We start from the raw sequence: 121,896 nt of genomic DNA on the forward strand, positions 1-121,896 counted from the left end.
AGCGATGGCATTCATCTGGCTGGCACTCCCCCTCAGCCCACAAGATGGTAGCATAATTGGAAATTTAAATCGCCATCTGAGCAAATTTGACTGATATTTTATTGTAATTGTAATGTTTTAACTTATATTGCATTGTTTATTGATTGCCGTACACTGCCCTGAGCACTATTTTCAGGGAGTGAGAAATATAAAAATCAAATTTAAAAAATAATAAAACACATTAAATATCATACATAAAATAATAATAATGAGAACAAAACAATTACTGTAAGGTAAGAATTGTCTTTGATTTTACTTTATCTTTGGTTTTTTTGCTGAAAAAAGAAGTTATTAATGAACTCTCATTTCTCAACAGTTTTCTGAACTGCATTTGCAAGCATTTTTATTGCCTTCTTTCTCCCAAAATGCAGTAATGAAAACAAAAACCCCCACAAACTACATTCACAAAATGAAGAATTCTGACTTTACTGACCAGTTTTTAAAAAACTGATAATTAATGACCAAGATGAAAAAACTGACTTTTACTGATTTTACTGGCCATCTTCCACCCCAAAATCTATAATGTTGCACCCCTGCCCTATGTCCCCCCCTTTTTATTTTCTCTTTTTTCTTCCCTGCTAATAGAACACATTAGAGAAGGGAAGAGGAAGGAGGTGAGCTATATAGGACTTGTTTGCTATTTTAACATTTTTGTGTTAATTTTTTTAAGTTTGCAGATGAAACAAAATTATTCAGGATGGTGAACACTACAGCTGAAAACCAAGAGCTCCAAAAGAATTTTCTCAAATTGGGTAAGCAGGCAGCAATATGGCAAATTAAGTTAAGAACGTAAGAGAAGCCATGTTAGATCAGGCCAATGGCCCATCCAGTCCAACACTCTGTGTCACACAGTGGCAAAATATATATATATATATATACACACACACATACACACTGTGGCTAATAGCCACTGATGGACCTCTGCTCCATATTTTTATTTAAACCCCTATTGAAGATGCCTATGCTTGTGGCCGCCCCCACCACCTCCTGTGGCAGTGAATTCCACGTTAATCACCCTTTGGGTGAAGAAGTACTTCCTTTTATCCGTTTTAACCTGTCTGCTCAGCAATTTCATCGAATGCCCACGAGTTCTTGTATTGTGAGAAAGGGAGAAAAGTACTTCTTTCTCTACTTTCTCCATCCCATGCATTATCTTGTAAACCTCTATCATGTCACCCCGCAGTCGACGTCTCTCCAAGCTAAAGAGCCCCAAGCATGTCAACCTTTCTTCATCGGGAAAGTGTTCCAGCCCTTTAATCATTCTAGTTGCTCTTCTCTGGACTTTCTCCAATGCTATAATATCCTTTTTGAGGTGCGGCGACCAGAACTGCACACAATACTCCAAATGAGACCGCACCATCGATTTATACAGGGGCATTATGATACTGGCTGATTTGTTTTCAGTTCCCTTCCTAATAATTCCCAGCATGGCATTGGCCTTTTTTATTGCAAACGCACACTGTCTTGACATTTTCAGTGAGTTATCTACCACGACCCCAAGATCTCTCTCTTGGTCAGTCTCTGCCAGTTCACACCCCATCAACTTGTATTTGTAGCTGGGATTCTTGGCCCCAGTGTGCATTACTTTGCACTTGGCCACATTGAACCGCATCTGCCACGCTGACGCCCACTCACCCAGCCTCAACAGATCCCTTTGGAATTCCTCACAATCCTCTCTGGTTCTCACCACCCTGAACAATTTAGTGTCATCCGCAAACTTGGCCACTTCACTGCTCACTCCCAACTCTAAATCATTTATGAACAAGTTAAAAAGCATGGGACCCAGTACCAAGCCCTGCGGCACCCCACTGCTTACCGTCCTCCACTGCGAAGACTGCCCATTTATACTCACTCTCTGCTTCCTATTACTCAGCCAGTTTTTGATCCACAAGAGGACCTGTCCTTTTACTCCATAACTCTCAAGCTTTCTAAGGAGCCTTTGATGAGGAACTTTATCAAAAGCTTTCTGGAAGCTTTTTCAAGGTAAACAATCCAGGTGTAGGTATATTAGAGGTTGCTGTCCCTAATGTTCTAAATGGTTTAAATGTCTTATAATGTTAAATATTTTATAATTTTAAATTTATTAATTAATTTTAACTGTTTTATGTTTAAATGTTATTATGTGGAATTCTATGCTGTGAGCTGCCCTGAGCCACTTGTTGGGAAGGGCGGGATATAAATAAATAAATAAATAAATAAAATCTATCAGGTCTCCTTTGTCCACATGTTTGTTCACCCCCTCAAAGAAATGTAACAGGTTAGTGAGGCAAGATCTTCCCTTACAGAACCCATGCTGAGTCTTTCTCAACAACCCGTGTTCATCAATGTGCCTACTCATTCTGTCCTTGATAATGCTTTCTACCAACTTTCCCGGTATTGAAGTCAGACTGACTGGCCTGTAATTTCCCAGATCTCCTCTGGAACCCTTTTTAAAGATGGGGGTGACATTTGCTACCTTCCAGTCCTCAGGAACGGAGGCAGATTTCAATGAAAGATTACAGATTTTTGTTAGGAGATCCACAAGTTCAACTTTGAGTTATTTCAGAACTCTCAGATGTATGCCATCCGGACCCGGTGACTTATTAGTTTTTAATTTGTCTATCAGTTGTAGGACCTCCTCTTTTGTCACCTCAAACTGACTCAGGTCTTTCAACACCCCTTCCAAAATTAGTGATTCTGGGGCAGGCAAAAAGTTCTCATCTTCCACAGTGAAGACGGAGGCAAAAAATTCATTCAGCTTCTCAGCCATTTCCCTATCCTCCTTCAGTAATTCTTTTACCCCATGGTCATCCAAGGGCCCCACTGCCTCCCTGGCTGGTTTCCGGCTTCTAATATATTTGAAGAAATTTTTATTGTTGGTCTTTACGTTTTTTGCAATATGTTCCTCATAGTCCCTTTTTGCCTGCCTGATCACAGTCTTGCATTTGATCTGCCACATCCTGTGTTCCCTTTTACTAATCTCACTTGGACTGGTTTTCCACCGCTTAAAGGAGTCTTTCTTACCTTTTACAGCTTCCATTACTTTGTTTGTTAACCATGCAGGCCTTTCTAGTGCCTATTTGTGCCTTTCCTAACTTGTGGTATGTATTTTATCTGAGCTTCTAGGATTATAGTTTTAAATAGTCTCCAAGCTTCCCCAAGGGTTTTGACTGTATTTACCTTTCCTTTCAGTTTCCTCCTCACGTGCCTCCTCATCTCAGAGAATTTACCCCTTTTAAAGTTAAACGTGGTTGGCTTCCAGGGTTGAAGCTTGGTGATCTGACCTGTTTCCTTGTGTGGAGCAGACCAAGATCTTTGTTTTTGGACAGAAAAGGCTTTATAAAGCCTACTGTCTACTTTTTCCAGTAAAGGAAATTGTCTATGGCATGCATGTTTATTTCGAGGGGGATTCACTTTGGCTGACGAAAGATCCCAGGAGGGTTTTTTTTTTGTCTTTGAAGATTCCCCCGATGAAGAATTGCATTCTATCGCCTACAAAGAATCCTTGGAGTCATTAAATTGACATAAACTCACTAAGGCTTCAACTTCCTATGGACTATAACAACATCTGAGATAATGTGGACGGTATAATGAGAGATTAGACGTCGTTAATAAGGTAAAGATCCTTATCTGCTACTCCGGGTTTAATTTAAGCTTGTTAAAAGGGAAGATCTGGGACCCAGAACTATTTTTCAAAGTGGAAAATCAAGAAGAAGTGGAAGGGGGTAGAAGTGGTTTCTTTGGACTCAAAAGAAAGCAGAAAAGTGCAGAAAAATACTTGCTGTTATGAATTCTTGTGGCTTCGGAAAAAAACCCCGTCATAACAAAGCTGCAGACTCTCTCCTTAAAACAGGAAGTGACGTTTTCTGCAATCATTGTGAGACTTCAATGCTAGAGAGTCAGGAAGTAAGTGTGGAGTGAAGAGGAGCATCCAAGTATCCGGATACTTGCAAGAGTCAGTAACCATAGAGAAACATTGGAGGCCAATTACAGAAAGGCGAAAATATTTTCACTAAACAACTTGAAAGTGGACTATAAAAGGATTCAAAATATATATAAACAATCCCCTAAGGGCTAAATAACATGGACTATGTGCTTGAAAATGGAAAATAAGCCCTAGAGGGTAAAAGGAAAACTTTTTAAAAAGAGAGGCTTGGAACTTTAAAAATTAATATCTTGAGCTAGGAAGCTCTGAGGACGGCGTTTTTAGGCTTGTTGAAAAGGGCATGCTCTGTTCTGTTAAATGCAACTATCAGATTGGGGATTGAAGATACCAATTAAAAACCCATTATTTGTAATGGGCAGTCAGCAATGTCTGAGTAGAAGTTGGAATCAAGAGTTACAAGGTTAAGAGCTGCCTCAGAGGGAGAGGGCAAAATGTCTAAACAAGTTCATGAACAACTGGACGCTATGGAAGCAAGAATATTGAAGGCAATGAGGGATTTAATAACTGGAAGTGAGAAGAAATTAACTAAGGAAATAAACTCCAGTGCTGAAGAGGTAAAGAAAGAATTTAAGAAGGAAATTGATGACCTAAGGAAAGAGTCTCAAGCAATAGCTAAAAAAGACTGATGAGATAGAAGTGAAAATTAGAGATCAAGATGCCACCATTAAGAAAATGCAAGACAAAGCAATACTACAAGACTGTAAGTTGATGGAGAACATGATTCGGCTAAGGGGAGTGCCTGAGAATGAACAAGAGGATGTGAAGACTCATATTGTCACAATTATAGCTGAATTTTTGGAAGAAGATCCGGAGGAGATGGAGCGTTTATGTGACTATGCATATAGAGTCAATTCAGAATTTGCCAGAAAGCGTAAACTACCCAGGGATGTAGTGAAACAATTTTGGATAACGACAACAGGAGATCTCGAAAATCTTGGGTTATAATATTAGGAGAGCACCAGATGTATTTCTGGTGGGATTACAAATAGAAAGCTTTCCGAAGCAAGACAGAACATTGTTGTGGTATTTGCTTTCAGCTGTGAGAACATGGTATGCGCAAATGTGGAAGCAAGACAGAATACATGAAAAATGGGACTGGGTCTTAAAGGTTCTTAACTGGAGTGAAATGGACAAACTTACTAGAATCTTAAAAGACAACAATTTGGAGAAGTTTAAAGAAGACTGGAGTAAATTCCAAAGTTACGTGGAAATATAATGGAGGGTGAAGAGTCATTTAGTAGTTTATGACAACGTTAATTGAACTTTAAAGGATAAAGAAGAATTGTGATTATTGAGTTAGTAGGATATAGTTACATGGTAATTATACATATATGAGTTAAGATAAGATTAAGACAGCTGGAATTCCGGAGTTGATTTTATAACTATGAGTTTTGTGTTTAATAAATACCAAGTGAATTATAGAGAAAAGGTTATTGAAAGATAACTCTTTGTATAAAATTTTTATAATGGTGAAAAGATTTTATTTTTATTTATTTATTTATATTAAGATTTATACCCCGCCCTTCTCACCTAAGTGTAAATAAAGATATTTAGTAGTGTTTGACAACATTAATTGAACTTTTAATGATAAAGAGGAATTCTCTCTCTCTCTCGGCTTGACTTCGTGAACGAAGATCTAAGAAGGGTGCAGTAGTCCACGTCTGCTGCAGGCTCGCTTGTGGCTGACAAGACCAATGCGGGACAGGCAGATCCGGCCACAGTGGCTGCAGGGAAAAGTCTGATTTGGGGTTGGTGCTGTAGCAGTGCGATTCTTCCTCAATCTCCTTTTGTCCTCAAGACCAGCTATGCGTGCGTTCTCAAAGGAAGAGACAGCCTGGTGGATGGTGTGCCTCCATGCTTTGAGACGAGCTTTGTTTAGGCCACCTTTTCTAGGCCCCTCTCCGTGCGGAGCAAGCAGTGCTGTCCCTAGATAAGGCTGCTTGGTCGTTCAGGGTGCTGCCGAAAAATGCTTTCGTCTCCGGGTCAGCATCAGGTGACCAATACCCTGAACCGCCTACATGCAGGATCGGGACTGCAGCTTCCAGTGGCATCTTCCACCTGCCGTTTCGCCCCTTGCCCATCGCTGCAGGACTTGGTGTGCTGTGGGTTGTGGATGTGGATATGCCCTTCAGGCCTGCGCAGAGGAATTTTTAGGTGAAGCACAGTGTGCGCGGTACTGGCTCCACCCTTTCACCTTGGGGTCATCTGCCATGGCCCAGTAAGCCGGGATGCCGGCAGCGAGTCCTCCAGGTGGTAGGTGTTACATTAACGAGCTCTATCTGCTCGGGTTTGATGTTAGAGTTTTCCTTCTCTTGGCTGGCGAGGTTGGTGAGCCCAGCCTGCCCATCCGGTTATACCGCCGGACATTCGGTCGTACCATGACGTGGCAAACTCTGTGAGAAACGGGGGGGGGGGGCAGCGGGAAGGTGTTGCCACGGATGCGGTAATGCAGGAGAGGCCATTGCAGTGACCATCTGCCAGGCATAGCCGGACAGTGACCACGCGGCGTTCACTACACCGGGAGAGGAGAGGCTATGTATTGCGCATACACTTTCCCTGGGGGGGGGGGCAGGATACCCAAGAGGGAGCCCACCCTCCCCTCCCCCCCTAAAGAGGAATTGTGATATTGTGATAAAAGCATTAGTAGAACATGGTTATTTGGTAAATATATATATATGAGAGTTAAGATAAGACTAAGATAGGGGGAACTCTGGAACTGAATTAATAATTATGAGCGTTGTGTTTAATAAGTGCTAAGTGATTATTGGTCTTGTCAGCCACCAGCGAGCCTGCAGCAAACGTGGACTATTGCACCCTTCTTAAATCTTCGTTCGCGAAGCCAAGCCGAGAGAAGTGATTATTAGAGAAAAGGTTAGTGAATGATATTTTTTTTTCTTTCTAAAGATTTTATAATTGTGAATTTACCTTTAATATGCTTTTAATTTGTTTTAAGTGCCAGCGGAAGTCATGAATAAGAGTGTGGGGGGGGGGGAATATGTAATGTATTGGAGAAGTATATTTGAATTTGAATAGATGAATTTATTTCAATATATTGCAAAATAAAAAGTTTGGTCACAAAAAAAAAATAAAGTTAAACGTGGTTGTGGCTGTCTTTTTGGGCAACTCCCTATTTATACAAACGGTGAAAATCAATAATATTATGGTCACTGTTCCCAAGTGGCGCAATCACTTTTACATCTCTGACCAAGTCTTGGGCATTACTTAGGACCAAATCCAGGATCGCCCCACCCCTGGTAGGTTCTGAAACCATCTGCTCCATAGCATAGTCATTGAGAGCATCAAGAAACTCAATCTCTTTCTCTCGACCAGAACACATACCGACCCAATCAATCTGCGGGTAGTTAAAATCACCTATTACAACACAGTTTTTATGTTTAGCCGCTATCTTTAAGCCTTCCATCATCTTATAATCGTCCTCTCTCTTTTGATTTGGTGGGCAATAACAAACTCCCATAGTTCAATTTCCTTTTGGGCCCTCTATTTCAACCCAAAGCATTTCTAAAAGGGAATTTAATTCTCTGACCTCAGTCTTACTGGACCGTATATCCTCTCTGACATACAGAGCCACCCCACCTCCAACCCTTCTGTCCCTATCCTTCCGATATAACTTATATCCAGGAATCACCGTGTCCCACTGATTCTCCTCATTCCACCAAGTTTCTGAAATTCCCAAAATGTCTGTTTTCTCCCAACACTAAACATTCCAATTCACCAATTTTACTTCGAACACTTCCATGTAGTTCAATGTAGGTAAGTTTAAGTCGAACAATGGAACATAAAGGTCACATCTTAAGTACATGCTAATGAGGTCTGAGCTTACTGAGACCGACTGGGAAATAGAATTTGAGATTGTAGTGGACAGCTCAATGAAAATTACAAGCCAGTATGATATAGCAGTGGAAATGGCAAACTGCGTACTAAGGATAACTAGGAAACAGATTAAAAATGAAAGAGCCAATATTATAATGCTGTCTTTATTGGAATACTGTGTGCAGTTCTGATCACTACATCTCCAAAAAAGCACACTGCAGAGCTGGAAGAAGTACAGAAGAGGACAACCAATATGATTAAGGGGTGGGAGTACCTTTCCTATGAAGAAAAGAGACAACAGGGGGGATGGGACATGACAGAGGTTTTTACAATTATGCATAGGGTAGAAAAAATGGACAGAGATAACTTTTTCTCCCTCTCCAAAAATACCAGAACTCGAAGGCATCCAATAAATGGTATTAAATTCAGAATGGACAGTAGGAAATACACAATAAGTAACTAAAATGTAGAGTTTGCTGCCAGAGGACACAGTGATGGCCACAGGTGGAGAAACCATTAAAAGGAGACTAGACAGATTTATGGAGGATAGATCTTATCAATGGCTAACAGACATGGTGACTAAAGGGAACCTCCACATTTAGAGGCAGTCATCCTCTGAATCGCAGTACCAGAGGGTAGGATCAGGGAATGGTTTCAACCTCTATCCCCTGTTGTTGGCCCTTCACAGTTACTGGTTGGTCATTGTGTGAGACAGGATGCTGGACCAGATGGACAACTAGTCTGATACAGAGGGCTCTTCTTATGTACTTATTCAGAGGTTTATTGCTTCTGAATGCAGATGTTCCTTTTAGTTGTTGTGTCTAGTAGCCATGAATCTGCCTAATCCCCTTTAAAGCTATAAGAAGATACATCAGTTCACAGTTACAATAAAACATGGAACTACATAGCACTTGAAATCCAATGAAGTAATAGTCAACAATACTAACTGTACTTACTTCAATATCATCAATATCATTTTCATCTGAAAGATTGGGGATCTCCACATGCCCCTTGTACTTCACACCTGTGTTTGTGATGCCTGTAGACAGAAACATACCAATTAAAATAAGGTTTGGCTCTATTTCACTGCCCTAAAATCAACTCCTGGCAGATTTTGATGTCCTCAAAACTCCAGAATGATAATTCACTCCTTTCTAAAGATGAACCTCTAGAAAGTGTTCCTGCTTTGTAACTCACAGCCAACTCACCAGTCCAAGCCATCTTGATGTTCCACTCATAGAAGAAAATTAACTTTCCTTTGCGATTGTTTATAGAGGCCTCTCCATCCAGCTTATTCACTTCTGTCACTTCACAAGATCCCTCTTCATTTTCTGCTCTAACAGACAGAAGCAGAGTTTTCAGCTTCTCTGATGACCAGTTAGATGCATCTCTTTCTGTCCTAAGAAGAGAAAACATCTCAAACTGAAAATCTAGTAACACGCAGTCAACTTTCTACCCTTATGAAATGTTTTATACACACCCTTCCTCCCATTGGGCTTATTTGCCTAAACATGGCCTGAAAAGTGACACCTTTAAAACTGAATTTTTAAAAAACTTCCTGGCATAATGCTGGAAGACACTGATCAAGATTATTAATTATGCTTTACCCAGTATACCCAAACTCTGTCACATACAATGTAAACAGAACAAGGTTTAGTGGCTGTGAGGGATCAAGTCCAAGGCTTACTTGGGAGGGCGACCACTTTAAATTTCTCCCCAGTCACCTTCCCTCACTCCCTCAGTCACACTCACAGAAACCCTGTGAGAACTCTAAAAAATTGGTACCAGAAAGTTTTAAAGTAAAAAACCACAAAAATATTTATTAGATAACAAAAGGCAAGGGAGAGGGATAAAATAATAATGATTATAACTGTTCAATACTCAAAAGGCAAATCAGTTGGCAGATGGTTGGTAGAATAAATCAATTACTGAAAGTAGAAATTTATCAGGCTGAGGTAAAACATACCCATAACTTTGGCAGAAGATTTTTAAAATAAACAATAAACCAGGCAGGCTTCAGAATTCTACTGAATTCTTCTTCACACAGACTGTGCCTTCTGGGCACTCAGAATGCTGTTACTTCCGTTGTTTAGCCCTAGCTTCGGCAATGCCAAATCATAAAAATAACAAACTACAGTCACTCTTTCCACACACACACACATAGAGAACTCCTAACTGGTGCCAGTATATTCTCCCTCACAGACACTCCACTAGCTAACTTCCAGGACTCGCACCCCTCAAAACTGATGCATCTCAGCCCCACAGCTAGTCCTCTGATCTGAGTCTTGGGTAACCCTGCTGACCACCAGAATCCAGTTCTCCCCTTCAGTGTGTATTTGTGTGATCTAGTTTGTACACAGAGATTGCCTGATGTGCTGGCGAAATCACCCTGAGAGTTTCAAACTGCCTGAAAACTCTCTCTCTCAGACAGAGACTACACAGCTCTGTCTCCCACAAGGAGCCCAGCCTCTCTGGCTGCTCTTAGCCCCTCGTCCAGTTGTTTTTACAACTGACCGGCCTAAGCCCACTGTCTTCACTTCAGACTTCTTTGAAGACTCCCTGGCTAAGACTCCCCCAACTGAGATGATTTACTGCTAAGCAAACCCCAAATGGATACTTTTTTGTTGCTCGGGCAACGTTCCAGCCAATCGCTGCAAACCTGTTCCCCAGCCCTCATGTTAAGTTCCTGAGTCCGTCACAGCGGCCAAATCAGATTTACTTCCATTTCTAGTTCCATAATTCCTCCACGTTTACTTCAGTTCCCACCACTCTGTCAAGTAATTAAATGGAGAAAGCAACATAAGTGGTCTAACCACAAGAATCCCTGCCATTTTTACTCCTGATACAACAAAACTCTCTCCTGTATCTATTTGCACTACAGACACAAATTAGCTAAATAATCAGGAGCTGGCTTAGGTATTAAGGTCCCCTTCAAGGGAGAGACAACTTATTTAGAAATAAATTATAAGAACATAAGAACATAAAAGAAGCCATGTTAGGTCAGGCCAATGGCCCATCCAGCCCAACACTCTGTATCACACAGTGGCAAAAAAAAATATTTACACACACACATATATATACACACTGTGGCTAATAGCCACTGATGGACCTCTGCTCCATATTTTTATCTAACCCCCTCTTGAAGCTGTCTATGCTTGTAGCCACCACCACCTCTTGAGGCAGTGAATTCCACATGTTAATCACCCTTTGGGTGAAGAAGTACTTCCTTTTATCCATTTTAACCTGACTGCTCAGCAATTTCATCGAATGCCCACGAGTTCTTGTATTGTGAGAAAGGGAGAAAAGGACTTTCTCTACTTTCTCCATCCCATGCATTATCTTGTAAACCTCTATCATGTCACACCACAGTCAATGTTTCTTCAAGCTAAAGAGCCCCAAGCGTTTTAACCTTTCTTCATAGGGAAAGTGTTCCAACCCTTTAATCATTCTAGTTGCCCTTTTCTGCACTTTTTCCAATGCTATAATATCCTTTTTGAGGTGCGGCGACCAGAATTGCACACAGTATTCCAAATGATACCGCACCATCGATTTATACAGGGGCATTATGATACTGGCTGATTTGTTTTCAATTCCCTTCCTAATAATTCCCAGCATGGTGTTGGCCTTTTTTTATTGCAATTGCACAATGTCTTGACATTTTCAGTGAGTTATCTACCACGACCCCAAGATCTTTCTCTTGGTCAGTCTCTGCCAGTTCACACCCCATCAACTTGTATTTGTAGCTGGGATTCTTGGCCCCAATGTGCATTACTTTGCACTTGACCACATTGAACCTCATCTGCCATGTTGACGCCCACTCACCCAGCCTCAACAGATCCCTTTGGAGTGCCTCACAATCCTCTGGTTCTCACCAACCTGAACAATTTAGTGCCATCTGCAAACTTGGCCACTTCACTGCTTACTCTCAACTCCAAATCATTTATGAACAAGTTAAAGAGTATGGGACCCAGTACCGAGCCCTGCGGCACCCCACTGCTTACCGTCCCCCACTGCGAAGACTGCCCATTTATACTCACTCTCTGCTTCCTATTAATTAGCCAGTGTTTGATCCACAAGAGGACCTGTCCTTTTACTCCATGACTCTCAAGCTTTCTAAGGAGCCTTTGATGAGGAACTTTATCAAAAGCTTTCTGGAAGTCAAGGTAAACAACATCTATTGGGTCTCCTTTGTCCACGTTTGTTCACCCCCTCAAAGAAATGCAACAGGTTAGTGAGGCAAGATCTTCCCTTACAGAACCCATGTTGAGTCTTCCTCAATAACCCGTGTTCATCAATGTGCCTACTCATTGTGTCCTTGATAATGGTTTCTACCAATTTTCCCGGTATTGAAGTCAGACTGACTGGCCTGCAATTTCCCAGATCTCCTCTGGAACCCTTTTTAAAGATGGGGGTGACATTTGCTACCTTCCAGTCCTCAGGAATGGAGGCAGATTTCAATGAAAGATTACATATTTTTGTCAGGAGATGCACAAGTTCAACTTTGAGTTCTTTCAGAACTCTTGGATGTATGCCATCTGAACCTGGTGACTTATTAATTTTTAATTAGTCAATCAGTTGTAGGACCTCCTTTCTTGTCACCTCAATCTGACTCAGGTCTTTCAACACCCCTTCCAAAATTAGTGGTTCTGGAGCAGGCAAACACTTCTCGTCTTCCACAGTGAAGACAGAGGCAAAAAAATGCATTCAGCTTCTCAGCCATTTCCCTATCCTCCTTCCCTATCCTCTTCAGTAAAGAGAGCCAGTTTGGTGTAGTGGTTAAGTGTGTGGACTCTTATCTGGGAGAACCGGGTTTGATTCCCCACTCTTCCACTTGCACCTGCTGGAATGGCCTTGGGTTAGCCATAGCCCTGGCAGAGGTTGTCCTTGAAAGGGCAGCTGCTGTAAGAGCTCTCTTAGCCCCACCCATCTCACAGGGTGTCTGTTGTGGGGGAGGAAGGTAAAGGAGATTGTGAGCCGCTCTGAGACTCTTCGGAGTGAAGGGCGGGATATAAATCCAATATCTTCTTCTTCTTCTTCTTTGGCCCCTTGGTCATCCAAGGGCCCCACTGCCTCCCTGGCCGGTTTCCTGCTTCTAATATATTTGAAGAAATTTTTATTGTTGGTCTTTATGTTTTTTGCAATATGCTCCTCATAGTCCCTTTCTGTCTGCCTGATCACACTCTTGTATTTGATTTGCCACAGCCTGTGTTCCCTTTTATTAATCTCATTTGGACTAGCTTTCCACTGCTTAAATGAGTCCTTCTTACCCTTTACAGCTTCCATTACTTTGCAGGCCTTTTCTTATACCTGTTTGTGCCCTTCCTAACTTGTGGTATATATTTTATCTGAGCTGCTAGGATTGCAGTTCTGAATAGCCTCCAAGCTTCCCCAAGGGTTTTGACTGTATTCTATTAGGCTATCAGAAGGAAATATAATGATTGGCTTTAAGGAAAAATACATTTTAGTTTACAACTTCTCTCTACATCAGAGATATTCTACATTACCACAAAATAGTTCAGTCTTGAGTTATGCAAAATTACACTCAAGTTTGAGTTACTATGTTTGAATTTAATCCTAAATGCTGTCTTCTGACCTGAGCATTAGCACAGTATTTTGATAAGGGCCACACCTCAGTTCAGTATATATGTAGATGGGGTTCATGTTTGAAATGCAAAAACTACCTGGTAATCTGTGAATGAGATTATTAATACTATTAATGAGTAGTCAATACCATTGGTTTCCCATCATCAGGACATGTAGGTGTAGACAATCAATTGGATTTTCTTGAAGTTCGACCAGTGCAGAGAATTTAATCACAAGACAAAAGTGGAAGGAAATTGAAAATGATACAGTATGATAAGGGGTCTGGCTCAAAATTATTGTGTTCATATTCTAATCTACCCCAGCCTTTATTTATTTATTTCTCAGATTTATATCCCACCCTCCCCACCGAAGCAGGCTCAGGGCGACTCACAACAGTCAAACTAAAACAATAAAACAGTAAATAAACAATTAAAGTTTTAACAATTAATACCAATTAGATAATTTTAAAACAGTTTAAAACAATTTAAGACAATATTGGTGCTAGCGTTGATTTCATTAAATTCAGCGATGTTGGGCATCTACTTATACTTTAATTCAGCTAAAGGCAAGTTGAAATAGGACAGTTTTACAGGCCTTGTGGAACTGAGCAAGGTCCCGCAAGGCCTTTACTTCTTCTGGTGGGGGGCCACAATTGAGAAGGTTCTTTCTCTGGTAGCCTTCAGTCTCACCTCCCTCAGCCTGGGGATTGACAATAAGTTCTGCATTCCAGATCTGAGTATCCTAAGGTAGACAGGTCCTCGGCCATATAGGGCTTTAAAGGTAATAACCAGCACCTTGTAGTGAATCCAGAATACTACTGGCAGCCAGTGCAGTTCCCGCAGCCTTGGTTGTATGTGCTTTCGTATGGAGAGACCCAATAACAGCCTGGCTGCCGCATTCTGCACCAACTCCAGTTTCCGGATACGAGACAAGGGCGGCCCCATGTAGAAGGCATTGAGTAGTCTAGCCTCGAGATGACCGTTGCATGGATCACAGTTGCCAGGTCGCTGAGCTCAAGGAAGGGGACCAATTGTCGTACCCGCCTAAGGCGAAAGAAGGCGGATTTTGCAGTAGCTGCTATCTGGACCTCCATTGCCAATGTGGACTCCAGCAGCACCCCCAAGCTTCTGACTTTGGGTGCCGATATCAGTGGCACCCCATCAAAAGCTGATAGAGGGATTTCCTTTCCCAGACCGCCATGACTCAGGCAAAGGATCTTTGTCAGATTCAGCTTCAGACGACTCAGCCTAAGCCACCCTGCCACGGCTTGCAGTGCCAGGATTAAATTTTCTGGGGCAGAGGCTGGCCGGCCATCCATCATTAGATAGAGCTGGGTGTCATCAGCTGGTCTGATGGCAACCCAACCCATATTTCCGCATATAGATATTAAACAACATCGGGGAGAGCACCACCCCCTGAGGTACCCCACAATTAAGCGGATGTCTCTGGGACGATTGTCCCCCGAGCACCACCCTTTGTCCCCAACCGAAGAAAAAAGAAGAAAGCCATTGCAGGGCCAACCCCTGAATCCCTGTGTCGGCAAGGCGGTGGACCAGCAACTGATGGTCGACCGTGTCGAACGCCACCGACAGGTCCAACAACATCAGCACTGCCGAATCGTCTTGATCCAGATGCCACTGGAGATCATCCACCAGGGCGACCAGCACTGTCTCCGTCCCATGACCTGGGCGAAAGCTGGACTGGTGTGGGTCTAGGATGGAAGCGTTCTCCAGAAAGCTCTGTAACTGCAGCACTACTGCCTTCTCAATAATTTTACCAAAAAAGGGTAAATTCGAGACCGGCCGGTAGTGTGCCAATTCAGCCGGGTCTAATGTTGGTTTTTTCAAGAGGGGTGGACTACTGCCTCTTTGAGGGGCCTTGGAAAGAGTCCCTCAGAAAGGGATCTATTTACGATATCCCGTATAAGCTCCATCCGGAACACTTTAATCATCCAGGATGGGCAAGGGTCCAAATCACACGTTGTTGGGCGCACAGTAGAGAGAATTCTGTCAACTTCCACCAGGCTAAGTGTTGTAAAACTGTCTAAAGCTGATCTGGAAACAGGCATGGCGCCTCAAGCTCGCATACTGTTTCAACTGTGGTAGGGAGGTCATGGCGGAGCAACGAGACCTCATCTGCGAAGAAGGTTGCGAGAGCCTTACAGCCAATATCTAATTCCCTACAATTTGTTCTGCCTTGTGGCAGAGTTGTAAGAATTCGAATACTACTAAATAATTGAGCTGGGCGTGAATTCGCAGATGCAATCTTGGCTGCAAAGTAAGCTTTCTTTGTGGCTTTGACTGCCATTTCATAGGACCTCATAAACTCTCTATAAGATGTTCTGGTTGCTTCGTCTTGAGTACGCCGCCACTGCCTCTCTAGCCATCTGAGCCTCTGTTTCATCAGTAACAGTTCCGGGTTATACGATGGCGCTGGGGAGCAATCTCATTTATGGCCATGGTGAGCCAGTCTTGCCAGGACTCAACCGTGCCATCGAGAGAATCGCCAGGGGGCCAGGTATCCCGCAGTGCCCTCTGGAACCGTACTAGGTCCATTAGGTTCTGCAGGCGAGCTAAAATACGCTCGCCGCCTAAATGGGTTTGGGGTGGCACGTCCATATGGGCCTTCAGACATAGTGGTCCGACTATGGCACTGCATCTGCAGTAACTCGGTCCACTGTAACCCCCAATGCAAAGATCAAGTCCAGCATGTACCTGACCTGATGTGTGGGTGTTGTTACAAATTGAGAGAGTCCTAGCGTAGCCATGGATGACACTAGGTCTGTTGCCTGGAGTTTGCGTCATCGGCATGAACATTGAAATCACCCCGGATTAAAAGCCTTGAGTGTTCCAATGCCCAGCCTGTTGCGGCCTCCATCAGGGACGATAAGGCGCTAGCTGGTGCATTAGGCGGTCGGTACACCAGCCAGATTGCCAAACCCTCTCCAACATCCCACTTCAGACCCGCACATTCAATGCCGTCGATCTCTGGAGTCGGGAAAGCCCGGAAGGAGTAAGCCTCTCGTACGAATAGGGCCACACCTACCCCCTGCCCACTAGTCCGTAACTGATGAAAGACTGAGTACCCTGGGGGGGTTACTTGGGAGAGGGCTACCATCTCTCCATCACGTACCCAGGTCTCAGTCATGCTTGCCAGGTCCATATCCTGTTCACACAGGAAATCCCGAAGGACTGAGGTCTTATTATTTACGGACCTGGCATTGCATAACACCAGTGATGGAGGCGAGTAATTCAACCTGACCCCACCACCTGTCACCATTGGGATAGAACACAGACTGGAAGGGGGCCGAGTACCTTCATGTCTCAGCCACCTTCCCTTACATTTATGTCTGTTCCCACCATCATACCTTCCTCTCCCCAGGAGTACTGGGATCCCCAGGCCGGTCATCCCCCCACTGGTCTCCGTAGTTGCCTCAGACCAATATATACAGGATGCCCTGCTACAATCCTGTATTCTAGTTTCTGATTTTTTCTCTTCCTGCCCTTGCTAACTAAGAACACCCTCCCCAGTCAATCTATCAGCCAATTAACCTTCTGTAAATGATTAATCAATTCTAAAACCCCTCTTAATTTCAATCCAATTAATTAATTAGCTAATAATCAATTTACCCCTAATGGCCAATTAAATTCTTGCTCCCTGCTAGCAGGAACACAACACTGGACAATATGCATGATGAGCTCATAAAAGCTAAGACTAAGATGGACTATCTATAACATTATAGAGAAAAAAGGGGGGCACTATATACAAGTAGGATTTTTCCTGGTAGAAATGCAAGAACCAAATTCTGATAAGCCATGATTTCAAATACTGATAGACATGTCTTTTTCAGTTAGTTCTTTATTGCACTAATAGTCAACTCAAAGGGCCAGAAATGCCTTCTCCCTGCACTTCTTGTGCCGCACTGGCCACATATGATTCTGTGCTTACAAAAAGTATCCCCACAAAGTACACTTTTTTCCATGAAAGGAGCTTCAAGAGAATGGCTTGTGAATGTTCCTAACCACAGCTGAGACAAGAAAAGCATCCAGCTTTTCCCATGTAATACCTAGACCACTTTGCTTTTTCCTATTTGTTACTGCCCCCATCCACTTAAAAGATGTGATGCCTATTTGTACAGTATATGTCAACTAAAGTCACAGTCAAAACTTACAAGAGGATCATAAAACCCTGAGTTATAGGGTTCAGATAAAGAGAAAGGAAGGTGCTATACCTCATAATGTTCTGTCAAGTTACTAGGACAGAAAGCCACCATTGCCAAGAGTCCCATTCTGAAACCCAAGTGTGAAATACAGTTCCTGAGGATTCTGAATGTAAAGCCTCTAAGACTTTGTTAAGGCTAGAATTAACCTGCACATTTCTCAGCCTGAGTGTTGCTGCATCAAGTGTTGGACATGGACAGTTTGCTCACTACTGCAGAATGTGCTGTTGGCTCACTCAGCACTGCCAACGTCTCCTTTTTCGCAGTTTAAGTTTTTTCTGAAGGGAGGGGAAGAGTGGGCAGATGCCAATGGAAAAAGGTTTGTGCATAGGAGGGCTGAATAACTAACTCTGTCTTGTGGTATAATTGTCTGACTATTTCCCTATGCAATATACCCATTCTATCCCTCCCTTTAAAAAATGTCCTGCACCTCAAAACGTAGCTGCTATTTTCTGATCACAGAAGAAGTGTGGTGATCATGTTTCCAGCTGTTCAGTGATGTAGAAAAAAAGCAGATTGCCTGTACAAGGAACAAAACTGGCTGTACCAAGATTTCAGGTACACAATGGAAGGTATGGCTTGGCTGTCCAGGCATTAATCCTGAAAGGAGCAGGTTCTGCCAACCACAAAAAAATCATGGTACAATAAATCAGTTAGTCTACAAGGAGTCAATGTGCTTGGGCTTTTTACAATTGAAAGAAGAGACTTTTTATATAACCATCTTGTGTCCCTGCCACTGTGAAGAGAATTCTGTTTCCAGTAGCTGTGGCTGTTTGTTGCAAAAAAGAGTTTGCAATGATATGCCAAATAGCACTGCCTTGAGTCTGTAGCAAGAGAAAACCAGATTTAAAGTTACCTAAATAAGTAAACTGAATTCTATATACATAACGCAAAGACAGATAGTTGGAGCAGGAATCCTGCCTCTAAGACATGGATGTCAAACTCATTTGTTATGAGGGCCGGATATTACATAAATGAGACCCTGTCAGGCCAGGCTATGTGTTTCATAAAATGTAAGGCCAGATAGTGGAAAAATAATTTTATGAAGGACACAGATAAGCAAAATTAAATGTTTTTTTAAAAAAAAATTAAATAAAACATGCTTAATTGATCAGCACTCTTGCAATATTTTATTTAACAGTTTCTGATAACTGAAGGAAGCAAAAAAGAGGGAGAAGGAAGCAGACTTGCTCACGGGCCTGATAGGAGCCCTCTGGAGGCCTGATTCGGCCCCTGGGCTGCATGTTTGACACCCCTGCTCTAAGTTTTTCAAGAGAGTTTCCATGGAATAAAAAACTTGCCATACTAGATCAGACCAAGAATCATCTGGATCTACATTATGTCTCCAGCAGTACCTCCCAAGAAGGTTTATAAGCAGATCATGAAGACAACCACTCACCTCCTATTTCATCTCAGTGCATGGCAATAAGAAGTATACTAGTGCTGAATATATGGAATAGTTGTTGGTGTCCCATCATTCACTTGCCTACTGCAGATTAAATTAGTGGCTTGCTTGACACACTCTGTGTCATATTTTTTTCAGTTAAAAGCTATTCAGTTTCTGCCACCCAATGTCACTGGACAGCTCCAAGTTTCAAGTAGTACTGCCTCAATTTTTTTATTGTAAATTTCAAAGAGCTCGTAACTTAACATTTATACAGTAACTATCATCCCACAGTTTTGAAAGTCAACCCTACATAACTACACTGGGAAGGGAGCACAGTATGCATGTAACCAAAACGTAATATGCTGAGATTAAAAGCGGGAAGACTCTTCATTCCATGAAGAGGTGTGTGTGTGCCAGAATATGATTTAAGTACAGGTCTTATGCCCCCCAAACTCTCCAAAGCCCCAGTGAAAGACAAAACAGAAAAATCGGCGCTGTCATATAATGCAAACTACAGATTAATCCTTTTTTTTTTTTTCACTTGGCAAGTTGATCTACAACCGACGTTTTGATTAATGCTTTGTTCTATTGTGAAAAGTTTCACCCGCTGATTTCGGCAGGCCAAGCCACAGATAAGGTGCAGGTGCAAGCCAAAGCAGGGTTTCCTTCTCAATTCCCCTGCCCACTTCCCGGTCAGTTGGCAACGCTCCCGTATTACACATATGTTTAAGACTAAGCCCCAATGAACTCACAATGGGGAGAGGAAAGGTTTCAGTGCAGAGAAAACACACCAAGGGGTCGGGGGTGCAGGTCGTTCCCTCAACCCCAGGAAAATGCAACAAGGCGCAAAGTAGTTTCCCAGAGACACCTGCGGTGGGACTGACAGGCAAGCAGAGGCCGGGCTCGGGGTGCTGCTGAGACAGGAGAGAAGGACTCAAGCCTCCCTCAGATGAGAAGCCGACAAAGGGCGCACAAACGCACCTTCCCCTCCCAGCCCGTTCCCACAGCTGGGTGAGAGCGGATCCCTCCCTTCCCCTGCCTTCTCGCGACCAACGGGTCGCGCAGCGCGCACCACGCGCTCCCCCCCCCCCACTCACCAGTGCCAGTTATTAACATTGGTAGCGTCCGCGCGCTGCTCCACAATCCAGCGCGGGTCCCCCTCTCCCCACTTGGCCATCGGCGCCCCTGGAAAGCACGCTGCTCCTGCCGCCGCCGCCGCAACTATTCTGGCTGGTTGATGCTGCGCGCCTTCCGCCCCGCGCGAGCGCGCACGCACCGTCTAGAAGCTGCTAGAAGCGTCGGGAACCGCGCCGCCTCCCAACTTCCGTCACCGGCAAAGGTTCCTTCCGTTTTTTTCTTTTCATGACAAGATAACCCGACCTTCACCGAGTCCCCCCTGAAATCCTCCCGGCTGGCCGGAACCATGCGGCATGAGAGAGAGGAGGGAGGAATGCTAATACTCGCAGCACTTCCGGTAGAAAAAGGAATTTCATCATAGAGACTCTGGGCCGAAGACTGAACAATTGAGAGTCATTACAGTTTTTAATTATTTTAAACCTGAAGTTCAGTCTAGGCCATTCTAGTCTTTAACTGTCTCTATAGTCCCAACCACATTCGGTTCCGCAGCAACTCCTCTCTTGTTCAACTGAAGACATTTGACGCCCCTGTCATCCTGTCGTTAGAGAGGCGAAATAGTCACGGGAAAAGGGACCGAAAAACGACGAACTTGCTTTCTTCAGTTGCTTGCTTGCTAGAAGCGATCTTCCGATTGAAGGTGTCATTGCCGAAACCAGGAAGTCTGGTTATGGTGGGATTTGTAGTTTTTTTTAATATTCGCAAGACCTTTAATAAGAATGGAGACTGAGGATCTTAGAAACTACTAATCCCAGGATGCTTTTCGAAAGCAGCGGTTCTTTACCCTGCCTACGGTCGTTGTTGAGAAGTAGGGGACCCAGCAATGTTGCTGTGCCCAGGGAAAGGCGGGTACAGTGCTGAATATGAATTGGGAGACTGCATGATCAGATATCTGGGCAATTGGTAGCTCCGATTTCTGAAGATCTGCTCTTTTAAGGGTATGTGTTTCTGTCCTCGGGGATGTGGATATCTTGTGCTGCCTGCACTCATTCATGTGATTCCTTCCTTGGGGAACAGAGATTTTGTCCTGTAGCAGTGTGATCCTAAAGAAGATACTTGCAATTCAATGTTCCAGAGTGCTTGGTAACCTCAGATTCTTTTTGCTTTTGGGTTTGCCTAAAATCAAGTCCATTTAGCTCTACAGGTTGACTATTGTGGGGATGTGCTGTGCAAATGTTGGGGGGAAGTGGTATAGTCCAGATGTGGGGACCAAGAAATTCACTTGTAGATCACCATCTCTGGTGCCTTTTGGGATGGTTAGCTGTTGGATGCAACATATTTGGGTAAACTGATCAGTGATGTAGTTAAATGCAGCAATTATGTGAATGGAAGACTGGGCATGGGTTGGTGTGAGTATGGCTTTTCAGCCAGTGTAGTGTATTGGTTAAGTGTGCAGACTCTTATCTAGAAGAACTAGGTTTGATTCCCCACTCCTTCACATGCAACTGCTGGAGTGACCTAGATTCAGTCATAACTCTGAGCTGTTCTGGAAAGGGCAGTTTCTGTCAGAGCTCTGAGCCCGACCTACCTCACAGGGTATCTGTTTTGTGGAGGGAAAGGGAAAGGAGATTGTAAACTGCTGTGAGACTCCTTCAAGTAGTGAAGGGCAGGGTATAACTGTAATTTTCATTCTAAACCTGAATATATGCTAAATAGCCTGCAAGTGAGTTATAAAGGCTCCTATAACTTTTTCATTCCTATGCCAAAGGAGCTTCTGCCTTAAAGAAACACTCTCAGTCTCACTGGTGACCTACAGCATGGCTTAATGAGCTCAAGCAAAAGGTTGAGGTTCTGGAAAATACTGGTGACAATAAAAACAGAAGTGAAGCTTATGGAAGCTATATGAATGAAGCTGTAGCTATTCATCCACATTGGTCTGAGTAGCAGTCCAAATCCAAAGGCAGGGACCCAGATGTCTGGAAAACAGACAACCCTAATGGGATGAGAAGCAGCAACATTCCATGTTGTGTGTTCAGAGCAAATGCTTTGCACCTCACAAGATAGCCAAAAGCTCATATAAGTTAGAATGCATAATATACAAGTCCATAGCCCTTAGTGAAGCACGGGGAACAAAACCCACTGGATTCCAGCTCTGACTTCATGTATAGGGCAAGCAGGCAGGTAAAGAAAATATACTTTTCTTTCCAGGCTTAGGACATAGTGGAAAGTCAGGGATGCCAACTGACTAGCCAGAGAAGTATACAGGCAGTTCAGGGTCCAAGGAATATTAATAATAATAATAATAATAATAATAATAATAATAATAATAATAATAATAATAATAATAATAATAATAATGATAATAATAATAATAATAATAATAATAATAATAATAATAATAATAATAATAATAATATTTTATTTTTATATCCCGCCCTCCCCGCCAGAAAGGGATAAGGGATCTTTGGGATCAGCCTTGGTTGATCTGTGGCTCTCCTGGTCAATTCCAAACAATCTTAATTCTCACTGTCCCAATAATGTAATGATCTCTCCAGAGAATAAGTGTGGGTATCACTCTTTACCTGGTGCAGTTCTAATAAAGCAGGATTCTCTTTGTGCTGGAGGCATATTTATTAATTGATAGGGTGTTTGAATAACAGTCTGATAGCCAGATACTGGGTTCTTTCTGAGACTGCTACTTTCCTCACTGAAGAGATTGTGTGTGGTCCTGCTCACAATGCTGCTTTTTCCCTATTTGGTTAGTAATTGTCAGCAAACAGGTTTCTGGTCATTATTAACCAAACATAAGACACAGGTTTACTGGCCCAAACAAATACAGGAAAAGAGAAGTTGTTCCCAGATCAATGAGGAGGAGGGGAGAAATATGGATGAAAATGGGACCTTGGTAGCAACAAGATACACCCTGAGGCCAGGATGCCAACCCAGCATGACATACACTGTATGAGTGGAAAAGAGTAAGAGTAGCATCTTAAAGAACAACAAAATTTGTGGTAAGATATGAGCTTTCATGAGTCACTGCTCACTTCTTCAGATGCCCTGCCACAAATTTTGTTTGTCTTTAAGGTGCTACAGGGCTCTTACTCTTATCTGCTGCTACAGACATGAATACCGATCTTGATCTATAAGCTGTATGCAAATACTTGATTATAGAATAGGAAAGTGTAGCAGCAACCCCCCCCCCCCCCAAAAAAATGTACAATGCATCTAAGGCTATATTTTATGTTGGGCAACATCTGTACTATTGATTGATCCGTTCTATTTCTTGAAAGTAACAGCATAAAACAGATCAGCAATTCTTAATTTCACGTATTGATTGGAATGTTGATATCTAGCCTGTCCTTGTGGTTAAATGTGACTTACCTAAATAAAAAACAAAATAGCAAACCCCAAATCTCTCTCTCCTGCCCCTTAAAAGATGCCAGCCATTCACCGTAATGTCTGTTAAAGTTGGTGGGAAGTTTTGAATATGCATTCATAGGATCACATTGTCAGAAAGTGGTACAGCATATCCTTTGTCATAGTTTTTTTCTTCTGACATACACACATATGCTCTTCATTAAATCTTCTATTTCTGCCTTTTGGTGACTGAATTTTTGGAATTATGTAATCTAGGATTTTTAAAAATTGACGAAAGGAGACAGGTACTTTTTTCACACATTAAAATGTGGACTTCACTGCCAAAGGATGTAGTGATGACCAGAGGAATAAACAGCTTTATAAGGGGATTAGGTAGATTTATGGATGATAGGTCTATCAGTGGCTACTAGCCATGATGACAGTGGGGAGCCTCCACATTCAGAAGCACTAAACCTCTGAATCCCAGAGCCAGGAGACAACATTAAGGAAAGGTCTTGGACTCTGTGCCCTGTTGTTGGCTGTCCAGAGGAACTGGTTGACCACTGTGTGAAACAGGATGCTGGACTGAAAGAACTACTAGTCTGATCCAGCAGGGGTCTTCTTAGGTTCTTACTTGTAGATTTCTTCTTTTCAGATGAATAGAATGAAGGTTGATGAGGAAGAGTACTGGCACAGTTCCAAGTGTAAAGCCTTCACTTTTGATGATGAAGATGATGAGCTCTCCCAGGTACCATTTCTAGTTTGAAAGAACAGATAATTTACTATGCAGTACTCTTTTGCTTAAAACATACATAAGGAACAGTTCTTGAATACCATATTATTGTAGTGGTGTGTACTTTGAAGGATGCTTTGCAATATTTATATGGGCAGAAAGCAAAATTGTCTGTGCTGATTGCCTGCAAAATTTTAAATGGGTTTTGGACTTTTAAGTTGTTTTTGGCAGGTTAACAAGCATACAGATACTCCCTTGAGTAAGCTTAACAGTCATGGGATGAGAGAACAGATCCACTTATGGATTAAATGGAAGGAAACAAAGAGCAGGAGTAAATGGACAGTTCTTGCAATGGAGGAAAGTGAGCAGAGGGATCCTGTTAGTATTGCTACTGGAACCAGTGTTTTGTAATTTCTTTATAACTGGTTTGGGTGTTAACAATGTAGTGGCCAAGTTTGTGAATTATTCAAGATAGTGAAAACCAAGGTGGATTGTGAAGAGCTCTAGGAGGATGTCCCTAAAGTGGGTGAGTAGGCAGTGTTGTGGCAAATGAAGTGCAATGTAAATAAGTGTAAAGCAGGGGACCCCAATGTGGTGCCCTCCAATATCTTTCATGTCACTCACTAAGTGTTTTTAGAAAGTGAGCAAGGTCAGGTGAGGCTTTTGCCCAGGAGGGCCTCTGATTAGCCATTGGAGATCTGATTGGCTATGCAGATTAAAAAAAAAAAGAACATTATTTTGGCAGCAGCTGCTACCACAGGGTGAGAATCTTCACTATGTAACTGAAAGTAAACTGTATATACGCAAAGAAATGTTTTTGAACAATACGTTTATTTTAAAAGCTATCCTATTAAGTTGAACTTCTGCCTAAAATAATGACGTGTTACCATTAGACCAGTACGTAACCCCACTCCCTATTATTTGGGTGGTAACCATTTTGTGGTTGACTCCACCTCTTGTGGCAGCCAATTTGTGGTTGTGCCCGCCGCACTGTATGAGAATTCTGAAAGAGCCTGTAGGCTGAAAATGGTTGGGACCCCTGGAATAAGATGGTGCACGTAGATCAACAAAACCTAACTTTAAATATATGCTGATGAGTTCTGAACTTCAAAAGGAGGTTGGATAGGTTGATGGAGGGTAGGTCCATCATTGGCTATTAGCCATGGTGAAGAAAGATAATTTCCATATATGGAGTCAGAGAACTTCTGAATACCATGGCTGCCAGTATCATAATGCCCCTGTATAAATCGATGGTGCGGTCTCATTTGGAGTACTGTGTGCAGTTCTGGTTGCCGCACCTCAAAAAGGATATTATAGCATTGGAGAAAGTCCAGAAAAGGGCAACTAGAATGATTAAAGGGCTGGAACACTTTTCCTATGAAGAAAGGTTGAAACACTTGGGACTCTAGCTTGGAGAAACGTCGACTGCGGGGTGACATGATAGAGGTTTACAAGATAATGCACGGGATGGAGAAAGTAGAGAAAGAAGTACTTTTCTCCCTTTCTCACAATACAAGAACTCGGGCATTCGATGAAATTGCTGAGCAGACAGGTTAAAACGGATAAAAGGAAGTACTTCTTCACCCAAAGGGTGATTAACATGTGAAATTCACTGCCACAGGAGGTGGTGGCGGTCACAAGCATAGCCACCTTCAAGAGGGGTTTAGATAAAAATATGGAGCACAGGTCCATCAGTGGCTATTAGCCACAGTGTGTGTGTGTGTGTGTGTGTGTGTGTGTGTGTGTGTATATATATATATATATATACACATACATACATTTTTTTTGCCACTGTGTGACACAGAGTGTTGGACTGGATGGGCCATTGGCCTGATCTAACATGGCTTCTCTTATGTTCTTATGAGACACATCCTTGGTCTTTGTACTGTTTGTTCAACCTGCAGGGCCCTTGTTGGCTTCTGTGTGAAACCAAATGCTGGGCTAGATGGACCGTGGATGTGATCCACAGGGCTGTTATGTTTTTATCACAGAACTGAGATGAGTATACTCTGTTTTGTAATCTATTAACAACAACAAAAAGTTTATAGCCCTTGTGGTTGTGGAGACCCACTAGAAAAGTGTCTGCAGAAGACTGTAGTGTTCAGAATGCAGAACTAACAATCTGGGCAAAAATACAGAGTTTACTCCTTAGCCTTTACTCTGAAGAACACTTTTTCTCCACTAATCTTCCTTCCAGGACTGCTTCTTGACAAAACATTTCACTGTACAAAATTGTATGATTTCCATATAAAGCACTGTAATAATAGGGAAGCATTGCAAATCTGAGGTATTATGGGAAATGTAGCATAAATATAATTGTTAGGTTTTCTACAGTTTCCAAGCAACCAATGATGTCATTTAGTTTGTACAAGTGTACAGCATATATGTACCTGGAGTGCAGGTTATTTGCCAACAAAATGTGCACTCTGTTTTGAGAAACAGAGGCAGCCTTCCATCTAACTGGGAGCTTTTTGTTTGTAGCTGAAGGAATCTAAGCGAGCGGTAAACAGCCTGCGAGATATTGTAGATGACGATGATGATCTTGAGAAGTTCAGCTGGAGTGGGGAGCCCGTGGGCAGTAAGTGCCGGGGAACCCAAAATGGATGTTGGGGAGGGGATGTGTACAGAAGCATAATTATTTGGACTGATATTCATGTTTAGCTCTCAATCAAATGTATTTGAATTCTATCTTCTTTCATTCCCAGGTAGGAAGTATGCAAGGATAGACAAAGTAGAAAGTATGCAAGGATAGACAAATGAAGGGAATGAAACCACTAAAACTGATCACCGAAGGTAATCCAGGATAGCCCTTGTGGTTGGGTGATCTGCTTGAGGAGAAGAAAAATCCAAACAGGAACCTTGATTACACTGTCTTCCTAAGACTGGGAAAGGAAAGGTCCCCTGTGCAAGCACCAGTCATTTCCAACTCTGGGGTGATGTTGCTTTCACAACGTTTTCACGGCAGACTTTTTATGGGGTGGTTTGTCATTGCCATCCCCAGTCATCTATGCTTTCCCCCCAGCAAGCTGGGTACTCATTTTATCGACGTTGGAAGGATGGAAGGCTGAGTCAACCTCGAGCCAGCTACCTGAAAACCCAGCTTTCACTGGGGATCGAACTCCGGTCGTAAGCAGAGCTTAGGACTGCAATACTGCAACTTTAACACTCTGCACCACGGGGCAGACTGAGGTGGGGTTTAATGCTCTATCCTCAGACATTGTTTTTCTCAGTATAGTTTTGTTCTGGTGAACATCCTGCCTAAGGAAGAGTTCTCTGTAATTTAAAGGGCTGTATAGCACACTTTGAATCTGGTCCTAATTTAAAGTATTGTTTTACTGGTGGGTTTTTTGTTTTGCATATCTATAATTTTAGAAAGCAAAAAGGAATATTAGCTATTGTCTTTGGTCATTTTCCCATCCAGGTGGAGGAAACTAAACATGATAGGTACTTTTGTTCTCCACTGCACAAAGAGGTTGTTTCCAGAGTCAGAATCTCTGCAGTTCATGGTCCACCGCTGTGCTGTTTGACTTGGGTCCTTCATGCACTTCTGTGTTGCTCTATTGACGTGTAAATATCTCAAATAACTACCCTGCTGTTGTACACAGCATCATTTATCTCTTGGTGAAAGAGAGGTAGATTAAGAGCTCCTCTTAATTATCTTTCACTTCACTTCAACTTTTGATTCTCCTCTAGAACCAATGGAAAGAAATTGAGCAAGTTTTCAGTTATCCCAGTTCTTACAGTGTGACAAGATATGGGCAGTACTGTAGCATTTCAGGTGTTGAGTTTTATAATCTGTTGTTGTGAGTTGCCTTCAGGGTTTGGTAGCTGAACAAGCGGGATATTACTGTCTGAAACCAATTTAATAAACATAGTTGCTAAGAGAATTTTTAAAAGTTATGTTCTTTCTTTCCCCTTCCTCCAATCATAGGCATTTCCTGGTCAATCAAAGAGACTGCATCTGCCAACAGTACCCCAGAGGGAAATGATCTGGGCCTACAAAAGAGCTCTTCCTCCACATCTTTCCCCAAACAAGCCTCTTCCTACTCACTAAGCAGCTTTTTCAAAGGTAGAATCTCCCTGTATGGAAGCCCAAGAACTGTGCACCAGGAGGCTGACTTTTGGGCCCAATTTAACAAAGTCATCTCCATTTTCTTTCTGTGGCTCAGAGGCTGAGCATCTTTCAGAAACCTTGCAAGACTTGGGGTAGGCAGGGGCCCTGGCTGGTGGCTGGCATGCAACCATTGGGGACACTTTAATCTAGCCAGATGGGGTGGAATGTGTTAATTGTTAGGTTTTTAAAAACATGTGCTCTTTATAAAGTTGTGCCAGCAGTTGGTACTACTTTCAAGCCTTCACAGAGCAGGGTTTGCAGAGCAGCTGTTGAAATTAGATTAAATTTGTGTGTGTGTGACTAATTTCCAGTCAGGAGGATAGCATGGAATTGACTTTGGCTTGTGCACATTCCTCTGTTGTAGAGACATGATTACTGTTCACCTTTTGAAGGTACAGTTTCCACATCTCCTTGCAGAAATGTTTAAGGTGAAATCTTTCCAAGTCTTCTTTATTAAGTTCCTCACTGTGTTGCATAACAGTTTTCCATTTGGTGGAAGAAAGAAAAAGAGATTGGATTTATACCCTGCCCTTCACTCAGAATCTCAGAATAGTTTATAATCTCCTTTCCCTTCCCCCCCGCAACAGACACCCTGTGAGGTATGTGGAGCTGAGAGAGCTCTTTCAGGAACAGTTCTTAAGAGAACAGGTCTGATAGAACTTGTGGCTGACCCAAGGTCACACCAGCAGATGCCTGTGAAGGAGTGAGGAATCAAACCTGGTACTCCCGGATTAGAGTCTGTCCTCTTAACCACTATACCAAACTGGCTCTTAAACTTGCTTACTCAGAAATATTCTGAAGAATTGGATCCAAGTGTGAGAGCACTGATTAAAAAAAAAGTGGATCTGCCTGCAAGAACTTTACACTTCAGTGCTGCTAAACTCAAATTCTGCATTCCCAAGTGGGTCTACATTTTGTTCCATCTTCTTCCATTCTTCCTGTAAATGTCAGAATAGGACTATGAATACAGCTGGAGCATATTCATTTACTACCTGATCTCAAAAGCCACACTGTATCCCTTATACAACCTGGCAGATGTCACAAATAGCAGACAGGAGTGGGGAAAGCACAGGAAGCACTCTCCTGCCCCAGCTGTGGCCCTGCCTACATGAATTGGAAAGTACAGTCTGGTGTAATGGAATAGGTGCAGCACAGGCAAAAATTAAGGGGCAATTCCTCTTCCATCATCTTTTCAGCCTTTGGTGTTCAGGAAGGGAATTGTCCCAGACTGACAAACAAAAATATTTGAGAAAGCAATTTATATCACGTGAATGTCCTTGAAAATGTAGGCTCTACACTGATCCATCATTTCTATGTAGGCCTAGCTAAATGATGCTTTTCAGGCATAAGGAAAATTGGAAATATTTCTGTGCTTTCTTTCAGGAAGAAACAAACATGGGAGTTTTCAGTCACTTTCTGATGGTAAGTACTTAGATTTTTACAAGTGGAGGAACCACAAGGACTTACAGGGGGCATCTGATTTCCACCTCCCCTCATATCTTCTTTCCCTTTCATGAAAGCCCTCATAGATTCTCCCCTTTTCCAGCTTCCTTCTCTCTTTCCATCCACCAGCCAACCTGCCTTTATCTGTCCCCCTGTCTTCAGCTTTTCCTAATTCCCTTTTCCTGACAGCCTCTTCCCAGGAAAACTATGGTGCAATTGCACTGTGGGAAACATGCAAGGACTTGTGGGAGGTACTTCACTTCCCTTTGTATCCCCTTTCTACATTATGTCCAGATTTAAATATCTTCAAATTTGGCTGAGCTGACTGTTAGAATACACAAGGGAAACCTGCAAGAACTTTTAGGGTGTTTTTTATTTTGTGTGTGGAGGCGGGGGGAGTCACTCAGTACTTACTGCCCTATCAAACCGAAACTAATTTTACTGGTTTAACAATATAAAATAAATAAGTTATAATTTACTTAGCACATAAAATTGCAGCAGTTGACATGCTTGTGGGAATTAAAGTTATAAATGCCTTTGTTTTATAGAAGCAAACATGCAAATTCACTCAATACTCGAGAGCAAGCTGAAAGCTGAAGCTCCATATGCTATCTTAGCACATGTGCTTTGACTTTTACTATCTGGTTAAAGACACTGAAGTTTTTAAAGAAAGTTTCAGTTTTCCTCTGAGGCTTTGTTGCAGTTTCAGCCCCACCTCCTTCTGATCTCCCCCCCCCCCTCTTGTAAGGTGGAGCAATAAGCTACTTTTTACCTGGTCTGTGGGTAAATGTGTCACAGTGGTTTGAGGGAAAAGCAAAAAGGTCAACCACCTCAGCTCAAACAGAAAACAAAAGGCATAGAACTGTTGAGAAGCAGTGAAATTCCTGCTTCTCAACAGAATCATAGAGTTGGAAGGGACCTCCAGGGTCATCTAGTCCAACCTCTTGAATGCTCCTCTCATGAAGATTAGATATTCTTCTAGGTGCAGAAATGCACCTTGGATTTAAGAACTGTATGTATCTACAGTATGCCTGCCTTGTTTTAAAAAGCATTCCACACATTCTAAAACAGAAAATATTGCATTGGTATTTTTTTTTCAGTACTTCCCAAAATTTCCATTGAAATTCTGAAAAAAATTGAAAAAAGAGCACGGGGGATTGGGGAGGAGAACCTTGTTTCTTCCTCAAAAATTTCATTTTTTTTTCCTGGGGCTTTATATCTCTATATATGTATATATTCTATTTTAAGCAGAATTATTATTATTTTATTTGGATTTGTAGGGTTTTTTATGGTGTAGGAGTTTTTAGTGGTAATTCTATTTGAAGTTTCATAAGTTGTAAGCTCCCTCATGGACTCAAAGTGGGTAGAAAAGTGGGATAGATGTGTATAAACAAATAATCCTGCCTTTCCCAACACAGCTCTCACTGACACAGGATTTAAAAATTATGCTCCAGAACTGCGCAGACCTAAAGCAGAGTACAAGGTAGGTGCATTTTGAGTGTGTGGGTTGAAGACAACATGATGGGGGGAGGAAATTTGAAATGGAGTGGTCACTCTCTGTCTGAGCAGGTACAACTGGTGTAAATAGTGGGTGGTTAAGATCATTGATGTGTTTGCATCAGTCAGTAACCAGATCAGGAGATGGACATCATGGTGGTCACCAGTTGATATCTATGTGTGATTGTTTAGCTTTCTTTCATGTGCCATTTATCACTGTTCAAAAATATGGCTGCATGACCTAGTGCAGTGCCCTTCAGATCTTTGGGCCAGTCTATCCCATGAAGGACTGCATGGTGAACTAAGTGTCTCCTTGCAATCCGCTGCATGTTACGCTGTGTTGCATGTAGGGCCTTTTTTGAGCAGGAACACAGTTCCGGCCATCTTGGTGTCAGGGGGCATGGCCTAACATGCAAATAAGTTCTTGCTGGGGGTTTTCTACAAAAAAAGCCCAGTGTGAAACAATACTGATGTCAGGGGGTGTGGCCCATTATGCAGATGAGTTCCTGCTGGGCTTTTCCTACAAAAAAAGCCCTGTTTGCATGCATGTAGTATTAGCTGCTATATCCCCTGTGAACCATCTGATGTGATATAAACAATGGGATTGTATAATTCCTCCCACCCCAGTACCTCAACCATGCATGAGTAAGGCCAGGGCCTGGACCTCTCAGATGTTAACGGCATCCTGTGTTTTTACTTTTTAGGACTACGACAGTGTCTGGAGCCCTAAAGAGACAGTTAGACGGTTGCAAAGAGGCAAGGTAGGGGGTCTTCCATCACTGCATCTGAGAAGCTGTGTCTATTCTAAGCCCATTGACTTCAGTGCACTTAGAATAGTATTTAGGACTGTGTTGTCAGATCATTCCTCACACCACTGTTGTTTATACCAGTGCATATCAGTATAAGAGATGTGGCTTGTGACAATACCACCCTTTTTTCTCTTCCATACAAGAACCAGCAGAGAATTGTCACAAGCCACATCTCTTATACTGGTATGCACTGAAGTCAATGTATAGCAGGTATTTTGAGAAAGCATCCAAGGATCAAGGATCCTGAAAGAAATTCCTTGTCCTGCTGGTAGCTGGAGAGGGAAATAATATACTGTTCAGGATAAGGGGGAGTGATACACAAGTTCATCTCAGCTTTCAGAAATAATGATGAGCTAATAAGTTATGTAAATATGTGTAAGTAACCATTTATGCATATCATTTGACTCTTCTCAGGAGGCTGCTTAGAATGGGGCTTGCAAAAGATGTTGCTGCACTTTAGAAAAAAGGTAGTTTTGGAGGCTAGGACAAGGGACTCAGAAGGGTAATAGGCTGAAATGAAGGAAGAGGCCATTGGGGGAAGACTGCCACTTGGCCATTTCAGGACCTACCAAGGAGGATCCTAACAAAGGATGCGTGGATGTGGTTCTTTCACACCCCCATTCCCAGCAGTTCTCCGAGATCTCTAGAATACTGGTGCAGGTGGATTTTGCATGATTTTCCTGAATAAAATGCCATGCAGCTCCAGCAGCTGCAGTGAGGAGGGGGAAGCTGGTGTCCTTCCCCTTCCTCTTTTGTTAGTGGAACTTCTGTTGTCACGGGAGCAGCCTGGTTCTCTCTCCTGCTTGGTACAGTTTCCCAGTCTTACATAGCTTTTTATCCACTTGAATCCCTCAGTCTCTCTCATCAGTGTTTGGAGGTCTGGGAGCTACTGGGGGAGGGAAGAACCACATGCTCATGCTTTTCTACATACATACTCCATAGGATCTAGTATCTTCAGATAGTGTCTTCAGGTAGTGAGTTAGGCTCTGCCTTGCAGCTGGAGTCTTGCAGATGGCTGAGAAGGACTAAGACTCTGAATGCTGCTAGAAAGAGGATTTGTGTTGCAGAAGCCTCTAATAACTTCTGCATTGCATTCAGCTGTTTCTCACAAAAAGCAGACTCATGAGCACAACATCGCATTGCTAGCCATTCAGGGGAGTGTTAGTTGTGTCTACTACAGGCCCCTAGAAACAGCTTGCACCAGTGTGTTTCACCTCCTGAAGTGCAGGGAGAGCAGCTCATACAAATATCTGCCCAGATGAAGCTCTGCCACAAGTGTTGGAGCCATCTTTGTGGTTCAGGTATTCCAAGTGCCTCTCTGTTCCAGTACATGCACCCTCTTCATTTACCATTATCCCCTTCCAGGTCTGTTCACTGGAGAGGTTTCACTCCTTGCAGGAGAAGCTGCTGCTGCTGGATGAAGCTGTTGCAGGACACGATGGCAACGTCATTACAGCTGTGAGTCTTGCAGTGATATTGCATAAGGGAGGCTTCCGGATGGGGAAGCTGACTTTGTGAAGACACCAGCTTCATTAAGCACTGAAATATCAGGATGCATTATGGTACGCAAGCATTTACCTCTAAGGATATGGAGTGTAAATGGGCTCTTTGAAGCCCCTTGAATATTTCCCAATATGTTCCTGAAATGTCCCTAGATTTAAATAGCATATGAAAGTGTGCGCAGCTCATCTAAACAAGCTTTGCAGGTATAAGGCTGCTGTTGAATTGATGATCAAAGGTGATCAGGCTTTGTGTTCTGTCCACTAACATCCTTTTTGTTAGGATGCAAGCCTTGTGTAACTTTTCCCGGACCACTGAGTGCAAAGGAATATGTCCTCTATGCTTTGTGTGCTACTGTTTCTCAGATGTGAATACTCGATAGCTAAAATAGGCAGCAAAATGACAGAAAGCAGAGGTGGTACTAGAATGATCTTAAAAGAACTTGAGCACAGCTAAGCTGCCTTTCCCAATGATGTCGCAAGACTTTGGTAGAGAAGGGTCAGCTCAGCTGAGGAGTCTGTCTGTTTTCTTGCAGGTTCTAGTCTTTCTGAAGAGAACCTTAAAGAAAGGTATGTGTGGCTGTGAACTGACTAGATTCAGTGACACAGGCTAGTTTAATTGATATTTTATTATGGCATTTAAACAAAATATGTATTGTGTTGTGCTATAAATCATGCAGCCCTGACTTGGCTGGCCCAAGCTAGCCTAGACTCATCAGATCTCAGAAGCTAAGCGGAGTCGGCCTTGATTAGCACCAAGGAAGTCCAGGGTTGCTATGTAGAGGCAGGCATTGGCAAACCACCACTTTTTGTCTCTTGCCTTGAGAAACCCTACAGTCGCCATAAATCAGCTACATCTTGACTGTACTTACCACCATAATTATACAAACCTGTGATGCAAGCTGCCCTGTGCTGGGAGTAGGGGAGGCCAGGATATAAATATTTAAATAAAAAAAATACAAATTAGATTAAAATATCTGTACCTTCCATAGGAGCAGGACAGGTCAGCAGATTTTCCAAGAGATTGAAACAATTGTATTTCTTCATCATTAGCACAGCGTCTGTGCTAACACCGATTTCAGTGCCAGAAGTAAAATTTCCTGTCTCCATAAACTTGGGAGGGTAATTTCACTGGGGTTGTTTGGGGAGCAGCCTTGCCACAGGAAATAGCTGTATTCGCTAGTCCTGAGGTGGGAACTAGGGTTATTCCTCCTTACCAGCAAAATTCTAGGTAATAACCATTTATGCAACTCCATTTCATGCAGCAGTAGTCATTTCAGTGGACACAGTAGCAGTGTGACTGCTAGGAGAATGCAGCTCCTCTGCAGCAGAAACATTGCCTTGAGAAAGGTATTGGGATCCAGTTTAGCCATTGAATTGATTAACTGAACAATTCCTGTGAGAAAATGTTACTCTTGTTGGAACAGTGAGATCACAGAAAGTTTAGAAGCTGCTCACCACCCCTAGGCCGTGCAGTACAACCAGGAGATGACTCTCTGTACAATAGGAGAGATTATGCCAGCTGGAAGGCTGTGGGGATGGAACACAATAAAAATCACACAGCTGTTTAAGGCAGAACATCAGTGCATCTATTCAGTTTGGGAGAATTCTTAGAAGGGTGTTTCCTGGGTTTGAATTTGCATGACCTCTCTGGATAGGTTTTTGCTACTGAATCTCAATGTTGCTATTAATCACCCCCTCTGAAACAAACTTTTGTTAGAAATAGCCACATTAGAATTTCATATTTAGTGTTGTTACCTTGTTCATGAGCCTTTCTGGTTATTAAACCTCTGTCTTAAAAAGTGCACATTGCATGTTTAGAGAAAGTCTCAGGTAATCTCACAGTTTCTCTAGGTAGCTGTACAATGTTAGCACTTAGAGACAGTAATAGAGGAAGATTTTGTTGTTCCTGAAAGGCTGTCTGCGTTGCCACTGATGAGGTAGCTTTGGAGGTCTGAATGTTTCTGGCCATCAGTGTCTGCCATGCTTAAAAGGACTGATCTTAATGGATAGGCTGTTGCATTCTTTACATCAATAGCTTTGTTATCAGAAGTAGAATACCTTTGATTTAGCACATGCCGAAACCTTATAAAATGGGTCACACACAGGAACGCATTTCTTCTTCTGTAAATATGGCAACACTGACTTCAAGCAAGAGGCAGCCCCAAGTCATAGATCAACATCTATATTTGATTTCCGCATCCCAATGTCTTGTAATGTGTGTTGCTCTAATTCCCATCCAAGGGTATTCTGGTTTAGGTTTTCATCTGTCAGTCCTACTACATTAACCACCATTTCTATTAGAAGGGAAAGGGTTATACTGTTCTCCTCCTAGTAACTGATCTGTGCAGGAATATTTCAGGTCTGACCCACCCTTTCATCTCCTCATGCAGAAGTTCTGTTCCGGGAGCTGGAGCTGCGGCAGGTGGCCTTGCGCCATTTCATACATTTTCTCAAAGAGACTGGAAACCAGAAGCTCCTCCTAGACTTCTTGAGGTAAGAGCCTGCCTATCCATCACATTCTTATTCCTTCAGGGATATACTATTCTCCCTTCCTCATTTTATCCACACAACGACCATGCTAGGTTGTCTGGCCAAAGTTATCCAGTGATCTTCATGGTAGAGTGGGGCCATCCCACCACACCAAATGTGTTGAACAGATCTAATGCTTATTTTTCCTTTGCAGGTTCTTGGACAGGATGGAGGAAGTTGCAGTGAGTATCTTTAGCAAGCTTTGGTTCATGTTTGATTGGAGGAATGAAGATGTTCTCTGGGAAATCGCTCACTATTTTGCTTTTCCACATTCCACTGGATTAGGTCACTGGGTAGATCTAGATGCTCAATGGAGCATTTTCTCTTTTCCTTCCTGAGCTTGTTCTCTGTGTCTCTTTCTGCCCTCTCTAGTTGACACAGTACCGTGAGCACCTGACTATCCAGGATGCAGAGAAGCGAAAAGAATTCCTGAAAGGTTGCATTGGGTAAGAAGAGATTGTTCAGACAGAGTTTTCTATAGGATTGTAAGAATTGTAGTGCTTTGAAATGAGGTGATGACCAGTACAAATGGCCTTAGTTTCCCCCCTAAACTGAGAAATTGAAGACCTGTGGGGAAGTCGTGTGAAGAATCTGCAGAGGTCACTAGCCAGCTACTATTCTTTTCACCTGAAGGCACAACTGTATCAGGGGAGTGTGTTGTCTTATTCTTCTCATTCTTATCCTTCATGATGGGGATGTTGGTGATGGGCACCTTTACAAACGGAATGCTTCATTTGTGAAGTTCAGGCCATTGGGATCAAGAAGTGATTATTGTAAGGGTATCAGGTTGGGATGATTCATGTGAGACATGTCAAAGGGATTTATCATTTGAATGGTTAAAAGGGATGAAAATTGGCCTATAATGTAATGTTACAGTCAATGGATAAAGCATGAAAGAGTTCCCCAAGAGAGGGAGCTGCACAAAAACAAAGTAAGACTGAGAGATCCTTCTTGTATTTAGGTTGCCATTTTCCTCAGAAGATTCTGCTCTTGTCCAAGATCATTATACACTCCTAGAGAGGCAGATCATCATTGAAGTGAGTGCTGCTTTAATTTGGCCATGGGGCACACATGTCAGACTTCTTCTGATCTTCCTGGCTTTTTGATCAATCTCTATATATTATATCCCCCTCTTTTCCCAAGGAGCTCAGAGACGCATACATGGTTCTCTCTTTCCCCCATATCCCAATTTTGTCCTCAGTTTTGCTCTGTGAAGTGGGCTAGGCTGAGAGAGTGGCTGGCCCAAAGTCATCCAGTAAGCTTCTTGGCTGAGTGGGGTTTTGAACCCAGGTCTCTCTGGTCCTAACCCAGTGTTCTTCCCAAAAGTGGTCTCCCCACATTTCCTGTCTGCGTCCCAAAACAATTACAAATGGGGGTGTCTTAAACAAATGTTAACTCCTGGGATTATGTGGGCTTCCTTGCCAAAACCAAATCTTCAGGAAAGGTGCAGAAGGACTTTGTGGTTTTCAGAACATGCTGATAGGCATCCAGCTGTAAAAAAACCCCTTGTGTATAAAATATTTCTAATCTAAAAAACAAGGTCAGTCTATGTTCTTATTAATAATATGAATGTTGTTTTGATTTGTATCCTGCCCTTCCTATAAGAAGCTCAGGGAAATGTATATGATGTATATTGCCTGTATTTCCTGCCTCTCCCCACACACACGCACACAAAAACCCCGTCAGGTAGATGGAGAAATAATAACTGGACTAACTAAAGTAAATATGCTTCCTGCCTTGAGTAACCTGGGACTTTATTTGAGTTTTGAAGCCATCATTGTCCGGTTTTCATACTGCATATTTCTTGTTCTGCTTTCCCAGGCAAATGACAAGCATTTAGAAGCAGCTGGACAGACGGAGATATTTCGGAAACACCCACGAAAGGCCTCCATCCTAAACATGCCCCTGGTCACCACACTCTTCTACTCTTGCTTCTACCATTACACAGAGGCTGAGGTTAGGATGATAATGAGGATGGCGAGGGATGGGGTTTCTAGCTAGAAATGGGTTCAGAAGGTCCTCCGTATTATTCGCTAAAGCCTGACTAATACCCCGTGCCGTTTCAAAGACAGGGAAGAGTAAGACTGCATCTTATACTGGCTACCCATACAGTTTTTCTCTTCCTGATCTCCAGGCAGACAACATGCTGCACAAGTACTGCAGTATTTCTGGAGAAGGGACATCACGGAATAGAGGGACATGAATTTGGAGCTGATTTGTGTATTCAGTTCAACAAATATGTCCTCCCGTGAGCAGCTGCCTCTTTGGGGCTGCTGCCAACAGAATGAACATATAGCTCTTGATTTGTTGTGGGTAAAGCTGTAAGGAGACTATATTGTGAAGTGCAAGAAGAGACAGAGCTTAAGATGACTGGTGAATAACTTTTTAAAAAAATGTCTGTTCCCAGTTGTGGTACTTTGTAAGAATGGCATAGTGCCATTGTTATTGTTCCCCCATGTCCTTTGCTATATCTCTTCATTCTAGGGAACATTCAGCAGCCCAGCAAACTTAAAGAAAACGTTTAAGGTAAGCTATTTTATTTAGTTATTTAGAGTATTTCTATTCTGTTACTTTAGAGTTCTGCTCAAGATGGCTCCTCACAATAAATGTCGCAATATTTAAAACAAGCCATTAGGCGTAAGCAGCATAAACATTATCCATAAAACAGAACTGGACCATTAAAAGCTGATAAAACCCCTTATTTAAAAGCCTGGGTAAAAAATATGTGTTTTGACTATCTCTCTGAAAATCCTCCATGCCCTTAGTAGAAGTCAGTCACCAGAGTTGCCGTGACTTCTATGTCCGCCCACACAAATGTGCATATAAAATAACAAAACCCCAAAAAAGCTCCCCCCCAAAGATGACGTACCACCAGAAAAATTCCCTGCTTCTAGTCACCACTCACTTCACCTCTGAAGAGAGGGAAACAGAGTAAGGCTTAAGAAGGAGTTTTTAACTGGTGGACTGGTCACAATGGGAAGTGACAGTCCTTCGGGTACCTTGGCCCTAAACCACTTAGGGTCTTAAAGGTAGTAACCAACACTTTTAATGGTCCCCAGAAACAGTTAAATGTAGATCTTTCAGCACAAAGGTGGTATGATCTCTGTAGCCAACCCCTGGCAATAGCTTTGAGTTCAAGACAACCCCACACAGAGCACGATAATGTAATTGGGATGTGATCAAAGCATGGATAACTGTGACCAGATTATGCTTTGCAAGGAACAGCCATAGTTGGTGAATCAGCAGGAGCAGAAAAAAGGTGCTATGTGTCACAGAGGAGATTGGAGTGTCCAGCCACAGGCCAGGTTCCAGTAGCACAAGCTACAAACTTGCTCCTTCAGGGGGAGTGCAACCCCTTGCAGGACAGGTTAACTTTGCAGTTCCCAAGTAGCTTCTTCACTTACCAACAGTACCTCGGTCTTATCTGAACTATGCTTCAGTTTATTGTTCCTCATCCATCCTATTACCTTCTTCAGACACCTATTCAGAACTTCCAGAGGCTCTCCTGGCTTAGTTGTTAAGAAGAAATAGAGCTGGAGGCATATTGTTGGCCAAAAACAAACAAGGCCCCAAGGCGGAGATAAGCAGCAGTAAAAATATAAACACACCATGCCTAACAATTCAGCACTTCCCTTTTAAGCACTTTTCCCAAGAATGGCAATAGTTATATAAATATGCAAAACACAGTTCTATGCCAAATTTAGGAAATGTTATGTAGAGGTCCAAAGTTCAGTTCCTCAACTGACATTCCTGAAACCATTCATTGAAATACAAGAACAGACCAATGTATATATCAGTCATTATTCTTTGATCCTAAATCAAGACTGTGTCCTTATGAAGGTTTCTTATTCGTAGTTGTAGATTCTTAGACTGAGCCTCATGGGTATCTGGTTGCGACCTTGTTCCAATGTAAACCTTTGTCAGAGACAGCCACAATTTGACTCAGTAGTCTGGAACTGTGCCTGCTGAACTCTTTTTCTAAGCACCAAAGGACTCTTTCTCAAGAGTGAAATATCTCTGGCAGAGAATCATGAGGTTCCTGTAGTTCATTGCATTCCATGTCTTGAAAGTCAAATACTTCTGTGGGATCATCTGTGAAGGTGGGCTGTAAAAACCCTCAGATGCTCTGTGAGACGGCTTCGAACCCAAGTGGTCTTTGATAATTGATTTTCCTTCAGCCTTCTGCACCAGCCTGGAGCTGAGGCTTCCATTCAGTTGCGATGAATGTTGTGATTTGCATAGAACTTAGAGTGCCATTAATAGGTCTGAGATGTGAAGTTCCTCCCAGTTTTCCCTTTTGAAAGACCTGATTGGTTCGGTTTCTCACGTTTCAGCTCAAAGCTTTGTGTCACATGTAACTTGGTTCTCTTGACTCACTTGGGTCCTTGGGCTCTGCATTCACCTTTCCAATGTATCTTGCTGCTCTGCTAATTTACTCAGATTAAGGTTGGTTGATTTGTGATGAGTGAGTAAGTATAGCTCACCCTTTTTGTAGCATATTGACTCATTCTGTGATTGCCTTTAACTCTACAGTTCTGTGTTCTGGACTAGGGACAGTTACCTTGCTTTCCCAGTTGTCCTTGGCTCAGTTTGTTTTTCTGCATCTGCTGCTATCCTGTTCGGGCATGGCTTCCTCTCTGAGCTGTTTGCTTTCTATTTCCAATAAGGGTAAAAAAAATCATCAGGTCTCAGCCATGTCCAGCCTGATGCTGCCTTAGATCATAGAAAATATAACCCACTAATATGAAGGATGCTTCTTAGCTTTTGCAGAGTCTGTGTTGGAATGCAGAGGTGGTCTGTTCCTTTTTTTAATTCTCTCCATAATATACCAATATGTGCTACATATACAAAGCAAGAGTGTCCTCTCAGACTCTCAACAGTGTGAGGCATATCTAGTTTGTTTTAAATGATCCAGGTTACTTGATATGGTATAAAAATGCTTTGCTAGTTCAGGCTGTGGTCCAGTTCATTCAGCATTGTTTGCAAGAATCTAGGGAACCTGCCAGTGCTTAGTAATCTACCTGAAACTGGCCAGTGGGTCAGATGGTGATCTAGCTTCTGCCTTACTGCACTCTAACCTTTCCCTTTGTCTCCTTTCAGATTCCAGACAAACAGTATGTGTTGACAGCTCTAGCTGCTCGTGCCAAACTCCGGGCTTGGCATGATGTAGATGCTCTGTTCACCACCAAGGTGGGTTCGGGTTTGAACAAAATATTGGTTCTTCATTAGCTGAAGAGCATCAATGAGTCATACTACTGGGGACAACATTTTTCTGTGCTTGTTGATAGTATCTTCATAGTTTAAGGGGCCTCTTCATGCATGACACCTTCAGGACAAGCTCATTTGGAAGAAGAAGCTTGATCCAGTTCTCTGGTTTAAAGAACAAGCGTAAAGCTTGAAGTACAATGATGAGAGACAGCAGTCTGTTGATAAGGTTATCAGAAAAGGGTAGTACTCTCAACCAGTTTGCCATATGGGCATGTAGGAGCTATTGAAAGACATTCCTTGCCTGTTCCTAAATATTTGTTTTGGTGTCTCCCCCACTCTCTGTACCCTCCTGTGTGTCTCTTATGTCAAGTTCTAATGGTTTATATGGTTTCAGAACTGGTTGGGCTACACAAAAAAGAAAGCTCCCATTGGTTTTCATCGGGTAGTAGAGATCTTACAGCGGAATAATGCCCCAGTGCAGGTAAGTGAGTGTGCAAACATCCCTTTGCAACATGCTTGCTACCTTACTTTTAGGGCTGGGTTGGTCTACTAGGCAGGAGGCCATTTTATTCTAACTTGCAATGTGTCCATATTCTGCAGAAGTATGTTTTCATTTTAGCTCTGTTTACATGGGCAGTCAGAAAGGATGCATCTTCATTGGTTGCACTTTGGTTTTGTTGGAGAAATTTCTAGGTGACGGGGAGGATGGGGAAAAGGTGACAGCTTCTGGATAGCTCTGCTGATGCTTCCCATTCCTCTTGTTCAGATCCTACAGGAATATGTTCGCCTGGTGGAAGATGTTGAAACAAAGCTGAACCTTGCCATGAAATACAAGTGCCATGATGTTGTTATAGATGTGAGTCTTTCTGGAATGAGATGGGGAGGGGATGCCCCTTGCTTCTGTTGAGTCTGTTGTTAAGCCTGTGACTGGAGCAGATGAGTGGTGGTTGCAGATCTCCCATTGGCCCACATCTTTTAGTCAAGCTTCCTGGATTTTAGGGACATTGAGGTAGCCATATTAGAATGCATATGAACGCCAAACACAGATAGATGGAGGAAACACGACGACCCGCTTTCACAAGCATTCCCAGATCATTAGTCTCCCAGAAGCCCAAAGAATTCATGATCTAACTTTCCCTCTCTTTCCCCCAGCATGCTACTCTCTGTCATCCTACTCTCTGTTAAGGATTCCCTGCAGCAGCCTGTCCTTCAGAGCTGCTGCCTCTTCCCCATCTCTTGGTAGGTGTTTAAATTGATTCAGAAATAATTGCACTTAGAGAGATCTCCAGTAGGTTCCTGAGAGGCCCATCTGACTGTAGCTCCAATATAATAAGGCTTTAAGCCATTGCTGGTATTTGGTCCAGCTGCTATGTTGCTATAAGCTCTACCTGGTCTTTACAGTATTCAAGTACCTTGAAGGGCAAGATTTCTCCCTTCTCTTGAGCTTCCTTATTACTAAGACTGTTGGCCTTGCAACTCTTATCATCTGTTTTTTCTCCCCCTATTTCTCTCTTCATTTATTGAATGCTGAGTGACAAGAGCAGGGACCTTAGTCTGCATTGTTGAAACTCCAGTTTCTGAGTGGTCAGTGTTAGCACGCGCATGCACACAAAAAGAGTCAGACCTTTGAACATATGATTCCGGACAGGAGCACCCACAGCATGTGAGCCAGGTGCAAAGTAGTGCAGTAGGAGAAGGGGGAAAGAAGTGGGAGCTGTTGGGCAGAGAATAGAAAGAAATAAAGATCTGTGGAAAGCAAAAATGTTTCAGATACTGAAACTCATAAGAACATAAGAGAAGCCATGTTGGATCAGGCCAATCGCCCATCCAGTCCAACACTCTGTGTCACACAGTGACCAAAAAAAACAACAACACCCGAGTGCCATCAGGAGGTCCATCAGTGGGACCAGGACACTAGAAACCCTCACATTGTTGCCCCTCCCAAGTGCATTAGAAGCCCTCACACTGTTGCCCCTCCCAAGCACCAAGAATACAGAGCATCACTTGCCCCAGACAGAGAGTTCCAACAATACACTGTGCCTAATAGCCACTGATCGACCTCTGCTCCATATGTTTATCCAATCCCCTCTTGAAGCTTGCTATGCTTGTAGCTGCCACCACCTTCTGTGGCAGTGAATTCCACGTATTAATCACCCTTTGGGTGAAGAAGTACTTCTTTTTATCTGTTCTAACCCGACTGCTCAGCAATTTCATTGAGTCCCTATGAGTTCTCGTATTGTGAGAAAGGAAGAAAAATACTTCTTTCTCTACCTTCTTTATCCCTTGCATAATCTTGTAAACCTCTATCATGTCATCCCACAGTCAACGTTTCTCCAAGCTAAAGAGCCCCAAGTGTTTTAACCTTTCTTCATAGGGAAAGTGTTCCAACCCTTTAATCATTCTAGTTGCCCTTTTCTGCACTTTTACCAGTGCTATAATATCTTTTTTGAGGTGCAGTGACCAGAATTGTACACAATATTCCAAATGAGGCCGCACCATGGATTTATACAGGGGCATTATGATACTGGCTGATTTGTTTTCAGTTCCCTTCCTAATAATTCCCAGCATAGCGTTGGCCTTTTTTATTGCAGTCGCACACTGTCTTGACATTTTCAGTGAGTTATCTACCACGACCTCAAGATCTCTCTCTTGGTCAGTCTCTGCCAGTTCACACCCCATCAATTTGTATTTATAGTTAGGATTTTTGGCCCCAATGTGCATTATTTTGCACTTGGCCACACTGAACCTCATCTGCCACTCACCCAGCCTCAACAGATTCCTTTGGAGTGCCTCACAATCCTCTCTGGTTCTCACTACCCTGAACAATTTAGTGTTATCTGCAAACTTAGCCACTTCACTGCTGCCTCCCAACTCCAAATCATTAATGAACAAATTAAAGAGCATGGGACCCAGTACTGAGCCCTGTGGCATGCCACTGCTTACCATCCTCCAGTGAGAAAATTGCCCATTTATACTCACTCTCTGTTTCTTATTAATTAGCCAGTTTTGATCCACAAGAGGACTTGTCCTTTTACCCTATGACTCTTGAGCTTACTTAGGAGCCTTTGATGAGGAACTTTATCAAAAACTTTCTGGAGGGCAAGGTAAACAATATCTATTGGGTCTCCTTTGTCCACATGTTTGTTCACCCCCTCAAAGAACATTAACAGGTTAGTGAGACAAGATCTTCCCTTACAGAACCCATGCTGAGTCTTCCTCAACAACTCTTTATAAACTCTAATCTTGCTGCCTTTAGCAAATAATTTCTGTTCTGCTAAATCTATGGTTCCTAGCACTTTTTTGTAGTAGTACGATTCTGTATTAATTTCATTGCAATGGATTCTATCATAGAACCAAGTTCATGATACTGTAGAAAAAATGCCATAAGTATGATGGCACAAGTCCATTTTCCATTTTAGTGCCATTTTTTAAAAATGTGCCCCCTATAACCTAAAAGGTAGAGCTAAAGCAGCCCCGTGGCGCAGAGTGCAGTACTGCAGTCCGAACTCTCTGCTCACGGCTTTGAGTTCAAATCTGGCGGAAGCTGGGTTCAGGTAGCCGACTCAAGGTTGACTCAACCTTCCATCCTTCTGAGTTTGGTAAAATTAGTATCCAGCTTGCTGGGGGGAAAATATAGATTACTGGGGAAGGCAATGACAAACCACCCCGTAAAAAATTCTGCTGTAAAAACATTGTGATGCGACGTCATCCCAGAGTTGGAAATGACTGGTGCTTGCACAGAGGACTACCTTTACCTTTTTAAAGCATAAATAACAGGAAACAGTCGATTAAGTAACTCTCTACCTTTCAACCCTAACCCCCAGGTATCAAGCATCAACTAAACATATAATGCATGATGGAAAGCGAACCTAAGTATGAGTATGAATTGTTGATGTGACTGCCTCCTTTCCCAGAAAGGTTGAGGAGGTGCTGTGGCTCAAAGGTAGTTTGTCCTCGGCATCCCAAGATTGGGATAAGTGCTTAAACCCAGAAGATCTGTTGCCAGTCAGAATGAATAATACTGATCATGATAGACCCAAGAGTCCAGCTTGGTACGAAACAGCTTTATGTCCTTGTATGCTGAAAGCCCTGGTTCCCTACTGAGCCAGCTGTCAAAACTGGTTTTCACTAAAATCAGCCTGTGAAGATGGCATCCTGGTAGCTATGTGTGTGAAGGAAAGGGATTGGAAGACTACTGTGAGATAGAAAGGAGTCATAAGAGGTTGAAACTTCTTTTGCTGATTTAACTAGACATATAAAGACTTGAAGGACCGCCTCCAGCTGATGGCATATAGATGTAAAGTTGACCGTGGTTCTCCAGCAGAGGAAAAGATTGATAGTATCCTGAATAATCCGGTAAGAAAAAAACTCCATTTTGCTGCCTGCCAAGACAGGTAGAAATGGAACTATATCTTGAGATATATAATTTGCTATATTCTCTGTTACCATTCTTGTCTTCCTGGTATGACCTGTTGTATGATCTTCCCTATCATCATTCTTGCTGCAATTATTAAATTAATTACCAGACTTCTGTAGTCTTTTTTATTTCTTCTGAAAATTTCCTTAAAATAAAAATGCTGGAGAACATTCAGATTTCTGGTTTATCATTTCTTCAGTGTCTCTGTGCAATATACTCAGTAATTTCCCCACCACATATGAAATAATGCCCTTATCTCTTTACTGCATTTCCAAAACAGGATCAGTTCATTTGAAATCTTTGCTAACCTATTTGATGTATAATGCCATTGAAAAAGTTTTATAACAACTTCCCACAATTGCTACATTCAACTAAAGTCTTTTGAGTTTTATTAGTCATTCCCATTTCTCAGTTAAAATGGACCCTTATCCCTTTCTTACATTCTTGCAAGGTGTCTGATGATTGAATAACTGGACATTAAACCCTTTTGTTTGCGCTGGCTGAATTAACAACTTTTCAAATCTCTTTAGGCATTATGTGCTCAGAACTGTGATTGTGTTTGATACCCTCTATATCCTGTTCTTTTTCAGCAAATTCGGTGGAAGAATTGAGAGGTGCTCACTCCTTGTGGAAGAATCCTTACTTTTCTGGCACAACAATGGGCACAAGGCCAGTTGCCAAACCTTGTGTGTGTTGTTTTGGGCAACTGTCTGTCACTTGGCACTGCATGTGGATCCTGGGACAGAAACAAACATTTAGGCATTGACCAAAAGAGATGTTCAGCCAATGGAACACAAAGCAGACAGACTGAAGTCTACACTCTTTGCAGTTATCTTGGCCAAGTGATGGACATCATTGTACAGAAAGAAGTGGACTTAGTTGAATAAGCTGGTGCATCTGTTTCTTGCAGGCTACTGGCCTGTTCATCTGAAAACAACAACAAAACTCTAAACCCTATATAGGAAGAGGCAGTCAGACCTTCCGCCTCATCCATATTTGAAACTTAAGACACTTGTTGCTTTGACAGGAATTAAACCTCTGTGCTGAGTACTCTTCTTGCCTCCAGAAACACAGAAGCACTTAAGAATTAACCAGGATAACCAGGATTCTTACTTAGAAAAGGCTGCATAAAGATTGAATGGGGGGGAGTGGTTTGATAAACCTCATTCATGTTCCCCTCTCCAGATACTTGTACTTTAATGACTTGGACTTTCATCCAGTGAACTTGAAGCTAACTCTGCTTGGGGCCAATCAATAATATTGCTGAGCTTACTGGACAACTGGAGTATTTTCCCTCCAATGAGAGCTGATTGAACTAATTAGCCCTCAGAACTTCTCCCCTAAGCTGTGCCACAGGCCCAGAGCTTTGCTCTGTACATCCTTTGCCCTGTCCTCTTGCGCTTTCCATGTTTTGTTCCTGTAAATAAAGCTTTGCCTACCTGCATATGGTTATTGTGTATTTCCTTGTGAAATGCCAGGCTTCTTTCTTTTCAACCACTGAATCACCAAGGGGTTGCGAGTATGATGAGGAATCACATGGTTAGCTGAGATCCAAAGGAGTGACTTGCACATGTGCCCCCCCAAATGTACATGCCTAAAAGGCATTAAATTTGGAGACCTGGTCTCACATGTTCCATCTGACCACTGGAAGGATGTATTTATGATTGTTCTTCAAAGAGGGCAAGCCTTGATGTGATCCTCAAAGCCACTAGGCCAGATTAGTACCATGTATGTCATTCAAATTATTTGGGAATGAGTGGTTTTGAGGACTCCAATGGGAGGTAACAGCACACTTTGTTCTGTGTTTCTGGTTTTTCTGGTTTTGCTTGAGGAAACAGGTAGAAAGTGAAACTAAAATGTTCCTATTGTGACAGAAGCTTAAGTTCCAAAAGATACCAGTGACAAGCAACTATGGATCAAATAGTTTTTAAAAGTAAGTATTCTTAGCCCCCAGTTCAGATTAGATTTTTCACAGCAGGTATAACCAGATACTGAAAAGAGAAAACCATTTTACTAGTGTTTATATCCCCTGATTGTGAATACAAATTCATGTTTCTAAGGTTCCAAAGCAGAGTGGAACAGAAAGCCTAATGTCATTAATTAATGACAATATAAACTAATCTATATATTTTAGGGCAGCTTTATGTGTTAACTTTGTTCAGATTTTCTGGCAGTCAGGAGATGCTTTTTTGTCCCTTTACGGAGTATGAATATGAAGAACAAAAGGAAACACGTGAAGGTTCCAGAGACATGCTTTGGTAACTAAGCAATAGCATTTGCCATGGAAACATTTGCTTGGAGTATGATGATGGCTGCCAGCCAGAATGGCAGTTGAGTTGGAATGGGAAGCTTACAGAAAGAAAGTGATCTTGATGCACAGGAGCCGCTCAATATTTCCAGCAAATGTGAGATCTCATAACTGGGTGAGAGATTTTTTTTTTCTTATGGCAAGCTATGGAAAGCTTACTCTTCTCACCAGTGAGGATTGGTATGTGTGTGGGGGGGATTGGTTGCTGCATTCAAATATAATTCCCCTCAGTGGAAGTTCTAAGGCCTTGGTTGGCAACCAGGCTTCCCAATCCCCAGGTCCCAGCGGGGGATCCCCCGATTTTACAGGCTTCCCCCCTCCCCCAGCCAGCTGGCCAGCGGGGGAAGCCCCACCCCCACAGCCATTATGCACCTCCACAAAAGATTCCCATAGGGAATGATGGGGAATTGATCTGTGGGTATCGGGGGCTCTGGGGGGGCTGTTTTTTGAGGTAGAGGTGCCAAATTTTCCGTATAGCATCTAGTGCCTCTCCCCAAAATACCTCCCAAGTCTCAAAAAGATTGGACCAGGGGGTCCAGTTCTAAGAGCCCCAAAAGAGGGTGCCCCTATCCTTCATTATTTCCTATGGAAGGAAGGCATTTTAAAAGGTGTGCCGTCCCTTTAAACATGATGGCCAGAACTCCCTTGGAGTTCAATTATGCTTGTCACACCCTTGCTCCTGGCTCCACCCCAATGTCTCCTGGCTCCACCCCCAAAATCTCCTGGCTCCGCCCCCAAAGTCCGGAGATATTTCTTGAATTGGACTTGGCAACCCTATTGGCAACTAATGTCTAATGGCGGAAGGGGCAGGCAAATGTTAGCTCTGCTCGGTGATTCACTCCCAGGGCCAGCAAAGGCACAGAGGAGCCCCTGGCCTCAGTATGAATAGCAGCAGAGGCTCTGCCAGAATTCTCTCCCTTGATCTGCCTTTCATCTTATTTTTTTAAATAACAAGTTCTTTTATTAACACATTTTCAAACTTACAGACATGATATTAGGATGCAAATTAAATGCAGTATTTTTTCATTTTGTTGTATATATCATCCTTGTCCAATATAAAACACAAATCAAACAATAATATTAATAAATGAAAAGCTTTGCGTACTGTTAATACAATTCACAGTGCTTAATTGTCTGTATTTTAAATCTGTCTCTCTTCATAACTAAACCCATACATATTTGCATTAAAAATATATTAAACTTTTATAATACTGGTTTTTCGGTATAATGTTTCTTTCTGCCACATAATTTATTAAAGGATACCATACTGCTACAAATTTGTTTTGATATTGTTCATCAATCGAATTGGCTAGTGTATATGCTATTTTCTGCATTATAAAACATTCCCATATTTTTTCATGCCATTGATGTAATGTTGGTAGGGAGTGGTCTACCCATTTAGCTGCTAGGGTGAGTCTTGCTGTTGATAAAAGTATTGTGAGTAATTCTACTCTAGCTTTATTCTGTATGTTAGTTACCTCCTTATTTAATAACATATTTTCAGGCGTGCAATCAGATTTGCATCCTGTGATTTCCATAATTTGGTGATGAATTTTATGCCAAAAACTTTGAATTTTACTGCAAGACCACCATATATTTATGTAGTCTGCCTGATCGCCACAGTTTTTGCGGCATAGCGATTTGTATTTTTTGTTTATTTTATTCATCATTTTTGGAGGGAGATAGTATCGCATTAGTGTTTTTATGGATTGGTATCTTATGTTAAATATTATAAACAACTTTTAAAAATTCAAGGAGGAAAGGTGGAATTAAAATCGGCTGAAGAAATACAATATAAATATAATTGGTTTCAATTGCAACAAATAAAGAGTTTGCTTGAACAGGACATCAAGAACTATGGAATAAGACAAGAACAATCAGAACTGGAGAGAATGCTGTTTGGAGGAAATGAAAAGCTGTTCTCAAAGACATATAAACTATTATTGAAATGGTCTACAGAAGATGTAGTTAAATCACAAATGATAAAATGGGCGATAAATGTAAATAAGGAAATACAGATGGAGTCATGGAAATACTTATGGAAGAACTCTATGAAAATATCTACATGTTATAACATTAAAGAAAATTGCTTTGAAATGTTATACAGGTGGTACATGACACCTAAGAAATTGGCAAAAATGAACAATCAGGTGTCTGATAGATGTTGGAAATGTAAATGCCGTGAAGGATCTTTCTACCGTATGTGGTGGACTTGCAAAAAGGCGAAACAATTCTGGCAAATGATTCAGCAAGAGATCTCGAAAGTTTTGGGATATAACATTAAGAAGGCACCGGGTATCTTCTTGTTGGGATTACAAATGGAAAATTTTCAAAAGCAAGATAGGACAATAATTTGGTATATGCTTTCAGCTGCACGGACATTATATGCGCAAATGTGGAAACAAGATAAAATACCAGAAATGTGGGAATGGACTTTGAAAGTCATGCATTGGAGTGAAATGGACAAACTTACAAGAATCTTAAAAGAACAAGATCTAGAGAAGTTTAAAAACAAGTGGGGAAAGTTTCAAAAATATATTGAAAAACAATGGAACGTTAAAGGATATTTGGTGATATTTGACAATGGTTAATTATTAAAGAAACTATATATGGATTATAGTTTAAAGAAATAGGATTATTGGATTATAACCTTTTCGTTTCCTTGCTAATGATTAAGAAGAACTACCATGAAGATGGATTATAACTATAACCTTTGGATTTTTTTGAAGAAAGATTCTTTAACAGATAGTTTATTACCTTATAACAAATTAATTTAAATAGTAATATGGAGATGTTTGTTAAGGGGGTTGGCACTGCTGGGGGTCACCAAAAGGGGGTGGTGGAGAAAATGTTATATATGTGTATTAACATTTAATGACAAATGATATGCCATTAGAATATATTACATTATAATAAATTGTTTTAAACAAGGTATCTTATGTTAAATATACTAAAACTCAGACCCTTCGAGGTCCATATATCTTCCCATTCTTCTGTTGTAAATTCCTTCTTGCAATCTTTGTGCCATTGCTTTTGATAAGTAGTAATTTTTCTTCTGCTGATTTAATTAGTATCTTATAAATGTTAGACATCATACCTTTTATACCTCCTGTATACCTTTTGATATAGAGCTCAAATTTAGTTAATGGTCTTTGCATTGTTTGCTGTATTTGTGTGGATTCTATCAGGTGTTGTAATTGTATCTGTACCTCATTAATTTAAGTCTTAATTTCTGTTCTAATTTTTGTTTTGTTAGGATTTTTCCTTTAGTTGTAATATTGATGAGTCAAAATAAACCTGCATTTCGCCATATGTTAAACTCATTTGTTGCTTGGCCTGGAGGAAACCAGTTTTGATTGATAAACGTTGCTAGAATAGATATGTTTGGAGCCAATTTTGTTTTTCTTTTATTCCATATTTCTAAAAATGTGTTTAGGAAAATGTTTTGTTTCGATAAGCTTTTGTTTATTAATTGCTGATTCCATGGGGGTGGGGTGGGGGTGGGTTCCCTCTGGGTATCCTACCCCCCAAGGGAAAGTGTATGCGCAATACATAGCCTCTCCTCTCCTGGTGTAGTGAATGCCGCGTGGTCACTGTCTGGCTATGCCTGGCAGATGGTCACTGCAATGGCCTCTCCTGCATTACTGCATCTGTAGCAACACCTTCTCGCTGGTCCCCCTGTTTTTCACAGAGTTTGCTACGTCATGGTGCGACCGAATTGTCCGGCAGTATAACTGGATGGGCAGGCTGGGCCCACCAACCTCTCCAGCCTAAGAGAAGGAAAACTCTAACATCAAACCCGGGCAGATAGAGCTCGTTAATGTAACACCTACCACCTGGAGGACTCGCTGCCGGAGTCCCGGCTTACTGGGCCATGGCAGATGACCCCCAGGTGAAAGGGTGGAGCCAGTACCGCGCACACTGGGCTTCACCTAAAAAATTCCTCTGCGCAGGCCTGAAGGGTATATCCACATACACAACCCACAACGCATCAAGTCCTGCAGCGATGGGCAAGGGGCGAAACAGCAGGTGGAAGGTGCCACTGGAAGCCGCAGCCCCGATCCTGCATGTAGGCGGTTCAGGGTATTGATCGCCTGATGCTAACCCGGAGACGAAAGCATTTTTCGGCAGCACCCTGAATGACCAAGCAGCCTTATCTAGGGACAGCACTGCTTGCTCCACACAGAGAGGGGCCTAGAAAAGGTGGCCTAAACAAAGCTCGTCTCCTCCACCCCAGTTGGCTAGCCGTGGTCAACGGGCATCCTTACTTGCGGTCAAAAAATAACAACAAAGAAAAGGCATGCACCTGCCTCACAAAGTGTGCAAAGACTAAAGCTTGCGTGTTGGAACATCAGAACCATGCTTGACACAGTAGACAGTGGTCGCCCTGAACGACGCTCTGCTCTAGTTGCCCACGAACTTCTCAGGTTGAATATCAACATAGCAGCTCTCAGTGAGGTCTGTTTCCCTGAGGAAGGTAGTCTTCAAGAACATGGTGCTGGCTATACCCTCTACTGGTCAGGTAAGTCAAAGGCTGAGAGCCGCCTTTCTGGCATTGGCTTCATGGTCAGGAACTCCATTGCCTCCAAACTCGAAAACCTGCCAACAGGTCACTCAGATCGCATCATGTCTATGCGCCTCCCACTTCAAAACAAGCAGCATGCAACACTCTTCAGTGTGTATGCCCCAACCCTTCAAGCAGATCCTGCAGAAAAGAACAAGTTCTATGCTGATCTACACAACCTCGTATGGAAGACCCCTACAGAGGACAAGGTGATCATCCTTGGCGACTTCAATGCCACAGTAGGTAAAGACTCGGAAGCCTGGAAAGGAGTACTTGGCAAACACGGCATTGGCAACTGCAATGACAACGGGCGCCTCCTGCTAGAATTCTGCATGGAGCACCAGCTCACCATCACCGACACTATCTTCCAGCAGAAGAACAGTCTGAAGACAACCTGGATGCACCCACGATCCAAGCACTGGCACCTTATCGACTACATTCTGGTGCGCCAGAGAGACCTTCGAGATGTCTTACACACCCGAGTAATGCCCAGTGCAGAATGTCATACGGATCATCGTCTTGTACGCTGCAATCTCTGTCTTCACTTTAAACCCACACCTGGGAGAGGAGGTATCCCTCGGAGGAAGTTTCAGGTTGGCAGTCTCCAGTCAGCCGAAGTTAAAGCTGCCTTCCAGGCAAAACTCCAGTCAAGAATTGAGGACCCCAGTTGCCCCACAGACCCTTCTCCAGAAGCACTCTGGGAACACCTACAAACTACCATCCTGCAGATCTCTGAAGAAGTCTTCGGGTTCTCCTCAAGGAAGAACAAGGACTGGTTTGATGAAAACAATCAAGAGATCCAAGATTTACTGGCGAAAAAGAGATCTGCCTACCAAGCACATCTTGCTCAGCCCTCCTGTCCTGGGAAAAAAGCAACCTCCTGTCCTGGAAAAAAAGCACATCTTGCTCAGCCCTCCTGTCCTGGGAAAAAAGCATATAGCAACCTCCAGCGCAAGCTTCGAGACATTCAGAACGATTGGTGGACCAAGCTTGCAGAGAGAACCCAGCTATGTGCAGACACTGGTGATTTAAGAGGGTTCTACGAAGCCCTGAAGGCAGTATATGGTCCATCATATCAGGCTCAGAGTCCCTTGCGTAGTGCAACGGCCAAGTGCTCCTCACAGACAAGGCATCCATACTGAACTGGTGGTCGGAGTATTTTCAGGTTCTCTTCAGTGCCAACCGCGTAGTTCAAGATTCAGCAATCCACCTCACCCCACTTCAACCAGTGAAAACAGAGTTGGATGAGATCCCCACCCTAGAAGAGACTGTTAAAGCCATCAAGCAACTGAAAAGTGGCAAGGCAGCAGGAGTTGATGGAATTCCTCCAGAGATCTGGAAGCATGGGGGCACAGTACTACATAGGTCACTTCACAAAGTACTTGTCACCTGCTGGGAACAAGGCAAATTACCACAGGATTTTCGCGATGCAATCATCATCACCCTATACAAGAACAAAGGGGAAAAGTCAGACTGCTCCAACTACCGGGGGATAACCCTGCTCTCCATCGCAGGCAAAATCCTTGCCAGAATACTCCTGAACAGACTGGTGCCCACCATTGCAGAACTCCTCCCAGAGAGCCAGTGCGGCTTCAGAGCTAACAGGAGCACCACCGACATGGTATTTGTTCTTAGGCAGCTCCAAGAGAAATGCAGGGAATAGAACAAGGCTCTGTATGTGACTTTTGTCGACCTTACCAAAGCTTTTGATACCGTTAGCAGGAAAGGCCTGTGGCAAATCTTGGAACATTTAGGATGTCCCCCAAGGTTCCTCAGCATGATCATCCAGCTACATGAAGACCAGCGAGGCCAAGTCAGACACTGCAACGACCTCTCGGAGCCCTTCCCAATAGGCACAGTGTAAAGCAATGCTGCGTTCTCGCGCCAACTCTCTTTACGATCTTCTTTAGCATGATGCTTCAAACAGCCACAGTAGATCTAGATGATGACGATGGTGTCTACATCCGCTATCGCACCGATGGCAGCCTGTTCAACCTGAGGCGACTAAAGGCCCACTCCAAGACAATGGAAAAACTCATTCGAGAGCTACTGTTTGCTGATGATGCTGCACTCGTCTCCCACTCGGTATCAGCTCTGCAGCATATGACGTCCTGCTTTGCAGAGGCTGCCAAGCTATTTGGCCTAGAAGTTAGTCTGAAGAAGACAGAAGTTCTCCCCCAGCCTGCACCCCAGGAAGATTATCACCCACCCTGCATCACTGTGGGTGAATCAGTTCTGAAGACAGTCCAGCAGTTCAGCTACCTGGGGTGCATCATCTCCTCAGATGCCAAGATCGACAAGGAGATTGATAACAGGCTGGCAAAGGCAAACCGTGCATTTGGCCGACTGCACAAAAGAGTGTGGAGCAACAAGCATCTGAAAAAAGGCACAAAGATCAATGTTTACAAAGCGGTTGTGATGACAACCCTCATCTACGGCTCCGAATCGTGGGTTTTATACCGTCATCACCTGCAAATTCCTTGAGCGCTTTCATCAGTGCTGCCTTCGCACCATCCTCAACATCCACTGGAGTGACTTTGTGACCAACACTGAAGTCCTCAAGAGGGCGGAGGTTACCAGCATTGAGGCACTGCTGCTGAAGACAGCTGCGCTGGGCAGGGCATATTTCTAGGATGGAAAACCACCGCCTTCCCAAGATTGCCCTGTATGGCGAACTCTCCACCGGCCATCGAAATAGAGGGGCACCAAAGAAGAGGTACAAGGACTCCTTGAAGAAATCCCTTGGCACCTGTCGCATCAACCATCACCAGTGGTCTGACCTAGCCACAGATCGCAAAGCATGGAGACACACCATCCACCAGGCTGTCTCTTCCTTTGAGAACGCACGCATAGCTGGTCTTGAGGACAAAAGGAGATTGAGGAAGAATCGCACTGCTACAGCACTAACCCTAAATCAGACTTTTCCCTGCAGCCACTGTGGCCGGACCTGCCTGTCCCGCATTGGTCTTGTCAGCCACCAGCGAGCCTGCAGCAGACGTGGACTATTGCACCCTTCTTAAATCTTCATTCGCGAAGCCAAGCCGAGAGAGAGAGAGAGAGAGAGCTGATTCCATAGTACATCCAAAATTTTGTTAGGTAGTAGAGCACTATATTCTATGTATTCCCAGTCTCTTCCTGTGTTTTCATGTATAGCTCTTGCTATAGGTGTTAGGTTAGCAGCTTTGTAATATAGGGCTGGGTCTGGAAAATCTATACCCCCTCTTGTTGATAGCCGTCTTAGAGTGTTGTGTCAAATTCTGGTTTTTTTGTATGCCCACAAAAATTTATTGATTTCTTGCTGCCATTTTTTAATATCTTTTGGAGCAATTTTTATTGGTAGCGAACGAAAAAGAAAAAGGCACCTAGGAAGGATGAAGTTCTTAATTAAATGGTACCTATCGGGCCAAGTTAAAAAATTTCTGTTCCAGTCTTTTAGTTGTTTAGATACCTCTTGATACAATTTGTAGAAATTATGATGAAATATGTGGTGTAAATTGAGTGGAATTCCCAAATATCGCATAGTTTTTGTAATCCAGGAGAAGTTGGTTATTTTGTTAATTTGCGTTTTTGTGTTGTTTGTAAGATTGATTGGATATATTTCCGATTTGTTCGGATTAAATTTAAGTCCTGAAATTTTACTGAAATTATTAATAATAGATTGTAATTCCTCAATAGATTTTTGGGGGGTTAGGGAAAGTATTATATCATCAGCATAGAGACCGATTTTCATTTCTCTATTTGTATGCTTTGTATAATAGAATTTTTCCTAATATCATGTGCTAATGGTTCTAGAGCTAAATTAAACAAAAGCAGTGACAACGGGCATCCTTGTCGGATTCCTTTTTGTAATTTGATAGGGTTGGATATATGATTATTTATCTTTATTTTTGCAGTAGGATTTCTGTATATAGCACTAATTGCCAATTGAAATTTGGATCCAAAATCCATTCTGTCTAAAAGAAGTTTCAAGTAGTTGAATTCCACATTGTCAAACGCTTTTTCTGCGTCAAGTGAGATTACAGTAGCTTCCGCTTTTTGGCTTTGACAATGTTGGATGATAATTAATATTCATCCTATGATATCTGTCATGTTTCTATGGAGCACAAAATCTGTTTGGTCCTCATTAATATAATTTGGCAAAATTTGTTTTAATCTGTTTGCTAAAATTTTGGCAAAGACTTTGGCATCTATATTTATTAATGAAATTGGTCTATAAGCTGATGTCTCCAGGTGATTTTTGTTTGGTTTTGGAATGACAATGATATTTGCTTCTGACCATGTGGAAGGCATTATGCCAACTTCTAAAATTTGATTACAAAGGTCTTTTATTGGTTCTACTAGATCATGTTTAAATATCTTTTAAAATTCCGTAGGGAAACCGTCTACTCCTGGTGCTGTATTATTTTTTAATTGACCAATAGCTTCGCTTACTTCTTTATCTGCCTCTCATCTTAATGGACTCAGCTGTTACATCAGAGGAAAGTGTTAAGGCTGATTTTAAATTTGATGCTGACATATGTTGCGGAATTGGGGCCTAGATTGAGCCTCAGTCCTCTGCTAAACCTGTTACTTTAATTTCTATAGTAAATTACCCTCCATAGCTGATTCTTTGGTTCTGCCTCCCAGGAGGCTGCAGAACTCTGTCATGGCCTTCTGGTACTAATAACCCAGGACATGATTTTTGCCTTAGAGGATGTTCATACATTTCGGGAGTTAGTGGTGCCACTGTCAAATTAGATAGAGCAAGCCAAAATATAAGCACTAATGGGAAAACCATTTTGCTAGATTAGAGTGAATATCAGAACCTAGCTTCCTTGACGTCACCCCACCTTTCCAAGTTTCCTTGACATTCCTGATCTCCGAGATGGAAAGAAAGGGCTGAGCCTTGTAGTGTACTTCAGGTATACATCAGATGTTTACCAGCAGACTTGACTGATAGTTACATTGGGTCCTATGGATGAGGAAAGATACTTAATGTTTGAATATAGTCTTGTTCAGGGTTGTTCTGCCCAATCACCTTTTCTGGGTGTTGACAAGAGCCTCCAAAGATATCCTTTATAGAATTACTATGCACAATGTTTTAAGTATTGAATTTTGAATTTAATGTTGTATGTTGCATACTAGATTTGTATATGTTTTAAAGGGTTTTACATATGGGTTTGGCGTTAAATAAATAAGAGGTGTTTTGAACCCCACCCCCTCTCTCTGCAGTTGGGAAGCCAGCTTCTCTCCCCCCCCAAAAAACACAGTGAAAATAGGAGTCCATTAAAAGGTTCCTAGACTCCTATTTTTCCCAACAATATGCAAAAAGATCTTGCTACAGCAATTTTTCATGCACCAAGCACTTTCATTTCATGTGACCTCTTAGTTGCTTTTGTACTCAACAAGCCAGAGATCCGTAGCATGAGTGTTGTACTGGAATTGCATGTGTGGCAATGTAACACACTTGGCACCTCAGGAAGAACATTCCAAAGATTACGCAAGTAATATCACACCTGTTGTCATCATCAGGTTTCAATTGGGCCCTAAAAACCTTGTGTCTGTATTCTGCCTCTGCAGGATAAAGCAGCTCCTATGCAGACAACCAGAGTGGGATTTCTTTGAACTGGGGTCTATGATGCTATGTCCTGGCACATAGGCTCCCAGGCTAGATAGAAACCCTGGGCATCCAACTTCTAGTCTCCTGTATGAGGATTACTTGTATGTTCATTGGTACTAACAGAATACTTAAGATATTTATGTGTTGACGGAAGAATGCTAACTGTGGATCAGTGGCTAAATTTTTGCACCATGAAAGTAAAATTCTGTGAAGTGAATGATCTATGGTAAAACAAATCTATGTATGCTTTTGCTTAACTCCCTAATGAGGGATGAAGAGCAAGTCTGCCTTCCCCATTTGTCTTGTGTGACTATCTTGACTTTGTCATCATGGATGTCCACGCATGAGCATAACATTACAATAGGAGGAGCATATATGTAAAACCTAATGCTGATAAGCACAGAATGCAAGATTTCATCGGGGATAGCATGTTCAGGCCTATACACTGTATTGGCGCATTGCATCTCTGTGGATTCATGGTCATGTGAATGGCTTTCTGCTAGAGTCAGATGATTGGTCTGTGTTGTGTTGTCTATTCTGACTAGCACCAGCTCTTCAGAGTCAGAGTTCTTTCCTATCATGTACTTCTAGTTTGGTGTAGAGAGCCAGTTTGGTGTAGTGGTTAAGTGTGCAGACTCTTATCTGGGAGAACTGGGTTTGATTCCCCACTCCTCCACTTGCACCTGCTGGAATGGCCTTGGGTCAGCCATAGCTCTGGCAGAGGTAGTCCTTGAAAGGGCAGCTGCTGTGAGAGTCCTCTCAGCCCCACCCACCTCACAGAGTGTCTGTTGTAGGGAGGAAGATAAAGGAGATTGTGAGCTACTCTGAGTGGAGGGCAGGATATAAATCCAATATCTTCTTCTTCCAAATTCTTTAACTGGAGGTGTTGAGATTGAATCATGTGTTGTACTAGTGAATTGTGGGCCCTCTCTAAGTGTTCAACTAATCCATGGGCCAGCATGTGCATGCAGGTAATCATGTATGTCCACTACATGTTCTGTGTGTGTGTTGTGCTTGCATTTGTGGAGTTGTCCCCTCAAACACTGAAGTCCTTTTTTTACAGTTTATTTTGTGTGCATAGAGCCCCGTGGTGCAGAGTGTTAAAGCTGCAGTACTGCAGTCCTAAACTCTGCTCATGACCTGAGTTAAATCCCCAGCGAAAGCTGGGTTTTCAGGTAGCCGGCTCCAGGTTGTCTCAGCCTTCCATCCTTCCGAGGTTGGTAAAATGAGTACCCAGCTTGCTGGGGGGAAAGTGTAGATGACTGGGGAAGGCAATGGCAAACCACCCCGTAAAAAGTCTGCCAGGTTCGAACTCAGGTTGTGAGCAGAGAGTTCAAACTGCAGTACTGTAGCTTTACCACTCTGTGCCCACGGGGCTTTATGAAATGCAATTTAGGTGGTTAAAATTTAAAATTATTTAGAATTTAAAAGAAATTTGATTTTTATAAAATTGCTGATATATCTATAGTAGGGGCGGCCAAATTGTAGTTCATATTGTGTGGTTCTTTAAACACTCACCACCCCATTGGCCAGCTTGGAGAAGGCATTTCTCTCTTTAAATCACTTCTTCAAGCCAAGCCAGATGGTGGCTTGGAGAATGCATTTAAAGTTGCTTTCTTTCCACCTCTCCTCCCTGCCCTAATCTATTTTCCTTCCTTCCTTCCTTCCTTCCTTCCTTCCTTCCTTCCTTCCTTCCTTCCTTCCTTCCTTCCTTCCTTCCTTCCTTCCTTCCTTCCTTCCTTCCTTCCTTCCTTCCTTCCTTCCTTCTTGTGGCTCTCAAACATCTGATGTTTATTCTATGTGTCTCTTACATTAAGCAAGTTTAGCCACCCCTGGCCTAGAGGTACAAACATCCCAGGGGCTGCTGATGTACTGTTATGTACACCAGAGTGGAACTACCTAACACTTTGGACCTGATGTGTGGTGCATTTGCAGAAACAATACCCACCACGGAACTACAAATGGAAGAGTCTCGTTACTGTTTTTACAGCGGCTGCTTCCTACACATGATTTTTTTTTGTTCAGGTTCAAGATGGGTGATCTTATATTGAATCTGAAGATCTTTGAACCTGATTGTGGAGTAGAGGCAACTGAGGAGCACCTCCTGTATTTGAGAAAGTATGACAAAGGGCTGACAGTGAATGCCTGTGCCCATGCAGTCTTCTTCTGCCAGCTGCTTGATGCCACCAAGTAAGGCAAAAAATAACCATTTTCCCTTTTAGATTTCTTAGGGGTGATTAAAGCTGCTGGTGGACAGGTGGCAACCTGACCTTTAGGACTTTTATCACCACAAAATGTTCTGTAGTGCAGTACATTCTAAATTGACATGTTAACTCTTTTAAAAATAGAGGCCCGTGGCCTGTTATCAATTGTGTATTGAAATCCATCCAAGGCAGGACTTCAAAGTGTTGCTGAGTTTGCCCTTGGATAACCTTTACTATCTTTTGTCGAGAGGACTAAAAGACATTTCCTTTCCCGTCTGTTAATCTGTGGTCTGCCAAGCATAAAAGGACAACTTTCTCTTTATCTTCAAACATTGCTCCTACCATATGTTGTCAAAGACTTTTATGGCCGGAGCCCATTGGCTGTTGTAGATTTTCAAGGCTGTGTAGCCGTGGTCTTGGCATTGTGAGACCTGATGTTTCACCGGTGACTGTGACTTGCATTCCTCAGAGGTGTAACTCAGAAAACTGGAGTTCTTTCTGGTTTTGACCCACAGTTGCTGGCGAAACATTAGGTCTCACCATGCCAAGACCACAGCCATACAGCCCAGAAAATCTACAACAGCTGGTTGTGCCTACCAGTTTATCTCTGTCCCTCCTATGAACTGTGTTTTATGTTGTTAGTAATGGATGGGGTGTGTCTGGAGGTAGAGTTGCCAGGTCCCCCCCAGCCGCTAGTGGAGGTTGGGACAGTATGGTTGCCAAATCCCAGTTGGGAAAGTCCTGGAGCTTTGGGATAGAACCTGTGGAAGACAGGGACCTAAGTGGGGTACAATGCCATAGAGTCTACCCTCCAAAGCATCCATATTATCCAGGGGAACTGCTCTCTGTAGTCTGGAGATGAGCTGTAATTATCTGGGGGATCTCCAAATCCCATCTGGATGCTGGCATCCCTAGGTGGAGGTGTCATAAGGTGCAAGGAATAAAATTTCTTATGTTGTCAGAACTCAGATGGACAACTGACAGTAGAATGAAGTTGAGGGATATATGTTCTGTGCACATTTTAAAAGTGTCATCTTAAATCTGGGGAAGAGAATCCTAACCATTGTAACTAGCACTTGAAAACATGAGGCTAAATCAGTTTGCACTTAAATCTATCTGGTATGTAACTTTTACACTGATGATTCATTACTGTGTTTTATCCCATGTGAGCAATATTCACAACAGTACAACAGTGCTCTGATACTGTCAAATGGATCGCCTCCATCTTTCATCTGGATCTCCTCCATCTTTATCCCTCAGTGCTTCTTCCCTTGTGTGTCTTGTCTTTTTAGATTTGTGTAAGGGCCTCTGTCTCTTGACTGGTCAGTTGCTTTGAGAGACAGTTGTCTGAAAAGTGGGAAGAAAATATAGTGGCCTTTTTGTGTTGTGTGAACATGTCTTGATCTTTCCCTTCTAGAACAAAGAGTCAGGTGACCTTTCCATATGTGTTGTCCAACTGCAGAATGTTAGTTTTATTTTATTTTTTAAAAAACTGCAAAAACTAGTAAGAAATGTGTGGGCAGTGAGGTGGTTTGAACAGAGCTTCCAGTTATCAGAGATTGGGCAGTCAGTGTAGTCCTGTCCCATCCCCTGCTACCTCTATCTTGCTGTCTTGGCTGTAGCCTTCCATGTACTGACAGGGTGGCCCAGTCCAACTCAGAAAAAAATCTGGAGACTTTGGGGGTGGAGCCAGGAGACTTTCCATTCCCTAAAATAAATGAATAAAAGGACTGCAGTGCACTTTCCCTGAATATAGTTATAATTTCTTTGTCTCCCAGCTAGGGTTGCCAATCCCCAGGTGGGGGCAGGGGATCCCCCGGTTTGGAGGCCCTCCCCCTGTTTCAGGGTTATTAGAAAGCGGGGGGGGGGAGGAGGGGAGGGAAATATCTGCTGGGAACTCTGTTATTCCCTATGGAGATTTATTCCCATAGAAAATCATGGAGAATTGATCTGTGGGTATCTGGGGCTCTGGGGGGGCTGTTTTTTGGGGTAGAGGCACCAAATTTTCAGTATAGCATCTAGTGCCTATCCCCAAAATACCCCCCAAGTTTTAAAAAGATTGGACCAGGGGGTCCAATTCTATGAGCCCCAAAAGAAGGTATCCCTATCCATTATTTCCTATGGAAGGAAGGAATTGAAAAGGTGTGCCGTCCCTTTAAATGTGATGGCCAGAACTCCCTTTGGAGTTCAATTATGCTTGTCACAGCCTTGATCTTGGCTCCACCCCTAATGTCTCCTGGCTCCACCCCCAAAGCCCCCAGATATTTCTTGAGTTGGACTTGGCAACCCTACTCCCAGCAGCTGCATTTCCACTGAATGAAACTGGACAACACTGAATGAAACTGGACAACACAGATACACTCGCAAAGCAGACAAAATACAGTTTTGCAAGTCCACACTTTTGTGCTCTCACTGGGGCAATTTACCTACAAGAGTTGCTGAATGTAACCGTCTGCTGTATTTTAACCAATTTCTTTTTTTTTTTTAACTTTAAACATTTTATTAAGGCATAAAAGTAGCTTACAATCCATAGCGCAAGAAGTTTACCGTCAAGATTAACAGAAATAACATTGTAAGCTTAATAGACAGAATACAGAGCAAAAACAACCTTTAAAAACAAAATACAAACTGAAGGTAATAGTAATTATAACTATAATTATAATAACACAGTATTTGAAAATAAAATAAGATCAGGGAAAGGAAAAAGGAAGATATAATACACTTTAAATAACTTGAAATTAACTTGTTAAGAGAATTTTATAGCAAAAGGAAATCCTTATACATTTTATTTTTAGAATAAGAGTTAGCATAAAATGGATCGGTGTCAAGCTTTTCTAGAATGGGAAGCCAAGTTGCCAGATATTTAGCGTAGGCTTGGTATGGGTCTTTGTAGTCTATGGCTGCCTGAATTTTATCCATTACAATGTGTTCCCAGACTTTAAGTAGCCAGTTGTCAAGTGTCAAATTCAATGAGTTTTTCCAGGACTGCGCAATCGTGGTTTTAGCAGCTGTCAGGAGTTTAACTATCAAGGATTTTTTAGAAGATGAAAGACGGGTATTGGACCAATGATTGAGAAGTATCCTTGTTGGTTCATCTGGGATCAAGACCCCAGTTAGGGAGGAGAGATGGGCACAAATTGAGGTCCAGAATGGTCTGATTTTGGGACAGTCCCACCAGCAGTGAAAATAAGAGGCTTTGAGCCCACAGTTTCTCCAGCAGTCTGAAGAGCCTAACTGCGTCATATGGGAGAACTGGTTAGGAGTAAGGTACCAACGTGCTATCAATTTAAAGTTTTGTTGAGATATATTTATAATGGTAGATTGTAGGGCATCACTAGCCCATATAGAGTCCCATTGGTCGGGAGAAAGGATGATGCCACAGTCTTTATGCCATTGGGTGGTGTAAGAGGGTAAGGTTGCTTCGAGTTTAGACTATAGGATTCGATACAGCCGTGAAATGAGACTTTTAGGCGTTCTCTCTTCGTGAAAATGAAGAACCAGATGTTCGTAGTCAGATGAAGGGCGAGAAAATGAAGAGATCACTTTAGGGTCCTGAAGAAAGTGCCTGATTTGAAAGTATTCAAACCAAGGTGCTGGCTTAGTCAAAACTTGGTCTAGATCATTTTTAGGTAGAAGTTGTTTAGAAGATGAAAGAAGATTAAAGAAGATTAAAGAAAAAAACTTTTGAGGAGTCTCTCCAGACCTTGAAAGAAAAGGGTAGTTGGGCAGGAAGGAAATATTTTTGTCCTATAAAAGATGAGATAGTAGAGAGTCCTGGAGCCAGAAAATGATGCTCCGAATCCCATACTGACAAGAGCGCCCTGAGGAATGGGTTCATGAATTGCCACGGTGGGCGTTCATTTTTCTAACCAATTTCTTCAGACTAACACTGGGAAATGAAAGGTTCTATGTTACTCTTTACCAGGGCTCTTTTTCTAGCAGGAGCTCATCTGCATATTAGGCCATTCCCCCTGATGTAGCCAATCCTCCAGGAGCTTACAGTAGGCCCTGTACTAAGAGCCCTCTAAACTCTTGGAGGACTGGCTACATCAGGGGGCGTGGCCTAATATGCAGAGAAACTCCTGCTAGAAAAAGAGCCTTGCTCTTTGCTATCTATTTTAGTTTAGTTTATTTGATTTAATTTTACAGAGCAAATGACTTCTGAAATGAATGCAAAACAAATGGAGGGACTGAGCTCCTTCCTTTCTCACAGCTTCACAGTCTCACCAGAAGACTCACATCACTCTGCCTGCTAGCCCTGCCCTCATACAGCTTCCTCTAGCTGAGATTTAAAGGCACATACACCTTCCCAAACACAAGGTGTTTCTAAGCTTCTTCTAAGACTTTCAAGGTGGAAAGGCACATGGTGGCTGTGGGGAGGAGCTGGCTGGTGGCAGGGAGGAGCCTTCAAAACTGGGGGGTCCCTCTCTGAAACTTGGGAACAGGCAAGTCTATATACTGGCCATCAAACGGATGTAGTGGTTACAGTACTGGACTAAGGCCTGGGTGACCTCAGTTCAAATCCCTACTGTGCCATGAAATTTGCCAAGTGACCTTGGGCCAGGTAATCTCTCAGCCTAACTTCTCTCACATAGCTGTTAAATTACACAGAAGTCAATAAACACCTTAGATACCTTAAAGCCAAACAAAATAGCATTCAGAATAACCTTTCATGAGTCACAGTGCACTTCTTCATATGAATGAAATATACAACTGTTGGGTGTGATTTTATATACAAGAAGGAATGGAGAATGTTACAAAGAATCCAGAGTGGGTGGAAAACATTCCTGACTAACAACAGCAAAATGGACTACACAAACCTAATTCAGGATGAAATTAGGGTTGCTGTGAAAGTAAAATGGAAGAATAGATACTTTGCTTCTCAACCAGTGGTTTTGGAGGTGGCTTTCAAAATAAAATAACAACTATATCTAGTTTTTAAAAAAAACTGAATTAATAACACAGAAATTTAAATCCAGAGTATTACAAAAAAGCCAACAGCAAGACACATTACATTATGAGAACAGAGGGAAGAGGAAAAGAAAGGCTATTGCGGGGGTGTCAAATATGCAGCCCGGGGCCAAATCAGGCCCTCAAGCAACTGGCTGTCATCTGCTTCCTTCTCTCTCTCTTGCTTCCTTCTGCACCACAACTTACTTTGTCAGGCTTACTTAATTGCACAGGAGCTACAGAACAAAGCCTCTATTTTCTCCATTGGCTGAGGCTCCTCCCTTGGGGAGGAGAGAGGAGGGATAGCCTGTTTTTCCAGGCTCTCTCAATTGCACAGCAGAACTACTGAGCCAAGCCTCTCTTCCTTCTGTTGGCTGAGGTTACTCCCCCTCCTGGTCTGGGGAAAGAAGGAAAGAGCCAGAGCTTCCTTTGCCCAATTCCCTTCTTCCCCTACAAAGAAAGCACCTGTAAGACCAACAAGTGCTAATGTTTTAAGAAATGTTTTATTTAAAGTTTTAAAAAAATCTTTAATTGTGTTTGTTTGCTTTATAAAGTTTGTATCTCTTATTGCATTACATTTTATATGACACATATGGCCCGGCCTGACAAGGTCTCATTTATGTCAGATCTGGCCCACATAAATGAGTTCGACACCCTTGGGCTATTGTTTCCACTTAGTCATTATTGTTGCTACAGCAGGCGTCCTCATAAGAATAAATTAAGAGTCCAGTAATACCGTTATCCCTACTTTATTCAGTTGCCTTAGACCAGGGGTGTCACTCATTTGTTATGAGGGATGAATTTGGCATAAATGAACCCTTGTCGGGCTAGGCCATGTGAGGCTGGGCCATGTGTGTTCCTATTCAATATTAGGTAGCAGAGAAATAAACTTTATAAAGCACACAGACAAACACAATTAAATATTTTTTAAAGAAAATGTAAAACGTTTAAAACATTAACACTCGTTGGTCTTAAATGTGCTTTCTTTGTATTTTTCCCATGAGATCCAGGGAACTGGGCAAAGGAAGCTCTGACTCTTTCCTCCCTTTTCCAGGGGGACCAGGAGGGAGAGAGCCTCAGCCAACAGAAGAAAGAGAGGCTTGGCTCAGTAGCTCTACTGTGCAATTGAGAGGCCTGGCAAAGCAAGTTCTGCTTCTTGGATCTTTCTTCATAAGAAGTTCAGGACACAATCCTGTTTATAATTACTGTATTACAATTTACTTATGTGCCCTTCCTCAGGAAGAAACCGAAGATTCATGAGAATGTGCCTCTTTATGCCCAGGAATCCAAGGAAGTAAGTCTTCGAAGCCTAAAGATTGGAATAATTGGGGGAGGCCACATTGGAAAACAGCTGGCCAGAGTGCTCCTAGAACTGGGTGGCTTTCCAGGAAAGAATATCCAAATCTCTACAAGGCGGCCAGAGACTCTGTGTAAGAATCTATGCTTGACAGAAGTTAGATTCATCTGTATTCCTGATATGCAGCAGAATTCCCAAATGCAGATCTGATTACCTTGCCAATCATGGCATACATAGTTTGACAACCCCTATTAGTAAAGACAAATGTTATTTGTCCCCTGAAATTCATCTGCATTTCCATTAATATTTGATGCAAGAATTTGTTTGCTTGTTTGTTTAGCATATGTCTTATCCTGCTGTTCTCTCCAAAGGGAGCCCAAAACAGCTTACAAAAATAACTAGAATATAAATAAATTTAAACAAAATGCAGAATCAAGAAAAAAGCACCCCAGGCACACAAAGCATCCAGAGTGTGGATGATATCCCACAAGGTAGTCCTTCAGAACTGCAGACTGCAGGGAACAGGATAAAAGCCAAGGATAAATGGGGCTCATGCCTCTGGTCTTGTCCACCTGCAACAGAAGGAAGAGATGTGCATACCCTAGATCTTACAAATAGCTGGCAGCAGTCTTCCCGTAATCCCCCTCAACTGTCCTGAGACCTTGCTGTTCTTTTATATTTGACTTTCTAGAGTTCTTTAAATGTCTCAATATAATGATGGTGGATTTGGGACAGGATAACGTAAGGATTCAGATCCCAGGGGAGTTGGGCTCACTGGGTAACCTAAGGGTACATCATTGGCCCTCAGCCTCAATTCTGTATCATTAAAACATAACATGAGAACAACAGCAACCTGTCTTTTAGTTTTAAGTGGAATAATACAAGGAAATGTTGAGGATCTTCTTAAGATTAGGAAGGAAAACAAAAGTCAATCAAAATAACCAAAATATCATTATACATTTTAAATAAAAGGCAATAAATGAATTATTTCCCTTATATAGGCTTATTTTCTTTGTTTAAACAATCACTTTTAAACATATGCGCATGCTCCTAATAATGTTTCCTCACTTAAGTCACATGTTCATAGATGAGTTGTTCACAGCTGTGTGCATCTGTCTTGCCTTGGGTGATACGATACATTTTCACCATCAGGCTTTTTATTAATCTGAAAAGTCACTATTGTTAAGGCAACATTTTCAGTTCATCACTTCAGGTTCAGTAGTAGTTATGTCACTCCTATTCCAAACTGTTAATGCAACATCTTGCATTCCCCAGTGATTAATGTAAGGCCATTATTATACCAAATAAGTACAGAGGGAGTAACGAAACAGTTCCTCTCACTTTGACAGAGAGAACTTTATGTTTCTGTGCTATACCTCTGAGGATGCTGGTCACAGTTGCTGGTGAAACGTCAGATTCTACTATGCCAAGACCATGGCCATACAGTCCAGAAAATCCACAACAGTAGAGGAATGTATAGAGCATTATGTTTCTTTCAGTACTCAGTCCTGAAGACAGCAGGGGAGTGAAAAGGAGGATTATTAAAAGGCTTTTTATAGTTTTTGAATACTGGTGAGTTCCTGTGGCTTGACTGCTTTTGAGTTGTAGACTTCAAATCAAAGTTCTTGAAAGAGTGCCAGGTGATTATTTTTCTGCATTTCTGCTTTGAGTATAGAAGCTTATTTTCTCTGTATCTCAAAGGACCTTGTTGTAGAACTATCCATCTCTGTAGTTTCTATTTTCAGTTCTCTAATGTGTTGTCTGATTGGATGGCTTCACTGAAATGTTGTGACCCATTTTCTTTCATGCTGATATATTTGAGAGAAAATTTAGTAACATCACTAAAACCCATCCTAGCATGCATGACCACGTGCACATACGTACACACTCTTGAAGGACAATCTACAGACAACTCTCTAAGAACCATCTACTCTTGGATACAATCCATGTATTTTGTGTGTGTGTGTCTGCACCTAGAAGTCATGTTGACCTCTGGTGACTGACCCCTATTGGGGGCCTGAAGGATATTCAGGGAGGTGGCTGGATAAAGCCTGCCCCCGCCTTCCAACTGAGTATTTCAAGGACACTCTCCCATCTAAGTACTGTCGATGCGCTTAGAGACCAAGATGGTGATTCTTAGCGACGCAAGAATGAAGGCTGTACGCAGTAGCTGTAAAACCACTATATACATTTATTTACAACACCACTCACTCTCCTGACTGACAATATGCTCCGCTGCACTCCAACTCCATAAACCCACAATCACCACAGTTACTCTGTACATTTATACATTGGACAGCCAATCAGCAACTTGCTGTGTCATGCTGACTCTGCTGGCTGATGCAATCCTTCTGGCAGCCAGCCACCTGCTGTCATGTAGATCATCTAAGCCTCTAGATCTTTCTGTTCTGCAGCACATGCTATAAGCTGTCTCTTTACATATAATAGTGACAAGTACTAACCACAGTCAACCCTACTTAGCTTCTGAGATATGATGAGGTCGGGCTTGCCAGGTCAGGGCTATACAGTCTATGTATTGAAGCATCATTTAGGCTCAGAATACTTAAGATGTTGCCTCTAACTCTACTTCTTTCACTAATATTGACAATGACCTCTTTAAATCATCATCCTATGCACCAATGCATGGCTTTGGTATTCTCTTTCACTGCAGACTTCCCAGAACCTAATCTTGCATATCTTCTGAAACCTATGTGAGATGTATTCAGACTGTTTTTGGGTTGCCAAAGATAAAGAAACATGGAAAGGGATAGGGTAAAATAATTAGTATATTGATATTCTCCCTGAATCTGCAGAGGCTTATCTTCTTTTTCATTTGTTCTTTTCTAGTAGAATTTCAGGCACTAGGAGTCAACTGCTTTTACAACAACAGGAAGCTGGTCAGCTGGGCAGATGTTGTATTTCTCTGCTGCCTCCCATCCCACCTCCCATACATCTGCTCAGAAATTCACAAAGAACTCAATCAATCTTCTATCATATACAGCCTGGTCACAGCTATCCCTCTGCCCAGGTATGACATCATCATGGCATCTGAATGAACTTGATAAATTGGCCCTTGATTAAACTGGAGAAGTTCATGCTAGAGGGGGAGGAAAGTGAGAGGAACAAGAAGCAAAAACCAGTATAGCAGCAGACAGTAGTAGTGCCCAGTCAAAATTAAATTTGACTTGTGAGACATCTGAATGTGGCCTGTCAATGATAACTGAAGCAAAAATTGTGTGCATTTCTTTTCCCATGGCTTTTGCCAGGGAAGGTCATTTGCAGTATCATTCTAAGCAGTTACACCCTTCTCAGTGCATTGGTCAAAGAATTAAAAGGGTATAACTCTGTTAAGTTACTGCTAGTTCCTCAGATGGTATAGATGTGACCGATGACTGTCCAAAGAATATTGGTTAGATCTGTGGAAACTTTCTAATGGGTATTCTATGTATATCCAACAACCCTTCTGCATGCTTGTTTGTAACTACCATCAACCTGGTTCTTGCTTTTTTTTTCAGGCTGAAGCAACTCATTTCCTCCAATGCTATCTTGAGGCCACACTATACCTTCACAGACAGCAGCTCCCTGACTTTGTGGGATATGAGTAGGACAGTTGTGGAAGCGCTCAAAGACCCAGCTGTTGTGCAGGCTACGTGTCCCCTTGGCCCTATGGGTACTTTTCCCTTCAGCTATGTCTGATTCGGGCTTTGCCCAGGCGCGCGTGTGTGTGTGTATAAAGGTGCCTTGTTTTTAGATGTTGCAACATAAAAAACATAGCTGTGAAAAACAATGCCATTAGAGTGAAAGGGTATATAGCAGGAAAGCAGTCTGGGGAGCCAAGCAAAATAGAGGTGCTGGGAGTTGAATATTACACTTTAGACAGTCCCAGTTAGGAAGACTACCAAATATTGTTCCTGAGATTCCAAGAGAGAAATGCAAATCAGAAGGAGCAGCAGTTGGCATTAAAATCTGATGTTGGATATCCCTCTTGTTTTGCAGGGGCAATTGCTATGAAGCCCAAGTGGTTGGAGGCTGTTTTCTATGCTGCTCTAAACAGTTACACATGCCAGGATTTATCCTGTACAAAGGCCCTGGAGTTACTCAATAAAGTATGTTTTCCTGAAGATGTCGCCACCTCCTCTGAGGAACATAAATCACCATCACCACCACAGCCACTGTTTGTTTGTGAAAGCTTTATCAATGAGGCCTTTGCTTCCTCCTTGACACCTGATGAGTAAGTAGAGTCAAACTGGATATAATTATGGGCACATAAGAAGAGCTCTGCTGGAACAGACCAGTGGCCCATCTAGTCCAGCATCCTATCTCACACAGTGGCCAACCAGTTCCTCAAGACAGCCAACAACTAGGGATAGAGGCCGAAGCCTTTCCCTGAGGTTGATTCTTGGCTCTGGGATTCAGAGGCTTAGTGCCTCTGAATATGTAGGTTCCCCTCCGTCATCATGGCTAGTAGCCGTTGATAGACATCCTCCATTAATCTACTTAATCCCCCTTTAAAGCTGTTTATTGCTGTAGCCATCACTACATCCTCTGGCAAAGAATTCCACATTTTAGTCACTCTCTGTGTAAAGTAGTATTTCCTTTTGTCTGTCCTGAATCTCCTACCCATCAGTTTCATTGGATGCCCTCAAATTTTAGTATTTTGGGAGAGGGAGAAAAAAGTATATTTCTTGGTTCATGCATAATTTTATAAACCTCAATCACAGGGATGTCAAATATTACTTGACATATAGGAGAAAGGTCAGGTGAATTCAGGGGCTGAAATTTTGGAGATAAAGGCAATTTTTGCTTATACTTTAGTTCTTATGTACAGGCTAATGAGAGTTTAAGCTTTTTTTTTTTTGCAGTTAGTTAGATCTTACCTCGGTGGGGTAGGGCAGGATATAAATCGAATAAAATAAAATAAATAAATAAAAATAAATATATTAAGAGGCTTTTTCCCTTAACACTCCAGCACATTTCATTTAGTATATATCAGACTCTTTTGGTTCCCCAGGTTGGTACACCCTTCTCAGAACCCAAACCCCTTCTCTTGAAACACCAGTTTTTTACTAACTCTTTAGGTCTCTACAGGCAGTTTTTATTCACACCAAACCAGGGATCTTTGTTCTCTTTGGAGCTATTTTCTCTGTTCAGCTGAGCAGGGAATCTTCTTCTTTCCCTCCTTGGCCTAAATAGGAGTCTCTATACATTCCCCAAACCTCCTTGCCACTTTTCCCGAGTTCTCCTGTGTTAAGATGTTCTCAGCTGAGATCAAAATCTCTCAGCAAAGGCAGAATTCTGCCTTTCTCTAGTTGAGACGCAAGTCTGACTGACTTTCCTCAGCATCCAGCTCTTTCAAGACTGTGCCTGCTCAGCTGATGCTGTCCAATCAGATTGCTCTGAGCATCCTGTCACTCAAGGTTCTCTGATTCTGTGAAGGATTAACTGCCCTGGCGCTAGATGTTCTGCCCCCCAGGCAGAACCCCCCCCCCATGGACTCTAATTGCACATGCTTTGTGCGCTCAGCTCGATGATGTCACCTGAAAGTGACATCATTGTGATGGCATGCTTTGCTGGCTGGGCAGTGGCTGCATCCTTCTTCCTTTGCTTCGATTGCTTGGAGTGAAGAAAGAATGCTTGGCCAGCCCTCTTCCGCTTCAAAGGGAGCTGGGCAGGGGTGCATCCTTCTTCACTCCAAACAATCGGAGCAAAGAAAGAATGACGCAGAGTATCAGGGTTGGTGCGTGCAGGGATGGGGAAGGGACTCTTGCTCCCAATTGTAAGATGGTGCCCTTGGCAGCTACTTATTTCGCTACTCCCACATGCCGCCCCTGAGGATTAATCCTTTGCAGTCGTTTACTGTTTGTACAGTACTTTGAGGCTTTTAAAAAGATGCAGTTCATCATAGCATTCTATTTGGGATTTGACCGTTTTGTGTTTCCCTTTCAGCTTCCTTTTTACTATTCTCATTTTTGTAGTTTCCTCTTGAAATCAAATGTTACAGTTCTGGACTTTCCAATTGTGTTTTAATCATGCTCTACTTAACCCAAAAAGTGGGTTGTTGAACCTCTGAAAGTGGGGCTTTTGAAGTTTTATTGATTTGTGCATGTCTGTCTTTTTTTCTTTTAAAGTCAGTCACCATTACCAAGTAAATTTGGGCTTCTGGGTCACCATACCAAAAGCTGTGATCCATTGCTGTACTCTACAGAGAGCTCCTTCCTGTTGCAAAGAGTTTTTTTTTACCATATCCGTTTCCCCACCTACTGACCAGGGCACACCAGGTCAAAGAGGCTTTTCCTGAAGATCTTCAAGAATTTCCTTCCAGAAGACTCTCTAGGGTTTTGTTTTTCCAGATTTCTGTTCCCTGCTTGGGGAAAGGGAAGAGCTAAATTACACATTATCTCTCCTGCTAGATCTGCCAGTATTTGTATGAAGGTGGGCTGAAGTACAACTAGAAAGCAATTGCACTGACTTCCTCCCCTCCTGCCTGTATTCTAACCAGAGGGGGAGAAAACCTCTAAAGTGCAAAGGGGAGGTGTTGCTTATTTCAAACATCCCAGACAAAATGCATTTCTTCACAGCTTCAGTTTAGTCATTTTAGCTTCTAGGGAGAATTCATGCTTGATTTCATCTAGAACCCACATACTTTTCTTTTTGGAGGTCTATATTATTTGTGAAACTCTCCTGCAGTGCCACATTTCACATGGATTGATTTTCATCCTGTCCAGTGTCTATCGTTTGCATCTATACATAGCAATGAAGGAGTCTTGGCAGTGACTCACCTACCCTCTCATTGGCTGAGCCAGGTATCTTCATAGACAGCAACCCCACTCTCCAGCCCCAGGACAGATAAGGATTGCATCTTATTGGCCTGTCCAGCAGGGTCCTCCATTTCCCCCAGTGGATGTTGCTGGTAACCATAATATTTCAAGCTTGGTTCTGTCAGTAAAACGTGGGGTGGAGGCCCTTTCCAGGCCTATTTTGGCCTTTGAGAGAGAACTCATTGGGGCCAGTCCTGTTTACAGTTGCCAGCTCTAGTTTGGGAAATTCCTGGAGATTTTGTGGTTAAGTCTAAGGAAGCCAGAGTTCAGGGAGGGGAGAGGCCTCAGCTGAATATAATCATAGTGTAGTGTACTGAGAGACGAGTCGTGGTGAAGGCATAAGTATTTAATAGCTAGCACACTACCGAACTGGTTAACACGCGGTCGGGTCCGCTAATATATACAAGCATCCCGGAACATCCCCTTTGCTGGCCAGCCCAATCCTGGCCAGTTGAACTTCCCGCCCTTGGAGCTGATTGGGGTGGCTTTCCCGCGCTGCGCAAGGCGACCCGCGGGCGGCTCGGGTTGCGCGGCGCTGTGCTGATTCCAATACTCTACACTCCTCCCCTCCTAGTTTAAACTACATAATCCTGTAGGTACGTTGGTGCCCTGCGTTCCCGGGTTGATCTCCTCGGGGTTGCTATTGGTGTGGAGCCCGACCCAGCTGCGGGTGGCTCCGTTTCTGGCGGTGGATGGTCCGGGTCGGGTAGCGGCTCTGGTACGGGTTCCGCGGCCCCGGGGACCTCGTATATGGGCTGTTCTTGAGTCGGCGGGGCCCCTTCTGGGGACTCCGTTTCCGGCAGCTCCCTGATCCCGGCTGCCTCCGGCTCTTCGGGCAGGGTGCGGCGGCGCAGCTGATCGATGTGTCGCCGCAGTACTTGGCCCCCTGCTGTGGTCACTTCGTAGGATCGGGAGCCGGTTACTCTCAGGACCCTCCCGGCTACCCACTCCGGGCCGCTTGCGAAGTTTTTCGCGTACACCGGGTCGCCCGGAAAGAATCCCCTTACTGCCTCGCGAACCTCGGGGGACCCGCGGACCTCCGGCGCCCTGTCCGGGTGGAGCCTATCTAACCGGGTGGTCAGTTTCCTCCCCATGAGCAGCTCGGCGGGGCTGAAACCAGTTGTGGGGTTTGGGGTGATCCTGTTGTGGAACAGGAACGCGGAGAGGCGGTGGTCCCAATCCCCCTGGACGATGCGCCCTAGGGCTTCCTTGGTGGTCCGCACCATCCGCTCCGCCTGGCCGTTGGTGGCTGGATGGAAGGGAGCGGATCTTATGTGCCTTATCAGGTACCTCTCGGTGAACTCTCGGAATTCCCGGGAGGTGAAGGCCGTGCCGTTGTCCGTCACTAGGGTGTCCGGGATCCCGTGTGTGCAGAGAACCCTTCTGAGCGCCCGGACGGCTGCTGCGGTGGAGGTCGAGGTGACCGGGATCACCTCCAACCATTTTGTGTGAGCATCTACCAGTATAAAGAAGAGTTGCCCCTGATGCGGCCCCGCGAAGTCTAAATGGAGGCGGGACCACGGCCGCCCGTTTGACTCCCACCTGTGGACCGGGGCGGACGGCGGATTGGGCCTGGACTCCTGGCAGGGTTGGCACCTCCTAACCCACCCCTCTATTTCCTCGTCCATGCCTGGCCACCACACGTAACTCCGGGCCAGGGCTTTCATCCTCACGATGCCCGGGTGGGTCTCGTGGAGATCTTCCAACACCTGTCTGCGCAAGGGGGGGGGAACCACCACCCGGCTCCCCCAGAGTATGCACCCCTTGTGGGTCGATAGCTCGTCCTTCCTGGACGTGAATGGCCTGAATGCATCTTCCACCTTGCCCGCTGGCCACCCCCTTCCCACCCAGTCCCTGACCCGCGCTAGGATTCGGTCTCTGCCCGTGGCTCGAGCCACCTCTTCGGCGTGTAGTGGGCGCTCGGGGAGGGACTCTATAAGCATCACCCCGTGGGCCGGGGCGGGATCTGGGTCTGTGGCGGGCAGCGGCAGGCGGCTGAGGGCATCGGCGTGCCCCATTGCTTTCCCTGGGCGGTGGACCAACGTGTAGGTGTACGAGTTCAGGAACTGGTTCCACCGTAAAACCCTCTGTGAAAGGATTTGGGGGGTTTGCCGGTCGGGGGCCAGGAGGCCGAGGAGTGGCTTGTGGTCCGTGGCAATGGTGAAGCGCCTACCGTAGAGGTAGTCGTTGAACTTGTGGACTCCCGCCACGATCGCCAGGGCCTCTTTATCGATCTGGGCGTAGTTCCTCTCGGCTGGGGACAGAGTCCTGGAGTAATAGGCGACCGGCACTTCCCTCCCGTCCGGGAGTTGGTGCCCCAGGACCGCTCCCACCCCGTAGGGAGAGGCGTCGCAAGCCAGGATCAGGGGAAGGTTTTCATCGTAGTGATGAAGAACCGCGTTTGAGACTAAGAGGTCTTTGACCGCCTGGAACGCCGCGGCTTGGCGCTTTCCCCAGACCCATGGGGCTTGTTTATCGAGCAAACGGTGTAATGGTTCCGCCACCGCGGCTTTGTGCGGCAGGAATGAGTGGTAAAAATTCAACAATCCGAGAAAACTCTGTAGTTCTGCTTTGCATTTGGGGGCAGGGGCCTGGACAATGGCCTTGGTCTTGTCCGCGGTTGGGTGGATTCCCGCTGCGTCCACTGCGAAGCCCAGGAACTCCACTCGCGGAACACCCAACAAGCATTTTTCTTTTTTCACCTTCAGCCCCGCCGCCTGGAACCGTCTGAGGACCTCTCGCAGGCGGCGGCTGAACTCTCCTTCGGTGGGGGCGGCGATCAAAACGTCGTCAAAGAAGGGCTGGACTCCGGGGATCCCTTTAAGGAGAGAGTCCATTATGCTTTGGAAAATCCCCGGAGCCACGCTCACCCCGAACTGCAGCCGTTTAACCCTGAACGCCCCCCTGTGGGTCACGATTGTCTGTGCCTCTGCTGTCTTAGCGTCGACCGGCAGTTGCTGGTATGCCTGAGCTAAGTCCAGCTTCCCAAAAACCTTCGCCCCGGCTAGCGCTGCGAGGACATGGCTGACCACCGGGACTGGGTAGGGATTGTCCTGTAGAGCCTTGTTGATCGTGCACTTGTAATCAGCGCAGATCCTCACCTCCCCGTTGGGTTTTACGGGTGTCACTATAGGGGTCTCCCAGTCGGCGTATGTGACTGGCTCTAGGACGCCTTGGGCCGTGAGGCGGTCCAGTTCCGCCTCTATTTTCGGTTTTAGGGCGAACGGGACGCGTCTCGCCTTGAGCCTTATGGGCCGGACCGTTGGGTCGATCGGTAGGGTGATGGGCGGCCCCTTGTAGCTCCCCAGGGACCCGTCGAAGACCTCTGGGAACTCCCGGCAGACCCCGTCGAAATTGCTGGTCCGCATGTGGTCTACCCCCACTAGCTGGATTCCCAGAGGCTGGAACCAAGCCAGCCCTAGGAGTGTGGTCAGTTGGCGCTTGACCACCAGGATGTCTAGGGGTCCTCTAAAACTCCCTCGTTCCACATTCACCCGGGCCCACCCCACGATGTGTACCGGGTTTTTTTGAAAGTCCCTTAATACGAAGTCCGCTGGCCTCGTATGGAGGCGGCGGCGGGGGCATAGTCTCTTGAGGGTTTCCTCCGAAATGATCGAGATGGAGGAACCCGAGTCTACTTCCATGAGGCATGGGGCGCCCTCGATCAGGACCGACATTTTGACCTTGTCGGGGGCTGCAAGGGGCAGGTTCAGTACCTGTAGACTGGTGGACGCCGTCGTGTAGGCATCCAAGGAGTCGTGATGCGCTGACGGTTGGCGGCGGCTGTTTTTGGCCCGGCAAGCCCGGGCGATGTGGCCCGTCTTCCCACAGCTGCGGCAGTCCAGGTGGCGGTACGGGCAGTCCCTTCGCTCGTGGGGGTCGCCGCAGCTGGCGCACCTGGAACCGGTGGTGGCGGTGGGCCTCTCCGTTGCTCGTGGCCTCGCGGGGGCTCGTGTGTCGGTTCTTTGCGGTCGTCGGAGCTGGAACGCGTCTCCCTCTGCTCGGACCTCTGGCTCTGCTTCACCCTGGTGTACTGCCTCCCCGCGTTGCTGGCCGTACGCCTTGGTGGCCCTCTCAAACGCCGTCGCCTCGTTGAAGGCTTGTTGTAGGGTGAGCTCTTCTTTTGCGAAGAGCTTCTGTTGCAGCCGTTCGTCTCGGAGGCCCCAGACGAAACGGTCCCTCAGGGCTTCGTCCCTCTTATCAAAACTGCAGTTCCCGGCGATTTGCCGAAGTGCCGCCAGGTAGACCGCCGCTGTCTCCCCCGACTTCTGGTCCCTCTTGTGGAAGAGGAATCGGCGGGCGACGATGGAGGGTTGGGGCGCAAAGTGGCCCGTGAGGAGTCTCACGATCTCCCCGTAGGATCTCTCGGTCAGCCTTTCTGGAGCGGAGAGGTTTCGTGCGATTTCGAAAGTCTCTTCCCCACAGACGCTCAGCAGGACGTCTCTCTTCCGGTCATCATCAGTGATCAAGTTCGCCCTCAGGTAGCACTCGACCCGTTCGGTGTAGGTCTCCCATCTCTCGGGGTGCTCTGGGTTGAATTCAGCAAGGTGGCCCGTCGTTACGCTAGAGTTCGCCATGGTGGCGGCGGGCTGCTCGGTCGTCGGTCTCTCGCCTTCCTCGTCTCCGGCCAGGGCTGGTTCCCCGCGGGGTGGCCTGGCCTAGCTAGATCCCATCCTCGTCGCCAGTGTAGTGTACTGAGAGACGAGTCGTGGTGAAGGCATAAGTATTTAATAGCTAGCACACTACCGAACTGGTTAACACGCGGTCGGGTCCGCTAATATATACAAGCATCCCGGAACATCCCCTTTGCTGGCCAGCCCAATCCTGGCCAGTTGAACTTCCCGCCCTTGGAGCTGATTGGGGTGGCTTTCCCGCGCTGCGCAAGGCGACCCGCGGGCGGCTCGGGTTGCGCGGCGCTGTGCTGATTCCAATACTCTACACATAGAATCATAGAGTTGGAAGGGTCATCTAGTCCAACCCCCTGCATAATTCAGGAAACTTACAAATACCTCCCCCTAAATTCACAGGATCTTCATTGCTGTCAGATGGCCATCTAGCCTCTGTTTAAAAAACTCCAAGGAAGGAGAGCCCACCACCTCCTGAGGAAGCCTGTTCCACTGAGGAACTGCTGTAACGGTCAGGAAGTTCTTCCTAATGTTAAGCCAGAAACTCTTTTAATTTCAACTCATTGGTTCTGGTCCTTGCTTAGTTCTGGTCCTGCCAGACTCCACCCTCCAAACCAGCCTTTTCCTCCTGGGTGAGGGCTGGGGAATGTCAGAGTCCACCCTCCAAAGCAGTTATTTTCTCCACGGGGAAAGATATGTCTGTCTGGAGTTCAGTTTGTGATATCAGGAGATCTTCAGGCTCCACCTGGAGGTTTCCTACGCTAGGCCTAGCAGTGACTTGATGCCACCTGACTGGCATGACTTAACTAGGCTTGGCAGCTTGCTGCTGTTCAAAAGCAGCCCCCCTGACAGTCAGTGTAATGTAGCAGTTAGCACTTCAGAACAGAGTCTGCCATACCCAGGTTCTTGCTGTGGAAGTTGATGGGGTGATTTCAGACCAGTCACAAACTTTCAGCCTAATCTACCTCACAGGGTTGTTGTGCAGATCAAATGGGGGAAAGGAGAATGATGTCAGCTGCTTTGGTCCCCACTGTGCAGAAAGACTGTTTTTTTCCCAGGTAGGAACTACAGGGAGAGGGATGGAAAGCTGAAGTTAGAGGGGCAGATAAAGGTAGGTTGATTGTTGGCTGGAAAAGAGTTGGGTTGCCAACTCCAGGTTGGGAAATTCGTGGAGATATGAGGGATCGAGCCTGGAGAGGGTGGGGTTTGAGGAGGGGTGGGACCTCAGACAGGGACATTGCCATAGACCACCCTTCAAACCAGCCTTTCCCTCCTGGGGAATCACTATTGCCAATCTCCAAGTGAGGGGCTGGGGATCACTCAGAATTACAACTTCTGTCCAGAAGGCAAAGATCACTTCCCCTGGAGAAAATGGCCGCTTTGTAGGGTGGACTCTGTGTCATTATACCCTGCTGAGGTTGCTTTCCTCCTACTTTGGTCCACACTGTGGAGAAAATTGTCCTTTTTCTAGGTAGAGTCTGCAGGGAGGGGAGAAGAGATGGAAAGCTGTAGTCAGATCACTTCCCCTACAGAAAACAGCCGCATTGAGGCACATACTCTATGGTATACCATAACACAGCCATGCCAGGCTCCAAAAAAGAAAGATCATACAACAAGCATATCTCCTAGTACATTCCCATGCTCTCTACATGGGGCTACCCTTGACGCAAACCCGGAGACTACAGCTAGTGCAGAATGCTGCGGCACGGCTGCTAATGAGGCTGCCATGATGGGAGCACATTCAGCCAGTGCTGAAAGAGCTGCACTGGCTACCTGTTGTGTTCCGAGTTCGCTTCAAGGTGTTGGTATTGACCTTTAAAGCCCTTTATGGTCAGGGACCTGCATATCTACGGGACCGCCTTTCTCCGCATATCCCCCAGAGAGCACTGCGTTCAGGGGCAAAAAACCTACTCTCGGTCCCCGGACCAAAAGAAGCCAGGCTATGCGTGACAAGATCTAGGGCTTTCTCAGTGGCAGCACCAGAGCTTTGGAATGCTCTTCCAGAAGCCATACGGGCCCTGCGGGATCTGTCTGCATTCCGCAGGGCCTGTAAGACCGAGTTGTTCAAGCAGGCCTTTGAGGCTTGACGAAGATGGCTGCCACCGGACATCACACAGAACGCCGGTGTTCATGGCTTGGAATTCTAATGCCGCTATAATGTATTCAGCACTATATAATGGTTTTAATAATCTCGAATTGTAATACGTTTTTAAACTGAAAATGTAAATTATGGTTTTATATATTTTATTTGTTTAATTGTGTAGATACTGTGAGCCGCCCTGAGTCCGCTTGCGGAGAGGGCGGGATATAAATCAAATGTAATAAATAATAAATAAATTGGTTTGACCTGACAACTGTACAGCCAAAGGAGTCTCCTCTTAACCAGCTTCTAGCAACAGACAGAATGGGTTGGAGAGCCAGTTTGGTGCAGTGGTTAAATGCGAGGACTCTTATCTGGGAGAACTGAATTTGATTCCCCACTCCTCCACTTACACCTACTGGAATGGCCTTGGGTCAGTCATAGCTTTCATAGGAGATGTCCTTGAAAGGGCAGCTGCTGTAAGAGCTCTCTTATCCCCACCTACCTCACAGGGTGTCTGTTGTGGGGGCAGGGGAAGATAAAGGAGATTGTGGCCGCTCTGAGACTCTGATATTCAGAGTATAGGGCGGGATATAAATCTAATATAAGTCATAGAATAAATAATATCTTCTTCTTCATATGCTGATGCTAAATGCTGCAAGGCCAAATATGACAGGAAAAGATGGCAACAGTGGACTACTGATGAAAGGAATTCTTCAGTGTGTGCATGATCATCGTCATACTCACGCCACAGCAATTGAATGCTGAGTGCCCAAGGCCGGGGTACTTGCCCAGAGTCTCTTTCTAGAGCCCATTGTATTTATTTTCTCAATGGGTCTTATTCCTAATAGCAAAATGATAGTAGTAGAATGAATATTGAATAATGGATAATGATGAACAATAGATACAGACTTTTCTTTTCTCCTAGTACATTCCCTTGGTTTGATCTGACAACTGTACAGCTAAACGAGTCTCCTCTTAACCAGCTTCTAGCAACAGATGCATCTTTACAGGAGAACATAACTTCATTTTATTGTAATGCCATTGCTACATTGGCTGCAGAGTATGAAGAAAGCAAGGCAAGCATCTCTAAGAAGATTCCTCTATCAGCTGTGCTATTGCATCCCACCACAAATCAGGAATTAACAGCATCTGGCACAGATGGGACTTGTCCAAGTAATGTAGAGGACGCATCTAGTAGTGAATCTGAAGAGATAAATTAATTATTGTGAGATTCAAGCTGTTTACAGGTGGAAAGAATTCCACTGAATACTAGAAAGAACAGTGGCAATACTGACTAGTAACCCGTCCTAACTACTTGCATTGCTAGAATCTAAATGGTTAATTACTTGTTATGTAGCTATGTCACTGAAGGATATTTTGCCAATGAAAAATCAGATGTATAGCGGGGGGGGGGGGGGGTGGCATTTTAAAAAAAAGTCTTGAGGCAATTAAACAGTATGTTATGCCAAAATAAAGTGAAGCAGAAGGAATTATTCAATAATTAGTTTTTAATCTAGCTAAACCTATAATCTCCCATCTGTACTACAGTTTAAAGGTACACATAAGATAAATGATTTAACTAACAGTACAATCCTCTCTGGGAATAAGCCCCATTGAATAGACCCAGTGGAATTCTGAGTAGACCTGTTTAAGCAATCTTGCAATATAATGATGGTGATCAGGTTTCCCATTTCAGCATAAGGGAATAATAGGAACTGTGCTGTTTGCTGCATGGAATTGCAATAATAAACTTTCTTGAGAACATTCTGAAATCTGTAGTAACACTTATAGAGAATGAAATAGTTTTGATTTTAGCATTGTTTCCTATGAACCAAGGCATCTCTACTTCTTGTAACTGGTCTTTCTGTTTTGTTCTCAGAACTGAGGAACATGTTCTGTGTGCACAGTAAGATATCCCTATGCAGGGAATTTTCACAGAAATGAGTGGAAATTTCCTGAAGGCAGAGATTTGGATTGTGTGCCCACAATGCTTTTTCCTAATAAGCGCATGTTTGGTTTGCTTCTCAGAGTATTTCAACTTAGGGTCAAAGTTAGCAGCTGGATCAGCCTAGTACAGTGGCTGATTTGATGCAATAACCATGAGGATAAGAATGAGGTGAATCTGTTTTTCTCAAATAACAACCTGAATGATCAGCCTCACACCCAGGATTCCTGCTGACTTAATTTGGGGGAATTCAAACTCTGGAATCTCCAGTTGAAAAGATCAGGTAGTAGGTGATGGGGAAGACCTCAGCCTGAGTCCCTGGAAAGTCACTCCCAGTCTTAGTAGATAGTACTGACAGAGATGGACTAAAGGGTCTGATTCAGTATATGTAAGTTTCATGTGTGTTGCAAAATTAAGCACATTTTCTTGAATTAAAAACAAATTTCTAAAAGTAATAATCAGGTAAACTGGAATATAACAGAGGTCATCTATGTTTGAGAGGTGGGATGCAGGATACTCTCAAACCACATTTCAGTCTGCACCATAAATTCAGTGAAGCTTTAAGACTGATGTCAAAACCAACCATTTCTGCAGTCTTGGGCTATAGTTGCAGTTGTCATTACTACAGAAGATCTACCTGACTCCAGTCTCACTTGAAGAACAGGTTCAAACATATGGTCCCTCTGTGGAAGTTTCTGTATGCCCTTGGTAGATCTTTAAACCCAAAAAAACTCAGTTCATTTCTACATATGACAAATATTTAAAGGTGCAATCCTAAAATCTACTCAGAAGTAAGGCCCATTTTATTGGGCTCACTCTCTGAAAAAGATTGCAGCCTTAAAGAAGTAATAAATTAGGAGGATATTCTGTATTTTTATGAACTAAAAATGGTGGGTTTTTGCCCAGTCTGAATGTGTAACTTTCACAGGACTTGATAGTGTCAACACTGTAGTCTTGGAAGTCAACCTTTCTCTGCCTACCCCTAGCAGCCCCCAGTCATCTCTATAAAAGGTTTCCTAGAGTTCAGAGGATTCTTAAGGAAGAGTGGAATTGGGCAAATTTACTATTCTCTCTTCCATTAAAATGTCAGTAGGTCCCAACTCAGAGACTGATATAATAAAAACACTGAGCATTTATCAAAATGTTTCACATTCGTGATTTTAGTAATTCTTGCAATAATCCTATTTGTTATTCCCAGTGGCAGGTTAGTTCTGAGACTGCATAACGCCATCTAGTGAGTTCACGGCTGAAGTGTGAACTGAGGCTTTCATGTCTCATGTTTTTAACCAACACATTACACCAGCTCTAGCAAAGAGCATTGAGGTTTCTGTTACAGGAGTTCGTCCAGTGATCTACTGTGCTGTGCATTTATGAGCTTAATCCATGAGTTTGTGTTGCCACAGTACCACAAGATGTTGCTAGTTTAGGATTAGGCTTCCACTTATACTGTCATGGTGTACAGCTTGGTTTGCTTAGTTGCGGCTCAAACTGTATATTTACTGCAATGCACTGTACATGGGGCTGCTCTTGAAATGGTTCAGAAGCTACACTTGGTACATAATGCTGCAGCCAGAATGCTTGAGTAGGTCGTAGGTACCATACCACTCCAGTCTTGTTTCATCTATGCTGGTTCTCAGTTTACTTCCAGGCTCAATTCAAGATCTTTAAAGCCCTATACAGCTTGAGGGGAACATGCCTTAAGGATCGCCACCTCCCATATGAACCAACCTGTCCACTCTGGTCATCTTCAGAAGCCCTGCTTCATTTGCCTCTACCTTCTGAGGCTAAATGGGTGGCAACCTTGTCAGTCATGATGCCAAAACTTTGGATCCCTCCCCAGGAAAATTAAGCTGTCTCCCTCTATCATTGTCTTCTGCCAACAGTTGAAGAATTTTTGTTTTGGTGCCAGTTTGGTGTAGTGGTTAAGTGTGCGGACTCTTATCTGGGAGAACCGGGTTTGATTCCCCACTCCTCCACTTGCACCTGCTGGCGTGGCCTTGGGTTAGCCATAGCTCTGGCAGAGGTTGTCCTTGAAAGGACAGCTGCTGTGAGAGCCCTCTCCAGCCCCACCCACCTCACAGGGTGTCTGTTGTGGGGGAGGGAGGTAAAGGAGATTGTGAGCCGCTCTGAGACTCTTCGGAGTGGAGGGCGGGATATAAATCCAATATCATCATCTTCTTTTTTAGATCAAGATGGGTAGCTATGTTATATCTGTAGCAGCAGAAAGAGCAAGAGCCCAGCCCCACCTTAAAGACTAAAAAAATTGTGGCACAGTATGAGTTTTCATGAGTCACTGCTACAGATTTTCTTACTCTTTAAGGTGCTACTGATTTTTTTTTTTACATACCTCCAGTAACTATTACTGGCTCTCCCCCCTAGTTTTGGTCTTATGTGTATTTATGTTTTTATTGAATGATTTTATACATGCCTTATTTTAAATGCTCCCTGTTAGCTGCCTTGGGAATCCTATATAGCTGGAAAGATGACACAGAAATGTTTTAAATAAATAATGTAAATGTACTCAGAGAGTGGGGACAACCACTCAGATGTAGGAAAGAGATTCACAACACTTACAGTTCTTATTTTGAAACTGAACTTAAATCTGGACTTGGCACTTGACTTGGGATTGAAGAACGTGGAATTGAAGAACGTGGAATTGAAGGTGGAATTGGAGATGGCTCATACATCTGTAACTGTGCATCCTGGATAAACTTAGAATAGGTGAGGGCATCACTTTTTTTTCCAGTTCGAGATTTTTGTTCGAGAAATAAGCCCATGTTATCTCTGTAAGGGAGAGCAATGCTTCTGGAAAAAAGAGGCTCCTTTATTTCCAGCAGTTGTCGCACATGACAGGAAATTTCCTGCAATGGAAAAGGTTAAGGAAACAATATTCATCAGGCATGAAATGGGACAGGAGAGGGGACTTGTTTCAGTTCTTATCAAAGGTGTTAGCAGTTTCTTGGCATTAGGCTAGCTGCTTTATCATTACAAGTAAATCACTTTATCTATTTGAGAACTGTAAGAGCAGGCCTTTTTTGAGCAGGAACACACAGGAATGCAGCCCCTGCTGACTTAGTGTCAGGTGTGGCCTAATATGCAAATGAGCCACGTGCTCAGCTTTTTCTACAAAAAGCCCTGTGTGAAACAATAGTGCCCGTAGGGGGTTAGGGGCTGTGGTCTAATATGCAAATGAGTTCATGCTGGGCTTTAAAAAAAAACGCTGTGTAAGAAACAAAAAACTACTCAATACAAATAGTATCTTTTTATCCTACCCTTCTTCTAAGGAGCTCAGGGCAGTTTCTTTCTTCCCCATTTTGTCCTCACAACAATCCCATCATGAGGCAGATTGAGTTGAGAGAAAAAAACATTTAGTAAATTATCGAACTTTGTCATTAAGATTCGAGGCAGATTACAGGGTTATATGAACAGTGCAACAAAGACTAATATATAATATTAACCGATAATAAAATAATTGATCCAGGTGGGTAGCTGTGTTGGTCTGAAGCAACAGAACAAAGATAGAGTCCAATGGCACCTTTAAGCCCAACAAAGTTTTATTCAAAGTGTGAGCTTTCGTTTGACAAGCACACTTTGTAAAACAATGGAATTGAATGGAATAGTCCTACAAATAAAGAGTGGGCAATGAATTAGTATGCAAAACAGTGAAAATGTTTTTAAGAGATTAAAAGAATAACTAGTTTCCTGTCTCATTACCAACACTGGTATCTTCATGCCTACTACCCCTCTGCATATCATACCTAATCTAATCAATTGCTATTGCCATTCAGCATCTGAAATCGCTTTTATAAGGTCTGTATCACTGGTACCTCGTGTTACATTTTATGGCACACATGGCCTGGCCCAACAAAGTAACATTTATGTCAGATCCATCCATTTAACAAATGAGTTTGACACCTCTGTTCTAGCCCTACTTTCTGATGAGTTATATATGCCACAAATAGACAACCATCACTTCCATTGCAAATAGTGAGGGGAAGTTCTGGAGATAATCTTTATTTTCTCAAGTTATATCTGCCACAAACAGATGGATAGACAGACTGACACACACATTGTTTCATTACATTGCCTATAGCAAGGTCATTCCAAAGTTAATAACAAACTTTTGCAACAGTGATTGACCACAGCAGTTATTTATACAATTGTACTTTAATGTGATCGTATTTTAAAAACTATTATATTGTAAAATTGCCCTTCTGTGCAAAAAAAAAATGTCAAAAATGATAGAAGGGGCTGTGCCACAGGAAACCTGATGTGAACAAATAATGCAAAATACAAGCATAAAGTTGTGGGAAGAGACACAATCACCAGTCAGGTGATGGCTTATGCTACAGAGCACCACTGCCCAGAAAGCAAAATTATAGCATCATACCAGATTATATATGTTAGGAGGACTGTACTGCAATTCTATATGAACACCCAAAAATAAGCACTTGAATAAGAACAGGAGCAGTTGCAAAGAAATGCATAACATTGGTGGCTGAACTTAGCGAACAAGTTACTCAGTGAACAAGTTGCACCACTCTGGGAGAAACAAACTAGCATGAAATTATCCAACATTTAATAAAATTGGAATAACAACTTGACAAAAAAAATTGATCTATGTAGAAGTATGGATGGATGGATAGATAGATAGATATAGTGGTTATAACAGACACATAACAATAACCAAAGCCTTGCTGTTAACATTGAAAATAAAACTGTGTCCCATACACTTACCTTCATATGTTCAAAATTAGTTATCCCAATCTGCGGTAGATTTGAACAGTTTACATGGATGAGCTTGCGCCCAGAGATAAAGTTTTCAGTAAAACATTCCTGTTACATATTTAAAAAAATAAATATTATATAGCAGTTGCTAAGAGAAGTGATAAAACAAAATTTTTTCTTCCAACTCACTTCAGCTAATGACATGTAATTTATTTATTTATTTATTTGATTTATATCCCGCCCTCCCCGGCGGAGCAGGCTCAGGGTGGCTCTCAACAATAAATTGAAATCAATCAATTTTAAAACTGCATAACATTAATACAATTTAAAATTCAATAATTAAAACAATCTGGTGCTGATATCATATGTAGTTGTATCGCTTCTGATGTAAGAAAAGTAGTAATAGGCCAGAAGAGCAGGCTGTAGAACTCCTGTCTTCCCATGTGTGTGAGCAGTCCTTTACATTGCTACCAATTTAGCACTCCCCTCCCCCCCAAAAAGCCCAACTACTGCAATCTCATCAGAGCTCATAAATTAAGCAGGGAGAATGGGAGACCACCAAAGAAGATGGGCTACTATGCAGAGGAAGGCAATGACAAACCATCTCTGCTTACAAATCCAAGTGGGCAGCTGTGTTGGTCTGAAGCAGTTGAACAAAGCAGGAATCAAGTTGCACCTTTAAGACCAACAAAGTTTTATTCAGAACGTAAGCTTTTGTGTGCTAAAAGCATACTTCTTCAGACGAGGGATGGAATAAGGTACTGTTTACTTTGAGAACACCATGAGATGGAACTCACAAGGGCACCGTGAATTGACTGTAATTCAACAGCACATTTTATTATAGAAATCTTTGCTGTTTGTCCCACTCTGCCGATTGCCATTCTTGGCTAAATTATTATGCAATCCAGTAGACTGGTAGCATCAGACAATGACAATTTATTCAGTGATGAAAAAATAGCTCCTTGAATGATTTTCAATTTTCCTTCTGCTGTCCCCTCTGCCCAAACTTGTCTCCCAGAATATCCAGGTAATATCACCTTTCTTCACATCATCCTTCAAAACTTATGAGAGATTCTGTAGAAATTTTTGTACAACTCTTTAGTCCAGGGGTGTCAAACATGCGACCGGGGGCCAAATCAGGTCCCCAGAGGGCTTCTATCAGGACCCCAAGCAACTGGCTGTCATTTGCTTCCTTCTCCCTCTCTCTTGCTTCCTTCTGCATCACAGTTTGCTCTGCCAGGCTTGCTCAATTGAACAGCAGAGCTTCTGAGCCAAGCCTCTTTTCCTTCTATAGGCTGAGGATCCTCTAGGGAAGGAAGGAAAGAGCCAGAGCTTCCTTTGCCCGTGGATCACACAGGAGAGATTTTAAAAACCATTTAAACCAACAAGTGCTAATGTTTTAAGCATATTTGTTGGCTGTGTCCTTTATAAGGTTTATATCTCTGCTACCTGGCATATTTTGTAACACACATGGCCTGGTCCAACAAGAAGAGGAATTGCAGATTTATACCCCACCCTTCTCTCTGAATCAGAGAGGCTTACAATCTCCTATATTTTCTCCTCCCACAACAGACACCCTGTGAGGTGGGTAGTGCTGAGGGCTCTCATAGCAGCTGCCCTTTCAAGGACAACCTCTGCCAGAGCTATGGCTAATCCAAGGCCATTCCAGCAGGTGCAAGTGGAGGAATGGGGAATCAAAACCAGTTCTCCCAGATAAGACTCCACACACTTAACCACTACACCAAACAAGGTCTCATTTATATCAGATTCAGCCCTCATAACAAATGAGTTTGACACTCCTACTTTAGTCTTCCCCAAACCACTACTATGTCTAAGTGCATGTATTTGAAATGAACAACTATTCTTTCCTTGTTTTTCTTTCTCCATCTCCCTCCCTTTCCCTTGTCTCTCATGTCACATCTTAAATTGTAAATTCTTAGAGGCAGGGATCTGGCTTTTTGCACTCTGCAAAACACCAGATACACTAATAGAAATAACATCATCAATAATAATAAACGCCAGTTTGGTGTGAGAGCCAGTGAGAGCCAGTTTGGTGTGAGAGCCAGTTTGGTGTAGTGGTTAAGTGTGCGGACTCTTATCTGGGAGAACCGGGTTTGATTCCCCACTCCTCCACTTGCACCTGCTGGAATGGCCTTGGGTCAGCCATAGCTCTGGCAGAAGTTGTCCTTGAAACGGCAGCTGCTGTGAGAGCCCTCTCCAGCCCCACCCACCTCACAGGGTGTTTGTTGTGGGGGAGGAAGGTAAAGGAGATTGTGAGCCGCTCTGAGACTCTTCGGAGTGGAGGGTGGGATATAAATCCAATCTTCTTCTTCTTCTTCTTCTTCAATAACTAAGCATCTCCAATTCATGGACTCACCTTATCCAGACCATTTCATCTATGTACAGTTTAACCATCAGTCTTCATGTATTGTATCAGAATTGTTGTGGCCCATTATGGCCCTGTCCCCTGCTCCAAAACCCAAGACTTCTAAGACAAAGTTCACAGCAAAAGACTGAGTAATGCCCTCTTAGTAATGATGCTTGACTGCCTTCCCTCTGTCCCTCCCATCACATTCCTACGCACTTCCCAGGATATTCAATAGTGCTTAAAGTGCCTAATCCACACATAAAAACCCAGACCTACATAAAGATTAAATATGTATTCAGTTACGAACCAGACATTTTGAATTTCATTTAAAAAGGAGATGAAATTCTTTTTGGAAGTTAATGACACTTTTAACACTTTCAACAGCCTGACTCAGGTCTTGCAAATTGAAGGCTGTGACTTCCATCTCATGTTGCGTCTTCCTCTTTTCCTGCTGCCTTCACGTTTTCCTGCCATTAGTTCATTAGAAGATTAGAGGTTTGCTTAATGTAACAACATGCTCTGCAAATGCTCATGGTCAGAGTTATTAAATTATCCAAGGAAGAGGCAGGCTGCAAATTTAAAATAGCCCAGGAGCTAGCCAGGTTTAGTGGTCCCTGCCCCACTGCAAGCCACGAGTGCAGAAGCTATTCAGCTAAGGTTGCTGTGTGTCTGGTATCGATTCAGACAGTCCAGTATTTTCACTGGCTGTAGAGAATAAACTGAAGAACAAATATTGGTGATTTAACTAAAAAGACTGATCTGTCTGGGTCAACTGGCAATCTTACCAAGCCCAAAAAGATTGAAGCATGCTATTTGGGCATGGAAGAGGTGGCATCGGTATGTGTGTGTGCTCCTCCCAGTGTGAACAGCATGCCTAATATTTTTAAAGCTATCCGGCAATCTTAGCAGCACCAAAATTGGGTGCAGGCTCTTACACCACTGGCAGTGTTGGCCCTGCTAGGCAACTCTAAGTTGAGTGGCCCCTGCAGCCCTAGCACAGCCTAGGGCTTGGTTGTACCTTTCTGGCGTATTGCCTTTCCTTGTAAGTGAGCTGGCCAGTATGGCCCAATATCAAGGTAGTGCAAGAGGCTTTTCCTGACTCCCGTCTTGCTGAATTCCAGCCACCACTACTGACTAGGAAAAGCCCCATTCTGGCTCCAAAGAAGGAAGGGCACAGTGCAACGTCTCTAACTTTTTTTACCCTATATTCGGGGAAGCCCAATGACGCTATCCAATCAGCCACATCCTCGGGGGTCCAGGTTAAAAAGGCAGGACCCATCGCGGGCTGAGACTCGGCCTGGCTTCCGGGTTCTTCTTCCTCAGTTTCCTCTTCTGTAAAATCTTTCGATTCAGTCCCGAGGCTCAATTTGGAGTCCCGTTTGAGCTCCTCCACATGAACCTCGGGCGGGCGCGTCAAGCGCCTTCGGCGGGAGACCCAAGAGCCACCCCCCTCCTCCTCCTCCTCCTCGTCGTCGTCGACTTCGTCTTCGTCGTCATCGCCGACCTCGTCGTCTTCATCGTCTTCGTCCTCCACCACTTCGTCGGGCTTACCGTCCGCGTCCATCTTGAGACTGTGCCCAACCGGCAGAGCATCCCACCGCGGCGGCGCTATGGCAACGCGTCCTTCCTGGAACTGTTGCCATGGGCACCGAGACTTCCGGGAAGTGTTGCCGTCTTTCCTTTCCCCGTCCAGCGGCTCGAAAGCTCTGCGGCAGCTAGAGCGACCCTCGCTTGTGGTCGGCTGGAGGCGGGAACTGTCATTGAGCAAAGGCTTGAGGCGGTGGTCGGAGAGACAGCGATCGCCACTCGGCTCCTTCCGGGTATTTTCGGCTCGCTCTCGGCAAGGCTTTCGCTTTTCTCCGGCTCGCTTCGCCCGGGTCAGCTTCTCCGCTTTCCCATGTCGGACGTGCTGGCCGCAGCCGTTGCCTCCCAGTTCGAAGCCTCTCTAGGAGGGGGGCCGCCAGGCGGAGACAGTTGCCTCAGCGGGGCTGACGGAGAAGAGGACAGCTGCCCACCGCCGCCTTCCTCAGGTACTGGAGTGGCGGGAGGAGCGCGGTGGGCTGGGGGCCCGCACAGTTGTCGTTCCTGTCAGGCCCTCCTTCACCCTGGAGCAGGACCCCATCAGATACTATATGGCGGCGCTCCCTTCTTTCCTCTCAGTCCCCTCCCTTCCCTCCACCTCCACTTTTACTGTTCAACGATTGTCCGTTAGGCGGGAATTCAACAGGTTTCTTTTCTGGCCCCGACCTCTGATACAGGAGATGGTTCCCCGGTTGAATTTCTGCCTATCGTATCATTGTTCAAGCTGTGGGGACGCAGCCAGGAAATACCAAAACGCCGCCCTTTGAGGTAATGACGGAAATCCTTGAATGAAAGAGGCAGCATTGCGGCGGGGGTCGTTATCTGGGTGGGCGTATTGCGCAAAGGCGATGAGAAAAACCCGCTGGCAGGATGAGTGCAGAGTTGGCTGGTATCAGAACAAGAATTTTGGAGAGTCGGTCGAAGCTTACCTGTGACTCCTTGGGCAGGCAGCGTAAAAAATTTTGTTCAGCATTCCCACCCCTTGTTCTGCTTTTCAGGGCTGTTATCTATCTAGTTAGTCTTTTTAAAACCTCATTTGCATTCAGTCCTTTTTCACTGAACTCAGGTCAGCAAACATTGTCTTTTCTTTATTCATTTTATCTTCGCAACAACCCTGGCAGGTAGGCAGGTTAGGCTGGGTGAATCAAAGTAGTCTAGGCAAGTGCAAATTTTAACCTGCACTGCATCTCAGCCCTCTAAAGAGCCAGTGTAATGTAGTGTTTAGAGTACTGAACTAGAATCTGGAAGCCAAGGTTCAAATTCCTATTCTGCCATGAAAGCTTCCTGGGTGACCTTGGGTCATTCTCTCACCCTAACCTGCCTGATAGGCTTGTTGTGAGGACAAAATGGAAAAGATCAATGTAAACTGCTGGGGCCCCGTTAGAGAGAATGGGGGTATAAATGTACATTAATAAACTTGGCTCCCCTTAAGTAACCAGTCTCCTTCTTTTAAATGTATTTGTGTGGCTATTTGTAGGAAATGAATGTAAGCCAGAGGCTTTTTGGTATAGTTCTTTTTAACAATCCTCTTTCGGGCAGGTTAATTTTGAAATCTATGGGGAAGAGGGAATCTTCCCTTTTTGTGCATTTTGGATTTGCTGTTCTTCCTTCTTTTCCAGGCAAGATAGTCTACGCAGTGCTTAAGCCAGCACTGCAGGTAATTAAAGTGTAATAAATTTAGTAGCACTTTGATAGTAATTTACCCACCTGTAGATGCATTTGCACACCAGAATGAGTCTTTGGTGAGCCTTTTCTTGGGTACATTCATTACTTGGACAGGTAGCTTGCCTCATCTTTCTTTTGTGCTGATTTGTTCCCCTGCATTTACAGCCAAGTAGTACAGGAAAGAGCCACATGAGTGGTTAAAGAAGAGCTTGGGTGCTGACCATTGATGGTGCTCTGTGGCAAGCATGTTTTAGATGAGCAGAATTATAGCACCAAAAAACCTCAAAAATATGTTGTGCTCATAGAAAGAACTGTCCTTGTTGATGTAAAAACTTGTGCATGTTTTGTGACCTGCAGCACGATTCCCAGATCAACAGGAGAAAATAACAGGATGTCACAGAATTTGTTCAGTAGACTGTTAACCAAAGCTAAATAATTATTACATTTTTAAACGTATTGAAAAGGAGAGTAGGAGAACTCTTAATGTTGCATACAATTCCTGGAGTATCTCTTAATGTTGCATTTATCATCCAAGAAATAATTTGTCTGTCTTATTGGTCTGGTAACAGCCTTCTTATGCTGTATCATTGCTTGTTTCATAGGCTTGTTTGTCAGTAGATAGCCTCTAATAGCTTCTGTTCCCTTAGGGATTGGATTGTTTAATTTTTTTCTCCTAACATACCATCTGCTCTTCAATTAGGCTATTACACCTTGTTGTAATCATTGCATCATGCAACAAGCAATAATAACATTGCCATAAAGAATTTTTTTCTGTCTTGTTTTTATACACCGGTAATGATGTCTTTTGCAATCTCAAGTGTACTAATACCACCCTAAAGGGAAAGCAGTAGGCTCTATTGAGTAATAGTTAAATTTGAGGACCCTAGGAATAGAGAGGTCTAGTTTTGCTTCCAGAGTTATACCTGATTTCCACAGGGCATAGAAAGGGTTGTTTTCTTTCTTTCTTCTTTTTTGAGACCTTAATGCAGCATCATATCTAAAAGACTGAGCGATGAACCAGGATGTTTCCAGTTAAAATCTTATATCGGTCATGAATTTGCTAGTTAGATTTAGGCAGGCCACAATCTCTGTGTCTCCTTTCTGCAGTAGGGAATATATTCTACATTATGGTTGTTGTAAATAATATAACCTATAAAGTGAACATTATTAGTGCTGTATCAGTGTGATATATTTTATGCTGTGTTATGATTTTTTTGGGTGCTGCTTTACTTGTGAACTGCTTCAGGCAGATCCCTGGAGAGGTGGCATACATCTATCAAATCTAATCTATCCAATCTGTCTAGTGTTATTTTGAGGAGTAAATGTTGATTCATATGTTTAGTTTCTCATATAGGGTTGACAGGTCCAACACAGAAAATATCTGGGGACTTTGGGGGTGGAGCCATGGGACTTTCCCATTCCTTAAAATTAATTAAAAGTACGGCAATGCAATTCCCCTGAATACAGTCTTCATTTCCTTGTCCTCCAGCAGCTAAACTTCCACTAAATGAAAGTGAACACACACACTCTCATAAAGCAGCCAAAATAAGTACAGTTAGCAAGCACACACTTTTGTGATCTCACTGAGGCAATTTACTCATGTTGCTGAATATACCCATCCATCTGCTGTATTTCAACCAACTTCTTCAGACTAATAGGAAAATGAAAGAACAGCCTAGGGCAGGGGTGTCAAACTCATTTGTTATGAGGGCTGGATCTGATATAAATGAGACCTTGTTGGGCTGAGCCATGTCAGGCCGTGCTGTGTGTGTACCTATTTAAGATTAGGTAGCAGAGATATAAACAATTAAAGATTTTTTTTAAAAAAAAGTTAAAATAAAACATGCTTAAAACATGAGAGTATTTTCTGCCTGCTTCTTCAGGGTCTCCTGGGTTCTGAGTTTTTTGTTCAACAGGATCTCTTCTTTTGCATTGCAAAACAAAGCCAGTTGGGATTTCTCTCAATCTTTGAATTTAATTTTCTCACCCATCACGAAATGTCTAGTTATACTGATGCCAAGCAAGTGCTTTGATTTCATCTTGCTTGCATTGCACTGTTTTTCTTAGTGGATCATGTTTAGCATTTAGAAGTCTACCACTGGAGTGTGCAAGAAGTCTCTGGATTTACTCCAGCGGTGCTAAGTCTTTAGAAGCCTTGAAACTGTACACCAGTCAACAGGGGGGTACGCTCAAGTTTCTCATCCATGTCGTTAGGGAAACAAAGCTAAACCCACCTGTTCAAAGGCAGAAATTAAAAAAAAAAATTAGCACTCATTGGTCTTAAAGGTGCTTTCTTTGTATCGGATCTAGGGAACTGGGCAAAGAAAGCTCTGGCTGTTTCCTTCCTTCCCCTGGGGGCCAGAAGGGGGAGGAGCCTCAGCCAATAGAAGGAAGAGAGGCTTGGCTCAGTAGTTCTGCTGTGCAATTGAGAGAGCTTGGCAAATCAAGCTCTCCCTCCCCCCTTCCTCCCCAAGGAAGGCGCCTCAGCCAACGGAGAAAATAGAGACTTTGCTCTGTAGCTCCTGTGCTATTGAGCAAGCCTTGCAAAGCAGGCTGTGATGCAGAAGGAAGCAAGAGAGAGGGAGAAGGAAGAAAATGACAGTCAGTTGCTCAGGGGCCTGATAGGAGCCCTCTGAGGGGCTGATTTGGCCCCCCGGGCCGCACGTTTGACACCATGCCTAGGGGTGGCATTTTTCTCTAAGCAAACAGAGGGACTGAGAGCAAGGTCGTTCCATCTGCTTGCCCCGCCCTGCAGCTTTCCTGCCAAGATTTAAAGGCACACAAATAGTTGCAAACCTCTTCTAAACCTGTCAAAGTTTGAAGGCCCATGGTGGCTGTTGGGGTGAGGTTCTTCTCTGCTGGCCAGCTGGCTGGCAGTGGGGAGGAGCCTGAAAAACCGGGGGACCTCCCCCCCCTCCTGACCTGGAGACAGGCAAGCCTAGTCTCATACCTTTGTCAATATGAAAAGTGTGTTAAATATTTGTTAAAGTGAGGTACATCTGTTGCTGAAGTCTTAGTTGTGGAGTTGGATGAGAAAGAGACTGGTGAGCTTCCTAGGTAATTGGAGAAGATGGAGATTTAGACTTAGTTTTCCTTAAATGCTTGTAAATCTAATGTATGTTCTTTTGTTGAAAAAAAATTCCCACTGCAACTCTAAGAGCTTTAAGACACTTGCTTCCATTTTGGTTCCATATGATTAAATTCCACAGCTATGATGAAGTCTCCTTGCCTGCGTATTTTGTTTTCTCTGTGCTTCTGTTTTCATAGATTTTTTCCTCAGGCTCACTGATTGTCAGAATGCTGAAGTTGTTGATGGTTTTGCCATTTGAATTTGACCTCATAATCATGTTGTTTGTACACCCACACAAAAAATGAATCTGCCCCCCCACTTTCCTGTGACCCTAATTATGCAAACCTATTGCTGGTCCACTAGAATTCTTGTTCAGTACTCTCCCTTAGGACTTTGCTAGTTACTACCCACACATTTTCAACCACAGCCATAAAAGCTATAAATGTGCTTTCTTTAATTAAAAAGTGTGCTCACAGAATGTTGGGTTGCTAAATAGCTATGTTAAAATCTATATTTAACCTAGTCTTATCTGTAATATCCTTTAGTTGTATAAAAGATTTTTTCCAAGCTGTTTTTCAGTCTGAGCAGTTCATTAGTCATGCAAAAAAAATTCATTTGAAGCCCAGAATAGGAGAGGAATATGTGTGTGTATTAAGCACCAGCAACAGCTGGTTTCTCTAGAGCGAATTATGCTAAAGGATGCACCATCTGGGGATGTATGAGTATCATGAGTGAGTAGAAGTTCTGAAAAATGCAGAATGTGGTAGGCAAAGCCAAATCAGTCATAAAATATCCTGGGCATACCTCCAGCACCCTTTGGCTCAACTGGTATCGGCATTTTCAGCCAGTGTTATAAGTATTCTGCATCTTCATAATGCTAGTGCAGATTGGTATCTAATGCAGAAATCAGTACCCTAGAGGTCTTAGCATTAAAACAAAGCAAATTCTAGCTCTTATAGCTGGAAAAATATGAAGGGAACGTCAGGACAAATCTTAAAAGTTAGAAGGATGGAGCAGAACAGTCAAGGAATGATATTTAATCTAGGGGTTAAACTCTGTAATAGCTGTGTTTTGTACCACAAAATTCCTGTTTCAAATTATATTTTGGCCATGAACTCAGTAGGTAGCTTTAGGCAAGTTCTTTCAGCCGTCATCCTAACATACAAATAATTTGGCCTCTTTTGCATGTCTGTTATAAGGATTACAAATTAAGTATATAAAGCACTCTGAACATTCTAAAAGTGTATATAAATATTTAGTACTGTCATTTCAGTTCCATTCATGGCTCCTTGTTCCATGCTATTATCTGACACAAATCTTCTACAACTCACTTTCCATTCTGGTAGACGTCTTGATGGCACCTGGATTTTGGCTACTGTGTAACACAGCATGGTGAACTGGATGGGCCATTGGCCTGATCCAACATGACTTCTCTTATGTTCTTTCTCCTCCTCCTATTCTCCTAATGATTGCTAAGTAACTGTTTGACAAGCTGAATCATAGAAACAAGGTAAGTAGTACAAAATGAAAAAGCATTTACAAGGATATAAAGTACATGTAGAGTGCTCTCTTTTATATTGATACAGAGTATACAGTATACTCTGGTAGTAACTATGGTATTATGCTTTTATGACTGAGCTCTGCACTTAGTGCCGTTCCTTGTGGATATATATAGGGAAAAAATCTCTCTGCAATGAAATGGACTTACTTTTTTAAAAAATGAAAGTGGTAAACTCAGATCTTGATGGATATTTTGGCACCTATATATCTAATCCCCAACATGCCCTCCATGTGTAGATACTTATTTTCACAGATACAGGGCACATGGGGGGAAAGGAGACTTCTGCACACTTGGGGCACTCCCTAGGTTTGCAGAAAAATCTGTCACGTTTAAAAAAGTATATGGGGCTTACTTAAATCCCCAGAAAATGTAAACTGCTTGCTCTGTGCATGCATACAGAACTCTCTCACTGAGGCGTGGAAACAGTCTCTGCACCCATGAAGGCAGCAGCTGCTGCTCCAGTAAGTTTTAAATGCCACTTTCCCATGTGGCTACCCAGGTAAAGAAAGCAGGGGGCAGGGATGGAAGCAAGCATGTAAGCCTGTCTTGCCAACTGCACCTCCAAAGCTTCCTGTTGTGGCCTGCCATTCCCCCAACCCATCCGACAGCAGCAGCCTCCTAGCAGCCTGGTTCCATGTCGAAAGGCAGGGGTGAGCAATTATTTGTTGCAGAGAGATTTTTTCCCTATATATATCCACAAGGAAAGGCACTAAGTGCAGAACTCACTCATAGAAGCATAATTCCTGCCATGGCCTGGGCTGGTCCTGAGAAGCTTAGAGTGCCCAGGAGAGCTGTCCAGGGTGGAAAGGAAGAGATGTGGGTGTTGGGCAGCTGGCTGATGGGGTATATGCCCTAGCCCAGGACAAAACAAAAGAGGAAGCAACTTGCCACGCCCATGGCATTGCCACAGGGCCAGCCATCACTGTAAGTGTGATTGGGGTGGGGTTGTGAGCCAGCCTGAATCTGCAGAGCCAGCCTGGCACTGATGCCCAAGCTATGAGGGCCACCCCTCCCCCTCCACATACCTAACACCATCCTGGGCTTCCAAACCAAAGGAGAGAAACAAAGAAGCAGGGCTGTCAGAAAGAGAAAGGATAGGGGATTGTGTCTGTTGGGGGTGGGGAGAAGGAGAAAGAACAGGAGATTGTCTGAGAGAGGGGGAGAGAAAAAGAAGAGGGGGATATTGCCTGGGGTGGAGAGAAATGGGGGAGAGGAAGAGGGGCAGACTGAGAAGGAGTGGGGGAAAGATGATATTGTCTTTGAAGGGCTGGGGCAAGAGAAGGGTGAGACATACAAAGGGAGAGAGGAGAAAGGGTAAGAAAGGATTTTTAGAGAATGGGGCAGGGAGGAAAGCTGACATAGAAGGGGTGAGAGGAAGATTGATAGATGAGGGGCAGGTGCAGAAAGACAGAGAAGAGATCTTTGACAGAGAAGTGGGGAGAGGGAAGGAAAGGTTGAGGAATGCCCCCTCCCCACATGTTACTTTCAGGTCTGCCCTTGTGATGGTATATAAGTATAACACTATCAAATCACTAATTAAAAAAGAAAACCAACTACCAGGGAAACCTGCTGGATGGAAGCCCCATTACTGCTGAGTTGTATTAGGGAAAATGGCCTTTTCCCGTATGGAAAACAGCACAGTGTCCCTCTGTTTCCTTTTCTATGAAAGATTATCAAGTCATGTGATGCATGGCTTTGTATGATTCTCAGGTGTCTCTGATTGTTGGAAACATCTGATTTTAATCAAAATATTTGTTGTTGTTTTTAAACCTGTGTAATTATCCTTTCAGTGCTCCTAGTTTTCACCCAATGTTAATGTTTCTGATTTTTAGTAACAATTTTGGAAGCAGTTTGGGAGCTGTGAATGGGGTCTTTGCTCCTTTGCTTTACCTACTTGGGAGAAGCATCCACTATCAGACACACCTGAAGTTGTCTGGTACAGACAGCATGGGATACTTATTGAAAGTAGTTCTGTACTAAAATGATAACTGAAAATAATTTTGCAAGATTCCATAAAAATAGATTTAACTCCTTGTGGAAGCTACCTCAGACTCCAGGTTCATTCAAAGCACACACCTGCCATAAGAACATAAGAGATGCCATGCTGGATCAGGCCAATGGCCCATCCAGCCCAACACTCTGTCACACAGTGGCCAAAAAACCAGGTGCCATCAGGAGGTCCGCTAGTGGGGCCAGGACACTACAAGCCCTCCCACTGTTGACCCTCACCAAGCACCAAGAATACAGAGCATCACTTACCCCAGACGGGGAGTTCTATCTATATCTTGCGACTAATAGCCACTGATGGACCTCTGTCCATAAAATAGATCATGCTCTTGGTGTCCCTAATTTTGAAGGCTTAGATTCCACTGAAAATAGTGAATTCTTTGTTTTCTCCTTCCCATTGCAGCCCAAAATGTCTCCCAAAAATACTGCTTCTGTGGGACAGGGGATCCCAGGAATCTCATGAAGGGGGAATTGGACATCTGCTATGGGATGAGTGAACTGGCAAAAATCAGCATCTTCCCCACCCTTTCCACAGAAATCTTCCATGGGATCAACTGTGTGTAGGGGGGGCATTTTTTCCATTTAGATGGACACACATGAACATGGATGAAACTGCCTTATATTGAATCAGACCATTGGTCCATCTAGGTCTACTCAGACTGACAGTGGCTTTCCAAGGTTTTATGCAGAGGGCTTTCACATCACTTACTGCCAGATCCTTTTAATTGAAGATGCCAGGAATTAAACCTGGGACCTTCTGTATACAAAGCCACTGAGCCACAGCCCCTCCCATGGACATTCTTCTAAGTCCTACGACTTGCGAACATTTTCTCTGGAGCTGCCTTATCTGTTTTCTCTGGCTCAGAAGCTTTTAATAGCTAGACCTGTCAATATCCTAGCTTCAATGAGCATTTAATTGTTTCTTTAAACTGTGCAATATCAATCTGTGAAATCTGGACATTGCTTGTGTTCTTCCTGAAGTGTAAATAGACTTCAAGGAAGTGGAGCGTACATCTTAAATTATGATTCTGAGAGATCTGGAACTTAACAAACAAGTACAAATGTTTGGGGCCCTGCTTAGTCTGCTGCACGTGTGCAGCATGACCATCTCATATGTGGGTTCCCAGTTCTGGGATGCCCTCCCCTTGGAGCCTTCTCTGGCACCAAATCTGATGCCTTTCGAGTGCTGGAAGAAGACTCATTTTAAGCAATTAATCTTTAATTTTCTGTGTGAGTTTCTTTCTTTCTTTGCTGCTTAATTGCTGGTTAAAGAGATTTTAAATACATTTACATATTTTTATTCTTCTACAGGTTCTGTCCTTTTTTCCTTTTTTATCTTTCATCATTCTGTTTTTTATCCTTTTGCTGTTCCTTGATTTTTTTAAAAAAATGTTTTGCATTTATTTTAATTATTTTTAACATGTTAGCTATCCTGGAGATAACTTTTCTGGTTGAGGGATGGAATATAAACACTATAATATATGTGTAACTATATTGTTTTACCTCCATTGCCCTCTTGGGGGAATGTTGTATGCTTCTGTATTCTCTAGGGCTCTGCAGCCCTAGTTTTCAATTTCATGGTTTGGTTTTGTGGTTAGAAACTCTCATGAAGTTAGATCTAATTTCCTTAGAGCAGAAGCCTATTCTTTTAATGCTCATTACAGCAAATGTATTGGCTTTCTCAGCTCCTTGACTGCAAATTCTTGGAGAAGCATTGAGATCTTTGAAACCCACCAAGGCCAAAAATGGAATATTACATGAAAAGCTGCTTGCCTGGAATACTTCTTGTATGTGATACAGGATGTTAGCTGGAGCTGCACAAGTATTAAAAGATGAAAGGCTGTTTGTCCTTCTCTCTTTTAGAGAATGAAGATTCAACTAAGAGGTTAGAACCTGCATCTTCAACAGCTGCCACTTCAGAGAATGATACCTCTCAGTGCAGGTAAGAAATAAACATGTGATACAGAGTGATATTAAGTGCTGTTCAGGAGCAAATAATTGAGAAGCATCTTTCTCTGCCACACATTTCTATGAAGTACAGGTTCAGCAATTGGATCTTTTCCCCTCAAGATAAAGTGGGAAAAGTAACTGTCAGGCATTTGGTTATGAAGTCTTGTCTGTTTTGCTCAACCCATAAAATAGGGAAAGATTTTTTATCTTCAAGAGAGAGCTTAATTATTGGCACAAAACTTTTAAAATGAGTTTATTTTACAAAATTCATCATATCCTGCCTTTCTGCCCTTACAGTGACCACCAACGTGGCTAACAAATTAAAACATACACAAGAAAATTGTATTTAAAACCATTTAAACCACCCAAAATGGCCTTTTGATGGTGTGTTTCAGTAGTGCTTAGTCACTGATTTTTAGCATTTAGAATTGTAATCCTGTATATTGTGCAACTGTGCTTTAAAAAGAAAGAATTAAATGGGTCAAAGTTTGTTTTCTCTTCTTTATGGCTGGAGTACAATGTTATTTTTAAAAGTAATTTGTGATAATCCTGGCTCTGATGCCTGTGAAACTGGTAGTATGGTAAGAGATTGAAATTGCAGACTTTCTCTCTAATTATGTCTCTGTCCAGGGATGCTATGTAGTGTAACAATTGATGACAAATAGTTTTGTGTGGAATCTCTGGGCTAGTGTGAACTTTTGGTAATTTTCTACAACACAACATTTCTTGTGATTCTTTTAATGCAAATATCTGTGTTCTGTCATGATTTTGTCATCAGCTGCTGTTTAGCTTCCTGATGGGTAGCCATTATTGTCTTTTGCGGGGTGTGTGTGTGTGTGTGTCTTGTAACAAGTTTTCTCTGGGTACCGTTCTGGCTTTGTTGAACTCCCCTAGTGGTCACATACAATCCTCAGCGCAAACATTCAACACATCATCAGCTCTTTCACAAGTACTGGGGGGGAGGACAAACCTTTTCTTGTGCACAGACAACTCCTCAGTTTGAAACATATTCTCACCTACAATAATGCAACATCTGTTTTGAACCCGGACGGACACCAGTATCAGGGCTTGCAATAAATCCAAATGCCAACTTTGTTGCCACATACACTCAGACAACACAATCACTGGACCTAACAGCATCAACTACGCCATCACTGTTAGAAGTACCAACATTGTTAGAAGTGCCCACAATGCCCTTCAGTTCTATACATAGGACAAAGGTCAAACCCTACTCTCTCTCTCGGCTTGACTTCGCGAACGAAGATTTAAGAAAGGTGCAGTAGTCCACGTCTGCTGCAGGCTCGCTGGTGGCTGACAAGACCAATGCGGGACAGGCAGGTCCGGCCACAGTGGCTGCAGGGAAAAGTCTGATTTGGGGTTGGTGCTGTAGCAGTACGATTCTTCCTCAATTTCCTTTTGTCCTCAAGACCAGCTATGCGTGCGTTCTCAAAGGAAGAGACAGCCCGGTGGATGGTGTGCCTCCATGCTTTGCGATCTGAGGCTAGGTCAGACCACTGGTGATGGTTAATGCAACAGGTACCAAGGGATTTCTTCAAGGAGTCCTTGTACCTCTTCTTTGGTGCCCCTCTATTTCGATGCCCCTCTATTTCAAACCCTACACCAAAGGGTAAATGGACACAAATCTGACATCAGGAATCACAAATCTGAGAAACTGGTAGGAGAACATGTCAGTGTTCCAGGACATTTGTTGCGTGACCTCAAAGTAGCTGTTTTATTGCAAAGGAACTTCAAGAACAGAATGGAAAAAGAAATTACTGAATTATAAATTATTACAAAACTTGGAACAAAAACCTCTCCAGGACTCAACAGGGATATTGTTTTTTACCTCCTTAATATGCTAAACCCATTTTCACCAAATAGATCCACTATATTCTAATGTATTTCTTTTTTGTATTAGTGCATCAGTGTGAAATATGCAGCCCATGGGCTGCACCTGGCCCTGCAGGGCCCCAATCCGGCCTGCCAAGTAACTGCTCTGCTGCTTTCTCCCTCTGTTTCCTGCATCACAACTCTTTTGCTCTGTCTCTCCTTTCCTTGATTGGCTGAGGAAGGGAGGAGGAGGGAAAGAGCCAGAAAAGGCCATCCCTCAATTGGCTGAAAGCTCCTTACCCGCTTCTGGAGGGGAAGGAAAAGAGCCAGAGGGGGTGGAAATGGTGTCCAGTGGCAGCAGACCAACAATGTTTTATTCCAGGTACAAGATTTTGTATGCCTGAACACTTTAGAGAGTGGGGGGGGGGGGCAGGAAGACAGAGACAGCAAGCCAGAGTGACCCCCCCCCTTTCCATTTCTTACAGATGCGGGGGAGAGAAACCTAACAGTACAGCTTGCATTCTTTATTAGGGGAAGGGAACAAGACTAACAACATTTGTGGCAGAGGTGAATGTTCATGAGTTGCTGCTCACTTACAGATACACGCCTGATCCTAATCTTGCATTCAGGTACAGCTAGATTAGAATGTGAGTCTATCTGTCCTTATATCTTGGAGAGTGAAGTGAAGTGATTTCAGATGCCAAATGACAATAGCAGTCATTGGTAATGAGAGAAGAAACCAAGGTGTCAATTCAATCTGGAGGATGCATTGTCTTGAGCTTCATTATCAATTGCAATTCAGCAGTCTCGCTTTCTGATCTCCCTTTGAAATTCTTTTGTAAGAGGACTGCTACTTTTAGGTCAGCGACTGAATGTCCTGGAAGGTTAAAATGTTTCCGCACTGGTTTTTCAATGTTGTGGTTTCTAATAGCAGAAGAAAAGAACATGTCTAGTAGCACCTTAAAGACTAACAAAATTTGTGGTAGGGTTTGTGCTTTTGTGAGTCACCCCTCTCTTCTTCAGACATTTCCATTTATTCTTTGCATCCTCCTGGACTGAATCTTCCTGTACCAAATTGAGACCTAGGTTTCCTGTCTCCTTCAAGTGAGGGGGAGGGAGGTGGAGTGTCAGTCAATGGAGAACTTTGCTCTGTAGCTCTGCTGTGTGTTTGAGAGAGCCTGGCATATCTCTGGCTTTGATTGAGAGAGCTCTAGGTGTGTCAGGCTCTCTCAGTCACACAGCAGAGCTATAGAGCTTAGCTCCTCTATTGGCTGAGACTCCTCCTCCTTCCCCGTCCCTTGGGGAAGAGTGAGGAGAGGCTGCTTTGCTCAGCTGCCTCAATCCCATGGAGAAAAACAAAAATGCTGATGATAGAAGCAAGAGAGGGTGAGAAGGAAGCAAACCATAGAGGGTCTCATAGATGCTTTCTTGGGGGACAGATCAGGTCTGTGGGCAGGATATTTGACACCTCTGCCCTAGAGGTTCAGAAGATTTATTTGCTGGTAACTTTTATACCATATAGTGAAATGTTTTTATTTTAAAAATAAAGACTTTTGAATTTTCAAGACCTCAGCTATACACTGAACTATGCATTGTGGACAAAAAAGTTTATTACATTTGATTAAATAAAATTAAAGAATAGCAACAGTCTCAGTCATCATGCTTTAATTCCACTGCAGCCTAATTTTGTTCTTCAAAATGTCAGACAGCTCCAGTATTTATGGGAAATTTCAGCAGTCTAGTCTGAAGGGAGTAAGAAAAAATGAAGTCCTACAAACTAGCATAACACATGTCACCCAGTGCAACTTCGTAAAGGAACAACAAAGTTTCTCTGAAAACTGAGTAATTTTTTCAACAGGTGAAGCTGTTCAACGGCATATGTTGATGACCTCTAAGGCAGGTGATCCCAATGTGGGGCTTGTGGGTGCTATGGTGCCTGCCAACACCATTCTTGGAGCCCCAAGCATTTTTCGAAAGTGGGTGGGCCAGGTGAGGCTTTTGCCCAGCAGGTCTTCTGATTGGCCATTGGAGATCAGATTGGTGGTGCAGATCTTTTAAAGTTGCTTCAGCAGTAGCTGCCACCACAGCACAGGGGTCTTCACTTTGTGACTGAAGGTGCATACAATAAATTATTTTTACAATATTTAATAAAGTTCTTTAAATTTTTTTAAACGAATGAAATTATATTTTAAAAAATATGTTCATAAGCATCCTATTTAACAGTTGAGGCAGAAGTTCTGTTTAAGGGTTACTGTTAGAGTTATGCATGACTTTCTTGACGTTTTATGGTTCACTGCATTTTGTGCAACCATTTTGTCATTATGCCACCGCTTTGTGTCAGCATTTCAAGGTGCCTGCAGGCTGAAAAAGGATGGAACCTTTACTCTGATGGATTCCTGATTTAAAGCACTCACGGAGCAGCTATTGCCACAATATTAGACATGAGTGAAATGGCAGGCTTATGCTACAAGGAGAACTATTTAGGTGTATGTGGTTACTGATTTAGGAGCCAATCTGCTCAGTTTCATTTTGCAGTTTTCTTGTTGCTGCTGGATAACTAACTGAGCTTAGATATCATTTGAGGCAAAAAACATCTTTAAAGAGGTTCCCTAGTCATATGAAGATTTGTCAATACAACTGATTACAATATAAAAGTTACAAGTCACATGGGATGAGTTTGCATTGCCTTTAGATCTGCATATTGGGCTGTCTTCAGGCTATCAAGCAAAGGGATACACTTGTGAGCCGCCCTGAGCCCGCCTTTTGGTGGGGGAGGGCGGGATATAAAAATAAAATTTATTATTATTATTATTATTATTATTGCTAAGCATTGCTTAAGAAGTGATCCTCTGGCTCAGGTTCTACTGGGTGGAAGTTTATTTGCCTACCTGAGACTTTTTACAGAAAATGCTCTGTTGACAAGGCATACCCACATGTATGTGATAACTTGCTATGAGGAATATACTGTCCCCAAGGAAGACCAACACAAGGTAATCACAGTGTCCAAGTGTAGCTTTAACTCTTGCTTTCTGTTTTTGTATCTTGCAGCCAAGTCATGTTCTCTCTCTTAAGCAGAGAAGTCATGCAAATGCAATTTCTGGTAGTGGAAGTTGCATGAGAAGCAGTGTACATGAGGGACCCTTCCTTATTGGGGGCATAATTTTACTTGAGAGGATTAGAAATTAGAAGGAGCGAGCACTATTCTGCTGCTTTCAGCCATTTTTTTTTCATACAGTTTTCCTCAACAACTCGCCTGTTTGAAATAATAGTTTTGTTACCTTAAAACTTGGTAGGGCCATAGCTCAGCATTAGAACTGTCCTTGGTAATTCCAGTTAAATGGCTCTCAGGGGCTTGGGAAAATATCTGCTTGAGGTCCTGAAGAGTTTGAGATGGCTGGCAGGGACAAGAACTAGTTGCAACCTATTACTGTAGTAAGCCCTCAGTTAGGCATTTTGTGGAATTCAATAGGGCTTCCATTTTTTAAAAGTTATTTATGAACGCTTCCTTTTTAGATCTGGAATTGTTTGAACGTAGGTGTCAAATTACTTTGGTGTCCTTTTCTTTTTCTCCCCTAACAAAATTATAGTGTGGTGATTTCTTCATTCTGAGTGGAGGCAAAATTTGTTATGCCAGTGTTATGCCAGTGTTTACAAGGTAATGCAGCTATGATGGGATTGTTGGATGGGCTCAGCTGGACTGAATTTTGCTACCTAAGGGAATATAACACAGTCAGATGATGCATGCTAAGACAGATTCACTTGGATGTGACAGTAAAAACATGCATTAGAGAAATCTTGTTGCTTCAGTAAATGGAATCCCATTTTGAGCCTTTTTATCAGTATTTCCAGATGATTGAATTGGAGCTTCATTTGTACTTGTTTTGCCTGCCTGTTGCATGCTCTTAAAACATTATGTGTTGATGTACTGTTTTTCTCTGAGAGGCTGCAAAATGGATCACATGTGAATGAGGATGCTACAGAGGATTTGGCAAGTGGTGATGCTGATCTGAAAGAGCAAGATGTAGCAGGAAAGGAAGCCAACCAGTTCCAGCAACAAAAAGAGGTAGGTAGAAGACTGGCTACTTTCTTTTGTTTCTGAATACAATATTCATCTTTGCTGCAAAGGGCTAATGTGTTTTCTGAAGTTTGTGTTATACCCTGTTCATATTAAGTGTGTGTTTCCTCTTAAGATAACTTGGGCTGTTCTTTGTGATTCTTAGTAGATATGCTTAGGATTTCTCTGTATATAACATGCTATATACCATTAGAATTTGCATTTTAAAAAATTGTGAATTATTATTTTTAATTAGATTTGTGAATTGCCCAGTCCCTGCTACTGCAGGGTTCTGGGCAATGTATAATAACTCTAAAAACATTTGCCAGATAAAAACAATGAACAAAATTAGAAATACATTATAAAAACAGATGGTGAATACAGATACTTATTAATTATCCTAGTTACAGATTGCCAGCTACTCCACGAGCAGGGGGAAGAGGGCAAAGTAAGCATGAAAAACAGAGGAGGGTGCCAGCCAAAGTGGAACCATAGAATCATAGAGTTGGAAGGGGCCATGTAGGCCATCTAGTTGAACCCCCTACTCAATGCAGGATCAGCCTACAGCATCCCTGACCAGTGTTTGTCCAGCCACTGCTTAAAGATTGCCGGTGAAGGGGAGCTCACCACCTCCCATGGTAGCCGATTTCACTGTCAAAAAACTCTTACTATAAAAGATGTTTTTCCTAATATCCAGTCGATATCTTCCCACCCTTAATTTAAACTCATTATTATGAGTCCTCTCCTCTGCTGCCAACAGGAACAGCTCCCTGCCCTCCTCTAAGTGACAGCCCTTAAATACTTATAGAGAGCAATCATGTCCCCCCCTTAGCCTTCTCTTCTTCAGACTCAACATTCCCAAGTCCTTCTGCCTTTCCTCATAGGGCTTGGTCTCCAGGCCCCTGAGCATCCTCAGAGCTCTCCTCTGCACACCCTCCATTCTGTCCACATCGTGCTTGAATTCAAGGCCTCCAGAACTGCACACAATACTCTAGGTGTGGCCTGAGCAACACAGTGTACAGTGGAATGATGACATTTAGCGATCTGGAAATTATGCCTCTGTTGATGCACCTCAAGATGACATTTACTTTTTTTGTCACTGCATCACACTGGTTGCCCATATTTAACTAATGATCCACCCATATCCCAAGATCTTGTTCACATACACTGCTACCCAGAAGTGTATCCCACATCAAGTATGTGTGTTTCTCAATTTTGTTACTGAAATGTAGAGCTCAGCACTTATCCTTGTTAAATTGCATCTTGTTCACTTCCACCCACTTTTCCAGCATGTTCAGATCTCATTGAATTCTAACTCTATCTTCCAGTGTATTCACTGCTCCTCCCAATTTGGTGTCATCTGCAGATTTAATGAGTAGCCCCTCCACACGCTCATTCAGATCATTGATAAAAATATTGAAAAGTACAGGGCGCAAAACTGAGCCCTGTGGCACACTACTGGATACCTCCCTCCATTCAGATGTAATGCCATTGACAATTACTCTTTTCAGTGCAGTTCTCCAACCAGTTCCCTATCCATCTAATTATTCAAGAGTCCAGTCCACAGTTCTCTGGTATACCCATCAGAATATCATGGGGAACCCTGTCAATAGATTTACTGAAATTTAGGTAAACAACATCAGCAGCATTCCCTTGATCCAGCAAGCTTGTTACTCAGTCAAAGAAGGAATTGAGGTTGGTCTTGCAGGACCTATTAGGGACAAATCTGTGCTGACTCCCCCCAAGTTGTCCTTTAGGTGCTCACAGAATGATCCCTTTAAAATCTGCTCCAGTATTTTCCCTGGGACAGGGATCAGACTGCCTGGCCTGTAGTTTCCTGGGTCATCCCTCCTCCCTCTTTTGAAGTTTGGAATGATATTTGCCTTCCTCCAATCTTGGAATTCTGGAAGATGATTGACAAAGGCTCTGCAAGCTCTCTGGAAAGTTCTTTGAGCACTCTTGGGTGCATACCATCTGGCCCAGGGGATTTGTATTCATTTAATACAACCAAGTGCTTCTCAACTACCACTCTGTCCATGTTAACCAACAGCCCAGATGCCACACCTTGCCTACTTCCATCTCTAGATGAGCCTGTGCTCTTCTTCAGGGGAAAAACTGAGGCAAAATTAGGCATTAAGCCTTTCTGGTTTCTCTCTGTCCTCTGTCAGAGTTTCTCCATGTTTACCCAACAGTGGGCCCAATGCCTCTTTTATCTTGCATTTGCTCTTCATCTATCCAGAGAAGTTTTTCTGGTTGTATCAACCCTCCTTGGCCAGCTTGAGCTCACCTTGAGCTTTGGCCTCTATGATGGCCAAGCTCCAGTGCCTAGCAACGCACAGGTACTCTTCTTTAGAGGTAAGTCCCTGCCTCCATTTCTTGAACATTTCTTTTTTTCTCCCTTAGCAGATATTGGAGTTCTCTGTTCATCCACATTGGCTTTTTGGATCCTCTTCCATGTTTGCTTTTAGTTGGAATAGCCATGGCTTGAGCTTACAAGAGCTCTTGTTTAAGAGAACCCACCCCTCACTTGCTCTTTTTCCTTCCAGCAGTCTTGCCCATGGAATAATTCTCATCGAGCCTCTGAGTTTATTAAAGTCTGCCCTACTAAAATCTAATATACATGTGTGACTATGAATTTTCTTGGTCCCCCATAGCAAAAAGAATTCTAGCAGGTCACTTTCCCCTAAAGTCCCCACCACTTTCACCCCATCTTTTGTATATTGGTAAATATTAAGTCAAGTTTGGCTGAGCCCCTTGTAGATTCCTCCACTGTTTGATGAAGGAAGGTCAGGAATGTGCCTGACTGTGGATGCTTTGTAGAGTTTGTCTCTTAGCACACATCAGGGAAGGTGAAGTCACCCATAACTACCAGGTCCTGTTGTTTGACTACCCTGTCAAGTTGTTCAAGGAGGACAGCATCCACCTCTTCATCCTGGTCAGAGGTCTTTTTGTCCTTTCTTGTCCTCATCCAGACACTTTCCACTGGATTGTTGCCTTCCTCCTCAAGTATTTTCTGACAAATCAATTCTCTGCTCACATATAAAGCCACTCCACCCTCTCTTCAACTCTTTTGGCTTTTCTTGAACAACTCATATCCATCCACTACTGTATTCTATTCATGGGAATCATCTCACCAAGTCTGTAATGCCTACTAAATCATATACCTCTGTCTGCATTAGAAGCTGAAGCTCTTCCTTCTTTGCCCAATCTTTAGGCGTTGGTACATAGACTCCTGAAGTCTTGCACCTTTGGCTCCATTAGACCCGGCTCTCCCAGGAAGACCTCCGTTGTTTGCTCTTCATTTAAATCCTTATGTTGGTCATCTCCTTCCCCTTGTTTTGTTGGTTTAAAGCTCTCTTGATGAATCTCTCCAAGTTTCTGCCAAACACCTTCTTCCTGGAATTTGACAGGTGAAGCCTGTTCTGTGCTAGTAGGTTATTGTCCAGAAAACATAGCCTATGGTCCCGGAATCCAGATCACTCCTGCCAGCACCACCAATGCAACCAGTGGTTTACCTTCATTATCATCTTCTCCCATTGTATCCCCCTTCCTGCAACAGGAAGGATCAAAGAGAACACCACCTGTGCCCCCATTCCTTTCAGCTTCTTTCCAAAAGCCTCATAGTCAGCCTTAATGGTTCTGATGGTGTTCACAGCTGTGTTGTTGGTTACCAGATGGACCATCACAAATGGGTAATGCTCTGTGGGTTCGATAAGTTTTGGGATCCTGTCCATAGTATCTACCTCAGAGGCCAGAGAGTCAGTCCTGGATACATGACTTTCCATACCTGCAGTAGGGAATCACCCATGACCAACACCTTCCTTTTCCTTCCCTTGCCATTTCTTCATATCCCCCTGTTCTCCTTCAGTGGGGATAGGGCTATGCAAATTTCTTTATTGCGTGGCTCCTATAGGAGTGGCCTGGGCTGACCCTCCCAGTTTTGTATAGCCCTGCACTTGGTAGGCTGCTTGAGCTCCAGCTCTATGCACATACACACACAAAAAGAGAGAGCAAGAAGAAGAAAAGGAGAAGAAGTGCAGCTAACTCCTCCTCCCCACTCACCTGGCTGTTGCTTGTACAGATAGATAATCTTAAAAGAGACTAGAACCTGTACTATAAAGTGCTAATTTTAGCATGAAAGCCCCTAGAAGAAGATAACAAACCAAGTGATAACATAATATTAGGGGGCAACTGCGTATGTTGTTAGCAATACTTATTTTAAAAATTTATGTTGATTTGGCCTCTGTGGACACCCCCATAGGTAATCTTGCTGGAGTACTTCTGGTTTCTGAAACTGTGGCTGTATTCAGGTGAACACTATATGCAATTTCTTGGTTTTGATTGTCCATATCATGGCTTGGATCCAGACTAACGTTTCCATTGGTAAAAATACTATGCCTATGAAGCATGGTTTATTCCCCTTCTGCAGCGGCACAAAATGCTCCCCCCTCCCCAATCCTGCTCCTGGGGTAGCAGGAACTCCAGAAGTAGGATGGGAGAGTGCATTTGGGGTTGCTGCTTAAGGAGGGAGGCTGCAATATCATGCTGCATGGGTGAAAGCTGTTGCACCTGTGGAAATATTGGCCTGGATCCAAGCTGTAATGAGGTGAGAGGTACTTTTTTTAAAAAAATGAAATTCTTCTCAATGTTTTACTGCGTGAAGTAATTTATTTTATTTCCTGCTGTTTCCTCTTGGAGACTCTTATGACTTCAGATATACATTTCAGCCTGGTGCTTCAGGAATTTTTTAAAGCCTAAAATAAATTCCTTTTTAATGTCAGGGTAATGTTCTGCATCTTGCAATGAATGCATTTGTCAAAATGTTAGCACTGTATAATTCTGTATATAAAATCTATCCTGTACTGGAACATGCATCAGAACAAGTGGGCTCTGGCTAAAGAAAACTTGTGCCACAATAAATGTGTTAATCTTTAAAGTGCCGCAAATCCTCTCATTATTTTAGCAAAACTGACATGGCTGCTCCTCTAGAATTTCTCTCTCTATATAGCATACCCTTTTTATTCAATAACAAGAGCCCCATGTTAAAGAGTGTTAAAGCTGCAGTACTGCAATCCTAAGCTCTACTCACTACCTGAGTTTGATCCCCGGTGGAAGCTGGGTTTTCAGGTAGCTGGCTTGAGGTTGACTCAGCCTTCCATCCAGCCGAGGTTGGTAAAATGAGTACCCAGCTTGCTGGGGGGAAATTGTAGATGACTGGGGAAGGCAATGGCAAACCACTCCGTAAAAAAAAAAGTCTGCTGAGAAAATGTGAAAGCAATGTCACCCCACAGTCGGAAACGACTGGTGCTTGCACAGGGGACCTTTCTTTTCCTTTCCTTTTATTCAATAGCTCTAGGCTTGATTGAGGTAGGGAAGTTTTGGTGGTAATTCTTATTGGGCAGCCACCCTGTTTTGTTAAAAATGGATGCTGTGAAGCAGGATGTAGGCAGTATACCTCCTGCTCAATTTCTTCACAGGTCTTTTTACCTATCTTCTCCCTCACCTCCTTTGGCTAGCAAGACTACTTTTGCCCCACAGCAGACAGGAGAAAAGGGCTGCATGGGTTGAACAAGGGTTTGAGACAGAAGACACAGTGTCTGAAGTCTATTAGTGAGATGAACTTTTTGAAGATATTGGTGTGACATTAAAAGACTTGTGTTCTTTGCATAGGAGGCTGTGGTGCAGATGACAAAGTATCCTGCCCCACAAGGACCAGGAGATATAGTCATGATACAGTCCGAATACACAGGTGCAGTGGATGTCCTTTCAGCAGAGCTGGAAACCACAGACTTGCTGGGTGAGCAGAAGAAAGGTAAGCAGCTGCAGCATGATTGTAGTATTGTCTGTGGGACTAATCAGTAGCCGAAGTTCCTGTGTAAGAAATGCTTGTAATTTTAATGCTTATTTGTCATGCTGGGTATGACAGGTCTTGGAGGCAAGAATAAAACTGACATATAGGTACACAGAGCAGATGACTGGGCATTAGATTATTTTCAAACTTTATTTTCATTGTAATTGTATCAACTAATGTGTGAATTCTGGAGAAGAGCACTTCTTTTTCACTTTGTTGTATGGTCTTGTGCTGGGACTATTCTCTTGAGCTTCCAGTAAAGCATATGACTAAAATAAGGTGGCAGAGCAGGAAATTTTTAGGGAAGTAGAGAGGCTGAGACAAAATCCAAGTAGAACTGAGGTGGTGTAGCATTTTCTGAACTGTGGGATGGGGGTCAGGTGTGAGCAGATTCTCAAAGCTGAATTTCACTGGGGATAAAGAACTGTTTAAAAGAACATTTTGGCATAGCAAATTAACTCAATCCATCCACTTAACACTATCACACATTGCCTGTCAGAATCCATTGTTATGTGGTGGTTTGAATGTCAAACTAAGTTCTGGGAGATCCAGGTTCATATCCTCACTTTGACATGAAACCCTTTCTCCCTCAATCTCACAAACTTTTTATGAGGTAAAATAAAGAAGGGAGAATCATGTACCCAGAACTGAGCCCCTTGGAGGGAGGAAGGATAAAATTTTACTAAGGAGAGTTGGTTTTTTTACACTTCAATTTTCTCTACTGTAAGAAGTCCTAAAGCAACTTACAATCGTCTTCCCTTCCTCTCCCCACAACAGGCAGCTTGTGAGGTAGGTGGGGCTGAGAGAGTTCTGAGAGAACTGTGAGTGGCCCAAGGACACCCATTAGGTTTCATCTGGAGGAGAAGTGGGGAATCAAACCCGGTTCACCAGATTAGAGTCCACTGCTCTTAACCATTCATCATGCTGCTACTAAGTACACAGAAGCTTTGCCATGATGCATTAAATGTATGGTGAGCTTCAAGTCAGGCTGGATGTGTAGTGAAGCAGTTGCACAACTATATCACTGTGAGGTACTGTGTGGATTGAATCAGTCACAGTGGAAATGTGGTCAAGTGGCACAAAGAAAGTTTGGGAATGAATATGTAGAGATGAAGGGGATGGAAAGTGGTCAAAATTGTGCTCAAAAGCTCTGGTAATACAAGGGGACAAAAGACACTGTTTTCACTCTAAGGAGGAGGGCATCTTGGAATGAGTGATTTCCACCAATTGCTCAGAGAGGCAGGACTAAACTCTTAAACTTCGTGTCTCCTAGGTAGGCGTTGTCTGGGCTCAGTTTGCTTCTTGCTTTCTTAGAAAGTGCAACTTTCAAGCAGAGCTCTTTACTCTTTTTTATTTGCTTTTCTCTTGCTTTTCCCCTAGAGTGATTTCATACCGGAGGAAGAGTTTTCTAACTTTCTAGCCTGTCTTTTTTTCCCCCTCTTCGCACCTCTTCTTTTTTGTTCTTTTGACCCCTCCTCTTGGCTCTGCTATTTCTTTTGTCTTCCCAATTTTTTCTTTGCTCACTCTCCTTCCTTGGTGGAAAAGAATGGCCCAGTGGTAAGCCGCAGAAGCTCTGGAGGGACATAACAAAAATGAGAGAATTCCCCCACTGAATCTAGCTCATAGTGGCTTAGGAAGACTGCTGGAGCCCAAAGCAAAAGTGCTTTAAAATGTGCCATAAAAAGGCACAGAAATGGCTCCTCACGTTCAGTTGGCTCTCTCAACTGTCAGTTTGACCCCTGGAAGTTACAATGACACACCAGGCCTCCTCACTGGACCTCCCACCTCCCTTGGCTGCTAGGTCAACCTGTGGGGGCTACAGTGGCTCCCCTGTTGATCCCTCTGGCTTTCTTGGCTGCCAATTTGGCATGCAGAGGGCTACCGTGGCATGCCAGGTTCCCCCTTTGGACCCTCTGTTGAACCAGAGGGACTCTTTGACCACCAAGGCATATCTTCAGGGTGTAAGGTGCTGTCTCCCCCCCGCCCTATGTTGTGGTCAGGTGGAATCCTTCCTCCACTGATATTATGGAATCTTTTAAAGAGAGCCATGAGAGAGGAACGGCAAGGCATGTGAGAGTGCTCCTCTACCACCTTATCCCAGGGATCCAAGCTCTCCAACCCAAAGTCACCCTCAATTGCCCAGAAATAAGGGTTTAGGTGTACAGAGTGGCATAGATCATTCTCAGTGGCTCACCAAGCTGGCCTGCAAAGCTTTTTCTTCCACTTCAGTTCCTCAGGGGTGAACAGCTTCTAACAGTGACTTATTTGTTGTGGTTATTTCTGTTCTGTTCCTTCCTGTTCCTGCGATCATTAGCTCGTGAAGTAACCAAACTGAGCCAGGACAATTCCCATCCAGGAGACAAGGAGTTTAGTCCTGTCTCCCTGAGCAAGTGGTGGGAATAACCCATTCTAAGATGCCCTCCTAACTGCAGAGCAGAAGCAACCCTATGATGAGTATCTAAGGTTTCCTTTTTCATTTGAAAGGTGGCAGTCCTATGACTCAAATGCCTGTTAAAGAATATTCCCCCTTTCCAGCTAATCACAAGTCAATAGAGACTGCAATCACACTGCATTGTAATGTGTAAGAAAACAGGGAAGCAATGGTAAATTATGCTGCATGGCCATCAATAGGTTCAGAGCCCTGATACAAGATTATTTAAAACTACCTTTCTGTTTTTTGTACTTGCACATCAACAGTAGGAGATCTGAGAAGAACCTTGTGACCTTTGTGAATTTGATCAAATTCTTTCTTGTTTCTTCTTAGCTCAGCCACCTCCTCTGATTCCACCAACTACATGGACAAGTGCCAAGATAAGGGACTTCAAAACAAAGATGGCGAAGGAGAAGAATGCCTGCATGGTAGTGAAACGGGGTGAAGTAGTAACTGTCCGGGTGCCAACTCATCCTGATGGGAAGCGTGTATGCTGGGAATTTGCCACAGAAGATTATGACATTGGCTTTGGAGTCTATTTTGATTGGACTCCTGTTACTAGTACTGCCATTACTGTACAAGTCAGTGAATCAAGTGATGAAGATGATGATGAAGAAGATGAGTTTGAAGGTCAGTGCACAACTGTACAAAGGGCAAAGCAATGGGATTGATTATCAAAGAACCTATGAACCTCAGTGTAATTCACATTCATACATTTCTTGATTGAGTTTCAACATTTTTAGACACCAAATGAAGAATGCCCTTAAAAAGTGAAATTTAATTTAATTTAATTTGAGACTTATACCCCGCCCTATCCCGCAAGGTGGGCTCAGGGCCGCTTACAACATTAAAACATTACAATAACAATAAATGAAACATATCCAATTAAACACAACAAATTTAAAATCTCATAAACGTAATACATAAAAGCAGAGGATCATAACTCCAACAATAATACAGCCAGAAGCCACAGTTCAGCAGTTGGTACGACTTCAGCTGGTTAACACCACTTAGCACAGCTTCAGGTCACTGATACCACTCAGACCCTGACCAACTCAAGCACAAGGATAGTAAAGTGCTGGGGAAGGTTTCAGAGGACAGCCCAGTAAATTAAAAGCCTGGTGGAAGAGCTCTGTCTTACAGGCCCTGTGGAACTTAGGTAAGTCCTGCAGGGTCCGGATAATGTCAATAATTTCTAAAGTCAACAACATTAATAAAACAGAACCAAGTAGGTCAATTTCTGTGTCCTTGAAGCTGAACACCTGATGGCTTTCTAGACACACATCTGCTGTGTGTGTTCCTGGTGAACATGGAGAGGATTTTGTGCAGTTCCTGGTATGTCACTCATCTGACATTGCTGTAGTTTGAGCAGTAGAACTGCATCATACTTCTTTGGATCATACCCAAAAATCATTAGAAACATTAAATCAGGAGTGTTGAATTCATTTGTTACAAGGGCCAGATCTGACATAAATAGCACTTTGTGGGGCCAGGCCATGTGTATGCCAGATAGTGGAGATACAAATTTTATAAAGGATACAGAGAAACACGAAGATATTATTTTTTACTTAAAATACAAACATGCTTAAAACTCTTGTGATGTTTAGTTTAAAATGGAAATAGTGGGATTTGACAATACAGTTTTAAAAATAAGACTTCAAGAAAAAGCACAAGAATCACAGCAGAAACTAAAAATATAAACCAAAAATACAAAATGCTCTGGGCTTAGGAAAACATGAAATGGCTGGGCATTGCAGGCTTCTCCCCATGCCCTGAAATCTACTCAGTTTAACAATGGCTCTTCAATGTAATTTCCCCTTTGGCTGTGGGTTCCCAAGTTAGAGTGCTCACTAGGCACCAGTTCTAAGGTCTATTCAGCAGAGACAAGCTGGCTCAAAGCCATCAACCCTTTATTTGCAAGGTCACACAACTCTAGCAAAGAACAGCTTCTAATTGGCCATATAAACACTGAAAAGTGAAACTGAGCTCCATTAAAATACATTGCAGCACAAAGATGCAAAGAAAACATGGAATAGATTTTCCATTAAGGTCTCTGTGCCCAGATAGACTATTCCCAGAGTAGTCTATCTGGGCACAGAGACCTTAATGGAAAGTCCATTCTGCATTTTAAAGTGTAATTTTATATTTTTATTTTAGTTTTATATATGTTGTAAGCCGCCCTGAGCCACTCGGTGGGAAGGGCGGGATATAAATCCCAGATAAATAAATAAATAAATAAATTTTCTTTGCAAGCCCAGAATTGCTTCCTGCTTCAGCCTGCAAAGACAAGGCAGAAGGAGCTGGGAATTTCAGCAGCTTTGGAGCTTCAAAGGGTGAGAACAGGAGGGAGGAAGAAAAGAGCCCCACGGGCCTGATTAAAGCCCTGGACGCGCTGGATATTTGATACCCCTTCATTAAATAGAAACATTAAACATCAATAGAAATATTTTTAAAAGCATTAAAAACATTAAACATCAATAGAAACATTAAAAATTTAAAACTTCAGCAGCATTATTAAAACCTTTGACTGGCCTGCTGGAACAAATGACCCTTTTGCATCATCTTGAGAAATAAGTGCATTTGTAGCCTAGTTAACAATAGCAGATAATTTAAAAACATTAAACAATTAAATGCTGTGTGTGTATATATATTTGTGTACACATACTGTGTAATTCAAATGTTCTAATTCTAAACTTGCTTGGTAGAAATAAACTATGATTTTAGACTTTGAGATGTGGCACCACAGTTGCATCATTGGCAACAAATGATTTGAAGATCACAGTCCAGTATAGAACATAATGTGATTTTCATTGCAGCTGCCTTTAGACCCATGACCAAAAGTCATTAGTGCACCATCTATTGACAGGTGGAAACACTGTGTGTGTGTGTGTTGTTGTTTTTTTATTTCTCAGGGCCTATTCCTGTTGGTGATGTGGAAAGGGGCTCCAAAAGCTATTTGCGAAATCGCTATGGAGAGATCATGCCTGTCTACCGTCGAGACAGTCACCGGGAAGTGCAAGTAGGCAGCCACGATTATCCAGGAGAAGGCATCTACTTGCTCAAATTTGACAATTCTTACTCCCTTCTGCGAAACAAGACTCTTTTCTTCCACGTTTATTATACCAGTTAAAGAAGTTAGTAGTGAGTGTGACCAAAGGTTCCAAAATAGGGAAAGCAAGTTGCCTGCCAAGACTAATGTGTCTTAACAGGCACCACCTGATGGCTGAATCGGATACTCACCTCTGTGCTTATGTGCAGATGACCTCTTTCTGCTCTGCCTCACTGCTATAGTGGTTCAGCTGATCACTGGAAACTGGTTTGTTTTAGGCAAACAACAAGCAAGTCACTGGATAACCAGTTCAGGTGTCTGCTTTTTCATTCTATTGCACTTATATAAACTGAAACTGAAGTATGCCTTTTTGAGGGGTGTGGGGACAGAAGGGAAACACTGTCATCTTCTGTTGTGCTAACTGCAAATAGATCCCTGGAAACAATGGCTAAGCCAGCCTGTGGAACTCTGTCTAGAATGGTGATGTTGCTGTGCTGCTGTACACTGCTGTTCACTTGGTCTGTGGGAATCTTGTGAGATGGAACATGCACATGACATCTCAGTCACTGGCAACCAGTCTTCTCTCCCCTTTTGTACAGTGTTGTTTCTCCAGCAACTCTAGCATATTTGTTGCACACCACAGCTGGTGTGCAGTGGCTGCTATACATGTGTATTCTACAGGTTGACTGAAAAGAGTCTGTGTGCTCTAAATAAGGGAGCAAAGCCACTATGGAAGTCAGAATAATAAACCAGAACATTCTGATTAAGAAAATGGTTAGGAAAATTGTCAGTAGCAAAGCACCCCTCCCCCCATCTTATGGCTTAATATGCTTATTCTTTCAATTGGCTTGTCCTATGAATACAATATAGGTTAACGTAAGAGTGTCAAATTCAGTTGAACTGGAGTGCCAAATTCTTCAAGTTGATGTCCAGAGGCTACACCTTTTAGCCAAAACCTCCCTCTTTAGTCAAAACTCCTCGCTTTACTATAATTTGACACCAAATCACAATCCATTTCACCTTGATTGAATATAATTTTAATGAAATTCAGAGAAATTGATTTTCATGAAATTAATCAGTTACACTAAAATTGAGAAGAGGTGGTTTCTGATATTTATAGCTTGAATACAATAAAAGTTATGCTTTACCCCCTTTCCCCATGCAGTACTCTTGGATTCCAAGAACAAGCATTCTCAGTCACAAGATTGTTACGTAGGGGAATATGAGCACTCCATACCTGCTTCAGTGAAGGCCTTGCAAGACAGCACCGGTGACAGAGCATGATGTTGATGCATGCAATAGCAACCCTTGTTCTGTTGTAGGCACTGGTTTCTTTTGCCTAATTTGTGTGGAATGTGATATTGTGCCCTTTAAAGAATCTGATAGGGTCTCCTGGCCTTATGTTTGTCATGCTTAGTTTAAGATCTCAGATCTTTAATCATTTTTAAAACCCAATTTCTTTCCATCTCTGTGTAGTTGTTCAGACGTCAAAAGCCAGTGCCCAACATAGCAAAAACAACACACCTTCCTGTTGCATTTCAGAAAATGGCAGTGAAATTACCTGTCTTTCAAATCTCAGGTCTTATTGGGGGGGGGGCAAAGTGTTTGGATAAGGATATTTTCTTTTCCTCTTTTTCTTTTTTTTAAACTGTAAAGTCTTGTTCTCATAGTAGGTAGAAGAGCATTTGTTAGCCTTCAGGCTGCCCCCTCCTATCTAAGTGGCAGGACCACTTTTTAATTGCCTTCTGGATAGGGGAATTGCCTTCCTATTATGGAGAACTCATAAATCTCATCAAGAGAGAGAGAAACAACACATCCCCAACATTCAAATGGAGAAAAAGCAACCTGGTCAATTTTGAATTGTAACCAGTACAAACTACAGAAAGGTAAAGAGAATTTGTAGAAGACACTGCGTGAGGGATAGCATTTCCTCACATGTTACTAGTATGCAGAAGAACAAACTGAAACCACCTGGTAATGAAATGACTTTCTGCCCATTCAAGAAACAAAAATATGGGAATTTTATTTTCTAATCAGAATTGTTAGCTTTCTTCCCTGAGAGTTGGGCTAAGTATGGTGACAGGGTGCTTTTTGTGTCTTGATTGCTCCCTTCCCCACAAAAAAAAGTCTCTAGTGGAAAGGAAGTGACAGGAGACAGCTCCAACTAACTTAGGTCTGGGCCAACTGCTTTGTCTCTTGTCTTCTGCACTCACTTGGAGAGAGGAAGGAGGTGGCTCCTAACAGCTTGACAAGTACCATGTTTGGGCCTGAGTAATGAAGGGTTCAAGATCTCTACCATATCTAAGATGAGCTGAGAGGGAAGAAGAGACAGGCAAAAATCTAAAGAGGAAAAAGAGATATGCAATTAAAGGCTGAGCTTCTTGGCATTTCAGCTAGAACCCTCTTTTCCTGGTTGCTGAGCTGCGAACTAGATAGGGCAATCTTGGAGTAGGAAGGCAAACCTCCCTCGTTTGCAATCAAATGAGAAGGGTCCTTCTGAAAACTAACAAATACTCTGCCTACTGGGTAAAACATGTTTGTTTAGCAGAGGATTGGTAAATATTTATGAAGATTTCAGGTTCAAAATGTGATTATGCTTTTTTTATAAAGCATTTGTTATTTGTGATGTTTGTTGAATGTGTATATGTGTTTCTTAGCATGATTGTAGCTAATACTCATAGTACCCTTCCTGGGGAATGCTTTTGATGTGAATACACCTATCTTTTGCTGGAGCAGATTTAGCAAGGGAAGGTATAAAACCAAAGAATTTACCTTCAAAGATGCCTGCTGATATCCTTATGTCCTGTTGTTCTCTGCTAAAGGAGGTGAATTATGAACCTGGCAAAGCAAATGTGTTTGCAAGAGACAGTTGGTTCTGTTTAACTCTTTTTAAGGGGAAGAAAGGTTAGAGAGCTAAACGTAAGTATTTCAAATATTTGAAGAGAGACACTGGTAGGAGTAGCTGCTCCTGTTTTTGTTTTTCTTTCTGAGTGAGACTGAATGATGAGACACCAATTATTCCAAGCCAATAGCAAGGAAAAGAGAGACATGGAAGTGGCAAAATTTGGCTATGTCAGGCAGGCTTATTAGTAATTTCACACATGGATACTTAAGACTTTGATTGTAGTCTGTGTGTTCAGTATTTCTCATAGAAGGCCTGTTCCACAACAGCTTCTCTCCACTGTGTAGTCCCCCAGATGGCTTTTTAAAATTGAATTTGCTCTCCTTAATATGAACATATACCATATTGTTTGAGGCACTTCCTCTATAAAGCATCATCTCTTGATTTACCACATTTCATGGAAACTGCAGAAGCCTGTTGTACAGAAGCCCTTTTTCAACACACCGTCAACCTGGTATGTTACAAAGATGGATGTTTGCTTTGCTTGGTATTCTTCCTGAAGAGAGGATCATAAAAGAAAGAGCCTTGTAGATCAATCCATTAAGCTGGAGTAATATGTCAAGAAGAGCCTGTGATTTTTCTTTGGCCCACAGCATGAGCTAGTAGTGTACTAGAGCAAGGTAACTGCAACTGAAGCTGTGCCACATGTCTTGACTGCAGTCTTTTCTGATGGGAAATAGGATTGGCTTTTGGAATAGGATTAGAAATTAAAATCAACCTAAAGTGCAGCCTGTTGAAACTTGCTATTGGTTTCAATTGAGCCCTTGCATTCTTTCCCTTCTGTAGTCT

The 121,896-nt window shown here is 43.2% G+C and overlaps 5 protein-coding genes across 6 annotated transcripts in view; 3 read left to right on the plus strand and 2 right to left on the minus strand.

Moving 5' to 3' along the window:
* The window catches only part of AHSA1 (activator of HSP90 ATPase activity 1), a 34,263-nt gene extending 14,005 nt beyond the window's left edge, over positions 1–20,258 (minus strand). Inside the window, exons 1-3 of one of the 2 annotated variants that reach the window (XM_060261082.1) lie at positions 20,082–20,258; positions 9,004–9,194; positions 8,752–8,834 (exon numbers count right to left, since the gene is read on the minus strand). In XM_060261082.1, the coding sequence (XP_060117065.1) occupies positions 8,752–8,834; positions 9,004–9,194; positions 20,082–20,161 (354 nt within the window). In that variant the 5' untranslated portion in view covers positions 20,162–20,258. Of the gene's footprint in view, positions 1–8,751; positions 8,835–9,003; positions 9,195–13,476; positions 13,598–20,081 lie in introns of those variants that run through there. The other variant, XM_060261083.1, reaches the window with a different exon arrangement.
* A 417-nt stretch (positions 20,259–20,675) lies between these two features.
* On the plus strand, positions 20,676–47,111 carry VIPAS39 (VPS33B interacting protein, apical-basolateral polarity regulator, spe-39 homolog). Its single transcript, XM_060261081.1, has 20 exons — positions 20,676–21,056; positions 24,071–24,163; positions 26,630–26,726; positions 28,080–28,217; positions 29,646–29,684; positions 31,124–31,188; positions 31,907–31,963; positions 33,377–33,469; positions 34,047–34,080; positions 35,904–36,006; positions 36,197–36,224; positions 36,415–36,488; positions 37,004–37,079; positions 37,864–37,998; positions 38,527–38,568; positions 41,143–41,232; positions 41,645–41,731; positions 42,017–42,106; positions 45,502–45,606; positions 46,258–47,111. The coding sequence occupies exons 2-20, from the start codon at positions 24,071–24,073 to the stop codon at positions 46,276–46,278; spliced, it is 1,467 nt and encodes a 488-aa protein (XP_060117064.1). The 5' UTR covers positions 20,676–21,056; the 3' UTR covers positions 46,279–47,111.
* Positions 47,112–60,158: 13,047 nt separating this feature from the next.
* NOXRED1 (NADP dependent oxidoreductase domain containing 1) lies at positions 60,159–81,879 on the plus strand. The gene is made up of 6 exons (XM_060262004.1): positions 60,159–60,328; positions 66,532–66,722; positions 69,437–69,617; positions 70,105–70,259; positions 70,586–70,820; positions 81,041–81,879. The coding sequence occupies exons 1-6, from the start codon at positions 60,171–60,173 to the stop codon at positions 81,333–81,335; spliced, it is 1,215 nt and encodes a 404-aa protein (XP_060117987.1). The 5' UTR covers positions 60,159–60,170; the 3' UTR covers positions 81,336–81,879.
* Positions 81,880–84,639: 2,760 nt separating this feature from the next.
* On the minus strand, positions 84,640–90,720 carry SAMD15 (sterile alpha motif domain containing 15). Its single transcript, XM_060262334.1, has 3 exons — positions 90,358–90,720; positions 86,798–86,896; positions 84,640–84,921 (listed from the first exon to the last, which is right to left on the minus strand). The coding sequence occupies exons 1-3, from the start codon at positions 90,718–90,720 to the stop codon at positions 84,640–84,642; spliced, it is 744 nt and encodes a 247-aa protein (XP_060118317.1).
* A 266-nt stretch (positions 90,721–90,986) lies between these two features.
* Positions 90,987–120,985, plus strand: TMED8 (transmembrane p24 trafficking protein family member 8). The gene is made up of 6 exons (XM_060262550.1): positions 90,987–91,186; positions 100,904–100,982; positions 106,763–106,883; positions 112,545–112,686; positions 115,490–115,786; positions 118,069–120,985. Exons 1-6 carry the CDS (start codon positions 91,054–91,056, stop codon positions 118,284–118,286), a joined length of 990 nt encoding a protein of 329 aa, XP_060118533.1. The 5' UTR covers positions 90,987–91,053; the 3' UTR covers positions 118,287–120,985.
* The last annotated feature ends 911 nt before the right edge of the window (positions 120,986–121,896 follow it).

Source organism: Heteronotia binoei, chromosome 21 (genome assembly GCF_032191835.1).
Source record: "Heteronotia binoei isolate CCM8104 ecotype False Entrance Well chromosome 21, APGP_CSIRO_Hbin_v1, whole genome shotgun sequence".
Lineage (NCBI taxonomy): Eukaryota > Metazoa > Chordata > Lepidosauria > Squamata > Gekkonidae > Heteronotia > Heteronotia binoei.

Coding starts and splice junctions, on each gene's coding strand:
- SAMD15 (XM_060262334.1), bottom strand. CDS start 90,720: ATGGACGCGGACGGTAAGCCCGACGAAGTGGTGGAGGACGAAGACGAT. Junction 86,897..90,357: donor TGGGCTTCCCCGAATATAGG/GTAAAAAAAGTT, acceptor AATATGTAACAG/GAATGTTTTACTGAAAACTT. Junction 84,922..86,797: donor CTAATTTTGAACATATGAAG/GTAAGTGTATGG, acceptor TTTCCATTGCAG/GAAATTTCCTGTCATGTGCG.
- NOXRED1 (XM_060262004.1), top strand. CDS start 60,171: ATGGGTGATCTTATATTGAATCTGAAGATCTTTGAACCTGATTGTGGA. Junction 60,329..66,531: donor CAGCTGCTTGATGCCACCAA/GTAAGGCAAAAA, acceptor GCCCTTCCTCAG/GAAGAAACCGAAGATTCATG. Junction 66,723..69,436: donor AAGGCGGCCAGAGACTCTGT/GTAAGAATCTAT, acceptor GTTCTTTTCTAG/TAGAATTTCAGGCACTAGGA.
- VIPAS39 (XM_060261081.1), top strand. CDS start 24,071: ATGAATAGAATGAAGGTTGATGAGGAAGAGTACTGGCACAGTTCCAAG. Junction 26,727..28,079: donor GAGTGGGGAGCCCGTGGGCA/GTAAGTGCCGGG, acceptor CTCCAATCATAG/GCATTTCCTGGTCAATCAAA. Junction 36,007..36,196: donor CTCCTCCTAGACTTCTTGAG/GTAAGAGCCTGC, acceptor TTTCCTTTGCAG/GTTCTTGGACAGGATGGAGG.
- TMED8 (XM_060262550.1), top strand. CDS start 91,054: ATGTCGGACGTGCTGGCCGCAGCCGTTGCCTCCCAGTTCGAAGCCTCT. Junction 91,187..100,903: donor CCCACCGCCGCCTTCCTCAG/GTACTGGAGTGG, acceptor TCTCTCTTTTAG/AGAATGAAGATTCAACTAAG. Junction 100,983..106,762: donor AATGATACCTCTCAGTGCAG/GTAAGAAATAAA, acceptor TTTCTCTGAGAG/GCTGCAAAATGGATCACATG.